Source organism: Periophthalmus magnuspinnatus, chromosome 7, assembly GCF_009829125.3.
Source record: "Periophthalmus magnuspinnatus isolate fPerMag1 chromosome 7, fPerMag1.2.pri, whole genome shotgun sequence".
Taxonomy (NCBI): Eukaryota; Metazoa; Chordata; class Actinopteri; order Gobiiformes; family Gobiidae; genus Periophthalmus; species Periophthalmus magnuspinnatus.
The window spans coordinates 24,005,704-24,147,855 of NC_047132.1; the positions used below are offsets into that span (position 1 = coordinate 24,005,704).

General features: G+C 38.9%; 10 protein-coding genes and 1 pseudogene across 19 annotated transcripts; 2 read left to right on the forward strand and 9 right to left on the reverse strand.

Moving 5' to 3' along the window:
- Positions 1-23,063: 23,063 nt before the first annotated feature.
- On the reverse strand, positions 23,064-30,251 carry dhx35 (DEAH-box helicase 35). Its single transcript, XM_033969394.2, has 21 exons — positions 30,194-30,251; positions 29,751-29,878; positions 29,572-29,664; positions 29,282-29,359; positions 29,095-29,199; positions 28,965-29,026; positions 28,751-28,820; positions 28,603-28,662; positions 28,133-28,245; positions 27,950-28,046; positions 27,708-27,866; positions 27,419-27,629; positions 27,045-27,169; positions 26,786-26,840; positions 26,479-26,669; positions 26,307-26,384; positions 25,772-25,901; positions 25,475-25,556; positions 25,121-25,192; positions 24,931-25,042; positions 23,064-24,659 (listed from the first exon to the last, which is right to left on the reverse strand). The coding sequence occupies exons 1-21, from the start codon at positions 30,231-30,233 to the stop codon at positions 24,621-24,623; spliced, it is 2,100 nt and encodes a 699-aa protein (XP_033825285.1). The 5' UTR covers positions 30,234-30,251; the 3' UTR covers positions 23,064-24,620.
- Positions 30,252-30,721: 470 nt separating this feature from the next.
- On the reverse strand, positions 30,722-32,970 carry rab5if (RAB5 interacting factor). Its single transcript, XM_033969395.2, has 4 exons — positions 32,667-32,970; positions 32,083-32,186; positions 31,871-32,000; positions 30,722-31,559 (listed from the first exon to the last, which is right to left on the reverse strand). Exons 1-4 carry the CDS (start codon positions 32,772-32,774, stop codon positions 31,518-31,520), a joined length of 384 nt encoding a protein of 127 aa, XP_033825286.1. The 5' UTR covers positions 32,775-32,970; the 3' UTR covers positions 30,722-31,517.
- Positions 32,971-33,809: 839 nt separating this feature from the next.
- zhx3b (zinc fingers and homeoboxes 3b) lies at positions 33,810-44,479 on the forward strand. Its single transcript, XM_033969821.2, has 6 exons — positions 33,810-34,123; positions 38,673-39,533; positions 39,758-39,859; positions 40,110-41,534; positions 41,824-42,504; positions 43,346-44,479. The coding sequence occupies exons 2-6, from the start codon at positions 38,817-38,819 to the stop codon at positions 43,583-43,585; spliced, it is 3,165 nt and encodes a 1,054-aa protein (XP_033825712.1). The 5' UTR covers positions 33,810-34,123; positions 38,673-38,816; the 3' UTR covers positions 43,586-44,479.
- Positions 44,480-45,012: 533 nt separating this feature from the next.
- On the reverse strand, positions 45,013-67,347 carry plcg1 (phospholipase C, gamma 1). Of its 4 annotated transcripts, none has more exons than XM_033969820.2 (33): positions 67,038-67,347; positions 65,915-66,203; positions 61,183-61,335; positions 60,800-60,893; positions 60,401-60,448; positions 59,318-59,402; positions 59,137-59,220; positions 58,643-58,665; positions 58,146-58,215; positions 57,965-58,066; positions 57,489-57,607; positions 56,235-56,320; positions 55,530-55,650; positions 55,089-55,257; positions 54,707-54,829; positions 54,510-54,611; positions 54,054-54,241; positions 53,294-53,494; positions 53,087-53,206; positions 52,830-53,010; positions 52,678-52,755; positions 52,494-52,597; positions 52,316-52,409; positions 52,170-52,242; positions 51,172-51,335; positions 50,986-51,082; positions 50,672-50,896; positions 50,434-50,582; positions 50,176-50,290; positions 49,747-49,908; positions 47,532-47,620; positions 47,031-47,305; positions 45,013-46,951 (listed from the first exon to the last, which is right to left on the reverse strand). In XM_033969820.2, the coding sequence occupies exons 2-33, from the start codon at positions 66,129-66,131 to the stop codon at positions 46,909-46,911; spliced, it is 3,954 nt and encodes a 1,317-aa protein (XP_033825711.1). In that variant the 5' UTR covers positions 66,132-66,203; positions 67,038-67,347; the 3' UTR covers positions 45,013-46,908. The 4 variants fall into 4 exon arrangements, with proteins under 4 accessions (XP_033825711.1, XP_055078779.1, XP_033825710.1 ...); XM_055222804.1 differs by having other exon boundaries at positions 52,170-52,239; positions 67,038-67,336; XM_033969819.2 differs by having other exon boundaries at positions 45,013-46,954; positions 52,170-52,239; positions 67,038-67,336.
- An 855-nt stretch (positions 67,348-68,202) lies between these two features.
- Positions 68,203-79,695, reverse strand: top1b (DNA topoisomerase Ib). Its single transcript, XM_033970294.2, has 21 exons — positions 79,580-79,695; positions 79,273-79,297; positions 78,121-78,217; positions 76,955-77,054; positions 76,546-76,601; positions 75,882-75,977; positions 75,713-75,803; positions 75,537-75,619; positions 75,105-75,220; positions 74,911-75,032; positions 74,702-74,824; positions 74,422-74,609; positions 74,053-74,197; positions 73,764-73,907; positions 73,480-73,665; positions 72,383-72,451; positions 72,146-72,260; positions 71,483-71,610; positions 71,226-71,320; positions 70,994-71,143; positions 68,203-70,062 (listed from the first exon to the last, which is right to left on the reverse strand). The coding sequence occupies exons 1-21, from the start codon at positions 79,610-79,612 to the stop codon at positions 69,960-69,962; spliced, it is 2,265 nt and encodes a 754-aa protein (XP_033826185.1). The 5' UTR covers positions 79,613-79,695; the 3' UTR covers positions 68,203-69,959.
- A 250-nt stretch (positions 79,696-79,945) lies between these two features.
- Positions 79,946-90,487, reverse strand: ncoa6 (nuclear receptor coactivator 6). Of its 5 annotated transcripts, none has more exons than XM_055222784.1 (17): positions 90,398-90,487; positions 89,443-89,772; positions 89,146-89,301; positions 88,895-88,993; positions 88,598-88,720; positions 87,721-88,512; positions 87,499-87,630; positions 86,106-87,345; positions 85,901-86,001; positions 84,866-85,605; positions 84,553-84,792; positions 81,821-84,338; positions 81,504-81,542; positions 81,398-81,428; positions 80,943-80,984; positions 80,586-80,722; positions 79,946-80,300 (listed from the first exon to the last, which is right to left on the reverse strand). In XM_055222784.1, the coding sequence occupies exons 2-17, from the start codon at positions 89,726-89,728 to the stop codon at positions 80,254-80,256; spliced, it is 6,723 nt and encodes a 2,240-aa protein (XP_055078759.1). In that variant the 5' UTR covers positions 89,729-89,772; positions 90,398-90,487; the 3' UTR covers positions 79,946-80,253. The 5 variants fall into 5 exon arrangements, with proteins under 5 accessions (XP_055078759.1, XP_033825951.1, XP_033825950.1 ...); XM_033970060.2 differs by having other exon boundaries at positions 84,553-84,789; positions 88,880-88,993; XM_033970059.2 differs by having other exon boundaries at positions 88,880-88,993.
- A 28-nt stretch (positions 90,488-90,515) lies between these two features.
- LOC117373937 (glutathione hydrolase 7) lies at positions 90,516-98,763 on the reverse strand. Its single transcript, XM_033970062.2, has 16 exons — positions 98,352-98,763; positions 97,600-98,055; positions 96,715-96,941; positions 96,189-96,340; positions 96,002-96,119; positions 95,863-95,930; positions 95,559-95,632; positions 94,107-94,300; positions 93,868-93,955; positions 93,553-93,680; positions 93,387-93,475; positions 92,548-92,700; positions 92,126-92,240; positions 91,677-91,814; positions 91,379-91,478; positions 90,516-91,165 (listed from the first exon to the last, which is right to left on the reverse strand). The coding sequence occupies exons 2-16, from the start codon at positions 97,817-97,819 to the stop codon at positions 91,002-91,004; spliced, it is 2,028 nt and encodes a 675-aa protein (XP_033825953.1). The 5' UTR covers positions 97,820-98,055; positions 98,352-98,763; the 3' UTR covers positions 90,516-91,001.
- A 3,214-nt stretch (positions 98,764-101,977) lies between these two features.
- On the reverse strand, positions 101,978-107,044 carry LOC117373359 (tumor protein p53-inducible nuclear protein 2). 3 transcript variants are annotated; one of them, XM_033969346.2, is made up of 4 exons: positions 106,724-107,044; positions 104,689-104,988; positions 103,661-103,817; positions 101,978-103,566 (listed from the first exon to the last, which is right to left on the reverse strand). In XM_033969346.2, exons 2-4 carry the CDS (start codon positions 104,810-104,812, stop codon positions 103,299-103,301), a joined length of 549 nt encoding a protein of 182 aa, XP_033825237.1. In that variant the 5' UTR covers positions 104,813-104,988; positions 106,724-107,044; the 3' UTR covers positions 101,978-103,298. The 3 variants fall into 3 exon arrangements, with proteins under 3 accessions (XP_033825237.1, XP_033825236.1, XP_055079081.1); XM_033969345.2 differs by having other exon boundaries at positions 103,661-104,213; positions 106,724-107,018; XM_055223106.1 differs by having other exon boundaries at positions 101,978-103,563; positions 106,724-107,016.
- Positions 107,045-113,830: 6,786 nt separating this feature from the next.
- snai1b (snail family zinc finger 1b) lies at positions 113,831-115,548 on the forward strand. Its single transcript, XM_033969347.2, has 3 exons — positions 113,831-114,022; positions 114,123-114,680; positions 114,888-115,548. Exons 1-3 carry the CDS (start codon positions 113,941-113,943, stop codon positions 115,067-115,069), a joined length of 822 nt encoding a protein of 273 aa, XP_033825238.1. The 5' UTR covers positions 113,831-113,940; the 3' UTR covers positions 115,070-115,548.
- Positions 115,549-127,673: 12,125 nt separating this feature from the next.
- On the reverse strand, positions 127,674-134,601 carry samhd1 (SAM domain and HD domain 1). The gene is made up of 16 exons (XM_033969886.2): positions 134,290-134,601; positions 134,119-134,185; positions 133,954-134,026; positions 133,673-133,833; positions 133,090-133,205; positions 132,879-132,949; positions 132,138-132,296; positions 130,762-130,862; positions 130,568-130,676; positions 130,213-130,304; positions 130,032-130,147; positions 129,266-129,405; positions 129,008-129,100; positions 128,792-128,896; positions 128,579-128,716; positions 127,674-128,240 (listed from the first exon to the last, which is right to left on the reverse strand). Exons 1-16 carry the CDS (start codon positions 134,462-134,464, stop codon positions 128,103-128,105), a joined length of 1,854 nt encoding a protein of 617 aa, XP_033825777.1. The 5' UTR covers positions 134,465-134,601; the 3' UTR covers positions 127,674-128,102.
- Positions 134,602-139,276: 4,675 nt separating this feature from the next.
- The window catches only part of LOC117373018 (deoxynucleoside triphosphate triphosphohydrolase SAMHD1-like), a 5,289-nt pseudogene continuing 2,413 nt past the window's right edge, over positions 139,277-142,152 (reverse strand).

Below are 142,152 nucleotides of genomic sequence, written 5' to 3' on the forward strand. Positions count from 1 at the left end.
CAAGAATTTGCAAATGACATATGTAATAAAAAGAATCCATAAATGCTGTAACACAGATAATGTCTTGTCCAAACTTTTTCAGCTTAAAGCTTCACACTGAAGCACTGCAGCAGGCTTTGTCGAAGGTCAATTATAGTACATGAAGCAACGCTTAAACAAAAACAACACAGGTTTGCATCAGATTTTGTTGTCCCACTAAAGGAGAGAGGAGACAGTGTACACTGCAGTCAAAACAAGCTTGATTTGTAACACAAAATTTTCCATTTTTGGGGCCTATTAGTTTTTGCAAAACTTACAAACACAGAATATGTTTTGTTTCACTACCAAGGTGTTTGAAAGCATCAAAAATGTGTTAAAGCAGCTACATTTCTCTTCAAATCATTCTGTTGTCATCAGTAAGGAACAAGTAATCGTTATCTGTACACTTGTAGGGGAGGTTTGGTTCATCATACACCCTGAGTACCGGTTTGGTCAACATTTATTTATTTTCATATTTTTGATACAATATAAATACTGTGTAACTGTATAGCAAATTTTTGAATAGTGTCTTTTTTACCTGTCTTCAGGCAGTTGTGACTTTGAATGGGGCTATGTAAATGGAAGTAGAGAGGTGTTTGTTGGCTATTACAGCCAGTTTGTCATCCATCAACCAATACTGAGAGCAGGAAGAACAGGAAGAAGTAGCAGGATAAGGCAGGAGCAAGAGAGGACACCAGGGGCCACAGCACAATCTCCCCATACATCACATACTACCGCGCCACTTCATAGTCAAAGGGAAGGGAAGAGGTGTTTTCTTTGAATGATTTCTGCTTTTTTAAGTGTTAAATGATCCAAAGTCCTGGTTGTTTCTCCAGCCAAAAAGGAAGTCCTCTTTGGTGCCTTACTGTCTATGACAGAGGTGAGCAGTGGTGAGTTACATTTACACTGACTATTTGAAAAATGTTCTTTTGGTTTTTTTGGGGGGGTAATGTTTTTATGTTTTGGTTCTAAATGTTTTATGTCAATTGTTAATGTTGTTTTAGGTGAATCTATATAAAAAAAAAAACATTAATACTAAAACATATTTATGATGTGTTTACCTTCTTAATGCCTACACTACAGTTATAATTTTAAGTATTATAACTTACTTTAGTACAATATTTATTTTATTTTATTCCTTCCATTTTGTGTTACATAAACCAAGTGTAGTTTCTTCACCTTAGTAAGAATCTTTCCTCTGGTGCCTCATCGTCTCAGTGCCGTTTCTTTCGCTCCTGTACAGGGCCTCCTCTTCCTCTCTTGGCTGTAGCTCTGGTGCTGGGCTGTAGACAGACAGGAGAGGGAAGCAGGGGGAGACAGAGCGGGACAGGCCTTTAGTCTAGAGATCATTACCTTTACATTATTAATGTATGGCCAAACCACAAAGGACATCCACAGACAAGAAGGACTGCTGCACTGCTCTGTGGAGTGAAACCTAAAGGAACAAGACTTTTCTGAATTAAATGTCTCAACATGTTTAGAGAATGAAACTGAACCACAGAACTAGTTTAACAGAGTCAGATATATTTATATTTTCTGAAATCTGGCTATCAAAAAAAATAGATATTGAAAATTACAAAGTTTGTCATTGTAACAGGCAATCTATGGTGGTATTGCCGTTTATGTTAAAGATCACCTGTGTGTGGACCTTCTATTCTTCTGCTCAAAGCCTGACAAACCCTCAATGTTTTGAATATATGTCTCTGTTAAAAAATGGCTAGGGCTGGTATTTATCATACACCTTCAGCACCCAAAATTGCTCTAAATGATCTATTCATTAGGAGAAATGCGTTCTAATCTGGAAAATTGTGAGGTCCTAATAATGGACAATATAAATATTAATTGGCTGAAGAAAGAGTCCAAAACTTTGAAAAGACCTATGCAAGGCCTGAATCTCACACGACTAATTTTTATTCCAACTAGACCTGACCCTAGAAATTTTAATAAAGGCACACTCAATGATATAACTATAACAAACAAACTCCATAATTATAAGGCAAATGATGTTTCCCCCCTGGATTTTAGCAACCACTGTTGCAAATGGATGTATGTGAAATGCACAAGTTAGAAGTTACATACATCCGTGCGTACAGATGAGAAGAGAGAAATAGACCTTTATAAACATTTAGAACGGCAAAAACGTCTTACTTCATGTGTGCACTAATAGAGTCACGGAAATCTGGCAAAGTTCTGGAAGACAGTAAGCTCCCTCTCAGAAGCTAGTATTCATTCATTACTTACCAATATTTTATTGGATTCAGCAAATTCTAATGAGGAAATATGTGATGGTTTTAATAGGCATTTTATCTCTGCATGTGATGCTTTGGATAATAATGATCCTTCTGATCTTGATTACATCGAGTCTGAACCTCTGGCAGATAGCAGTCACATTTTCAAGACCTTTCACTTAAATGCACTTCGCTCCATAGACCCAAAGAAGTCCACAGGAGCCGATGACCTTGATCCAAAACTTCTATTACTAGCTGCTCCATATTTAATTCAACCTCTATTACATATTTTAATTTATAATTCAAATGGCAGTTATCCCAGAATTTGGAAAACAGCACAGGTTTTTCCTTTAAATAAAGGTTAGACAACTAAAAATGTAAATAATTTCCGGCCAATACCTAAAAAACCTTGTCTTGTCTCTTTTTAGAAAAGTTAGCTGTTAGTTGTTATCAGTCAGGTTTCAGAAAAGGACATAGTACTGTCATTGCAACCACAAAAGTTGTAAATAACATTTTCATAACCCTTGATGGCAAATATGTACTTGGTTCCAAAATTATCTTTCAAACAGAACCCAGGCAGTAATAGCTGATAAGTTTAAATCAAATGGTTGTAACTTTAAGCAAAGGATTGACTTAAGGCCCAATACTTTTTACAATATTTATCAATTCTATTGGTTGCAATTTAAGAGAAAGCCTCATACATTTATATGTAGATGATGCTGTTTTGTATGCAAGTGCTCCCTCTGCTGATCAGTTGATTTTAAAACTGCAGCAAGATTTTGATGGAATCCAAAATTCCCTCAAAAATTTTAAATTATCATTGGATGCAAATAAAACTAAGTACATGATTGTTTTTATGTAAGTTTAAAATCTAAATTATAATTTTACTATAGCAACACATATTTTATCTAATCGGATTATAGACAATAAATGTTCAAGCAACATTTCTTTCTGTACTAGATAAGGGAGATTTAATATACATGCAGACTTCAGCCTCTACTTTGAAACCTTTAAATTCACTCAGCCCTTTGTTTCGGAACATGCAAAGAATTTAAAACCCATCATTGTACGCACTATGAAAAAGTAGGTTGGCCATCACCATCTGTCAGAAGAGAACAACACTGTATACAATATATCTATGATGGACTACTTGATTGCCTGAATATGTCACTTGCTTGTTGAACTTTGAAAAGAGAACTTCTAATACAAGATCTAATGATTGTCTAAAAACTGACCACATAAGAACTGAAATGGGAAAAAAGCTTACAAGCACTAATTAGAAGCCTACATTTTTTGAGGTCAAGGAACTGATATTTAAAGCCGTGTATATGTAAAAAATAAATAAATTTAAAAAAAAAGGGGAAGGGGAAAAAAAAGAAAAATGTAATAAAAATTAAATAAAATCTAAAGTTGTGACTGATCAATATGAGAAAAAAAATCATGATTGCCCAGCCCTACTATATGGTAACATTGAAGTAGTAATGCACCTAATGTAATGCACAATACCGGATATAGAGGGCTTTTTTATTTTATTTTACCTAATTGTTTGAAATAAATGTTATGAATGTAAATAATGAAAAAATCCTTCAGCTGTCTCATTGTGCATATTGGTCTACAGCAGGTAATGTGCAGCTGAACAGAGAATTAGGAAGTGTGCTGTGTGTTTCATTAAATGCTCAATATATCTTGTGTTTTCTGGATCATTTAAGCCCCATTACAGAACAGTGGCAGCGCTTTAATTTCTAAAGTGCCTTTCAAAATCATCACCCCGGGCACTTCTTCATGCTCTCGAACACAGACATGCACATACAGCTGCACATACAAGGAGCTGAGCATGTTCTCCACACTCACAAGCTGACAACATTGAACCTGAACACGCACCTGCACAAAGACGTCCCACTATATTACGTCTTTGCTTTGAAATATTTAGAATATCTGTTTGAGTAGGATGCCTGATATTACATTTCTATTAATAATAATAATTATACTTTCTATACAGAAGGCTGGGTGATTTTCTTTTTATTAAATTATTTTATAATGCCGTTCAGAGTAGATCTGCGATTTTAAGTGCAAAAACTTATAACAGATGAAAGCAGCCTTGCAATGGCAGTATCCGCTGCCTTGGCTGCCAGACCCATTTAACTTGGCAGTTTGGCCGAAGGATGAACCCAAGACTGTCCACTGGAGCCAAGGTCGAACCCTGTGTGTCTACAAGCTGTGAGTGTGAGATTCTCCTGTGTGGGCACAGATGCTTCAGACTTTCTATTATTGTACATGCAGAATAAATCATCAATGTATAAAATTAACCTTTATGTTGGAGGGTCGGCCACCTGCTTGTCTCCATAGGGATGTTGTTTCTTTGTCTGAAATGTTACACAGAGTGGCATTAAACTTATCCATCTCTATGGAAGTGTTTACGTGATGTCACCAGTTAAGGCTGTACGTCAGATCTGCAGTGGGTTGAACCTGCTCAGAGTAAGAATGGATGTTTTTTTTGTTTTTTTAAGGTATTAGTTTAAAAAGTTCTCAAAGAAGTATTAAATGCTTGTGTGTGGTAATGGTTTAGATCCACATAAATCATTTTGCTCATGCAGGGGGTCAACAATTTCTGAGATCAATTTCTGAAATCAAAAATAAGAAAACTTATGTTGTGAACTTGATTGTGGGTCCACCCTGTCAAGGTATGCATACTGTGCTGAGCAAGCGTGACATCCATGGAGGTGGAGGTAAGGACAGTGTTGTTCAGAGCAATTGATACATTCCAAATAGAGTGGGCTTCCTGTCCGGGTTTTGTGGTTAAGGTGCTAAACGCTTTAGGAAACCAGATACACTTGCACATCCTCTAAAGAGATAACAGAACAGGCTGCAAAGGTGTGGAGTCAGGGCACTGACAGTCAGGCTTTGTTTTGATACCTACAACTTTTCTCTACTCTTCATGGCACTTGGACTATACTCTTATAAAACTCTTATATTGTAGTGCTGCCTATTTGAAATTAAACTAGGGTTCATTTCTCCGCCAATCCCTTTGTCGTTTGTTCTCCCTCTCTTCTCTAATGAGATGGAATGTGGCTAAATTAGCAGTTGAGAGGCAAAGCTTCATTTACAACAGAGACAATCAAATGATCCTTTACAAAACATACTCAATATGCATTAGATGTTGGGCTTTGTGAATATAGGGCGGCCTCTTTTCGCACTCAAATGGGGTGGGGGCGTATCTCGATGTTGCACAGTGGTGAAAAATGCCAAACTGAAATCATCCATCACAATGCAATGAAAGGGCCTGCAGCACCAGGAGTGGGTGAGAGGACTGAGATGTTTGTATTGGCCCACTGGGTTTGTGAGTGCAAATGAACGGGTAACTGTTAAAAAATGTTCTTTTTATTAGACGAATTGCATCATTACATCACATTATAAAAACAAAAAATGCACCATTAATTTTCTTCCCAAACAGCCGTAAGTACATGTCTCACTGTCCCTGTGCCCATCTCAGTATGGCCCCAAGGGGCAGTAATTCCAAACCCATTTCCAACCAACAGATCAACCAATTGATTTTTTTTATAAAGCTGCATGTGGTAGAAAAAAAACAATTTCATTATTTATCCACATTTAAGTAAACATATCCAGTTTAGACAGTATATGGCTTCTTAATAATGTAATATGTGAGCTCCTGTTTGTACACTTGCTTAAAAATATGATCTTACTCAAAACAAATTTACCAACTTCGATTCATAATGACAATTCAGATGAGGAATGTTTGCAAGATAAGGCGACAACTCATATCCAAAAGCATAGTCAGACTAAGTAGATATTAAGTTTTACTTCATAAAAGATATGTAGAAAGATCTAGTCAAATATAGTGCGACTGTAAGCCAAACACACAAATGTCAGTAGGGTCCCCTTCGTTCTTTCTGCCCTTCTTCCATAGACATAAAACATGAATAATAGATGAGGGACGTGATGAGATCAATCAGAGGCTATCAGTCTAAAAGATAGAAGTGGACAGCATAGATCTGCCATGGACTCCACCAGCACCCCCACGTCCAGAGATAGCAGCAAGGGGTAAAGATAAGCTCTGCTCTATAGGCTAAAGAAGGCCCCTGTGCTAAAATATGTACACAGATGGAAAGATTGGAAAGTGCTAGAAGCCGGTGAACATCACACCTCATTGGAATAGTCTGCATACCGTGTACTATATTACCCCTGCATGCATTGACCTCTCGCACCTCTGCATCACAAACTCACATTTGCAACAATGCCACCGCAGCATGACAAATGCAAACAAAAGGTTCACCTATTCATCACTGTATGCCGAAAGGGAGGAGCTAATTACGCCATGCTGAAAATTATGACTTACTCTTGTTTTGTTTGTCCTACAAGAGATTACAGGTCAGTGGATGGAGGTGAAAAAAGTGCCTTCTAGCTTCTGGCACAATAAACAAACAATGACGCGCACACACCACCACATCTCGCCGCTTGTGTCCCTGCTAGGAGGCATGATTAATCCAGTGCAGAGTGGGAAGATTTCAACCCTAAACAGAAAAGTCCTATTGAGGCAGCAAGAGGCACTGATTTATTTAGGTGTGACTGCTTCCACATTCATTATGAGAGCGCAGGTGCAGGCCCAAATATTCTCCTCTGCTCCCCCAGCTGTAGCCTGTTTGTGCTTGGAATACACAAACATTATGAAATAAAGCAGAAGCAGCACACATGGCCTGGATGCTTTACCGAGGCTGTACTTATAGAATCTGGGTGGCATATAGAACACAGGTCGTCGCTGCATTTGAAGGATGGTGCATCCTGATTTAGCTCAAACGCAAATAACAAGGCAATGGAAAACGCAAATACATGCAAACAGTATGGCCTGGAGTGTCCTAGGTGTATCTCTGGCTTTCCTGCCCTCTTCAGAAACACTTTAGGCAAAACGCTAATGCTAAAATTGGTATTAATGTAATTATGACAGTTATTGCCAAAAGGTATCTGACTTTCTTCTTGTAAAGTCAGATACCATAGAGTTTATTGATAAAAAACAGCACTTTGTGACAAAATCTGATCACTCTGTGCTATCGTTATCTAATAATTAAGTAATTTATAAATTGCAAACCCAGAAGATTAACTAACTTGGTAGGATTAACAGTGTGTTGTCGATCCACCCCTTTTCCACTTTGCTTTCTGAAAAGTTACATAGGGTCAGGGTTTTCTTAAATGACTTTCTCCTTTCACTGTTTGAAAATTAGACTCATGATTCAACATTTGAAATTGCAGGTTTTTAATCAAATTTTTGTAGCAATATAGCCTTAACCTGTCTTGAGCTTAGTTTAGTGATTTTGTTTTGGCCTGCAAGTTTTATTTGAAAGGACACTGGAGAAAGTCAAGAAATGTTCAAAGACTTTGAAAACTTCAAAGTAAATTACTCATATACATATGCTCTACAGCTCGACTGTTATGTCACACATCATCAGTACTGAAGTTATTTACATAACTGTAATAATTTTATAGAATTCTTTAACTATTAGTGTGCAGGATCAGCCCTATTGCCCAGTTCCTTGAGCAGGAGAGGGATGCAGTGATCTACACCTGTGCTTTGTGTGTGGAGTATACAGACAGCAGACATGGCCACGACTGGTGAAGCTGCTCCACTCATTATGGCCCGTTTTAGCTTCCTGTGTCGCCCTGATTAAATCCCTGCAGAGCTTAGTCGCACCGCCCAACATGTGTGTTTGGAGAGGGAGAAGGGGAGACTGACTCTTCATGCCTGTGACAGCTTGCTCATTTCTTTAATACAAATGGCTGCTGGGGCTGGTCGGCATGCATCAGGAGCCCCCATCACTGCTCCCCTGTCGCTGTCATTTATTACGCAGTTTGTTTGCACTCTTATCCACGGCCTTGCCCTGCCAGCCCATCCATCACACACAGAGACACAGAGGCTCTCACATCGGACTGTCAGCACTGTGCCTTCAGGATACAACAATACTTACTGTACACACATAGTACTTGCGTATAATTCTCAAAGGATCCTGATCTTTACATATGCAAGAACAGTGTTTGTGTGGGTTAGTTCTCCAACTGTGGTATATGTACTGTAGAAACTGCAGTTTGAGACTTACTCAAACTTGAGTAAGTAAAATTCTTCAGACTCTTCAGTGAATATCCCCAAAGGAATAAGTTAGTATTAAAGGCTAATATTGATCAGATCCTCATTCATCAATGTTTGCCAATAAGCATATATTGTATAGATTATCAATCAATATGCTTTTCAAGGCGGATCAAGGTCTTTATACTGGGGTCTAGACACAATTAAGTTTGACTTAAGTAGTACAGTAAATGTCTTCCTATACTCATAACAGTCAGGGCGTGTCCATTGAAAGGTGTTCCAAGGTTAACTCATGTGTGTCAAGGCTAAATCACACTGATCACATAACTTTAATATCTAAAAGCAACTTGACAAAAGACATTTTTCCAGCCATGGTTTGAAAGAGTCAATTCCTGATTGTATTTATGGGAGGAATCACTTAACTTATGTCTGGTAAGATAAAGATTTCCTATTTATCAATTTCTGTGGGAAAAAAACATAAATTGTGATTAATCACATAATTTGGAGGTCCAGACTTCATCTGTATAAGAACACATGGATATGGATCCAATGATGGCAGTGGTTCTATATACTATCTGATTTTGCCAGCTTACCTGTAGTTGTATTTTGTTTCACTCGCACACTGGTGTACTTCATCTTGTGGTAATCCATGGAGTTCCTTCATGCATTTCAAGTCCATATTCACCAGAATTCTCCACCAAGAATATATAATATATTAAAAAGGTAATGCAAATTATCCTCACTATAAATGCCTTCAAAGATGAGCTACGGTGTGGCCAGCAGCACGGGGGGAGAGCCACACAGCGCATGTTTGGGGCTAGCTGCCAACAAATGAAGGATCTCCCTCCCAATTCACTTGTTATTGTGCTGTCTGGGTGACAAGTATACCTATAGAGTGAGTATTTATTTCCAGAATGTTTTGTTCCGTTTTCCTGCAATGATGAATGTTTCTTTTATAAATCCATCGGCATGCCTTTTAAACCATAAACAATATTTCTCCAGCCTAGATTCCTTGTGCAGCAGTCTTGGGGAACCTTGAGATTTCCAGGCCCTGATTTAATGGCTCGTAATTCTTGAAAGGCAATCCTTCTTCACCCTCTGACGCTCGGATGCACCATGGTACTGTCGGCCTCTGCTCCCCTCTGTACCCGGGACAGTCCCCACGCCAGTTAAAGCTACTCAGCCGGAAACGACGCCATGCCCCTTCAGTTACTGGCATTGGATCATTTGTTGAAGCCTGACAGGACAGAGATTTTCAGGCATGTTTTGGGAAAGATGGGACCATTGCAGTTGGCACAGGCATCATGGATTGTTTACACTTGATTGATTCAAGGATTCTTGTCTTTGAGCTAGTGCAAAGCCTGGATGAAAAGAGCTGCTGCAGGAGCTGGAATCAAATTAGAATCATAATTTGAAATCATGCAATTACGTATTATTATTATTATTATTATTATTATTAGACTGGCTACTACAAATTGCAAAATATTAGGGAGAAAAATGCTTACCGTGAAATTTAAACCTTTACAAACAGAAATGCATTGGTTTTAGATAGGCAGTTACATTTTCATTCTATCCATATTATTATTTTCAAATTTTGCGTATAATATTCTAGTATTTTTTGACTGTACAAGTCCATCTTTAACGGTGATGACTTCCAGCATAGGGTGACCGGACGTCCATATTTACCCGGGACAGCCCCAGATTTGAGTCCTGTGCTCCCTGTACCAGTAGATTCATCCAAAACAATTGATTTGTCCCAGTTTTATACAAGAAATGTCCTAGGAGTCCCTATTTTCACCAATTTGATACCTTCCAATAATAAAGAGGGGAATATACTGTGATTTGTTTAGCTAAAATAGAGAAAAGCATGCTCAAAAATTACCACAGGGCAAAAAAATGCATCCTCAGATTATATACTGACCCACAAGTGAGTCGAGTCCTACCTAGTGTTTAATTTTGAGAATCTGGTCACCCTATACCTGAATGTCTCTAGTAAAGTATAAGTACAGCAAAGCCCTAATTCAGACTTCCTTTCTAAATATTTTAATTTGTTCCAATGACTAAAGTAAAGTAAACTAAACTGGGCGGTAACAGCAAGTTAAAAAAGCCATCACTCTCCTGGTATCTCTAATTGTGTTGCTTCCTCTGCTCATGTATAATCCCTGGTTCCTCGCTTTGCCTTCATTAACAATAGATGAATTAATTAGAAAGCTTCACAGGATTTCAGCACAGTGAACCCAGGAGATAAAACACATCCTATTGCTCAGCCCTGCGCCCCAGCGTTTACTTTCCACTCTCTCCCCCCTCTGCTCTTAATTGTACTGTTTGCTTGTTGTGTCGATAGCAGGATTAATTTCACTATAGATCAGGATTATTGACCTTCTCGTCAATGTTATTTCATTTCTGTAAGGTGCTAATTATAGGGAACAGGGGAAAGCAAATTGCACTGTAACTTGCCTCACTTGCTTTCCAATAAAACAGAAAGAAAACAACATTAATTCCCCCTTAGAAAGCCCCCTCTGCTCTGTTAAATTTTCTTTCTATCTTCTTGCTCCCTATCTGGTGCATCTGAGTAGGACATTTGTGGAGACTGGGTTGGTTTTGATAGGACAACGTTGCAGTTAAAACACAGTTGACTATTGTGACTTATTCCCCTTCAGCCATTCTAGTCACATGCCTTGCACTTTTCTTGGCTTTCTGACTTCATTAGAGGGGGGAGGGTGCAGTTCATAAACAATTAACTGGCTGGATAAGTGATACACTCAAGTGCTAACAGACCTGAAAAACAATGGGTTATAAATTCCAGTAATTGAGTAGAGGGAAGTGATTGTCGGGCGGCCCACAGAAATGTTTGAGATCACTAAGAAGCCCTGGAAGCTTCTATTGAATTACACACTTCCAAAATCATTCATACCATAGTAATTAGTTCATCTACTGAACACATCATGATATATATATATATTTTTTTTGCAAAACGTTGATATTTAAAAAAAAAAATACCATCAGTGAGTTGCAATTTATTTTATTCTCCAGTTTAGTTATTGTTCCATGCTTCAGCTCCTTTAACTAAAATGTCCATTCTGATCACTGTTGACCGTTTCTCTTCCAGTGGTATGCTGAAATGTAAGCCTAACTTAAAAGTAAAATGAACCATTTGGTGCTATGAGTATTTCAACTGGACTTCCCCGACCATACCTCTTTTATCCAGCCTTTTGTCTCCCTTCCCTCTTACAGTCCTCTAATGAACTGAAAGGTCAAAGCACTAATAAAACTATTAGCAGAAATGAATCTCTCAGATGTGTTAATGCACTTTTAATTCCTGTTAGCAAATTTCATCCCCCAGCAGTTTGCCGCCCGCTAATGAGAAATAAAACGCCCTGCTCTAGGGAAGGGGGATGGGGGGAATGGGTCGATGCTCCGGCTACTACCACAACAGCCTCACGCACACACACTGAAGCAGAGTGGTGTTATTCACGGACCGAGGCCTGTTTTCAGCCCTGTGATTCTGCAGGGTTAATTAAAGAGCACATCTCCATCTGTTCTCATTCAGCTCAGTGTCTCCATCAAACACACAAGACGCTTCTCCTGTGATACTCTTTGTCATCCACAGCACAGAGGTACAGATAAGCATGCTTTTACTCAAGGACCTGCTCCTCTGACCTGGCTAATGAGCTACAGCCGGGCCATGACCCTCATGTTGAGACTATCGCCCCATTTCTGAGTGAGTCACAGTCACTGCTCCAGTGTCACTAGAGCAGCTCTGTCACACCATGAAGGGAAGTCAGGGTTCAGCAGACCACCATGCTTTTCCACTTAGAGCTGGAAAAACACTTCTCAACCATCTACATCAGTCAATTATTAATATAGTCATCATTAATATAATGTTTTACTGTGTGAGGACATAAACTACTGAGTCTTCCTGACCATTTAAGAGCCACATAAGGACAAACATTTCTAAAGTTAACAATAACACAAGTGTGTTACTTTGATTTAGTCCTGGTATAAACTATATCAACTTTTTAGATTTAACAAAAAAATGAATGCATCAATACTACGCATAATATTGCTTCTCCCATATACAATATTTACACATACTCTACAATAACTTACCTGTAAGATCAAGACAGCAGTCACAAAAAGTCTTTTAACATTAACCTGAGAGGAAATAGAAAATAAAAGGAAATCAAAGCAAAGCAAGGAGGGACCAAGACCCTCTATTACCCAGCTGAGCCTTTTAATCAATAAAGAGATAACAGATATTTTAATCAAAGGGCATATTTCCTTGTTTGGCTAATGCTTCTGCCGCCACTGTGCACATAATCTTTAAACGCTGAAAAGGATGCATAATGCTCTCCCAGTGAGCCACTCATCCATACACAAAACAGAAGCAGTCAGCAGAAACCCACACCAGCCTGGCCTCGCACACAGACACTCCATAGACGCCAAATTACATTAAGACGGCCATATTAAGGGCAAATTGCATCCTGTAAACTAGAATATTATTTCAACACACACATACCACCTCAACACACACACAGCAGTGCCTTGCCCTGAGCTCAATACATATTGTTGTAAACAGTGCTATTAACGTGTGGCTATTTGTTGGACATGCAGCCTTCCTCTGGCTGTGCCTAAAGACTTCCAATGAAATTACAGGGGTAACTGGAGCCCCGCTGGTTCGCTAAACTGTGCGCACACTGGGTGTAGAAGTGGTGAGCAGACTAGATCAGATTGCAGGGGCTAATGGGTCAAATACCAGCTCACGCCAAATTGAGCGATAAAGCTTACATTTAGCTCTATGTTGTGATGGAGTGTGACTGGATGAGGGCTAATCCACTTCATCCACCTGCATCAAAGTGTATGAGAGAAGATAAGACACAGTTACAGTGCATGTTAGTTTGCACATGAGCTGGGTGTCCAGAAGCAAACAGCTGCAGCAGTAATGGTGATTCATGTCCTCCGTCAGGCGCAGTGACAGCGGGCTTCGATCCCCGCTCAAAGCGCTGTGGCCAGGCTCCGGAGCACGGACATCATCATAACTGCTCAGGGAGTGTTGGAGCGCTGACACATTGATCGGGCTGCAGTTAGGAGATTTGATAGATTGACCTCATACCAAAGACGTTAAATAGTCAAAGGAGGAGGCCGATCAAGCAGTCGGGACAAACGAAAGATATTAACTGGATTTGGCTGAGCAAGATTCAAATCATGTAAATAAGTTTTAGACCAACATAAAATAACAAAGAACCTATATCAATTTAGTCATCAGTCCAAAAACCTCCAACTAGAGGAAAACACATCCAGTACCATAAAGCAACATACAAAAATAAAAATATACAATAGAATCCATGCTTAGATTCCCTGCCCCCTCAGTAGTAAAAGTAGTGAGCAGACCAACTCATGAGTGGTGAGGCTGAGCCTAACCTTGTGGCTTCTTTAGGCCCTGTGGGACTTTGGGGCCAGGAAGGACCAAGAAGGCTACAAGCTCACACTAACGATGGAGGAAACCATGTCCGGTCGGCTGCAGCCTGAGATGGAGCGGAGAAGCCTGCACCATTGTTCTGCAAGCCCAGTGACAGCCGGTGATTTAGGACCCAGGCTTCTCCGGAGCGTTAGGAGCAAGGGAGGTCAGAGAAAGGCTCCACAGGCACCCTTCAACAATCCTACCCAAATCCCTCCATCCATGAGATGGCAGAATGAATCATGGCTGACCCACCTGGAGGCCTGCTGCTGGCCTCTCTCCACCCAATACCCCTCCTCTCCCTGAACAAACATGACAAATCTGGTGTTTATTTACTTAAAAAGACTTGGGGAAAGAGCAAAGGGGGCAGATAAAAACTGTGTAAAATCAATACAGAGTTAGCATTGCTGCCCCTCTGCTGGTCCTCCTGTCCTAGCAGCTCAGTAAACTGCTGCTTTGGGCTAATAAGGTCTCCAGGTGCAAGGGGCGCAGGTGGTTCAGGAGGTTTCACAAAATGGGAAGGACAAAGAAAAAGAGTGTGTAAAGCATTGACCATTGTAGAATAGAATTACAATGTTATATATCAAAGTGACCAATATTAATGCCATTATTATAGCCTATTGGGAAAACAATTGGGACATTGTCATAATTTTATATTTGTAACAGTTCAATGTACTTGGCTAGGTTTCTCGCCAAGCCTCCTTGTACTGTGTGAGTGCAGAGTGAAGACATGAGGGTAACTGGTCTCCCTGTTAGACTGTCGCCAGCAGGGCGGCCAGCGATGCACGGACAAGGCGTGCGCCCCACCTCATGACAGGAGAAACAGATAAGGCCTGCTCTTGGACAGAGGGAGGGTGGCCATCACACTGAGTACCAAAAAGAAATAGCAGCAGCAACCTGTCAAGGTTTCTGTCATAACCTACATCACATCTGCCGCCCATCCCATCCCTGGCAAGCCATGCACGGCGCACGCTGTTGTGGCCAAGAATGAGAGGGCTGGAAAATAGGAGTCATTGTAAACCATTTTCTGCCCTAAAGCCCCCACCCCTACCATCGCCTCCATCTCCACCCTTCTTCTTCCCAACTCTTCCTCAAGACAAATGGCTCCAGGGCAATGACAGAGTGCCTGGTCCACAAATCACTAGCGGCCGGTCTGCTCGTCCACTGCTTCCTCTTTCCTCACTGCCTCCCCCAATAGCCAACCTCGCCCCTCCCCGCCCCTCCCCACCCAAGCCCTCCATTAGTCATGTGCACACGGGCTGCAGCCAGCGTCGTAATTAGACAAGGACAAATCGCCAGCCACGGACACGGACGGGTTCGGCCGCTAAATAAGGCCCCGTTACCATACCGACCGGTGGGCGGCAAGAAAGGCCAAGGAGAGGACCGAGGTGTGCAGAGAGATGAGGTGAGGGTCAGCACTGTCCAATACACCTTGAGATCCCATTGGCCCAGCCTGGTGGGAAAACTAATTTATAATCATACAGCTTTGAACATTCCCACCCTCCAAACGCCTTCAGATCTTAACCTCTCCACACAAACAAATCTTCAAACACCAAGAAGTAGCAGTTTAACTTATTGTAAGGCTCAGCTTAGGTCTACAGCCAATCCTCTGTCAGTAAAAGCATGTGGTTTGAAGTTCAGACTTTGGAAGAAGACATTTTTACTATATTTTGGGATAAATGGCTTTGATTAAAAGTATGTTTTGAAAATCAAGATGGATTAATACAAGGGGAAACAATATTTTTGTCATATAAGCTAACCCTAATTATGTGTAAAGTTAAAATGATAATCAAAAATTAGAGCCAGTGGAATCAGGTAAGATTTGTGCAAATAAACTGCTGGTCAACAAAATATAAATGAAGTAAAAACAAATGTAGCAGAGATTGAAACCACAGAGGAGTATCCGTAACAATTGCTTTGGCCAGGTCAGAGCAGTAACACATTCCCTGGACAGAAGGGGGTTGACAAAAAATGACCACCTCACAGGCACAGCACGGTTCACCAGAGCAAACCTTATCGATCTGCTCCTAATTTCTTAATTAGTTTTTATTGGATTTCATAATCGTCATCAGAAGACATCAAAAGAAACTCAAAAGCCAAGCATTTTTTTTGCAATCCTCAACATAATTTCTAAACTGTGAAAATGAAGTTGGGTATTCAATTGCAAGTCCCCAGCTGTGAGCACGACCCTGTTTTTTTTTTTTTACTTGTACACCAGGGCTCCTTGGACAGCAAATGCTGCACAAACACACAATTTCTCCCATGTGCAGTAACTGATGTTTAGCATTGCACATTTTCTGCATGATCTGCTGCTATTTGTCACACTGAGGCTCTTTTTCAGTCATGCCACACTTGTAGAGTTGGGCTATACAAAAGCTAAGGCAGATACGGCGATAGAAGAAAACACTCTTCCCTGCTGAAACTCATTTTGGTCAAAAGGTCAGCTGTGATTGCTGCTTTCCAACTTTGTCAGAGATAAAACCTTTGCATTCTTGGACTTTTTTTTGCTGAAATTGTGCCTCTGCTTCTGCTTTTCTTACATCACATTTGAAAGATGATTTTGTGACCAAGATCAAATAAGTATGAACACTACTTATATGGACTTGTATACAATATCAAGCCTTTCCTTTTTCCTTTTCCCAAATCCATATACATGGAAGGCCAACTTAAAGTCCATTTGGCAATCAGAATGTTTACAAGCACAGGCAACTCCAAGTACCGGTATGCTCTTGTTCGGAAATCCAGAAAACCACTCAGATGACTCCTGTCACAGTCTACATGTAAGCAAAAGAGTAGAATAGTTGTGAACAGGGAACTAAGAGACTTTCAGGTGCATCTATTAATTTAGCATTAGCGGTAAAACTTCATACCTTCAATTGCTGATAAAAACTAACATACATCTACTTTGTTTGTGATTTTTAGATATGCTTGGAAATGTGTTGCTCACAAGTTATTTGCTCTATGCATTAACCTCACAGAAGCTCCAGAGGTTTTATATTTTTAACATAGTGAACCAAAATAATGAAACAACGCAATCAAGTCCAATGGAGGGGCCATTGACTCATTGCTTATCTAAAATTAGTAAGTTAATATTTGCCTGGCTGTTTCTTGACCAGTGCTTAGAGTACAACCAGTGTTCTATAGATGTTCTGTGGGAGACTTGATTCACAAAACCCTCACTTGATGTTCCATGTTTACATGCACTTTAGATTTCTTGTCAAAATCAGGGCTAGAGATTTGGTTTCCTGAGCCTCTTTTCCATTGGCACTGTTCGCTTGTGGCCACCCCCAGAGTCTGTTTGGTGTGGCTCCCTTCAGCCGAGTTGCACTTCCATGCTCCGGACACAGCTCTGGGTCCGGGGGCAGGGCTCTGCGCTGTGAGACACTGACTATGTTCACATGCACATCAAAATCTGATTATTGTCCAATAGTCATGTCATTTTAATAATCTTATAACTTCAAAAATCTGATAATAATCAGATTTTGTGTGTGCATGTAACCATAGCCACTGACCAACTAATCCTATTTTAATAAATAAAATATAAATCATACCTGAATTCATCTTTTAATCATAAGGCCGATGTCAGCGATTTACAAAAAGACATTTAGTAATTCCAAGTTTGTGGCTGTGAGACATGGCTAAAGATAAACACAAAACTTCGTGCTGTTTATTTCCATTAATTTCACTTCTCTGCACCTCTACGCCGCATTTTAAAGACGACAGGTTTGTTTCACGTTAGATGTATTATGCATGGGAAATATCAGATTTCTGACGCAAATGCTGTCCATTAACAAACAGGATAAAGTTAGCTAGTTTTGTTTTGCGAAGCATGTTAGCTCTACATATAAGTTGCCATAACAGCAGTTTATCACAAAATGAAGTCAGCGATTGGTGAAAATTTATTATTTTATGTTTTCTACATCTTGAGTCTGCAATCTCTGGTCCAATCATCTTGTTTCCTTGTGTAGCCATGCCTTAGCTAAAGGGACCCTGAAGCTGTCCCACACTGGCCCCCTGAAGGAGCTAGTACCCTCCAGGGTTCGCTTCGGACCGCTCAAATGGGGTGGTTCACCTTAGACAGTGGAGACACTTGCATACCAATGCATTCCAAAGTGAAGCAGTGGAAACGAGGCTCTGGTGTGTATGTTCATAATGAGTGTTTCTGGCAGTGTGCGTTTGTGCCAGCCCTTCCACTGTCAAAACCCCGAGCTGCTGTAATGACCTCTAATAACAGCTTGCTATTGTTGTTGTTTACAATGATGCTACATCAGAGAGCTAACAAAAAATGTGAATTTGGTACAGTATTTGATAACAGTTAATCAGTGGAACAATTGATCTCATATCTCAATTTGGGGTTTTTAAAATTTACTTACACCAACTAAAGTTTTGTCTTTTAACCCAGTAACATATGTTGGCAGATTTTATTCTAGTCTTAAATGATACCAAACCAGACACAAAATGACAAGGGCTACACTTTAACAAGGCAAATGATCTCTTCCTGCCTAAAAGCTTCCTCTTACGTTCCTGTTTTGTTCATGTCACAGTGGTACATGAGACACACCGCGGGACACTAGCAATACAAGCTTAAATCCCAGTGAAGATGTTTTTGGCCTTGATCAGGGGGCACATCGATCCTTGGTTGATTCCCTCTCAGATATGTCTTATTTTATTAGTGGCTTCGGCCTTCTGCTGCCCCATTCCACTGTGATCAATACCAGCATGGAGAAAGACCATATTTTTCTCACTTTTAGTGCCTTAACGCTGTTTAACCGTTTCACCTGATAAACGACAGGCCCTCCCCAAACACTGATTTCCTATTGATTTCTCCCTCATTCAGCCATCACTCCCTTGGTCACCAACCCCCATTGTTTTATCTCCAGTTATCGCCTTTCGTGTCCCTATGCACAGCTGCTGCACCAAGACACAGAAACGGCACACTCCCACCTTTACACATGTTCTAGGTCAATACAGTGAATAATTCAAATATGTGCATTTATAACTTTTATTCATGTTTAGAACCTCAATAGGACACACTAACTATTTTATTATGACTAAATCAAGGTATATTTTCCAAAACTTGCAATAAAAAGTACTGCTTAGGGTAATATGGACCAGTTTACCCATATGCCTGAGAGTTAAGAAAACTTTATCTAAGGGCCAAATTTGGCCCCTGGGTCATACTTTAGACAAGCTTGCAGTAGAGGATACAGTCATACAGCCATACAGTTTTTTCTTCTAATGGGTCGACAAACTGTTTTATTTATAGAATTCTGTTCCACTGGACGGGATGTTTGACAAAAATGCATTACTGTGTTACTTGTTCTTACTTGAAGGTGCACTAATAACTTGTTAGTGCACCAGAAAAGTTACACAGTGCACCTCCATGTATGCTGTCTGAGTAAATATGGAACATACATCATGCAACTAAAGACTATATTTGGTAAGAAGCTCTACATTAGCCCACCCCAAAAGAGTGTGAGAAAACTGGAAAGAAAAAAATTATGTGGTGTTATATTTAGTTTGTTTTGAATCAAAGTAATACAACAACTTAAAATAATCTCTTATTTATTAGCCTCAAACACTACTGTAGCTGCTGGCTCCCTAATGCAGTGTGCATGAGAGGGATATGGAGCAGGATAAAGTGAACCCTTGCAACAGATGCCATGACAACTTGGAGGCAGACAGCTCCATCCATCATCCACTGTGGTTCTGACGATCGAGGCAGGGCTTGGACCAAGGCACAGGATGCACTGGGACGTCCAACAGGGCAACACACATCCACTTAAGCACTTGGACTGGAAGGGATCCTAGTCTGTGTTCACTGTGCAGAATAGATTCTATTTTTTTCAAAAAGTAAATGCTACTTAAAGTGATTTTGTAATATATTGTTTTGATGAACAAGAAATTAAAGCCATCTTTAAGCTAGGGTATATCCTAACCCCCCAAATATGCCCATTTGGGGAAAAACATAAAATGTACCTATAAGTTTTTGTATTCACACAAATTTGAAATGCTTAATAAAGCTTAGATAGCTATTTACTTTACTGCCACAAGTGGATTTACAACTATAAAAAACAAGTTGTATCTAGGCACAAACGTTAGATTAATCATTTGAAAAAAAAACATACACACAAGGCTTCCAATCCATAATTTACAATTTCACAACTTTAATTAGAAGTAAGTTTTACCAACACAAACACGGGCCATTCACTTTATGGAACTTGGAATGTTTTTTCTGATAACACAGTGCAACCAAGAAGTCAACCAAATGTCTCCACTGTAAGGACCATATCTACCATCCCTGTGCCAACGTCTACACTGTAGCCAGCGCTTGAGCACCAACTAGTGTATGTGGAGTTCCACTGCTAGGAAAGCCTACCCCAAACACATTAATCATGAGCAGGGGAGTGTAAAATTCAATCGGCTCCTTCCATCCATTTCACATGAAGCAGACTGAAGGCCGGCCTTGTAGTGCCTTAGAATGGAGGGATGAAAAAAGAGGGGAAAAGAGAAAGAGGAGCTCCCTACACTTCATCAGAGCCCCTACTTCATAACAAATGGAGTGTCTCTCTGGTGGAGTAGTGCCATCAGAAACACGCGTTCTCTCTATCCATTTAATCCCGCGCGCTGGAGGAAGGGTCAGGGAGGTGCTCACAGCCGCTCGCCGCTTCCCCAGTCACACAGTAAACTACCTTTTAGGAATTGTTTCTCAATAAGAAATGATCAGTCCATTTATCTGCACCGGGCGGGCCTGTCTCTTCACCCAGACCTCCAATATTTTTCGTTTGACCTGATCAGGGCTATAAACTAGGCCGAGACACTTTCAATTTGTCACCCTGGGAGGCACCTTCCAAGTCCCATGCTACTGATTGCATCCTCCCCGCAGATGTAAAAATTCCTCCCAGGCTCGAAATCTTTTATTTATTCTTTTGTCATGCGAATACACCTGCTAAAAAATATGAGACGGCATGAAATATTCAGCTGAGAGAGATGATAACCACTCACTTCCACCCCCCTTTTGTAAGTACAACAACATACTAAAAATCCATTTGTGTATAGTAACTTATACTATTATAAAATTAGATTAGGCCAATTGTGAAAACTCACAAATTCTAGTACATAATTTGAAGAGTTTTCTTATACTGTCAAACATCTTTATGAACAGAACTTATCACCGATACAATACAAAGCCACATTTCAACACGGCTTAATTAATTACAATTTTTAAAAAAAGAAAATAAATATTTGAATTTAGATATGTATTTAGTTAAAATAGCATACAAGCACACAACACAGTCCATACAGACTATAATCTGCTCTAGATGGTCTTGAGGTTGTAAATTCATTAAAAAGAAAAATATTAACTCCACTGTTTTCTTTCAAAACACGAACAAACTTTGAACAGGGGGTAATTACAATTCACACATGACTTGTGTTCCTATCAGAGCCTCTAAAACTGTTAAACATTCCTTAAATTGGACAAAACACGTCAATGATTTTACAAAAGCACTGAAAAATAGTTGGTTAATTTAACACCATGTGACAAGCCTCTTTTGAGTCAACACAATATGGATCACTGAGCCTCAAATTGTAGATAAGTAGGGACACACTGTTGAATGTGGTGAGGCAGGGAGGGACTGACTAGGGGAATTTAAGTGCACATATAATAACTGCAAAAACACCATATGATTTTAAATTTTTACCAATCGTAACGCACAAAGGGAAAGGGACAGCAAAAGATGCCAACATTTAAAACCCTGGAAGCCAAAATACCTTAATATTCTTGATTTCTTTGAGGGGAAACAAACAATCAGCATTTTTTCTATACAAATGTCACTTTTTGTAATTCATGTGGAGTCAGTGAAAAAGTGTGACGAAGACTCCAGCCTAAAGGGCTTTGTAGGACAACCAAAGGAGGGACAGTGGTGGTCACTCTGTGTTGAGCAGGACAGGCAAACCAATATAAAAACTCACCTTGTACGCTTTCCTTTCATTGGCATCAAGGATGGACACAAATGTTATGTCAGAGAACACCAACCTGGGCAACATTTTTAAAAGTGAGAGGTTTGGGTTATTTTTATTGGTTACATGTTTAATTAAGTAATAAAGTGTAGAAATTAAAGCCTGCTGACACGTTTTCTAAAAAGAGCGAAGTTGTTTCTCCACCCATAATTAGCTAGCAATAATGACAGCTATGCTAACTATCCCTAAATGCTAATATAATTGTATGACAAGGCCTATGAAGTAAAAAATGTAAACGTAGTTACCGTTCATCAAGTGAAGATTGTCATTCATTGCTGACATGGGCAATAATACCAAAATTTGGACATGAAATTGGCAAAGTCTGTCTTAAGTTGAGGCTGAGGCCGTTGGAGCTGTCAGCCTGTGTCACCTGGATGACCTCATCGCGTTACGCCTCGCCAAACTCCTCTAAAAAGTCTAGAAGAGATTTGATACATTTTAATTAAGCTAATTAGTAAAAAAAAAAAAAAAAAAAAAAAAAAAAGACTTAGCCTTACCATATGGCTTACTTTTCCTGTAGTGCATTGTTTTTATTGTTTGGTTGATAAAATGATTGATTGAATATTTCATTTTGAGCTTCAGAGTAGTAACTTGTATACTTTGTATCTCATATCCACAGTAAACTTTTAAACAGCAAAATACAAAAGAAACTGTCTACATAAAAAGTGATTTTGTATATGATATATGATGTACATATCCATGGGATTCAACTGCGTGATATATGCAACATACTGAGGACGTTATCCCATTCAAAATGTATTAGATTTTATTTATAAATTATTAACCGCGGCCCTAATTTCTCATCATTTTGAAAACCATGGTCTTGGATAGTAATGTAATCAAATAATGAAACGTCACATGATTATGCAACTACTGCACGTCTAAAAGAGCATTTACCAAATAAAGCCTTTAGCCTGTATGTCCTACAGACTATGGTTCCTAAGATATATTAATGCACCATTATAGACTAAATCATTCTTTGGAGGTGAGTTAAGACTCTTCTATAATGTTTAGCCAATCCTCTTGTGTTTGTTTGTCAAATACGATACTGCAAGTTTTGTGTTTATTTTAAAATGTTATCATATCACTACCACTAAATACCACTAGAATACAGGCTAATATGAGGTACTACTGACATCTTGTGGAAAAGTTGAGTCCTACATCAAAAAAGCACAGAGGTGAGTGGAGTAACGTTATCACATTATCACACTGTAACTGAATCCAATACTTTCACGGAGCCTTGAATAAATTTAATATAAGTGCATGGTAATAATGCTTTATTGGGTGTGAGGAGAGAAGGGCACAGAGAGTATTCTTACAGAAGTACAGTTACAGTTTTACAGATCCAAGTGTCAGCACAAATGAGATCAAACAGGTTTTGTCATTTTGTCTCAACATGAAAAGACTTCAAGTACAATCAATTAAGGTATTTAGGCTAGGTCCAGTTTAACATGCAACTCATCCCTGTCTAAGTAATCAATACGTTTACCCTACTCTATTCTAAAGTTTGTTTCCCTGTGTTGAAGTACAACTTTTAGTTTATACTGGAACAAGTATTGACTGAAAAACATGCAGGTCTAAGTAAAAATCTGTGACTTTATGGCTTTAAAGCTAATCCCATCAAAGAGTAATACAACTGTATTTTGTGCACAGAATGCTTCAGGCTGAAACAAAACATAAATGTTAAAGCTACATGCAGTGAATAAAATACTGCAAAATCTTTTTTCACTCACATCAAAAATGTTGGCCAATGTGATATAAAGGCAAGATTGTGAGTTGGCTCAAATCTAGAGGTTTTCTGCGATATACACCTGTCAAAGTGCATCACAACAGAATACTACTACATTCAATTAATACAGGGTGGTAAGAATAATTAAGCATTCATTTTTTTCTGTTTAAATGAATAATGTTGCTACTTCCAAGACAGTTTTTCATTTTATGCAAGCCACAATCTAAAAATGCACTGGAAATAGCCTACTCTGAATTTTCCCATTAGTAATTTCCAATTAAATTCAGCAGTTAGCTTTAAAGTGGCATGCACGTTATACTGTATATGGAGAAGCCTCTTATAAATGCTACAGCTTTGTTAAGTTTTTACTTCTCTTATGATTGTGTTATCATAAAACAAACGGCACTTTATCTGTAGGTTTAAATTCACAGTTTTCCATTTACAGTGTTAACATAAGATATTTGCACATTCCATTGTCTTGAAATGTGAAATAAACTGACTAAAACTGGCACTATGTGGTGACAAGGCCGATATATTTAAGCTAGGTTGTTTGGAGGCTTTTCAAAGGTCGCAAATAATAATGGGTATTAAAAGTAAATTTCTTTTATCTGCATCAAATTAAAAAAATATAATTAAATGGACATCTAATGCAATTATAAACCTAAAGGCACTCAAAGTGAAACCTCCTCACAGCCAAAGATCGTTCATTACTTATCATTCAAAAAACAAAAAAAAATACTGAAGCCAAAGTCCAGGTGTGGCACCTTTACATGGCTTGAACCTGCTCTAGTTATGTACACATTAGGATTTACCTGCTATTCTAAACAGTCACGCTTCAAACATCTTCTATTACTTCTTCTCATTGTCACAGACAAATCAAAGTAAAGGAAGCAGCTTTTCATGCAGACCAAATATCAGTCATTAGCTTCTGTTTCAGCACAGATCAATGGAGTGAATGGCTTGTGCACGTGGACCATAAATATAGGCTATAAATACATTTATATACAATGAAATGGAATGAGGAATGGTGGCAGCTGGAAATCAGGGCTTCTAAATTAGATGAGATGGCTGAAGTTACAACACCCGGGACCTCTTACTGGCCAGGGAACCGTGCTGAAAAAAGCAAAAGGCACAGGTTAAAATCTAAAAATTAATTACAGTCTTTTCACCAGGTGTATGATGGAATGTGATGCCAACATAGTATATTATGTGTATGTCAGACTTTTTTCCATCATAGTATTAAATCAAGTGCATTTAATTAAAAGCAAAATGGCAAATTATTTGGCTTGAAATAAGAAGTAAGAAATAAGATATGTAAAATAATCTAGACCTTTTAAGTAAATACATCTTAATTACTCAGTAGTGGGGGTAAGTTTGCACTAACCTTAGCCTGTTTGTAAAAGTGTGGGGCCAACTCAACCAACCAAGACGACTCAACAGCCGTCACATCCCGCATGTAGTACTTTGTTGTTTGGACCACTTCATTAAAAACAACCCTTAAAAATAATATCACTACTGTAAGAAGATGTTAAAGATTTAACTTAAAGATTTTGTACATGACAAATATTACCCACCATTTTGGTGGTTTCTCTCCATACAACACAGAATTAGGGTGAATATGGAGCTCACGATCATCACGTAAAGTTCTGTGGAAAAATATAAAAAAGATGCCAGATTATTTAATGCAAATAACTTCATTACTTAAATTTCTGGAATAAAGTTGAAAGTCCACCTGATCCTACAAAAAACTCTAAACCTTCAGATACAATGCAGCACAACTGAACCATTAAACTATAAAAGCTGATGGCAAAGGCCAAGAGTGTCTGGCCCAGAACTGGCAACAGTTGGTCATTCTTTCATAATAGCACTGAACATTAATCAACATTAATTTGTTCTCAGCGGATGATGTATAGGAAATAGTGCATCACCTGTATGAACCAGAGTGGTGAATTCGGGCAGCATTGGCAAAAAACCCAGACACAATGCACCTCAAGATCACATCTGGGTCGCCTGTGAGAGCAAAGAAATATGACATGTTAAATATGTGAACATTACTTTATTCTTTCCCCACTCTTGCCTCAGGCCAAAGGCAGTAACTATGAGCTATAGGTCAGTTCATGTGCATGTCTTCAGAAAGTGCCAATAAACAAGAACCCACCATAATACAGATATATATTCCACTCAGAATAAAGATTTGATATTTGCTAAAACCACAAATGTTTTACCTTCACTGGACGTCTTTGGCACCTTAAATTTGTTCATGAGACGTCGCAGCTGTTCTCGCACAGTCAGCGCTCTCAGCAGCCCCTTATAATTCAGAAAGTGTTGCTGGCACCACTGGGAGCTTTTTTGATGCTGGAAAGACAAACAAAACTATTCAACAGAGAAATATGTGATGGCTGCGCAAGGTAAACCTAATAGTTGGACATTTTATGTTAGACTTCATGGAGATGAAGTTATTAAAACCAGATCTTGCCCACATATAGAGAAAAGAGGGTGAATATATTTGAAAAATGATGCCTGGGGTTACAGGTGTCAGACAGCAGGCCAAGACCTGATAGATAGAGGGGGTGAACTTAAAGAGGACATGATGCTGGTTGGAGACGATGCAAATGTTGGATAAAGAATGAATCACTATAGGACACCTGAAGGAAAACAATCACCAACAGTACATGAGGTCAAAAATTAATAATAATCAGCACTAGAAATAAATGTAAACATTACAAATTACTTAAAAACTGAATGCATCCAAATTATTACCTTTATAAATGCTTCATAAACATTTAACATTGTGAGGTGGTCTCCTTCTGCTACAGCAAATTTCCGGTGCTCTCGAGCCTGTAAGGTTGAGATAAAACATGTCATAATTTACTGACTAAAGTGGTGAGAAGTTGATTCACTGAAATGTTTTACCCAAGATACTTTTACTTACAGCTACTTTTTTCTGGTTGGGAGGAACAACAAATATATTCTGAATTTGCATCATCGCTGCAATAGTGACAATTTCTTTGGAGCACCCAAAGTTTCCAGACTCAAGAAGCATCTTTGCAAACATTGGGCTGAGGGGAAATTCAGCCATCCGTAACCCCATAGGATCAGTCAAACGCCCATAATGATCCAAGCCTGGGAAAAGACAAAACCAGTAAAATTAAGTCTCATGTCAATACCAAAATGAAAAAGTTTAAAACACCCTTAACAATATAATTTGGCCTTTTTTTTAATACAAGTGGAATTCATACCTCCCAAAGCATAGAGCAACTCCAATGCTTGAACCATAGTCTGAGCGGGCGGAGCCTGCAAAAAACAAACAGTTTATTTACATTCTTGATATAATAAGTATTCATCAACAGTTTTCTTAAATATTGGCATATTTAAATATATTGAGCACTTTTGAAGTGGCTAGGAGCTATTTCAGCTAATTAAAATGTATAAGAACATTTGATTTCACAGTGGGTGCACACATTACATGAGGCTATGGCAGCAAAATGAGCTACTCACGGAGAGAAAACTGAAGCGCAGCACATTGTCAATGCCTAATGCTTTGAGCTGCAGGATGACAGGAGCCAAATTGGTCCGCTGCATCTCTGGCACAGTCGCAGCAGGCAGTTTCTCATAGTCCTCCTCTATGAAAAGGAACACCAGTGGAAATCAAAGATAAATAATAGAATAAAGTAATACTGGGCAAACTAAAGTACTGAAATCCCAGTTGCTTTATTTCGTTAGAGGTAGGTAGTGATGAAACTGTTCTTGTAGCTCAGATACGATACAATATATGGACAATTTTGAACATGTATATTGTGCATCATCTTACAAAAAATTCAGCTTTAATCACATTCTATCCACTTTTGCTAACATTTGAGAAAACCATTTACCTGTGTATAACCTAAAACATTTGCCTGGTCGGTTTCTTCCAGCTCTCCCAGCTCTTTGGCTTGCCGAAGCTTTGGAAATCGGGGTAACAACCAGCGATTCAAAGGCAGTGCGAGGGTTATAAGCCCGCAGTTTCACAAATGCACAATCAATAACAAATACGATTCCATTTATAGTAATGGAAGTCTCTGCAATGTTTGTAGCCACCACAACCTATAAAATACCAGTACAAATGATTACATAAATGATTTGGTGCTGATTTGCTATTGTAGTGTATACTGTGTAAATCACCTTGCGGACAGAAGGGGATGTCCTTTCAAATACTTTCATCTGATCAGCATAAGGCAGTCCAGAATACATAGGCAAAATTCTGAGATGTTTCTTCATGCCATATCGAGACAGAGTTCGTGCTTGCTCCACTAGAAGAGACACCACTTTTTCCACCTCTTCCTAAAATATTAACCACATAAAACTGGTTAAATAAACACATTTTGTGCAATCCCAGTTTAACCATTACAATTACAGCAACAAACCTGCCCAGTTAGAAACGCCAAAACGTCTCCATCATCCTCTGTCTCATGAATTTTCAGCACAGTCTCCACAGTAGCCTTCACATAGTCTGGCACAGGACTGTACACAAAAGGGACATTGAACAGTAAGTCATTACACTTTGATCACACAACAAACATAAAATTTTCAGCATATTAGTTCAATACCTGATAGTGTAGAAAATATCCACAGGAAAGGTGCGTCCTTCAACTGTCAGAATGCCACACGTGTCTTTATTAGGATCACCAGATTCATTCAAGTTGAAGAACTCATGGAATTTCTTAGGAAACAATATTATTTTGAGAAAGGGGTATAATTACTGTGTGTTAAATACAACAATTTTATAATATTTAAAGTATTTGAAAGTTGAGAGTGTTTTTCTTCATCTTAAAAAAATTAGCTTACAACAGCAGCAAAGCTAAATCTGCATGTATGGATAAAAGACTATTTATGATGAGAAGTTTTATCAACCATTTTCGCTGACGCCTTTTGTACTCAACATGCTCAAGGCCTGCTTTTGTCAGTCTTTCATCTATGTTTGTCAGATGTCAGATCAAAGGTACATGATCTGATATATTATCAGGTAATTATTTTCTCTCAACACAAGCGAATCTGCCCATCTTAATAGTGCTGTCACCTTGGCATCCAGGGTAGCAGAGGCTACAATCACCCGCAGGTCCCGTCGCTTCTTTTGAATCTAAGGAATAAGCAACAATACTTTAAGTATTAGAATACTTGCAGCAAGCACAACTGTTTTTTGTTGTTTTTTTTTAGTTAGCACTTACCTTCTTTAGTAAACCTATGGCTATATCTGTATAAAGGGTTCTCTCGTGTGCTTCATCCAGCATCAAAACACTGCATTTGATAATTACAATGTTAGAACAATGGTCTAAATTAAAAATTAGTTGATAGCATTATCTAAATCCAAATCCACTTTATTCATATGGCACATTTTTTTTAAACAAAACTGTTTCCAAAGTGCTGCACTTTATCATTTACCTGTATTTCTTCAAAAGAGGATCTGCCATCATCTCCCGCACCAGCATCCCATCTGTAAGGAACTAAAACAGAGTATAATTATAAAATAAAAAATGAAAAGTCAAAATCCTACACACATGTGCCAAACTACCTTTATTCTTGTTGCTTGGGGATCGGAACAGTCATCGAAACGTATGGTATACCCAACTTCATGGCCCAAAAGAGCCCCTCGTTCCTCTGCAACGCGACCTGCCACCTATGTTAACCATAGTAAGCAAGAATAATGTTCAATCTAAGAAGATAATAAGGGATAGTTAGGATGTTATTGAAGTTCTTACAGAGATGGCTGCCACACGACGAGGCTGTGTCACCCCAATCACTTTTCCTTCTGCAGCCCAACCAGCTTCCAGCAAGTACTAAAACCATAAGCATTTTAATAAGAAGACTGCATGTGATATAAGACAAAATTGTTAACTCTGCAAAAAATGTAATATAGCTGGCAGTGTCCAAAAATAGTTGAAATACAAGCGACTAAGCAAAAGTACAAGGTCATGGTTAATTATCCATACGCAATCAGAATCAGTCCACTGCAGTACTGTGCATTCTTAACATCAAAAATCATATTAACCTGAGGTATCTGTGTTGTTTTTCCACATCCTGTCTCTCCAACAATGATGACGGTTTGGAAGGTCTCAACCAAGTACAAAATATTATTCCTGTGCTGTATACAGTAAACAAATGCATGATTATGAGGCAATGCACTGATCCAAATATTCTTGAATCCAAATACTAGTAATGGGGCAAAACCTTAAAGACGGGGAGCCTCTGCCGCTGATTCTCTATGGACAGAGCAGTGTTCGGATTGTAAATGACGGGGGAGCCGGTGGTCTCTGAAGTGAGCTCCCGTTCCTCCGAAATCCCCGGTGCCTCAGACCCTGGGCAGCAGCAGGAGAAGGTGATAGAGATGGAGAAGACAGGGGTAGGAGTTAGCGCATCATTACGGGAGCAAATACTGTAATAAACTAACGTTCCGGAAATATATACTAGTGCAACTTGATCAACAACCACTATGTATTTGTTGTGTTATTAGCGCTGTCATTCGAAGTTCTGGTGGAAATCATGATGAGAATAAGAAGCTTCACTATAGACACCACAAAACTGACCCAATGAATGGATGTGTACAACCCCGAGTAAGATGAAACAACCGCGTCTAACGAATGCTTTGTTTGTTGTGTTTATAATGCACTTACCCGGCTTCCAAAATTTTTTCGTGGAGAGAGAAGCCGCCATCTTGGCTTCTAAGTCACGTGTTCTAAGCGGCAACGACGTCATACGTAGACGGTCAATGGTGAAAATGTTGTTTTAATCGTTATATAAAAAATAACTTAACACGTTTAATAAATTGTGTTGTTTTTTTGTGTTTTTTTTTGTTTTGTGTTGTTATTGTTAAAAAGGTGCGTGTCACTGCGGGTGTATATTGGGGTAATGTATGTGTACAAATGTGGAAATACGGATGGAAAAAGCTTTCTATCTGGGCTTTATAACTTTTATATAAATCTTTTCTATTGTATTTGTATACTGTATTAACCTATTAGCTGTACCACAATGGTCTAATTTATTTTTAAATTAAGATAGCAAAATGTATTACTTCTTATTTTTAATTATTTATTTAGTATATTTTAACGGGTGGAAATAAATGTATATTTAAAATTGAATGCATCGCTGGATAAAAATTTAAGAAAAACAAAAATTAAATTAAATTCAAAGGCATACACATGGTAATTTAAAATGGAGGTCAAATAACTCCCCCTCATTTATTGACTTTTAAAAGAGTTGATCAGAAAATGCAGTCCTTTTAAATATCAACAGTGAGAGCTTCAATACGATGACCTTATAATGTTCTTCACTATAAAATACTTACTGAGAAATGTTACATCAAATAAGATATAACATCAGTACAAACAAATCTGTGTAATACTAGATGAATTTACAAATTGTATTTATTTACAAACAAGTTTAAATTAAAAGGTTTAAGATAATGTAAGACTTTTAATGCAGTGTGATCTGCTACTGAAAAACAAATCTACCCAAATTACTCAAACAGCTTTTAATATTAAAACCTCTGCACTGTATTTTCACACACGGAAGCATTGTGTGGTTCGGGAAAATGTATTGCATATTTCCTTCCCTGTTGCTTAGATGAACAGTGCACTAAATCAAAGGCTAGTCCTCAAGTTCAATTTATTACTCAAATGTCATTAAACCATTTGTTACCAAAGTTGTTCATCAATTTCTGGATCACTTATGCTTAAAAATGTAGACTATTTGTTCATACAGTCATGGCAACTTTGGTGTGGGAAAGGAAATCAAATATACAGAAAATGTAATGGAAGATGTCTTTCAAGAGATACAAAACCATTGACAAAATGTATGATTAGAGGATGGCAATCTGGACAGTTTCTTTCAACCATAGTTCCCATGATGCACTGCACATTGTGATGACATAATGCACTTCCCTCATTAGCCACAGAGGTTCAGCATGACCAAGAATAATATTAATGTCCACAGAAGAAGTTAGTCAAAATGTAGTGCTGTGTAAAAGATTATCCACACCACCTGGAAAAGCACAAGACAACCACCAGTTAATTACAACTTAAAATGTAGTTAGTATGAGAAATTCAAACAAATACTGTCAGCCAGCTCAACAGTAAATGTACAAAAATGAATCCCGTATTTCGGCAGCTTTTACAGCAGTTATTATAATAAGGGACTTGCATGGGCAAGTATTTACACCATATGCCATACTTGACACCTCTGAAACGTGAGCCATAATGTCATTTGTGTTTAATGATTTGTGTACCCATTATTATCAAGAATGTTCCTAGTCTAGTCTTCACGAGTCGTCCATCCATCTAGTGTTTTCTTACCAGAAAAAGAGCAAAAGATGTCATGAATCCTTCTTTAGTGAGTTCCCATGTGCCTCCATATTCTTCCTCATCAATCTGTTGAAAGCTGCTGAAGTATACATACAGAACCCCAGCATTTATAATGCAGAATCTAAACAAAACAAATGGTTAGGATTTTTGTATTGTTTGTATCATATATTTAAATAGACAGGGAAAAATAAAAGCATATTTACATCGCTATTCCCAAAAATCCTTTTAATGGTGCAATGCCCCATATGACACCAAGTATTACAGCAATAATTTGACGAAGCCAGTAGACGACATCTAAAAATTCATCCTGCAAAGAAAGAAAATAAATATTAAAAAAACAATGCAGTTCATACAGTGTGTCCACAGATTGATATAACAAGAAGGAATGTTTATAACAGCGCTGACACTGACTCACACCTGTGATAAATAAGGTAAAACAGCTGAATGAGTGAACAGGCACTAATCAACCAGTTAGCCTAGGAGTTGTTTGTTCTGTTTTATTGCTAATCAAACATTTAAAAAGTCACATTTACATCTAATCCTTCTAGTTAAAGAGTAAAAAGAAGTAACAAAAAGTATACAATTTAGGAATGATTTTATAATATCCAAGAATACTTTTTTTTTCCTCAAGGGGATTAAAATAAGTTAGCCATTACCCCCCATAATCCTTAGCATAAAAGCTAACATGTTTTACAATTAGCTGTGGAGAGCAACATTAAATATTTGCTTTTACTGAACAGTTTGATTTAGACTGAAGTCCCACAATTTCCTTACAAGGACAACTGACCTTCTCTTCCCAAACGGCGTTACTGCTGAGGGCTTTGGTCCATGTGGACTGTTTTACACCTCCATTCGCCAAATGACTGTCTTCTTTCCTCTTTGCACTGCTCGTCATTTTGTTAGATTTCCAAACTTGAGGGCGCAATATCCACCCACTGAAGCGCTTTATTCGTGGGGAAGGTCGACAAGTACTTGAAGAAAAGTCCGTAAGTAAAACAAGTGAAGGTAGTAATCCAAAAACGCTCCGCTGATCTGACAGATTTTGGACGCTCGGCTAAGAAGACCATTTGCGCATGCGCAGACACGTTTGACCCCCAGCTCCGGAGAACCAATGAGAGACTGCGACGTTTCGGTCCCTAAAACAAATGAATCAAACAGCGACCCTTATTGGCATCAATGAACATTGCAGAATTTAAAGCAGCAATCTAATACAGTAATGGAAAGCATTTAGCAACACCTACAAACAACCTACAAAACGGTAGTCTCCAACCACATCGTGAAGTTAAGGAAACCATTGACGGAATCTTAATATATATCTTTTAATATAATATATCTTAATATAATAAGTAAAATATTATTATAGATCCATGGGTGCTCCTCTAATTACGTTGACCGAGCACCCAGTCCTTTTGTGCTTTCTACGTGTAACTAATTAGGTCTAATTTCGAGCTTCTTTGATAGACCAGCAGGGGGCTTTTGATCTAACGAGCAAATATTGTGGATCTACATGCCCCATATATGGCAAATACGTTCTGTCAATTATAGTTCAGAAAGCTGATGATGATATGTTATGTGTTTTATTATGGGACTTCATTCATTTAATTCATTTTAACTTAATTGGGCCCATTTTCTTGCCTAGATTAGGCTACAAAGGACATGACATTTTTATTTGAGAAATTTACAATAAGTAACAATAAAGCCCAAGGCATGTATGTGATTAGACAAGAATAGTCTTGTAATGAGCCAACAAATGTGCATACATTGCAGGATGCTGTTCCGTAGCCGAGTCACCTGGGGAGGGGGACAGGTGAGATTCTAGTTTATGTCCTGACAGGACAGGACCGGACACAGTGCAAGGGGCTTTTAAAACTCGTTCTGCCCCTCACACCGGCCAGGGCTAAACGGGTCGGGATGTGACTCACTTTTCTCTCTCCGCGGTGGAGCCTCACGCCAACTCTACGTCTGTGACGTCTGTATCACGTGTCCATCTCTTCTCTCGGTACGTCTGCCTTATTTTCCTCCTCTGCCTTGTGTCTGATAAACCGAGAGCACCAGTCGCAAAACAAGCGCAGCACACGAACACCGTGGGCCCGGTGTCACGCTGATCCCAGTCGGGTTTCAGAAGAGACCCTTTACCCAAGTTCCCATCAGCTGCGCCCCCGCCTCCTCTACGCACCGCTCTGAGCCCGTAGCGCTGGAAACTTTTCACAAATCAGCGCCAGAAGCGACCCAATACAAAGCCAGGTGAGTGCGTGGATTTTGTATTCTGTATTTGTAACTATCCATGCCTCTCCAAACTTGTGTGAAGCACACCTTTGTGGGCTCTGGCGAGGTGGTGCTGGCCAGCTGTATGTCGCCTGCCTAAAATGGCGACAGCCAACGGGAGGAGAGAGTGGTACTGGGCTGAGGTTTGGGTTCTGCCTTGTATCCAGTGTGATTGTGCCCCTGTACCTGAGCATATGATCCACAGTGGGCTTTACTCCGCCTAACGTGCATAGAGTGAGAGAGAGCACGCATCACTCACGGAAATGTTTAACGCTGCTGCACTCACTGATGAAAGCCACTGAGAAAGTGTCCCTTTAGTTCTGAAAATATAGACTACTTTTGTCCACGTCAACATTTAGTTAAATTTGAACATAGTACTTACATTTGTCTTACTCATTTTTGGTCTTTTTAAGCTGCGCAAAATGTGTTTGTTTTTTGTTTTGTTTTGTTTTTTCAAAAACCCTTTGACCCAAACAGCTGTATGTATATCATCTTAAATGCTTTTTCAAAACTTGTACAAAGACATGTGCCAGGCCATCTTTAATATAGATGATGAGCATGCTCCACTAACCTTTCTTTCAGGAGAAGGGTGCAATGGTCTCACGTTAATATCCTCATCATCTTCCTCACTGTTGACAGTGTAACTCTGAGGATTAGAGGGAGCTTTCCCAGACAGCTCATTTGTGTCTGACGTCCATGTGAGCCCAGACACAGGGACATTAATCCAGGTAGTTGTAGCCCTACATTACACAGCTCACCTTTTGATACACTGAAGTCATTCCTAAATTAATTCTTCATAGGATGATATCCATTTCTCAGAAATGTTACACTTCCTAAGGCAATATAATCAATGGGCTACTTCAATATTATGCTGTTTTGGTTTACTGCCCTAGTGACACCTTCTGGGAACAGGCCATGCCGGGTATAATGTTGCTGCATGGGTTTGAAATTATTGTCCTTTCTTGGCATTTCTTTTTCTATCTGAGGAAGTCACTCTCACATATTTACAAAAAAAATATGTACATTCACTAGTTTTTGCACATCCATACCAACATTAGCTTGAGAAAGTACAGTTTTGGTTATTATTGTTAGGGCCCATGCTGTTGTGGCCCTCTCATGTTTCCACAGTCTGCAGGATTTGGTCAGCAGCAGTAGCAGCCTCTGCTCTGCTTGGCTGGTTAACAGCTTGTGATGTCAGCCATTTTAGGTTGGGTAGCACAGAGCACGGTCCTCCGCCATTTTTCTCTCCCTACTCTCTCAGCAACCCACTTTTAACGCCTGCACTGATAGTAGCTTCAGCTTTGCAAACATCTGTAACAACCCTTCCCTCCTTCAAATGGGAGAGTGGTAAATAAAAATGTGGAAAAATAGAGCATACATTTTTTGATTCACCTTAACAGAGGCCTAATTGGCCTTGACACGTGAGAGATGAGAGAACTCATGCTGTTGTTAGTGAAGGTGTAGAGTGAGCTGTGATGTTGGCATAGTGGCATCACAAGGACCAGGTGGAGTCCACTTTGACTTACTGATTCTCATTGTTCATTTTATTCCATCTCGCCTCAAGTGGCTTGAGGCTTTAGACAAACACTTCCAGAGTCACCAACAAACCATTGCTTAAGCGTGACTGCTCCCTGAGCTTACATGAAGGCGTCAACTCTGACCAATGGCACGCCTTTGCGACAGCGCCCACACCTAGCTAGGAGACATCAACACCATGCAGGGAGGCACTGAAATAGGAGCAGGGCTGTGACTCTCCAAATACCAGTCCCACTGATGTGTGCAGCAAACTGGCCACAACAGAGTCAGGGGCTGCAGTAGCTGAGTACTTTAGAGAAATGGGCTTTAAGGAGACGGACAGAGAAAGGAAGCGATGGGCGGAGAGAGAGAGAGGGTAGGAGGTGGTTGCCATTGGAGACAGTAACACACCAGTGGCGCTGCCGACCTGTCTCCCCAGGCCAAACTTGGATGAACAGTGAGAAGTCAGAAGCCAATAAAAGAGTTGCTGGTCTTATGTTACTGAGAAAAGTAACCAGTGGTTCTCAAAGTGTGGTGCGCAGGCCAAGCACTGGTCCTGGTGTCTGCTTCTTGTGTGAAGCACAAAGACGGGATTAATTACACCGTCTGATTGGTTTGATATGTTGTTTTATCAAATTCAATTTTAGTATTTGGCCTTGGCGTTGACCCACTAAAACGGTGGATCTGTTTTAGCCATAGGTAAGTGAAGATTATTTGAGTAATGAGCATCGGTTACATTTTAGTAAAGGTCCAACATGGCAAGTTGGATCTGCTATCAATAAGCTGTACTCAGAATGCATTCTGCCCTGGACCACATATAGGAAGACTGGATGTTGTGAAGGCCATGACTGTACATGCAGCACTTTTTATCATCAGGTGATAAACCAAAGCAAAACATATTGTCTCGGTGTGTCAGTGGGACAGTGTTGACTACAAGTTTGGTAAACAAGGCTCACAGACAGGCATGCAGGCATCCACCCCCACACACGAATACAAGCAGGGTGAAGACCACGCAAACCCCACCACACCCGGCATGTCTCCTCTTCCTCTGCACTCACAGGTCTCACAGGAAACCCACACAAGCTAACAGACATAAACTTACCATCACACCATGGTCACTCAACCTTTGTGCACCATTTGAACAGTGAAGAGCTGATGCACTCTTAGCAGTGAGTCAACTAGCATACAGCATTCCTGTGAATCAAGCCTTCTGATTTTAACTTGCCAGTAGCTTGTCAGAATTGTTCATATAAGGCCTAGTGGTTTACAGTGGGCATAGATCAGCGGTGCATTTCACTTCAACTTTAGTATGTTATGTTTTGCACATTTTATACCAAGTTATCTTTTTTTTTTTTTTTTTTGGTAACAAGGCTAAACCAGGTCAAAATCAGAAATACTGACTTCTAGCCCAGATGAGAAAATAACTGGATGAATAACTGGAATAACTAGACTGCATCAGGGCAAATCCTAGAATCTGAGGATTTAAACAATAGACACCTGGGTGAGTACCACTACCTGTATCCCTGATTCAGATATTACTTTACATTTTATCAAATGGTGATATTCATGGCTGTGTTAAAGTCAAGCACCAGGTTGCATTAGGTCGGAACATTCCAGTTCTTGCAGTGGAAGAGGGAGGGGTGAGGACTATGTGATTGTAGTTCGGAGCAGGGAGGCGGGGGGTTGGCAGGGCACAGGGCTGCTGGTGGTGTGGTTGGAGGAAAATTCCTGGCTCAGACACCTCACTGCTTCCTCAACAGTTCACACCCCTCGCTCTCCTCGCCTCCTCACCCGTATCCCATCCCCCACCACCCATATACACCCAACAGAACCACGTGATGGATGGCTGGAATTGCCCACCCATAAGCCTTTGTGCGAGTCATGTGACCAGGCAGCCTTGGCAGCGCTGTGCCCCCTGATGCAGAACTGAATGGCAGGGGAGTGGTGGAAGGGTGCATGGCGGCCCAGGCCAAGGGCAGTTAGTCTCCCTGGGGTGTGTGTGTGTTTGGAGCATGGAGCATCACGTTCCCTTCACTGGAGGAAACTTTACCGTTACACCCTCACTCTCCCTCAACTCTCAAGTCTTGTCAGTATCAAACAACTACAAAGCAATTTCCAATTCATCACTGTTTGATAGACTAGTATGTCTGATTTAGACCAAATTGCAAACTAGTAATTGTTTAAAATGCTTTTAACTTGAGTGCACTTTGTCTGGTTATAATGTCCACTGGCAAGCTGGTATTCTATAACGGCTAGGCTTCAATATATCAGTAACTCTTGATGATGTATAGATAATTTCTGAAAATGGTAAAAACATCATGAAGTTTTTATCACTACATTTCTGATGCGCAAAAATATCATGACATATTTCAGATTTTAACAGTTAAAAAGACATTGTCCTTCTCAGTTTAAATACATTTTCTCTTAGTCAACCAACAGGGCAACTCGGGCTGAATTAGCCTAATTGCCCTAGAGCCATCCTTCTAATCATGCATCAGTTCACCTCTTTCTGTTTTTGAGTAGAAAACACATCAACATTTGATGATTTGCCATTTTATATACAAACATTTCTAGAAAAGTTGTATTTTGAGTTCGTCCTCGAGTTACTTCGTTCTTGATTGTGTCTAGTGAAACTGCAGCACTGAAAACGCCAGCAAATGCAGAATGCGCTCTCTTCTCGGTTGGGGGTGTGTCCGCGTGAGGGGAAGTGAGGCAGAGCTGTGTGGGGGAGGGGACAGAAGGGGAGACGAGAGGAGCTTTCCCAAAAACTCCAGTATAGCAGCACTTTGAGCTTTGACCGGTTGTGATCAAACAATTGGTGTCACTTAATTATCAATAACTGATCAGTAACCTTTTAATGGATGTGATGTGAAATGGCAACACTGTATGAATTACATTTTATCCTCTTCAATTGCTTTGCTGTACATTGCTGTTAATGTTTTCATTTGCTTGCAACAAATTATCAAAACCTTACTAAAGAAAAACTAAATAGGTTTTCCAACTTTGCTTTCAGGATGGTCTCTAGACTGCAATGAGCGAATTGACCTGTGCTGTGAACATGCCCTCCCATCCTCCAACCCCCACAGCTGGTCTACAGTGAACCAGAAACCGGTCTGTATTCTCACTCACACCCTCCTGACGACGAGCTGGTCACGACATGGCCAGCAAAAGGAAGTCCTCTACTCCTTGCATGATCCCTAGCAAGGCCCTACGCCCCACAGATGAAGCAGACCAGGATTCTCCCATTTATCTGGGACCATCTAGGAGTTTGGACATTGATCAAAATATCTCCCTGGATGCTAGTGAGAAGGCAGAAACAACTGAGGAGAAAGATGGCACTTATACCTGTCGACCTTGTAACTTTGAAACCCAGGATCTTAACTTGTTTTTGGACCATGTATACAGTGGGCACCCTGATTTCCGTGCGGACCCCAGCTTCCTTTGCCTCACCTGTGGGATTTCGTCAGCTAAGTTTGAAGGGTTAGCGCTTCACAATGCCCGGGTTCACCCCAGCACTTTGAATACCACTCTGCAACTGAAAATGAAGGACAAAAGAGTTGTGGTGGAGCAGACTTTACTCAGCAGGACAGAGACTGGAAAAGATGTTGAAATTGCAATTACAAAAACACCTATTATGAGAATGCTCAAGGGCAAATCTGAGCCTAAAAAGATAGTGGTGTCACACACTGTATCAGATGAAGCAGAATCACTTCCTGGGGCAAGAGAGACTGACCGGAAAGACAGTACTACAGCAGTAAATGTTAGTCATGTCTCCACTCTGGTCCAGAATGGCACAGCTAAAGCCATGCCCTCTGCTATACAGATAGTCAATGGGTCTGGAGCCTTACCAGTGCTTAAGACGCCTATAACTCAAGTAAGTTTTTTTTTTTTCATGCATATTTTACAAATTTTGTACAATATTATGTTTAATTTTTTCATTGTTCAACTTGCTTATCAGTGAGGAGAGTTATGTTTATCTTTTTAACATGACTAAAACATGTTTAACGGATAAACAGTGAGATAGTTCTCCTGTCGGACACTTTTTGCGCTTAAAGAAAATTCACTTTTTCAAAAAATAATGTTTTATTAAATTTGTAGGTGGTGTCTGTGGTTCAGAACAAAAATGTGAATCACTCCACACCTGTTACTGCATCGAATGTGTCCTCTTCATCATCACAGTCTTCTAAAAACCTTCCTAAGGTAATTTTATTTCATTTTTATTATTATTATTTTAGTTGTTATTTTTTATTGTTTTAATTATCTTACTGGGTAGTGCCTATTACCCACTAACCAAAAGGTTGTTGTTATAAGCGATGCACACTGCTATTCTGCAAGACTCTTCACACATATTGCCTATGTAAAAGTTTGTGAAATTTGAAAGATGTTTCTACAGAAGTAGCATACTAAGTGCATCTAAACAATATAATATGTACTTTTTTTTGCATTCCAGGTGATGATTCCTTTAAGCAGTATTCCGACATATAGTGCCTCTATGGATGAATCATCCTTCCTGAAGACCTCTTTTAACAAGTTCCCATATCCTACAAAGGCTGAGCTCTGCTACCTGACTGTGGTTACCAAGTTTCCAGAGGAGCAGATTAAGATTTGGTTCACTGCTCAGAGGCTGAAGCAGGGCATCAGCTGGTCTCCAGAGGAAATTGAAGAGGCCAGAAGGAAGATGTTCAATACAATAATCCAGACAGCACCAGCCAGTTCACCAAGCCTCACTAGCCCAGCTCAGCACACCATTGCCGTTCTGCCTGCGTCACTGGGGGCCACTGGCCTGCCTCAAATCCTCCAAGGGTCTTTAGTCAGCCAAGGGGGGGTGATTGTCACACAACCCGTGATGGCCAATGGTATTCAGGTTAGCAGCGCTCCAGTGGCCCTCGCTGTTACACCCAAGCCACAAGCAGCTGCCCGCCCCATGATGCAAGCTCGCCCTGCTGCCGCCCTGGTGGCAGACAAGGGTATTAGTATGGTGGTAGGGACTGTGGGCAGCAGCAGTGCAGGGACTAATGTTATTAGTCCCAGTAAGAGAAATGGATCCAGCACTGTCAGTAATAGTCAAGCAAGTGTCATCAATCTTAGTTTAGGTAGCAGCAATCGTGCAAAAAATAATAATATCAATGGTAAACATAGTAATTTAGAGTCCCAAAATAAAAGCAATTGTAAGAATAGCAGCGATGGTAAAAATACCAAATCCAACAGTCCTAGTGTTTTACAAAATGACAGCACAGACACTACGAGCAAAGATACACATGGCACAAATATTGATGGTTTCCACTCCTCTGCCAGTAATTCTCCAAGCATCAAAATGGAGGACGCTGCATCACCTGCCTCCAAATCTTCCTCGCCCTCTCCTGCAGCTTCCTCCAGCTCAATCTCTGGTTCCAAAACCCCTGTCAACCCTTTTTTGGACCCCAGCTTTTACAAGGGCAAGAAGTCACAAGAACAGCTCAGTGCTTTGAAAGATAGTTTTCTGATCAACCAGTTCCCTGACCAGGAAGAAGTGGATAGGCTTATTGCTTTGACTGGACTCACAGTCAGGGAAGTCAGAAAATGGTTCAGTGACAGACGCTACCACTTGCGTAATCTCAAAGGGTCAAAGGGTACTTCAGGAGGACAGGGCAAAGACAAGACTTCAGCTAGTTCTCCAAATACACCGGGGAATGGCACAGCTAACAGTGGTACCCCTCTGGATCTCTCGGATACTAGTGGCACACCAGATGGTAAATCAGCCCAGAATACAGCTGCCCCTCAGAGCCCACCACCATCACAAACTCCGACCTCTCCCACCACGCCCTCCAGACGAGCCCCCAGACCACCATCTCCAGACTTCACAGCAATACGCTACAAAGAGAGAGAACCGCATCAGGTAACAGAATCACAAAATCTTTTAGATGCATCTGGAATAACAGAAAAAACGAAATAATATATCAGACATATGTTTGGGGGCTGAAGTTTTGGCTCTAGTGGCAATAACCACGAGAGATATCACATGATGAGCTCTACACTATAAAGTTACATTGAGCATTTTTTTGTTATTTTGTATGTATTTTCAGTCAAACTTCTGCAATTTATAGAACAAGCTTTTCCCTTCAGTATACAAGGATGTCTTTTAGTATTACTATTATTTGGATAACAATATGATTCATATTTTGTAGGTGAAAGCATTGGAGGCAAGTTTTTCCCAAGACCCAGACCCGTCCAACGAAGAGGTAGACAGACTCCGAGCTGAAACTAAAATGACCAGACGTGAGATCCATGGCTGGTTTACTGAACGGAGGAAACGTGTAGCAGCTGAGAAAAAGAGGGAGGATGAGGAGCGGGCCATCAGGGAGGAGGAAGAGGATGAGGAGGATGAAGAAAAGCCTAAAGTCAATCCAATAAAAATCAATCTTAAAATGTTAAAGGTGACTGAAGCGAAACAGGATGGTGAGGCTTCTGATACCCCTCCTGTTAATTTACACAACACACCATCATCATCGCCAGGTCCAACGCAATCCTCGAAACACTCCTCCACTACACCCAAAACAATTGTGTCTCCCAAACCTGCAGCTTATAGAGGCAAGAAGAACCCTGAGCAGCTGCATATGTTAAAAGAGGTCTACGCCAGGACACAGTGGCCCAGTGCTACCCAGTATGATGAACTGATCTCGGGTACAGGACTGCCCAGGCCTGAGGTGGTCCGCTGGTTCGGAGATTGTAGATATGTACAGAAGAACGGACAGCTCAAGTGGCTGGAGACGTACCAACGCACTGCGCTGAGTGACGATTTGCAGAAAGGAAATGAACAGGCTCTGCAGGCACATCTCGACAACTACGGCCGGCTGAACGAGTCTGAGGTATGAGACTGAAATGTTTAGAGATGCATATATGTTGTGTTGTATTTGATCATGGGCATAGTTGTGTATTATTGTAAAGCTAAAGTGTGGGATCAAGGATACACAATTTGCCCACTACCAGTCCCAATACTGCTATTTGGGTAAAAGTACTAAAATGCTATGAATTATTCATGTATTTTAAACAGATTTTGTTGTTTTTGAAAATTGTTGTAAGGACTGGGCAATTGTGACAATAAATATTAAACGTGATCTGATCCTAGACCTGATGGTCTATGCTCAAATACACTTTTCCCAAGCACTCCTCCAATTGTTATTGGCCAACCTCTGTTGTGCTCTGAGTGACAGGCAGATTTAACCAATCACAGTGAATTGTCAACTCTCTGAAGAAGTAGATGTTTTACGTTAATTATCATTGAGAGACAATGTAAAGATTAATTGTGCATGAATAATCATAATATTGAAATCATGATCTCAGAAAATTGTCTATGTTCACATGCACAACAAAATCTGATTGTGTGATTTACATGCCATTTAAATAATTTGAAATGTCCAGAAATCAGATGGTCTGATCTGTGAGTAATCAGAGGGACCATGATCAGAGAGAAACTGAATCAGTTTGATTTTTATATGTCATTTTAATAGTCTTATAACAAAAAAATAAATAAAATTAGATATTAATCCAGTTCAGTGCACATGTAACCTGAACAGTGCATTGTTTGGTTTATCTATTACAACTGGACGACGAGTAATTAATTTAGTGCAGTTTATTTATGTAATTGTTTTTATATTGTTTAATTGCTATGTTCCATTTGAATGATTGTGGGATTTTTTTTGTGGACAGCTTGAAGAGTTGATAGAAGCCAGTGGTTTGACGAGCGATCTGGTGAAATACTGGTTTTCCACCAAAGCCTCTTCTGTCCCGCCGCCCCAAACAGAGAACACAAAACCTGTTGTACCGGGTTCAACATCATCAGACACCCAGCTGCCAGGGTCCGCATCCCCTCTGGAGCCACAGCCGGGAGCAGGAAATGAGGAGAAGATGGAGCAATCTGTGTGTGGTGTGTCCAAAGCTGGCGAATAAGAATCTGAAATAACATGAAGTAGTCTATGTGCTTTGGAAAAGAAGTGTGGCTGATCAGATGTTACACATTGCAGGTGTTGTGATAGTGGCCCCTGTTAGTGTGTGTAAGAGGCAGTCTATGAGCCAGCAACCCGTGTGGCAGAAACAAGAAAAATGGGCAGTCATAAGGACCTGAAGTGCTTAATGCTGAATACAGTGTCACTGCTGTGCATATGGGGTCACAAATTTATAAATGTGTGGTCATAATGTTATGATTAGTGTCATTAGTCAGAATGCAATAATTAAAATTCTAATTTTTTGGTATATTTTATGACAAGGTTAGTAGAAAATAAAACATTCTGTTAGCACTGTGGAAGAACATTTTGGTAAGGCATTTGTTTTAGTTGAAACTACTTAGCAGGTAGTCTTTATACCTAAATCTGAAGCCACAATCACAGCTGCTGTTGTAACCGGATAACTTGGCAAAAATGAAAATGGGAGAAATGGTCTTCTACTACTTATTGGCAAACAACATCGTCAATTTCCCAATTTTTGGTAATTTTTTCAACCAAAGAAAATTTCAGAAATTTGCAGAGTGACATAACACTCATCCTTTGCGGTTTGTCCTGGTGTGACAGAAAATTAGATGATGGAAATGTAGTTATTAAAGGCTTAAGGAGCCCTATAGACACATACTGTACATACTGCTCATTGGGTTAGGGTGCTTGCCTTAATGTTAACCAGTATCATCTGTTGTTTTTTTTGCACTCAATCACTTTGAAACCATGCTTGCAGCCTTTCTGAATGTGCCGACATGTGAAACAGCAGCACTGATTTCATTTCTGGGCCTGGAAGCTTTTTGAATAAATTTGTTTAATACCCATCCTTCAAAGATGTACATATTTTTGGTAAAGATTTAAAAAAAAAAAAAGGTCATTATAGCTGAATAAATTGTCATCCAAAGAATGCAAGCATCCTGGTGTTTAATAAGAAACTGACTTGTACTATGTGTATGTTTGAAATATTTGTTGTAGCATTGAGTGCTGCTTGGCGTTGACGTTGGAAAATACATTTTTTATGGAACTTTCATATTGAAGAACAGAGTTTGTTTCAGCAAGCTCCATACTGACGCTAAATGTACAATTTTTACAACACTATTTGCAAAATAAAATAACTTGTAATACAATGTGCAACTGTTTTTAAGTACATTTTCTGTAAATGTTTTGAATAAGCACCAAAAGTTATAGTTGTATTCAACTGGCTGTATTAATGCATTTGTGCTTCCCTGGGCCGATGAACCATAGCAAAGATTCATATTTTCACAAGCAGAACAGACCAGCAAATACAAGGCAGGGAAGACATAATTTTGAGAATAAAATGTCTGCCTTGGTCATCCTTTTACTTTGAGAGCAAAAACTCTTGAAGATTGAGTCACACAAAGACAGTCCTTAATTAAAGCAGTATTATTTTATTTACTTTTAGGCTTGAGTATGTTTTATATGAAAGGCAAAATTAAAATGAGTACATTTTCTCTCCAGAGTTTTAGGCACATTACACAAAGGCATTTGTAAAATCAGACATAAGACAAGGTAAGACACTGACGGGCTCTGCTCACCCACTCCTCTGAAGTCCAGTTGATTGACATCTATAGACAGTGAGCTCAGGGCAACTGTCAGGTGCGAAGTTTCACCTGTCCTGAGCAGACCCGAGTGAGTGCGCAGGTGTTCAGACCTAGCTGGTCTTGTGAAATATATGGCTAAATGGTGGTGTACAAAGACAGGCGCATGGACACAAGCAGAAAGGTCAGCAGTAGAAGATGCAGCTTTAGAGGGAGAGCTTTTCACAAAGGCCATTCAATGAGAAAAGACAAAATAACATTGGGACATTTCCAACAGGATGGTCAATGATTTGGGCGAGAACCTGCATATTCCCTCCCTTTCCTGCTGTTATTTCATCACAATTACACTGTATGGCTTAGTCCCAGTGTGTGATCAACCACTGAGTGAGAATACTGAGTTTAACATATTAAAGTACTCTTCCAACACTGTCTAACATAAGTCTCATTACAGACAGAATGTTTCATACAAACTTGGTCAAGACTTCAAAGACCCAGTCAAAATCCATGTGATGGCCAAGCACCTCATCCCACTCTCCCAGAACACAGAAGGCGAGGTTTAGACAAGTACTACAATTCTTAATATAATGACAAAACACAGCCTCCAATGATGCATCATCTGTAATGTCTCAAATTCCCAGGGCTAAACTTCACCATAAAGGGAATAATTTGATCAATCAACAGAATATCAACAAATGAGGATTCAGTTCTAGGGTCAAAATTCATCTGAAAATTTGTAGCTGTATTAGTAGCTGTAAAACATAGATTAAAAAAGGTAAAACAACTTATGACTCCATGACCATAATAAAAATAATTATTTGCAGCCTCTAAATTCCAGTAACGAGTGCACACAGTCAGTCTTTTGGATTACATTCAAAAATATTAGGTATATTTGATTTTATATGCAATCTAAAACCTTTGGGTTAGTCCCTGATGCTCAACACCATCATGATGTGGATAAAGAAAAAAAATTAAGAGAAATTAAAAAGGTGTGAGACTGGCTTAAAGGCACCTGCAGTGCAGGGGAATGATGTGCAGTTTGTAGGAATGTAAGAAAAAAGGCCTGAAAATGAGAGGCTGGCTGCTGCAAAAAAAACAGGCTACGAATTGCCTAAAAAATATTAAATCACCTCCAAATTTTGCATGAACTACACTGGAGGCACAAAGAAAAGAGACAATAAAACAACATACTGAGCCCTCGTGTTTTACACATATACATAAAACTCACATTATGAATGTTTAAATGTTTAAATAATTAGAATATTAAAACAGAGAAAGAGCTCTTTGAGAGCAGATCAGCTGCTACTGTTCTCTGGACAACAGCACAGCAGGAATAAATACAGTACATACTTATATATTCAGATTTGCTAAAATGAGAAGGGCAACTAATTTAAACTGCTCTTTTTCCTTCCTCCAAAGTAGTTGATGTGCACACCTTCAACAGAGGAGGATGTCCAATCCCCACAGCAATCAGCTCAGAGCAGGGACTTTCAGCCATTTTTGTTCCTGTTCGCAGGACGTCCCACCTCTGTGTCCGAGTCCCTCCTCAGGAGAACAGGAGGCCGGAACAGGGCTGGGGCAAACAGGCTGATGGTGGGGGTCTGGAAAATGAGAGCTGCCTGAAATGTAGGCCAAAGCGATGGTGGGCGTTTCCATGGAAACAGTGTTCACAGCAGTCAGTGACATCATCAGTACAAGGGTGGGGGGGCACATCCTGATTGGCTTGGACTCAGACACGGTTCTCTCCACCCACACGGGCCCCACGCAGCATCCTACTGCAGACACAAAGACAGCCTGAGCACTGGCTCATTTGGGATACACTGCTAAAGCCTGATATACTACAGCACACACCTCCTGTTCTGAGAGTCCATGTGGTCCAACAGTGACTGCTGGGACAGTCGAAAGTCATCCATGGGGGACTGGTAGCGGGATTCAAAGGAGCCCTCCCTGCCCCTGTAGCCTATAGCCTGAGCCTGAGCGGGGGACTGAGGCAGAGGAGACATGTTGGAGGAGAGTGATGATACAGAACCAAACTCCCCCAAACGCTCTCGGCTCGCCTGAGACGACAGGGCCACAGGTGAAGACCCCACAGCCAGAAACGGGCTTAGAACCTCTCCATTTTCATCCTAAAAATGAAAAGTGGCACAAATGAAAAACAGACATCATAATTTAGAAACAAATGTCACATTTTGACACTTAGATTAAATTATCACAATTTGTGGATGGGTATATTGATTGAAGTGTTAATTATTCACAAAGTGATTAAAATCAGTTTTTTACCCAGACGGATTGAAAATCACCACATCAATTCAAAACACTGATATTTACAATGATCAAAGTAGAAAGACTCACCCTGCCTCTGGTGATCTCCATGTAGACCAAAAGTGAGGCCAGCTCCAGATCCTCATTGAAACTGTTCTTTAGAGGTACTGACCGGTAACCTACAGTCACATTTTGACATTACATTAGAACCAATTGAAGCGTAAATGTTACACAATAAAAAATAACCAACACTTATAGCTCACAATTCCCAGCACGCAAGGCTTGGATAAAAATTGGTTTATATATATATATATATATATATATATATATATATATATATATATATATACACACACACACACACACACCGTAAATTTCGGACTATAAGCCGCTACTTTTTTTCCACGCTTTGAACCCTGCGGCCTATACAGCAGTGCGGCTTATTTATGGAATTTTACTGGATAACGGCCCCTGGGGGGCGCTCTCTAGCTGTAAACGTAAAAGTGAGACAGACGTGGGGAAAGATTCTGCTCTGAAGAATTCACTAGTTTTGATTTTGAACGATCATTTTGCGCATCATGAAATGGATATGATGCAGTTTTTAAGATAAAGAAGGAAATAGAGCAGGGGTCGGCAACCTGTAACACGCAAAGAGCCATTTGGACCCACTTTCCACGTAAAATAAAACACTGGGAGCCGCAAATACTTTTTGACATCTAAAATGAAGATAACACTGTGTATAATAATAATAATAATAATGTAACGGAATAATGTAGGTTTTATTTTCACGGACAAGCCTTCTACACGTGGCAGATAAATATGCAAAAATAACTTAAGTGCATAAAAAAATACAACTCACCAAACCGCTGCATCAGTGTGAGCTCTGCGCTGATTATGTGATTATGTCTACTCTGCTCCGCAGTTTCTTTCAAAAAAAACCCACAAAACTCTAAAGGCGTATCGTTTAATCCCAGGTGCTTATTCTCCATGTGCCAAAGCAGTTTTGAAGGTTTCATTGCCTCATTTGCTTTTCCCGCATATTACGCAGAGCGGACTCTGCGCGTGAGTCACCTGTAGCGACAAACCCAGATTTTAAGTAGGCATTGTCTGTTAAATTTATCTTTCTTTTTCTTGAAGATCGTAGTCTCCTCTTCTGGCTCCTCAGTTGTCCTTTTCCCTTTTGTTAAAAGCTCTCCAAAGACTTTTGTTTTGGCTCATTTTCACTCGCTTGTGGCTCTACTTTTGTGCGTCGTGTCTGATGTGTTATACGTGAAACGTCATCGCGGAGACAAGAGCAGATAATATACTTGCTACTACATCAAATAGATTTTTGTGGCGATTTCCAGCAGGATTTTCATGATACATCTATGGACGACCTTATTGACCTTATTAGTGTGTCATTAGGGACGGGCAAAAGTTGCTCCTGACCCCTGTGCGCACAGCGTCTGAAAATCAGGGCTCTTTACGCAGGACTGTGAGCTGTGAGCTGTGTCTGTGTCTGTGTCTGTGAGCGGTGTTTGTTTTGAACATTGTTCCGCGAGTGTGACGCTTATTTTGAGCAACGAAAAATAAGAAAATATAATTTTATTTTAAGATCACAATAATCTTCCAATTTAAACTACAATAAAAAAGAGCTAACAGAAATAAAATGCACTTAAATTAAATACTTAAAATTTATTTTCCCAAGCCACGCAGAGCCGCAGTATAAGGCTGAAAGAGGCGCATGCGGCTCCGGAGCCGCGGGTTGCCGACCCCTGAAATAGAGCCACTGCACGTAAGCTCGACATCAATGAATCCAACTTGGTCAATGTAAAAAGACGACAAAAGTTTTCAGAGGAAATAAAAGCAGATTTTCCGTGTTGGTGCAGCTTTATTTTCTAAACCTGCAGATGTGTTCATCCCGTGTTGATGCCAATTTTCAGGCACAGTTTAAAAAAAAGCGTGTCGGTGTACCGTCTTTCTGTGTAAATATCTCATGTTACAATATGAAAACCTGCAGCTTATATTCAGGTGCGGCTTATATATGGACAAAATTGATTTTCTTTTCAAATTTAGCTGGTGCGGCTTATATTGAGGTGCGCTCTGTAGTCCGAAATTTACGGTGTAATATATATATATATATATATATATATATATATATATATATATATATATATATATATATATATATATATATATATAAACAACTATTATTATTATTATTATATCATTTCAGGTAGAGAGCTGGCCCTGTATACTATTTTCTTATTTTTTTTTTTTACTTTAAATATATGATATGATTCCATTACTATTAAGATTGTGGTACCTGTCTTGAGACCCTGAATGGGGAATGTAGCCTGAGCCAGGAAATTTTGGTCATTGAACATGTCGATTTCATAGACAACGAAGCGCAGAAAGGCAAAGGCAGAGTTGCACACAGTGAACTGGAATGGCTTTCTCGGCCAAGTGGGGTTTAGGCCGTTGTCAGCTGCAGAGGAGAGAGAGAGAGAGAAAAAAAAAAAAGGATTGTATGAATACAAAACAAAATGAAAACAGGTCACCTCCAAGTTAATATTTAACCTCAAATACACATAGAGGCTTAAACTATGGTAAAGTATATGACTAGTACTTCTGAGCAAAGTCATCCCCTTTCAACACCCTCACATGTTTTTGCCAGCTTCCTGTTTTTCTATAACGAGGGAACAAAAACATCTGTTGCTTCAAAAAATAAAAAAATTTAAAAAATAAGTCTCACCTTCAGAGTCTGTTTTTTGCTTGGCACTGTCGTACTCTGCCCCACACACCTCAATCTCAATCAGTGGGCAAACAATTCCACGGCCGTGTTTTGGTAAATGCCGAGCTCCCAAAACCTTAAATAAAATGGCAATGATTTAGGTCTGTGTATCTTTTCAACATTTCAAAGTCAAGTCAAGTGAAACAATATATACAATATATTCCACAATATTTGAACTTGATTACATGCTCCTTTCCAAATATACAAAAAACACTGAACCTCAATTTGCAGAGAGACAGGCTCCACGCTCCGAAGTGTGTGTCTGTCGAAAGGATCAAAGGTGTCGTCCCTCATGATTGGCGGCTGGAGCACATAACCACACCGCCCATTCAACATGAACAAGGCCTGGTTCATCTGCATTGGCTTATCTAAGAAAGATACAAAAGAAAGACACAATAAGAACTTTAATATGACTGGGTCTGGATCTTGTTTTATTCCTTCATAAAGAAAGAGAAACCTGCAGTCTGGAAATTGAGTGCCACCAGTTGAGACCCACATAGCCACATGGGCAGAGGGTCGTAGTTGGACGAGTCTAGTCTTTGGCCTCTTGGGTAAATCCGGGACAGTTGTAAACGATTGTACTGTAAAAACTTCTTCCCCTTGATTTTGTTGACATATTTTTCAGCCTTTGTTTCAGGGAAAGATGACATGTCTCGGAAGCAGGCCCGTTCAGTGCCAATCTCTGTGAAAAAGGTTTACTGGTATCTGAACTACAATACTAAAATGGTACAGAATCATCAAATGATAAAATTACAATATAAAATAACTTACTGTCTTCATCAAATGGCACAGGTCTGCAGTAGATGACCAAGTCAGACAGTTCCAGTGCAATCTTCTTCCTTCTCTCCATCATCTTCCCCTCCTCCAGCTAATGAAAAAAATAAATAATAATTATAATATACCATTGCCATGAAGTACATGTAGTGTCTAGGAAGCAGCACAATATGTTAAATTTACCTTGGCCTCAGAGGTCATTGCCACCTCCCGAATCTTCAAAACCCATTGGTTCAGTTCCTCTTGGCTGTTAGCAGCGACATCCAACACAGGACCTAGTCTCATTGAGGGATTTGGTGCAAGAGAGAAGACGTGCGGTCGACTTCCTTTACCTTCAGGCCTTATAGCTTTATACATGAATAAAAAAATTAAGATAAACAGTTAAATATGACTAATACAGAAAACATTTACAACAGTAGCCCCAAATTAATAAAAACAACTATACAGACACAAGGAACTTTTTCTTCCTTCTAAAATATTAGTAAAATGTATTTAAACCTGACCTGGAAATTTAGAAAAAATGGCCACTTTTATATTTTCATTATTTTAGTTTCATTTATATATTTAACAATAATTTATTTATTTCTATCTTGGGAAGCTAATTTCCATGTGCAATCCTTTAAAAAGATAAGAGGGGAAGGGGGGCAAAATCTGGCCCATGCAGGTTTTTGATAATAATTATTACAGGGTAATAATACAGTACAGAAGCCTATATTTTACAGAAGATCGCATAGATCTGGCCCTACACCACATGCCTGGATTTGAATATGGCCCTCGAGAAAAAAAAACATTTGCCCACTCCTGGTTTTATGGCAAGTAAATGCACCAAACCAGAGTGGCTTCACTGGATTGTAATGCCCATAGACAACACTAGATGGAGCCACAAGCTTAGACACCAATAAGGAGTTCTAGAGACAACCATATGACACAGGTTCAATTCTTATTAAACCTTTTCTTCCGAGAATATACACAGTTGGCTCTTCATATACATTATGCTCTCATTCACACAATTCATTACTCTATACAAATTACTATTACTTCAAAAAGATTAAAATCATTTTGAAGATCGATTTCTCTACTAAAAGAATACACAGAAACTGGAAAACTAAAGGAGTTTATGGCTTATTATAATATAAAGGAGATTACTGTATGTCTATTTAGGGTAAAGAAGGGCAGCTTACCAATGTGACAGGATGACACATCAACACTTCCTCTGAGCAAATCTCCCAGTGGGCTATTTTCTGTTACCTCCTGCTGAATGAAAGTCAAGTAAAGTTGATTTCTTTCAAACATGTGTCTAAACCATTATTTAGTTACTCTTTCTTACAGCTCTGTCAGGCTCCGCAGCAGTAGGACTGATTTCCTCCACATAGTTGGCAGGAAACCACATCTGCTTCTTCCCCCCACAATCACCTTTCCACCTGAAAGACAACAAGCATGCAACTAAAGATAATGAAGATTTGTAGGATAAATGCGGGCCAGTCAAGTATAGAAGGGTCACTTACCATCCTCCTTCCTGTTTGTCCACGTTGTTGATGATGGCGTTCTTTGGAAAGGACAATTCGTCATCTCTCTGAGCTTTATACTCGTACATAGCTTTAACCGTACACTAAAAATAAGAGTAAATAATTAGGTTTTTAAGAGTAAATAATTAAGTTAAACACATACACAAAGTTACAAAACACTTACCTTGAAAGTCGGCATTTGATTGGCCTCAACGTAAAACCCAGGGTTTCTCCCCTCATACAGTGATCCATAGTCAGGCTCCTAAGCAAAAAGAAAAATAATACAACACTTGACATAGATTCAAATATTTAATGTGCATGTGTTTCTGAACTCACAGCAGTGCCTATCTTTTCCAGTGTGTCTTCGTTTATTGGATAGCGGAGCTTCATTTTACGATAGAGTGGGTGCTTCTCATAGTAGCTGATTAGGTCAACAAGGCTGTCAAACTCCGAGGTGCCCAGCACCACAGTCTGACCCTCCTGCTGCACACGACAGTGCTTTATCTTCCCCTCCGCTCTGTGCAAGAAAGCAGACATACTGGTAAAGGATGGGTTTGTCCTGTACTGCTGGGAGGACACAGAATCCAATTTACCTGAAGGAAATGGCAAAAGAGTTTGGTTCTGCTCTTTTTCTCACAAGAAATGCCCCATCCCGTGGGACTCTCATCAGCATGTTTTCAGCATGGCTCCTCGACAGGTTAGCATGGTACCACCTAGGATGAACACACATCATTAGGCCAGCAGTAACATTGATATGCTAAATAAATATAAAATAATAATAAATAATAAAAGTAACTCACTCTTTGCTCTCATGGGCATTGGTTTGAGGCACAGGCTCAGTCAGTTTCATTTCAAACTCATTGCAACGTAGCGCCACCTGCTGGTAGTGCCCTATAAGGGCATACAGGGTGTCAAATACTAGATTGTCTGTTAAGTAGAACTTTGGGGAGCCAGCTTCCTGTCTTGAGTGGATTCGACAGTGTTGTACCCGCCCTGAACGCCTGATGATAAAATAAGAACAAATAAAATTGATTTAGTTTCATGATATATTTTACATGTACTGTAGTTTTTGTGCAGGTTTGAGTTCAATAAGTTCGACTTTAAGCCTACAGTCTTTGGGAGACAACAAAATTAAATCAATATTAGAGGGATATTGACTGATTTCAGCTCCACATACATTCAGGTCAATACTGTAACTGTAGTTAATTGAGATTCCTCTCGGCCTCTTATTGAAGTGTGAACATGCAATGTAAATTCAACGGTATTGTATGTGAACAGATAAATCCACTAGTTCAGTTCTCAATATATTACATTTTACAGTAATTGTTTCATTTAATTTAACAAGCAATAATCTCACAAAAGTTGAAAATTACAAAACATAAAATATAATAATTGCATAATTATTCAATTAAAATGTTCTACTTATGATATCATTTTGTGGTTCAGGAAAAAGACACATGCAACTGAAGGTATGTCAATCGGTCTGATTTTCAAAGTATGATTCAAGTCGGGTTCAAATTCAAAGAAGGAATTTTATGACAACCCCTTTGGGAGCCTCACCAGAAGGACAGTGTGTAGTCCCCCACAAATGTCTCACTCTCCCGCACTAGAAAGGACCCATCAGGTGCTCCAGTTTCCAGACAGTACTCAGACAACAGCCGCTCTGCGATATGCCGACCATCTCGACCGGCCCCCAGTTTACCATGGAACCACTTTTCTGTCACATGTTGGTCTACACCATTTGACACCTGGGACCAAAAGAGAGATATAGTGGTAGTCTAGAGGTATATATGGAGTGTTAAACTAGAAGTTAACAGTTTGTGTTTTTTGACATTCCCATTAGAATCTGCAACATATTACATTATGTACCATTTAAATAAATTAGCAAATGAAAGCATTTGAGCTGATGACGGGAGGGTATCCATTGGGTATTGAGTATCTTCTCAAAACTGCAGCTTGTGTTGGGTCTGATGTTAGACTTGTGGCGTCAGCATCATACCAGATGTCTGTACTGACCTCTCTATGCTCTTCTTCATCATCATTGCCTTGATTATTGGATGTTTCTTCAGAGTAGTAGATCTTACTGTTTGTCAAGACAAAGAAATGAGGGTACCACTCCTAAAGGACAAAAACAAAAGGCAGATTTCAAGAACCAAGGATTATGCTTTGATGGGGTTTATTTAAACATTTTAGAGGACATTAACCCTACTCACATGGTTGATAGGGTCCTCGAGATACAAGATACCGTTTTTGATGGAGTTACTAATGTCGTTCTCAGAATATGGGGTAGAGGTGGACACTTCTTCATAGGCACTGCCCTCTGCAAGTTTCTTATGCTGCAAAGAGAGGATTTCAATTCAGAAGATGTCACTGATAAGATTACTTCTGAGGAAAGGCAAAAAAGTAAAAATATTAACAAAAATTGGGAAAGGTTCTATATGTACAATAGAATATTTTGGCCCCAAAACTAAATGCTGTATTGACTGAATCCAGCATCCCATGCAAGAGTTTCTGTTTTGTTTTTTTACTTAATTACAGGGGACAGACCACAAGGCTAAAGAAATAGTACTTATATAGAACAGTGGAGGTGCTGACCTTGATGAGGATCTTTCTTTTGAGTTGATTTGGAGAAGGAAGGCCATCAGCTGCGATATCCACTGCTTTTGTCAGCAGCATTTCCCCAAAAACCTTCTTAAAGAAAGTAGCCATATTCCTCTGCTGCACGATGCTACAGTGGTCTTCAATGGATAAGATGATAGGATAACTGTACAACAACATATGGTTTAGTTATGCCTTTATTTGTATTCAATCTTTGGATAATTAAAACTGCACTAGCATATACTACAAAGCACAAGATTTTTGAAAAAGTAGTGTTTATGAAAATAAAGCATTAACTAAGCCACTGGTTTAAGACAGGCTATAAAAACATTTGAAGAGAAAAAAACCCTAAATGTTAAGACTCAGCTGTAAAACCAATAATATCTAGATCAATATGGTATGATATTGTGATTACAGATTTACATTGAAGGCACTCACTCAGATGTAACAAAAGCATGCTCTTTGATGGTGTTCAGGACATCACAAAACTTTATTTTTGTGGTAAGGGTGTGTCCATGGTAGATGACTGGCATGCCATCTGGACCATCCCAGCAGTCCACTGAAAAATAAAAAAGATAAAATCATGCATCATTTAGTTTTAGAGCTCTGTTTTTTGTTGATCCATTGTCCTATTTAGTTCTTTCTGTCTTTTTCACTAACCAACCATCCATTGTGAGCTGCTTAAATAAAGCAAAATAATGTCTGATATACACATTTGTTTACTAGAGACAAAAATCAAATGACTCTTACTTCAGCAGAATACCGACTTTACACTCTCTATACACAGAGTATACTTTGCAAACATCCATCTTATTCAAATTGAGAATTAGAACGTAATAGATGTGAGTAGTAGATGTAATTTATGTGTACATTTCAAATATAAAATGACCATTATACTTCCTGTAATCCAGGTCTATACACTAGCGCCCAGTCAAGCAGGTTCTATGAAAAGACCATGTTCTACTGTTATACAAGTCTGTCAACGTAAAGGGGTGTGTCTAGTCGTCTGCTTCAAAAGTAAGTAACTAAAAGGATATGAAGGGGTGTCAGGAAGCCTGTGATTATTGAAGCTGAAAGAAAAGCTGTGGTGATATGATCTTTTGTGGTCTTAAAGTATGTGCTGTTTGTTAGTTGTCGACCCACGTTCGATGCAGCGGCAGCCCATTCTCAGACAACGTGCGTACGCCTCCAGGGACGACTCACTGGAAAACTGGTCTCCTGTCAGATAGCTAAAAATAAGAGGGTACCGTCAAACTACAGAAACACATCACATACAAGAGGCATTTCAACACAGGTGGAAAATGCACTGTTGCATCAAAACACTGAAAATAAAATTGAAAAAATATATTCATGCATCTTTATAGACCTTTCACATAGGCTGGTTCACAATATGAGTCAAAAGAAACCCTGTTGGAGCCACTTGGATGCAAGATTTTGTACAGTTTTAAAGAACTGACAATATTTCCTGTGTTTTGGTGTATATTAACAGGTGTTGACAGACTTTGCTGTTTAACTACAGAACCACCATCTGAAAGCCCTTAGCAAGAGACTGTTAGGAGTTAGTTTAAATACATTTCTGTTTGAGGCAGCCCAAAGTCTATGTCTACATTCGATGTAGTGAAAAACTACATGTGAGACCAGTGAGACAGACCAGTGCAAAGTCAGTCAAAATGGGATGATGTGGGAAAGCTATTAGGGACAATCGAATTAAACACAAATGAGCAAGATGGGCTTTAAAGTTCGTCCCAAAAGGCAGAACATTATCTGACCGGGTGATGTGGCAACGTGTTGATTGATGGACAAAAATTAAGTAAGACTTGTTGTCACATTGCATGAGCACATGTACAGATGTGTTTCTTGGACATTGAGTTTGTTTATTGTCTGGTTTGGGGCTTTGGATTGAAAAGTAAAACTTGGATCTAGTCTGTGCTCATTCCTTTTTTATTCATTCATGTTTACTTTTTAGGATTTGGCAAAAATGTCAGAACTTTTTAGTTGAAGAAAATATGTACTTTTGGTCAATGAAAATGCATGTCTTTTTAGTCAGTTTTAAGCAGTATAATTACTTTTACTTTTTATTTAGTTTCAGTCAGCAAAACTATGACATTGGCAAAAACCATGACAAAAATGTGTTAGTCAACAACAATGGACAAAACTAAATTGTAGTAACATGGCAGTTTTTGCTCCACTTTTTAGATGAGTAGAAAGGAACTGTGTAGTTTCAGACTTTGATTTAATTTCACTGTATCATCATGCTTTTCAGAACTGCAGTTATCAAATGTAACATGCATTCCCTCTGCAGAGGTATGTAGGTTATTCTTGGTGTTGTTCGCATGTAATTGTTCCCAGACTCCCAGTATATGATGAACAAACACAAATTGTTGGCACAGTACTCACGTGTTATGGGAGGAGGAAATCCAGTAGTGGGACAGGGGGTTGTTCATGTTCTCAGGACACACCTGGTCTAAGGACGAATCCCAGATGGTGTTCTCCTTGGAAAACAGGTATGTCAGGAACTAAAGCACAGAAACAAAAGGAGAAGACACTTATTACAGAAGCAAAACACCATACACCGTCCTAAACTGCCTTCTTTGAAAATGTTTAAACGGGAAATTACATGTCACTGTTGCAATGTATCCATTATTTATTGTATTTTAAAAGGCCATATTTAGACCTGATTTCAAGCAACAATTTCTCCAGTTATTGAATGTTTGCCTGCACAGCCATTTGCTACCTTCCAGTTAATCTACATTGTGAGTTGGTCATAAAAATATTTGAGAATTTTCCACTTATTAGACAAAAACACATTATTTCACACAACAAAATGTAACATAAATGTTTTAAAAAAGAACAGAAAATGAATGGGATCGCACCTCTTCTTGACAAAAATATGGTTGCTCCACTTCTCGTAGTGGATCTTTCAAGTAACTGAACATAAAGTCTTGCACTTTGTTGTTGTCCGTGGCCCATAGTTCCTGATAAACACATTGCATCATGAATATAGATTAATGAGAATAAAATCAAGAGGATTTCCACAGCGTTTGTGATAATTACATTTTGATGTTCAAGTAAGAAGTTCTTGAATTCTTCAAGTGAAATCCTTATTTCTGGTCTATCAATATATCTGAGAAAGACAAACAGAGATAAAATCATGCCTTTAAATGTTAATGCTTTTCAGTATATAAAATGTTTTACATACTGTATGTATTATTGATAATGATTAAAAATATATTTAATAATATAATATTAAAACTTAATTTAATAATGAACCTACATAAATTGATACAGTATAAATTATATTGTATATTAATTAAACCAGGTCAAAACAATTTCTACCATGGAATTCTTATTAATTCCATAACTGCTAACTTAATGTGTGTGAATGCATACTTTTTGCTGTATGAAAGTGTCCCCAAATATAGGTCAGTAACATTACACTGTTCACATTTTAGGCCCAATTCCCTCCTATTGCAATGCTTCACATAAAGTCACAAAACAGGACAAGGTCATAATGGAGATAACAACATTTTCTGTATTAAATATTGACCTACCTTTTTAGAAACGGGATATCCAACTGAAAGAATAAATAAAAGCAATGTATTTAGTTAATTTGGCAAAGTGCTGCGTCAGTGTGCATTACTAGATATGTGGATGGACGTGTATAGATCTTAAGCAGTGGTGTGGTGGGGGTGGGGGGATACAGGATGGTACAGGGCAGTGGGGTCATCTATTTAGCGTGACCCCAGCCAGTCTGTCGGCCCATTTTCCTATCCGTCAATGTGTGTGGCTGTGCATTGTGTTGTCTATGTGTGTCCGCCCTAACAGCCTGCACCAAGAGGTTTTAGTGAGGTTTTAGCAGGCTCATATTGATCCAAAAGCCATTTGAGAATGCGCCAATAGGGGGAGGAGGGTGGAGAGTGGTGCATTTGGCCCTCATCATCATCATCATCATAAGCTCAGGGAGATGAAATTGTCTGAGCTGTAAACAGTCTTGGAAAATATGTGTCAAAATGTATGTTTTGTTGTAGTTGTTGTCAAGACTTACACTTTTCTGGGCATCAAACATGAGGCTTCGATACAGCTGCGCAAACTGACTAAACGAAACGTCACCATTTCTCATTTCAGAGTCCTAAAAAACATCATGCAATAAGTATTAATTAAACAAAAAAACAATTGAAAATAGTGTAGACAGGTTTTGGGACATTGGGTCATAAACAGGACGTTACCGGAAGTTTCTCTCGAAGGAACTTCATGTTGGGCACCCTGTAGTTGACCTGGCTAAGCATGTTCTTCAGATCCTTGCAGGAAATTCTAAAAGAAAATACACAAAAAATATTAATAAGCATGTACTACCAATCAACAGGTTTAAATTTAGAGGCAAAATTGGCCTGGGCTTTTTTGGGTGGTTTAGTTATCCTGTAAACTCTGTACTGTGACAACCATATTCAATGTAAATATGTAAAAAAAAATGTCTCAAGAAAGTATAGCAAAAGATATATTTCTCTGACTTCTCGTACTTTTCAAAGTACTACTGCAACATCAGGCAGTAGTACTTTGAAACTGCCTAAACATCATTTTTGACTTAAAAAAAGAATTTGGGGGAATTTTCCATATAGGCTTTTAATAGAGAAACCTTATCCTTATATTATTTTTATGCTAGCAAGCAATCAAAATATATCACAATAATTGCACTACGTAGTCATCACAACAGTACATACATATGATAACACACAACATATTGAAGAACTAGGACAACTATATTCTCATAAATTTAGCTTAACCTACTAATTACGATGTCAAAAGAAGTATGCACGTTGGATACAACTGTAATAAATATATTACAATCAACAGATTTGTTTAAATAATGCAGGCTCTCCCCGTGATATTTCAAAGGGTTTTTGGACTTGGACACTTTAGACAAACAGCTTTCCATCCTCCACATTGTGCTTCCTGCAGCAGGAAGAGGAGCTGTGTGCAGCTGAGAGCTCAGTTCCTTCAATAAACCTCAGACACCTCACAACAAGAGGTACTGTTACTACAAACAAATATGATCTATATAGAGGTAAAACCAGTTTGAAATTTGTACTTATTATGAACTACTGTTTTAATTGCTACTGATATCATGAGGAGGTAAATACATTTTGAGTAGAAATGTATGAGAAGTATCTCGTTACTCTCCTCTCAGTACCATCTTAAAGTGGCGCCATTTGTTACTGCACTGTGGTAGGACAGAGGCTGTCTCTAGACGACCAGGCTCAATCTAATTATCTCCATTTCCTGTGAGGATGATTTGATCAGGCCTGACTTACCTATCCTCTCTGTTACGATCCACAGCGTAAAACTGCTTGCGTAACCACCTGAGGAAGAGCAAATGAAGGTGTCAAAAACATATGTGAGCGCTAAAACATGTTACAAAGCCAGAGGTTCTCAAAATACAGTACAGGAATCACTGGCAATACATAGACTTTTTCTGGAGGTAGTTTTTTGCAGTTTAAGTTATTAATTATGTAGTTGCATCAAAGCTGACAATGTCTAGCTTAAAGCTCCAGTGTCTAGCTTAAAGATGACTGCTACTATGAAACATTTGGATTTACAATAGCACTCAAGGGCAACCCAAGGACACAGAGAACACAAGGAGATCACGTACAGGGTAAAATCAGTATGAAAACCACTGACCACTAAAGTATTTCTATGCGTCTATGTCATACCTCTCTATCTGAAGTGGTGTTGGAGACTTCAGTGTATCAGCCACAAGCCAGTTCAAACCCTTAACCCACATAGTCATTTCTTCATCGGATGTGGCTACAGGTAAAAAAAATCATTAAACATATCAAATGTTATACAACGGAGTTCACAACTTTGAAGCTGCTAGGAAACTATTTGAATCACTTCTCAGTATTTGTAAAAAAAATACTCACTGATGCTCCTACCTACCCATCTAGTCATGAAGCCAACTATAAATGTATCACTTTTAATATCTTGTGGCTGTCTCTATAAAAAAGCACTTTACCACATTTTTTGCAGTAGTCCATCATTTACACCAATAGCTATACATACATCTCTTGTGACAACAGAAAAACTGCATATTCACCTGCCAGACTGAGGGACCGCAGACGAAACTCGGTGCCATACAGAATGACAAAGCAATGAGCCGTTTCCAGCCGAGCCGCAGAGTCCTCCACATAACGCTCAAAGTCCCGGGACTTCTGACCGGGACGGATCTCCTTGATCTCCCGAATGTCAACTGTAGAGAAAGGAAAGTGTTTATGGTAAGTTTATGTATACATAAAATCACAAATTTTATAGCTAAGTTCAGAATCAGGCCTAACCCTGTTAATCACAACTGAGCAATGTATTTATGACTTTCTGTTCCCATTTTAAAAAGTCATTTGTTGAGTTTGTCCTAAGTGATAAAAATTAAATATAAAGGAATCGTGTAAAATTATGAAGATTATTTGCTTGGGATCCAGAATACTGGTCATCCATGAATCACTGGTGAATCTCCATCCATTTATAAGGAAAAAATAAAGATCTTTGTATGCAACTTTGAAATCAAGGAAACTATTTATAAATACTGACTTATATCGTAATGGAATTTATATTAAGGCTTTTTTAGATTGATTTTATTGCTTAAAGCTCGATTTAATTTGTCCCCTCAAACATATGATATAAAACTATTCATCTGTATCAATCTGTATAAAAAAATACAGAGATATCTTTCTGAATTTGCTAGATAAGAAAGTTACTTCACAAATGACTTATTTATAGTACAAAGTTACATTTTACTAATCTTGAATCATGCGTCACAGGTCAACAGAGTAAAGGGAAATAAATATGATAAATTATTAGAGTTCTAAACCAAAACTGACAGAAATATCAAACCACGAGAACCTGACAAGGCGTTGGTATATGGACTAGTTGAACCTTGTCTCACACACACTCTCACACACACACACATCTCCTGCTCTTCTTCCTGCCTACAAACCACACATCCTGTGCTTTTGTCGCCTACACACCACATGTGCAGCAGTGAAGGTGAGTCTGTTTCTGCAAAAACATTATCCAAAGTTTGTGTTTCTCTCACCTTCTGGTCATAAAAAAGTAAGAGGGGCCAGGACTAGAACAAAAACAACAAAAATGAAACAATAACACATCAACAGATCTCTGGATTCTAACCAACATTTATTTACAACTGGTTTGTCCTGCTGATTGTGGTTAGAAAGTTCATAGATCACTTGAACTTTGTCAGTGAGTCAGCCCTAATCTCCTGAGTCATTTTATAAAAATTTTGTGAAAGGCAAACCTGGAAGAGATGCAAATCCTATAATACACTATGATATGAACATGGTAGGAAGAACATCCACTTAGCTGGCCTTATCGGTATGCAATACGCATTGTCAACAAAAACATTATTTGTGATCATATTGATATGGCAGAGTTATGCAAAATTTGACTATTTGCCAATGCTTCTAATGACCCAAGTGAAACAAGCTTATAATAGCAAATACACTTTAGTGTCTAAAATAAAGTTTGCTCAGATTAGAACTTTTTTGATACAAACAAACACATCTCTGCAGACACTGCAGAAGTCTGAAATAAAGGAGGATTGGAAAAACTCTGTCAGAGCGTCCATTCCATTCTGGCGTATGACATGAACACATTCAATTCATGTAGCTTGTAAACCAACTAGTCCAGTAGTACCTGCTTCTGCAGCATTAAATAATAACATTTGTGGTAACATCCAGGCCCGACATGCTAAACTACATGCGTATCATGTGTTTGGTAATAGAAGAGACACAACACAAATTGTCGTCAAACAGTTAATTACTATTGTAATATATGTGACATGTCGGTTATCAGTCAAAGCTCAAGCACAGGCCAGTAATTTAGGTTGAAGTAACCACCTGACAAATAGAAATGTATGAGGCTTTGTTTGAGCATTGGCTTCAGTCCAAAAGGAGGCATTACACTAGTAAATGTGGTACACACTGCGGTATTTAAAAGGAACTCTAGCCTATGTAAGATTTAGATTTTAAATTTCATAAACCAATCTGTTTATGTGTCCACAGGCCCAGATACAAGCTAAAAATGTTCAAGTCAAATGTAGCTTTATTTATAATAAATCTAATGGTTATTTATTCTAAATTACATTGACATTGGGCGTGATATCCTATTTATTCATGCTATAATTTCATCTGATCATCTGATCAGAAAGCAGAATGAATGTCACATGAGTTTAAACCTAAAAGGATTCTCGCTGATCTGACTCCTCACTACCAAAACCCAGCACTTGCAGCCATTAATCAGTGCTAGTGCAGCCTCTGAATTCTGGAGATTCTGAACTTTCACTTAACACCTTTCCATTAACTGACAAAAACTTGTTTATGTGTCCTCAATCTACAGGTTAAGGTACCGGCTACTGAGGTTCAGTTGTGATTGTAAGACCATTTTTAAAATAATACAGCACAGGCACATAGTTCCTTTAAGGTTTTTTGGAAAAGGACTGTAGTGAACCAAGTAGAGACAAAAAATCCTTGCTGTTTTACGTTTTTATCCACTTATGTAAAGCAGTGCACTGCAATAGTTTTATATCATATGATTGTGAGAACTAATTAAAATCGTGTTTTAAGCCAACAAAATCAATCAAAAAAATATAAATTCCATTGCAATATTATAAGTCAGTATTTATAGATGGTGTCTTTGATTTCAGAGCTATATACAAAAAACAGGTCCAGATGATAATAAATTACACACTATTCCCTCAGTAGGGGTGAGATTACATAAAGTCCTTTTACTAGTAGAAATAAAACTCTTGTTTAAGGACAGATGGTGTAGATTGCAATGACAGTATTGGGGATCGACTGTCAACCTTTTGGGATATGGACATCGGTCTAACAGTTCTGCCAAAGCATATAACAAATTAGGATATAACTAAGAACATACATGTGAGATTGTACTCACTGTATTAATATGTGATTCAAAAAGACCTAAAACCTGGCCCCAAAAAATAAATATATCGTCCCTTTTGACCCCAGGAATATTTGAATGCTGAAATCCCACAAGAGAAATAAACATACATTTGACCAAAGCAGATTTATATTTAGCCTCTATTTGGGTCTTTCGTGTTAAAAACAGCTGCCAAATTGTTCACAGACAGCCCAACACTTCCAGTAAAAACTCCCGTCTTCTATTTCTGAAGCTTAATGAATTTGACTCAAGTATCAGGTGGCAGAGATGAGCTCATGATGTACGAAAGCTTCAGTGTATAGAAAATGATACTCTTCATCTTCTACTAAAGAAAAAAAGAAAACCAGCCAATCTTTCTACAGCAGCATCCGGAGCAAATCGCAGCTGTGCGTAAGGCATCCTGTTGCACAAGAGGCAGAAACACCAGTCTGCCTCATTTAGGGTGGTACAGTGGATGTGATCCTTTCTGATAAATCATATTTATTTAATCAGTTGGTTTTATAAAATCTCCTTAAATGTCTACTGAAATCCGTTAAATATTAGATCTTAAAAAGCAGACTACTTAGTAATGCTGTGTCATTATTGTTAGAGCCTTAATAATTATTCAACAAATAAATGATTGTGAGTGTTGATTTTGTCTGTAAATAGATTTTATGTTATGAGAGTTAAGCAAAAATAAGTATTAAACTTCAGCCTAAACCCCTTCGGTCTAGGGAAAAACTGAAGTGTTATGCAAAATTTTTGTGTTATTCATGAATTATTGTAACATGATTAATGATTATGCAAAATGACAAGAAAATAAACCTTTTTTTTTTTTTAAGCTTTATAAAAGATCAATGTTATAGCATGTGACTACTCTAAGTAGAACTAATTATCTGAAATTATGGGTTAGAGGATTTAATTGACTGATCTAGGCACTGAGCTAAGCCGTGATTTTTAACATAATTATTTAATGCAGAAAAAGTTTCAAATGTGGTAATGTGCATGATGTTTTGTGAAATGGGGACATTTTGCCTTCTGGAAGTAATTTTCAATATGAAGGGACTGGACTGAAAAGCTAGAATTTATGATTACTAAGGATGCCCTGAACTAAACAGTTGTAGCTTATCATTAGGATCAGGACTGCAAAATAATATCAAACTGTTCAATAAGACCTTCACAGGAAAATACACATATATGGCTCAATACACTCATGGTACTATTCCAGTGTCATTTGGCACAACAAAAAAAGCAAGCCCTATGCTATGTGAAGACATAGTGTAATTTAATAATATTTTATGTTTTATGATCATTAGCATAAAAATAAGAGAGGAAACAATTGTTTTTGTCCTAAAATGTATTTAACTGTGTCCATATCATGGCAAATCCATCAAGATATGAATCGAAATGTGAGAAAATTGTATTGTTGCTCCTCAACAGTAGCTACATGCAGCTTTCTGCTTTTCTGATTGTGCATTAGCATGTTTAATGATAAGCATGCTTGCCTTTTATCCAAGATTATATGTTTCATCATCAAAACAATATTAGAAAATGGTCATAGGTTAATCTATAACCTTAAACATTGTAATAAATATTGAACTATTGCTTATTTAGTACCTCAAAAGCTGAAATGTTGTACCAAATTTGTTTATTGGCAATCCAAAGCCACTTAATGTTGTTATCAGCCCCAAAAGTCCTTATTGATCGGACCCTTGTTAATATAGGCTATAAAACACTTGCTTGTCTGTTATTAGTACTTAAATCTGAGACCATCTTCCTACTTTGGTCAAAGCGTTTTGAATTGTGCACTCTTCGTAACCTTTATAAATAAAAACATTTTCTCAACCCCTGTGCATGTGTTTGCCTTCTATACTTACTCTCTCCTTCTATTTTATCCGTGCCCCTGGTCCAAATAATAGTCCTGGTTTCGAGTTTGACTTGAAAAGTCCTCCTCTCAGGACGCTGGGACTTTTTGGAGTAAAAAAGGGTGAGCACGGTGCCCAGCTCCAGGTCTCGGTACAGGTTGTTCATCTCGGTGTCGCTGTCCATCCATGGGGCAGGCCCATTGGAAAAGTAGCCTGTGGTCCCAGCCATGTTCACTTCCCCCGTTTGTTAAGCGCTTCCTCTTTAGAACAATCTGCTTGGGCCAGGCCTAGACAGGGATACCTAGGAACAGAGGGGAAACCCGTGAAACTCTGAGACCACAAGTGTATGGGACAAAAGTAAAATAGAGTATTTAGAATTAAGACATTATGCAATCTAGCTAGTAGCCACAACCAGACATAAGTTCATCTTTTGCCCAGTCTAAAGGAAAGCCCAAAGGTAATATTTAAGCAAAGTCTACAAGGAGAGGGCTAGGAGCTCATGTAAATCATGGCATAAGGGATGTGGCAAAGGCCTAGAATACTAATTAGAACTGTATGTCAAACAAAAAGGTGGACTGACAATTATAAACAAACATTGCAAAATATAGTGTTCATATAGCCTACGTTGATGCAAACTAATTAACACTCAAAGCATGATGGAAAAGGGCACTGTCCCTTAAAAGTACGTTTTTGTGTTTAGGGTAAAGGTAAGAGGCCCAGTGCAAAGCAATTATACCTCTACAGTAAAACACCACAATTCAACATCTGGGTGTCTCTGGGAGAACTTTCACCCCAGAACCTAAACAGGCCACACATGCAATTACCCACTGAAAATAACACTCTTTCCGTGGAACAGACCCCATATTATTATGGGAAGAACAACTCGTATTGACTGGTAACGGACTGGTAACAAGAACCGTCTGTTCATGCTATTTTCACAGCGTGGAAACGGACGGGGCCGGTGAGCTAACATTTGCCAGGGCCAGAGTATAAATAATGCAGGATTTCCCACAATATCAGTGTACAGAAATTGTCTTTTAATCTGTTAATCGTCATCTCCGTATCTCTGTCATGTAGCATAGGGACAATAATCCAAAACAGCTGTAAAACAACACGTCTGGACTGCTGTACGTACCGCCGCAATCTCGGCCCGAGCGCACATCTCCCTCCCTCGGCTCAAGTCCTGCTCCGCTCTGGCGTTTTCCCTTCGATCGTTTTTCCCGTCTCCACTTCCTCCAAAAACAGGAATGTCCCGGGATTAAATCATGGCCTGTTTTAGGATAAACGCAGCAATCCCAACCACAATGTTCCCCGTTTCTTCACCTGCCCTCTGGCTGTCCATAGAGAGAAACGGGGAGACAGCGAGTGCCGTGGTAAGACTACGCAAGTTTGTGTGCTCCTGTGTCGGCCTCACAGTCAGAGGCAGGCCCTTCCCCCAGTGCGCAGCAGCCACACTGTCAAGACGCGGCATTTCGCTCCACTTCCGCTGGAGTTTCACAATAAAAGTACGGTTTTCAAATATAATGGTAAATGGTCATATTTTTATATAGCGCTTTCCACTTTCAAGGCACTCGAGCGCTTTTCCACCCTCAAACATATCAAAGAGCGTTACCAAAGTAAATAAAACCATTTTCTCAACCCCTGTGCATGTGTTTGCCTTCTTTACTTAGTCTCTCCTTCAATTTATCCGTGCCCCTGGTCCAAATAATAGTCGTGGTTTCGAGTTTGACTTGTAAACTTCACCTCTAGGGACGCTGGGACTTTTTGGAGTAAAAAAGGGTGAGCATGGGGCAAGGGTTGTTTATTAGTGTCGTTGTCCATCCATGGGGCAGGCCCATTGGAAAAGTAGCCTGAAGTCCCAGCTACGTTCACTTCAAATCACTCAAAGCGCTTTAAATACGCTTTAAATATAACTAGTTTCTTTGTCCATAAAATAGACTGTGTATATACAACTGGTAGCTTATACGCTTCCTATCTATCTATCTATCTATCTATCTATCTATCTATCTATCTATCTATCTATCTATCTATCTATCTATCTATCTATCTATCTATCTATCTATCTATCTATCAGTATTTTATTTTGAAAGATATCAAAATACTTCCTGCATGCCTTTCAGAATTTTCTTTCATGACTTAACTGAATCAAACCTAATTATTAGTTTAAGTGTACCGTTTGTTTACAAGTGAATCCTAGATGATTTGTTTTATTTCAGAGATCCATTTAATCTTAATATAGTAGCACATCAAGACACAAATGCACAAATTGTTTTGTAACAAGTTTAATTTTTTTTTTTTTTAACTACAAAGCTACAATAAGCATCCAACCATTCAGAACATGAGTGATAAATATTTAAATTAATCAAAACAGCAAGAATAACGACGTCTCGACCACACTCACATCTGGAAATTAGGACACTTGCTTAATCATATAAATACAAAAGAGTAGCACAATTAAATGTATGGATTTCAGTTATTTTTGGCATAGACCACATCCATTACAAAAGTCAGCCTGAAGCTCAGCAACATAAACATAGCTGATTCAAATAAGCACAAGGAATGTCTATGTGACGCACCCAACCATCAGGCTTAACATGATGACCAGTGACAGGGGACATCCATACACAGATGAAGTTTTGGCTCACAGTAGCTGCGTTAAGAATAGGGGGAAATGGACAAGTAGAAGGGGGTTGATGACTAAATTAGAGCATTTCAAAAATTGCTCTTAATGCGGTGTTCTATGTTTGCAATGATCATCACCTTCCATCAGAGACATGTGGTCATAATGTTTTGCCTGATAGGTGTATGTGCAGTGAGGGAAGGCTTTAGCTCATAATGCATACAGCTGGATGAACAAAAATATATACATCCCTGAAATAAAATGCAAAACTGTAAAGTAATAAATTTATGGCAATATTAATATTAACAAGTGCTAATAATGGAGATGCACACAGTCCTTTGTCTGCCAGGTGCATTTTGTCTTAACATACAAAAAACCTCAATAAATATTCATGTATACTTTCCTTCCTATCACATGGCTCTCACAGGTCCCCACACATTTACTTGTTAACAATCCTATGAGAATATAGAATTTTGTCCATAAATATGATGGCTTACTAATCTAAGTCATCTCAAATAAAACAAAAGTGTCCATATTTGGGGCGGACATCGGCTACATACATACTATTGTCATAATTCTAGTGTTCCAAGAGTTGTAGTTTGATCACATGATTGTTGATTCTTGAGTAAATTCATACATACACACTGTAATAAGTCTTCTCTGGTGATCAAGGCGCATGTCTACTGTGCAATAGCCACATCAGCAGTCAATACAAACTAATAATGTAATGATCTGATATTTTGTGTTCAGTTCTTTGTGTTGTTGTTAATATAACTGCTTTTGCATGAGACACTTTGCTTTGCCCAATAAGTTCTAGAGAAGGTTCTATTCTTCAGTTACTGGTCTGTTTTGGAGACTGGCTCTAATGAGTTGAGCCTGCTGTTGTGCTGTTGTTTTGTCGTGGGTTACAGCCTACAGTAGCCCTTGTGTTCAGAAAATAAACAACTAGAAGAAATTCGGCGTGTTTTCTTACACCAGAACACACGCTACAATATTCATGAAGATTATATAGTGATGATTATGGCTTACAGTTGATGACAAAGTCAAATTTAAGTGTTTCATGAATCTTATAATGTGATCATGTTATTTAAATCATTGAATAACAATAATCATGTAAATAAATAATACGGATGGTAGATATATTCTTATGTTACTTTAAGTTTTAAGTGCATATAAATTGTATTATAAAAACACAAAATAAAATTAAAATGAAATGCATTTTATAATTTAGATTTTGTTACCAAGTCAGATTATATTCATTTCACCTTTTTTAAAATAACTATAAAACCTCTAAAATAATTGCCTCCAGGGACATGCGCCTGTATTTGCTTTTTGTTCTTTACAGCCCTGCTTTAGCCACAAAGTGGATTCATTTGACATCAACAGGAAACCATCTCTACAATCAAAGGTATGACGAAGGAAATACATTTGTGTGTTTTAAAACTCATAATCCTTCTCTGCCATGTCAATCGCCCAGGCAAACTTCTCCCTCTGAGTTTTATTGTAGATCTTCTCAATCGGGATGCCATACTTTTTACACCTAGACAGTAGAGCAGAATTAGATTAGCACAGTTGTAGAGGCTGTTAATTTGTCAAAAAGAAAAACATTAATTTATGCTGTTGTATGCCATTTACCCAGGTGTATTTTCTACTAATAACAACTAAATAACAAGAGGGTTACTTGAGTGAAAGTAACAAATCTTACAAGTACTGCTTGAAAAACTATTAGAACAAAGGAGAAAATTCAAATTTAATGATTGTTCCTAAAAAGGGGGTTGCACTACTACATTACATCATACCATTATTAGCTGTAGAATTATAGCTGTACAAAGTTTCATAAAGTTTGTGCTTCACTAGGTTCTACATAAATAACTGGTTCATATAAGGCAGACTCTGTCCCCTACTCCAAGGTCCAACACTGTTCCCCTCTTGGACGTCCCACATGGAGGAAAGAAGCTCAAAAACAAACTCCATTGTTCCCTACTCTCACACACTTTTCTTCCTCTGATTTCCCATCTAAAACAGTTGTCCCTTGTTCTACAATGCAACACAACTTCCTGCCTTTTTGTCATCAAGGTAGATATACACACTTCCTCCATACAAACAGACTGGTAAAATTAAGGGAGTCAATTCAGTGCTGGAAAATACAAGTAGATATGTAGTACTTATTAATACTATTGATAACAGTAGGAGAAGTACAAGATGATTATGTTAGTATAAAGCAATTGATGCATTAGTGGTAATAAAGTAACATGTAATGTTATTAATTGTGTAAATGTTAGAGTTAATATAAGTGTGTCATACTGGAGTTAAGATTACACTCAATACTTTCAGCACTGAATTAATAAACTAACTGTTATTTTATAGAAACATTTTTTGGAGAGAGAATGCTAAGAGTAGTTCATAGGTCACAGAAATGATGGTACTAGTGCCATCAGTGGTTGTTTCGCATGGTGAACCACAGTCCTTACCAGGCGACAGAGATGCGTGGGTCCAGGTAGTTGAGTTTGGACGTGCCCAAAGCGATCTGTTTGTTCTCCTCTCTGTCTGTCGCCTGCATCTGGAGTTTCATCAGCTGCTCCTCTATTCTCTGGACAGCTTTTCGCTTCATCTCCACAGCTCTGACAGTTCACAATAATGCAAATTCATAACACAAAAACTTAATGATGATTTAAACATGCTGTACTTTGCCCAGTGTCTTACTTTTTGCTCTTTTCATCGTGGGAAGCCTTGTGGTCTGATTTAGCAGCTTTTAACTGTTTCCGTGCTGTAGACAGCTGACTTTGTTTGTCATCAATCTGACATCAAACAAATATATTAAACTCATTTCAATTCACATTGGTACAAGTCTGGTGTTTTGGTATTTAATAAAGATAAAAAATATATTTAAATTATTCACAATAAAGTCCAAATAAATTGTACATCCAATTTACAGAGCATGCTAAACGTATAGAACTCACTTTGGTCTGGAGGTTTTGCATTGACTTTTCAAAGGTTTTGGGTGGAGCTCTCTGGTGGTTACAGAGAATGGCCACTGCCCGGTTGGCTCTGTTGTACGACAGTATCTTAGCTGGGACGCTGTCATCACCTGGAGACAATACACATGTTTGTTAAGAGAACAAAAACACATATTCATCCATGTTGAGTGACTATTTCCAGTGGAGAAACACAACTAGAAATGTATGTACAAGTAAAAAGCTAACAGATTTTATGATTATTATTATTATTATGCACTCAAAAACTCTCTGGTATATTGCTAGTATTCAGATGCTTTAGAGAAGCTTTTTTCAGACAGCAAAGCAAAGCAGGGTGGACAATGGACAGTCCTGGTCTAGCCAACACACTCTCATCCCAAAGTGTTACACAGTGGCCCACAGAAATCTTTCTTATGGGATTGTAACTAATAAAACACTTTATAAGTAGATGCAGACATCATGCAGCAGTCTGAAAGTGCTGCTTTAATATACAAATGAAAGGTTTCACAAAATTCTGTTTTACAGAAATTTTACTGCCATTGTCAATGGTAGGAAATGTTTTGCAACAGTATGAATTTATATAAATTTCAACAATGCTTAGGTTTGATTGTACCTCAGATTCAGGTTAGTGGAGCTGCAATAACTTACCACATGTGAGTTCTTTGAGCTGCTGCTGCAGAGTGATGGAGGCATTGTAGGTTCGAAACACTTTAGCTGTGAGTCCATCCATTAGCTCCTGTAAGTGCTTGTTTAAAATCGAAGTCTAAAGAAAACACAACAACTTTAAGAAAATACACACTAATACAGTAAAAATAAATGCAAACTAATTAAAAGTGAGCAAAAATTATGAACTAACTGTTCACACTGATCAAACTTTCAGCTTACATTTAGTCGGTCAAAAAGGTCATCTTCTGGCTGCTTGTTTTCGAGAAACAACTGCAGGTTTTTAAAGACCTGGAAAAGATACAATTAATTTATTTACAGTGTTTTTTAAAGTGCTATCTCCACCAGGAGATGGCGCTTTAACATAGTATCAACCAAAGAGCACATGTAGTAGCAAATATTGTATCTAAGGATGTGTTCACACCTGGGGTTTAGTCACTGTTTAGTAATAATTTTGATTTAGTGACTGTTCAAATGTAAACACACTTTAAAGCCCCAGTATGTAACTTTTGAGCCAAAATATAAGCATGATTGTTCATTTTGGTTGTGTTTATTGTGCTGAAAAATCTACAAAAAACATGCTTCCTTACTGTGAGAGAGCTTGCATCTTCACAAACCTGACTCTTATTTGGCCTGGAGGGGAGCCTCCTCCTCCTTGTTTTCTCTGGACTGTTGTTCATTTAGCTATAATCTTCCAAAAGTATGGCATTTAACATATTTATCTCCAAGGGGAATGTTCTGAAGTATAGTTTTAAATTTCTATTTTTATGGAATCATGCAGGTCACATGCCACCTCCATTACATACTATACCTTATACAATCTTAATTTCTTAAATCTAGGGGTATTAATGGACTCGGGAGACTTGAGCACATAAGTCCTTCCTATTGCTCACATGTTAGTGCTACATGAACCAACTCACTCTGAGGACTTCAGGGACCAGCCTCCTGCTGGTGCCTAGAGTCAGGACTAAATATGGGTAATCAGCATTTCAGTTTTATGCAGCTAAAACCTGGACCAGTCTTCCTGAAGATGTGAGACAGGCCTCTACTTTGACAATGTTTAAATCTAGGCTCAAAACTGTTCTGTTTAGCTGTGCATATGACTGAAAGGTTTTATTCTGCACTCTTTTAATGTACATTTTATGATTATTTGTGATTATATTGTGATTTTAATGTCTTTCTTATTCAGTAAAGCACTTTGAATTACTGTTAATTTTTGTGTACAAATTGTGCTATACATATATTATTTTAATTTTTAAATAATTTTAGCCACTAACATATGTAGCGAAAAAACAGCTACCTCCTCTACATTTTCTTACCCTTTTCTCTACTGGGATCTTGTTGTAGTAGCGAATTGAATCTTTTCCCAGGAAGTCAAACTCTACCACATACTCCTTGTCGTCCATTTTGGGATAAAGTTTGATGTGTTCGACCCTCAGAGAACAGCAGCCGACTGTGTCTGCTGTCTCCCCTTCCTCCTTTTCATTTCCAGCTCTTAGGGCTAACTGAAAAGATATACAGCTATTGAGTTATACATTTTAATACAATAATATAAATGTTAAATAAAGGTGATTACAAATGCTACAGATGCCTATGTCCTTACTTTGTCTATGAAGTAGAGTGCCACTGCCCTCTGTCTGATCCTCATCTCCTTTGACTTCCAGTCATCTCTGTACTGAGTCCGGATACGATCCACACACTTCTTCAGTCGCCTTGCCGTTTCATATTTTTGCCAGTCTTTCTCGCCCTAAAGACACAATATTATTAAGATACCATATGTTCTTACAAATCATTGTATAAACCCCAATCTAGACTGTTTAATAAGAAGGGTTTTTCATTGGGCAAGTGATATCAAATCAATATTAAGTGATATCAATATCATATTACTTTACCTTAATCCTTGAGCTGGGGTTCAACATAATGTATTTGATGGAGCCCTGAATATTTTCTGTCCAGGAGGCCAGCCAGGTCACCTTGTTGTCATGACGAACTTCCTTCCATTTTGTCCCGGGAGGAGGTTTGGGTATCTTGGAGTCCCTAAAATTGGAAATATTAAAGAACACATTACAAGAAACATAAACAAATAATATCTTTTACATTGTTGTTAGTGTATATGCTTATCATAATGTAATCCTGAAATTAATTTGCGTAACTTCATAGCTGTAACGATGCAAGGCTAATTTGCAGTTAATACAAATCAAACCCCTTCACAGTGCCCCATTTTTGTATCCCTTTTTAATATTAATAACCAATGTACTCACTTGCTGCAGTTGATGATGATGTCCTGAGGTCTGATGCGTCGCTTCAGCATTCCCATTTTTGGGTGGTCTCCTCGTCCTCTGAAAAGTCCAGGTGGCTCAATCCGAAAGTTCCCGATCCGCTCCTTGTGTTTGTCCATGATGCAAAAACCATATTCCTGAAGGATCCGCTCATTCTCCTCTTTGATTTTCTGCAAAATATAGATTGTAAAAAATAAGCCATTGATAAGCCATAATCAAAATACTACACAACAAAACTAGAAAATGATTTGTACTGTAATACCTGCTTTTCCTCTTTCGTCATCTGCTTTCTTGCCTCAGATTGAGCCTTGAAGTATGTACTCATCTCACTGAAGTCACACTTGTTTAGGTCAGAAATCTTTGACTTTTCTTCCGGAGTCATTTCCTTTAAATAGAAAAACATTGAAGTTGCACAAATGAATTTCAGGATCATGTTATTTATCATTTTAAAGGAAGTTGTGACATTCTTACTTTTCTCCAGTCTTTGAAAAAGTTCTTTCTAAAGATGTCCTTAGTGGTGTATTCATGGTCCAACATTTTGGCAAAGAAAGTGGCTACTTCCTCAGCTGGGGCGCTTAGCTTCATGGGCTTTCCTGAGAGACAAAAAATATTAATTGACTTTAATAGCCAAAAGCAGATCAATTAAAGGGATACCATCATAGTACCATCATAGTAAAACTTGACTTTGTCGGGCATAGGCTCGTACGGAGGTGCAAACACTGGGCCCTTGTGCTCAAGAAAGCGCCACTTTGATCCATCTGTGTATCTTTCCTCTTCCCACCTGGCCAGTTAACAAAAAACAAACAACATACATCTTTAAGAAAAACTAAAAGTGTTTTTTTTTTTTAAATCATCATCATCATAATTAGCATATACATGCGTCAGTAGAAAGAATAATAAGTATTACTAACTACTATGATTTATGTTTAAAGGTAACTGAAAATTCGACAAGTGGATTTGCTTCAGAATTTGGAGATCAAAATAATTCAGTAGAGTTTAAAAGAGATTTATGACAAAAATATATTTTTTGGAATTGATTACTGTATTTGTGATCACGGTTATCACGTGACTAAGTGCACAGCCCTATGAGATCTCACCATTTCCATTTCTCTTCCTCTTCTTTTTTGTTTTTCTTTCCATCTTTTCCACTTTTATCTTTCGTCTTCTTGGGTTTTATGTCCTTAACATTAAAGATATAAATTATACTACATTTCTAAATAGATCACACATTGTTTATTTGAAACATAAAATAATCATTAAATAAACTAAAAACCTCTTCGTCCTCGTCCTCTTCATACTCGTGTTTCCTCTTCTTGGCCTTTTTGTCATGTTCTGTTTTTGTCTTTTTCGGTTTATATTCAAACCTACAAATAATTCAATTAATATACAATAAATTGAATTTTCAAAGCATGTCAATTGAATTGAAATGAAATGATACCTACTCTTCATCATCATACTCTCGTTTAGCCTTGTGCTTTGAAACTGGGTAAAAGCCATTGTCTTCCTCAGGCTCACTCTTAATTATAGGACTTGAGTCTCTAAATGGGAATCAAATGTTTATGCTTTTCCAAATAAATACATTTTACAACAATTTAAATTACAGGTCCTATATTACACAAAATTGGCTCTTGTGAGCTTTAAACTATGTCAGAATATTTTTTCCTCCTCAAAAACATACCGGGAGTTCCGTTTTGTTTCATTCACACATGCTTGAGTAACCCTTTATTATTAGTCTGTCTACATTTCCAAAGCTTAAAATGATCTGTTCCACCTTGTGATGTCATATAGTGGTAGTTTTCAAGTTAACATCTAACTTTCACCTTTTTAATCAGTAGAGATTGGCAATTACAGGGCTGAAATTATCCAAATGGTTCTAGTGAATGTAAATTAAAAACACAGTGGAGCACTTCCTCTATTACCACATGACATCACAAGGTGGTCTCATTTGAGAGAAGAAGCCAGTCTAAATATGCAAGGTTTGTGTGTTAAACGGGTGTGAATGAAACAAAACTCCAGGTATGTTTTTGAGGAGGTAACAACATTATAACAGATGAGAAAATAGTGTAATATAAGCCCTTTAACAGTTGGAGTAAATAAATGATATACCGAACATATCCATTTTCTTTTTCTTTCTTAGGCTTCTCTGTATGGGAGGATTTCACCTGTGGATGAAAAACAAATTTGTTTTTATTCCTGTTCTAATCCTATAGTTGGGGATTTGTCTCAAAACCAGTAATTACAATACTGACTTGTCGTATAATAAATAATAGGTATGTAAAAACTTAATTGTTTAATTCTGATATTTGTTTTATTCTGGCCTGTTTTGGAGTTATAGTGCCAGTGGTATTTCTCTAGCATTGCATAGCACTTCAAAATGTGTTATTGTAACATGCCGATTTAACCCACATTTGTTTTGATCAAGTCTGTTTCAGCCCATGTTCTTATTCTGATCTTTATTTTACCATTTCCATGTGGTGCTAAGTCATTAGTGTGAAATGCATGTTATAGGACCAACCTTGTCCTCTCTTCTCTTCTCTTTCTCCTTCTGTTTTTCTGAGCCGTCACTGTGCTTCAGCTTATCTTTGTGTTTTTTCTCAGAGTGTTCTCTATGTTCACTGTTTTACAGAGGGGTTAAAGGTTAAAGGTTTAGGGTAAAAAGAGACACTTGTGTTATTGTATGTAATGTGGCTTTTTTAACAAAGGTGAATTAGCTTTATCTTACAATGGTATAAAGACAAAAATCTCCAAGTTTATGGATATCAGTAGATGTGTTGAGTCAAAAATGTGACGTGTTACAATTTTTCTCAAAATTGCAATAATGTGAAATGGCCCATAGAAATGCATTGGACAGTTTTGGAAAATAAATTATGCTTTAAAGAAAAAGAGATTGTGCTTCAAGGCCCCTTACTACTCTTAAGCATTCTGACTATTCGCATGCATCTCGACTCAGTCTCCCCCACAAAATATCATGGGTCTCTTTACCCAAGTTCTATTGGATACTATTGATTGTCTAAGCCATTAAAGAAGCTTGAATTTCTCTCTCGAAAATTACAATTACAATTTCCAGGGCATTGTGTCTGAAAAGCCCCACACCACGTTCCCATGACCAAATGTCACTGTTGGGATGGTGTATTTTGGTGTCTTATATGACCAGATTATAGTCCTTCAGTACTGATATACTTTTTGCATGGGCCATTTTGCATGATTACACATAACATTATTTTTGGACATTGGTTGATTCCACAAGTAGATTATTTAGGTTGTTACCAATATTTGGTGAAACATTAACAGGATCAACTGCAAAATAAACATTTTACGTAGAAAAGCTTTGACATGTCCAATACATTAGGGTCACTATAATATAAAGGCAAATAATGTACATCAATAACTGAATTGGGACATTGAATAGTAATTTCCCACACTCTAATTTATATAGTCTCAAACCATTTGCAAAATAAAACAAACATAAATAATTAGTATTTTCATCATTGCTTTTTAGATTTTTTTTTTACATCTGTTATTTTAATGGGCTGGTAATGTATTATGAACTATCTGAGACTGAGCAAATATAGAATAAGGCTATGACAGGCAGTGTAATGAAAAAAGCAAAAACAGTAGAAAACAGTGAGGCCAATGATTTGCATTATAATAAATATAGTGTTTTGTTGCCAAGTATCTCACCTGTTGCTGTGCTTGGAGCGCTCCCGTTCTTTGTCTTTCTTGTGGTCTTTGTGTCTGTGTTCCTTGTCTCTGTGCTTCTCTTTATGTTTGTGAGAGTCTACAATACAAAAGGTCAAATTGCACTTCATACAGGACTGTACTCTTGTCTCCAGTAGGTTAGACAACTCATACAACCACTATGGTTATCTATGAATCCACCAAAAACAACCTGTGGCATACTCAGAAATGGCTCCAGAACTTATAACTATTGCTCTTTCTATGTGCAATTATAAATGGTTATTACAATAAGTTAAATGTATTGTGACGTACACTGAGGATATCAAATGCCATGTACTTAATAAGGCATTATATTGGTCAAAATTAAATTATTCAAATCCAACCCATGTAGTAGTCTACCTCTTGAGAAAGTTGTAAATCATCCCCTCATAGTTGGATCCTGCTGTCCTGGCATTTCAATGAGGATACTATGTCAATTTTGTATTGTTTAGGTCCTGACAACAGAGTGCATGTTAAACCATTGGCGCACTTAGGCTATAATATTTTTGTTGCATGTTTTATCCCATATTAGTGACCATCTCTGTTGCAAATCTTAAACGAATTATTAGAAAAGTAAAATGCTTTGGTGTTGATTTGGTCATTCAGATGATCTCAAATGTTTATTATGGTATTTCATATGTAGGGTGAATACTTTGTCTTTGATAGTACTGTGTGCTCTGCGGTGGAGATAGGGGCAGGGAGAGCGATAAGCGCACAGCTCCAGCCTCCATATCACCGCTCACAGCAGCCTCATCTCCGGCGCCTGGCTGCTTCATCCAGAAAAAGAAAATGGCGTAGAGACTAAGTCCTCAGCCTCAAATCGGCCACTTTCCTCTCCAAAATTCACCAAGAATGCATCCACTTATGATAAATCTCTAACATGCAAAATAAACACGATGTCAAGGGCTTTTAGGATCACCCTTCAGATTAAACCATCAAAACGTGTAAATACAAATAAGAGGGGGTCTTTTTGAACAATAGCCGCAAGAGAGTGGAGGAGAAGGGACTTAGTCTCTGGGACGCCATTGCTGTCCTTTAAAAACTAACAGTAGACACATCCCTTTTGCACAAACATAACACATTTACTGCAAACAAAATGACACGGAGAGGACCTACCATTTCCTTTAGATCCACAATTGACCTAGAAATTGAGAAAACAATGCATTATAATATTAGATATTTTAAAAGGCCGGGTAGATTGGCAAGTCAACTTTCTATTGACAGAAAAACGTATTAGAAGACATTACACTTTAATTGATAAAGTATACAATCTGCAAACTATTAATGTGACCCCTAAAAGGAAATAAAACGCGCTTCTACTATCAATTGTGGTTTTATTCTTGTATGAAGCTGCAGTTATGTCAGCTCTAACCTGAAAGTCGCACAAACTCAGAGCCGCGGCTTTGCAAAGAACATGTGGTACCTGTGCGTCTCTGTGTTCATGGTCGCCGCTCATGGTGAAGTTTTTTCGGGGAATCAGCTAAGTTATCACAGGCAGACAGCGGGATGTGAGGCTCCAGGAACACGGTGACAGCCAGGAATGGAGTCCCAGTGTGGACCAACTGCGCATGCCCAAATCCACTATACTAAAAGACTACACAAGTGTCAACCCATAAGAACACTGAAAGAACTTCTGCCATAGCATATTCATGAATAAATGGTATAGTACTCACTTCACACATGGCATACATTTTGATTAAATGTAAAAAATACAAAAAAAAATGCCTGGTGAAATACAGTGTAGATACATGATACAATGTGTACAAGAAAAAAATAATAATATTCAAGATTCACGGGACAAAAGCAGTAGAAAATTTAATTCAGTTGAACATAATTATACAATCATATAACATTATCAATCATAATGACAAATCCAGCATTTCATATAAAAAGCTCACTCATACAAACACTATGTGCACACATTCTAACTACAGTCTGACATGATAGCAGGGACACAACAATGGCATGATTATTTTAAAACAAACTGTACAAGGTATACTCTTTAGATTAAAAGTCTATCACAGATTTCATTAGCAACTGATTAACAACGGAAACACTAAAATGTACAGTACTGTTCACAGGGTTTAAAACTTCAGCCTATTTAGACTTCCTTCTTTTGGCCTGGGTTGGACTTGCTCCAGTTTCTGTAAAAAAAGAAAAAAAGAAAGAAAAACATTTTAAGACTTATAGAATTAAATGTTAGTAACAACTTCAAATACCAAGTTCACATCTTTGTATGCTCAGTGACATTTAAATGCATGAAAAAACAAATTTATTTTTTACATTAGTCTTCAAGAACGGTTACCAATTCTTAATCCTATCTTGAAGCAAATATAATGCACTTCCATTTAAAGTCTTAAGTAATATTTTTAGTTAATTTAATTACCCCTAACCCTAATTGAAATTTTACATCATACTCTTTCTCCAACCTTTTACAGCAGTGCTTGTTGCTGGCCTTGCCGATCTTTTGCGACTGCTACTGTCCACAACTGGCTCTTCTTCAGTCTCCTTCTCTGCCCGGGAGCTCCGCCTACTCGGCCCCTTTGGCTTCTCTACTGCAGCCGCTCTACAAATCGGACAAAAAAGTGGGGGGAAAAAAAACAGTACCAACGTGTTAATTGCATATAATAACCACATTTTTCTGCTCTACTCAAAAATGTAATACCACACTCAGGACTGTGCTGTTTTTCCTCATCTACCACAGATAATGTCGGTCTTCATCCTGACGTCCTCCACTAAAGTCCACTACTTGTGTCTTTGCGGTGTGAGCATAGTTAAATACATACCTTGGAACTAAGTTGATGGGCGTCTTTCTTTTCTTTGCCCATCTGTGATAGAAGTGGAAAAACAGCGGTAAACTATGAACTTGTGTTGAACAAAGTTACGTAGGTAGCATCACTTCCCACCAAATTATGACAGATGTGCCCATGAAGATCAGTGGAGTGGTGCGATTTGGGTTGTGGGAGGCGATTCAGTCATTGGACATGCATCAGTGTATTCACATAGATGCATGTTGATCATACATACCAAGTGTAGTGCACCATAGGCCCATGGATTTCACTTACGTGCACCCTCTCAACCAAATGAGCTACCTGAGTTTTAGTACTATTAGGAGACTCTAGATGATTTTTATGAGTATAAGATGAAAATCACCCCAACTTTTCAGAGTCCCCTGATTCAGACAGTCCCGTGATTCAACAGCAGAAAAATAAACTATGAACTGCAGTTTCAAGTATCTTACCCCTGTTCTGGACCAGTGGAGACTTCTTCCCCTGTGTAAGACAGAAAATATTGACACTATGTTGCATGTGGCTTTATGTAAAAGTAAGTATTCAAGAAGAACCTACCAAGTGTTTCTCTGTTTTGTGTAAGGTCCTGTGAGATTGCTGTGTGAAAAATGAAAACAAAATGTTCAAATACAAAAGCTATGAACCAAATTGCTCATCAGTAATAGTGTCACCTCAATACCAAAATGTCTTGCATGGTTTAGATACTAAGAAAAAGGGGTTGAAATGTAATTCATACAGATTTTGATACCTCAATGACTGTCCATTATCCATTTTCAACACCAGTTTAGTATAAATTAGTATTTTTGGCCCATTGTTTACATTACATTTTCTAGTTTCCAAGCAATCATGTGCATGGGATCTGTATGATTTCTTACCTGTGCTGGTCTGGCTGTTGTCACCAAGAGCTGAAGATGCGTGGGACTCGGCTAGTGGGCCAGCCTGGTTGGGTGTGGTGTTGGCAGTTGAGGTGACGGCAGGGCTACTCTCAGACACAGCCACAATGGGAACTACAGACGGTAAAGAACTGTGTGCAGCGGTGACTGTAGATAGCATGGTAGCAGCGGTTGTCACATTAGCCATAGTATCTTGAGATGGTACAATCTGTGCTGATATTTGCCCGGGAGTAGTTCTTGGGGGAGGAGTTCCCATTTGAAGGTTGGAGCTGGTAGGAGGATTTAATGCCTGTGTTGTGACAATATACGATGATCTATCTCCAGTTATGACTTGGGTAGGAGCTGATGGAGAGACAGAATTCTTTCTTACAGCAGTTATTGCTCCAGGACTTGATGAAGGGGGAGGAGAGGACATGGGTGGCTGAAAGGGAGATGATACAGGAGGGATAGGATGGGGAGAAGGCTGCTGCAATGGAGGACTTGGCTTTTGGATGGTATCACTAAGATTGTCTGGATTAGCAGTGGTGGCGCTCACTTGCTGATTTGTTTGTGCAGTAACATTAAGAACTGAAGACGGTACTGTGGTTGTAATGTGAATAGGTCGCGGCTGTGAGCTGAGGGCGGGAGAAAGTTGCATGTTAGCAGTAGACACTTGGACCATTGTAAGTGGCTGTGACCCAACAGTAGTATTTGACGTTACTGATGCACCGGGAACCTGAATGATAGGGTTAATAAATAGTGGTGTAGTTGTAATAAATTGTGGTCGCGTGGCGGGGCTCTGTTGGCGGATGTCTTGCGGTCTAAGGTTCTTGTTGGGAACAGCAACCATTGAAGTAGGAGGATGAGAGGGGGGAGTTGAGGTAATCGTGTTAGAACTGACAAATACAGTAATCTGATTGGGTGAAATGGTGCTAGACGAAGCAGGGATCTGTATGAGTGAGTGGACAGGTTTATTAGAACTAGGGATTGGTTTTGAAGATACTGGGGTTAAATGAGAACTTGTGGAAATAGAAGTATGACCAGAGGTTAGTGAGTTGGGGCTATTTACAGTAGTAGTGTTAGTAGTGTTGAGGTGAGGAGTAGTGGCCTGTGGGTTGACACAAAGAGAGGGTATGATGCTTGAACTGGTGGTGGAGCTAGGGTTAACGGTAGTGCTAGGGACCGAGCCAGGAACTGAAGCTTGTTGTTGACTATGGCTACTTGTAAGAACAGTAATTGCAGGTTTTGATTCACTTGTCATGGGCACAGTAGACTGTCCTAAGCTTTGAGCATTACTATGTGTTTTTTCTCCTTCAGACTTTCCCATCTGTAAAGGTCGAACGGGCACATTAATATTGTCCAATAACTGGTTGAGGGATGTCGGAGCCTCCCTAAGAGCAGGGGAGATTTCAAGATCTTGTGAATGCCTATTGGTTCCTGGGGAGTCTGTCTGCTGTGGAGTAGGGATACGTGGACTTGCCAGTCTGGGAGAGGTTAGCTCCCTCATAGCATGTGACTGAGATGCTGGCCGTGGTTCTCCTTGGCTATCTTTGCCTGCCTCTACATTACCCTGAATTACACTGAAAGGTGACTGTGTTTGCTGCTCCATCCCCCCAGTAGTTTGTGGGGGCATGGCACCTGCATTTAACGGGACTGAGGAGGGACTCAGCATCATCATTTGCCCCTGTGGATTGACAAGCTGCTGCTGATGTGGAGAGCATACAATCTTTGGTCCCTTTTGCCTCCCTGGACTTGGAGTGGCGGATTTGCGACTTGACGCTGGACTAGATCTTCTGCTGTTGCTAGGACTTGCTCTTTTGCCCTGTGCCCCAGACTGCTTTTCCTGTTTAGTGCCTGTCGTTCCTGCACCAGTACCTGAGGGAAAGGACTGATGACTGCTGTTAGGGACATTTCCGCTAACACCCCCATTACTGTTGTTTCCAGGCAGTGACAAACTAGGAGGAGCCTGTCCGATGGCTTTGAGTGTGGTTGGGTTAAGACCTTGTTGGTCAAACCCCCTGTTCAAGTTGGGCTGCCTGGGAGGCAAGGGAATGTTGATTTTTGGAGGGAAAAGTCCTGCAATTGAAGCATTTAGCCTCTCGGGGGAAAGGTTGATTTCATTGGGTTCAGTACTGGGCGGGCGGTTCGTAGGTGTGAGAGGGTGGTAGGGTCTGGGGCTGGCTCTGTTGGGCGTTTTGGGCCTTGAACTTTGTGAAGTTGTAGGGACATTTGGGAAATGAAGGCCAGTCATTGTGCCCCCTTGCTGAGGCTGATTAGGCAGCGGTTGTTGTGGACTGGCTCCCGGGTGTTGAGGCATGGGTGATTGGCCTTGCTTTATCATGTGAGTATTCGATCCTTGGTTTGCTAACATCTGCTGCGCACCATTTGGTGGTTGCCCCGGTATTTCAGGGCCAGGGGGCCTGTCTTGCTTAGGTTGTGGCACAGCAGTTGACTCTTCTGCTGGTGTAGTTTGTCCTTGTCCTACATCTGGGTGGGACATTCTTCTCGAGGCTGCTGTAAGCTGCAAAAACACAGACAAAACAAAGACAATAATATTATTATTGATGTAATGATTTATATAATACTGTATAATCTTCAATCAGTGTGGACCTGAACAAATAAATACATTGAATTTCTTTACATTATACACATCATATCTGTGGCACTTGGCAGCAAATGTAGCAGAACAAAGATACGTAAAGTAATTTTTTTAAATATCCATATAAAAAGCTTACTTGAGGATTAACCATCATTGGCATCCCTCTGGCTTTATCTGGTGAGGGTGGCACGCTCCCAGGGCCTTGAAGGCTTATCATCACAGGCATGTTACCTTGTTGAGAGACAGGAAGCCTCTGTACCTCTGGTGAGTTGGCCATGCCACGAGGAGGAAGGTGACTTCCCGGGGGCATTGACATACGATTCTTTGCCTGTTCCTGCTGCATCTTCATCATCATTATCATCTGTTGTTGTTGCTGCTAAATTACAAAGCAGAGATCAACTTTAATTCAATGAAGTAAACATTTTAAAATGTATGTTTAAAGCCTTTACTTGTTGCTGTAGATGTGACTGTTGTTGAGCTTGTTGTTGCTGCTGAACCTGATGAGGGTGCATCTGTGGTTGACCTTGCACTGAAGCTTGTTGTCCCTGGTGAATGCCAACCATTCCCTGCTGTTGCCCTGCAATTCCCTGTTGTTGCCCGGGCATTACTTGTTGTGGCCCTTGCATTCCTTGTGGCTGCCCACTCATTGCAGGTTGTGGCACTGGTATTCCAGACTGTGCATTTGTTATTCCTTGTTGTTGGCCGGGCATTCCCGGCTGCTGGCCGGGCATTCCCTGCTGCTGGCCGGGCATTCCAGGCTGCTGGCCGGGCATTCCAGGCTGCTGGCCGGGCATTCCAGGCTGCTGGCCGGGCATTCCAGGCTGCTGGCCGGGCATTCCAGGCTGCTGGCCGGGCATTCCCTGTTGCGGCATTCCAGACTGAGGTCCTGTCATTCCTTGTTGCTGCCCAGGCATTACCTGTTGAAGCATTCCAGACTGGGACCCTGTCATTCCTTGCTGTTGCAACATTCCAGATTGTGCTCCCGTCATTCCAGACTGTGGCCCGCTCATGCCCTGCATCTGATGCATCTGCTGCTGTTGTAGATGTTGGAGTTGCTGCTGCTGAATGTGCTGTAATTGTTGTTGTTGTTGTTGTTGCTGTTGTTGCTGTTGTTGTTGCTGTTGCTGCTGCATAAACTGCATTGGCACTTGCTGCAACACCCTTTGATCCCCTGTCTGTCCAGGAAAACCTATAAATGCAAAGTCATGACTTAGCTCTTTTAGGACCTAATATTCAACTCAAATGTTCAAGTAAAACCAGGGGTGGCAGAAGTAAAGAAATTAGATAGAAAATCAACATATTGATACAGATTTTAAATAAATGCAAAAAGAATATTTCAAACATTGAGAAATATGTGCATCAACCTTATACAAATCATAAAGATGTGAGATCAATAATGGCTTCTTTAAAATGAAAATGGTGTAAGGTAATTTAGATGTGGCTCTTGATGTACAATTTCCACTGTGCTATTTTTTTGTTTTTACCTGTGGGTCTATTAGGAAATTCCGGGATTTTGGTTACTGGGTTATCCAAGCCCAGGCTTTGTTCACCCAGTTCCGAATCCTCCATGCCAGCCTCCAGACCACTAAAAACAAAGACAACTGTGGTCAGCTTAAGATCACTTGTTGAAAATGCAACTTACGTTTGTGAAATTTTCACTTGTGCCAGAAAGCTTATTCAAAACCTTACCCAAGCCCATCTCCTTGTTGACCTTCACCTTCTTTTGACTTCTTTTTTCGAGGTGGTTTCTTCTTTTTAGGCTTAGCTTGATTCCCTCCCCCTGCTCCCTGCTTTCCTCCTGGTCCAAACTGACTTGCTGAGATATCGCTCTGCAACAAGTTGACCAGTAATGGGCTAGTCAATGTGACATCTTTGCTTCCTGCAAAGTTACCTGCCTGTCCACAAGGTCCACCCATCTGCATCTGACCAGTGAACTGGGGGTTAAAGTTCATCCCATGACCTGGAAAATGTCCATTTCCCATTTGCATGTGCTGTGGGCCTCCCATCATGCCTTGTTGCTGCTGTACCTGCATATCTGGCACCATTTGCTGCACACTCATATCTCCAGTAGCACCAGAGGGATCCCCCATGGGATGAGGGTGTTGCTGAGCAGCCTGCTGTTGTAACATGGCCTGCTGCTGCTGCTTCTGCTGCAGCTGCTGCTGCTGCTGCTGCTGGAGCTGCTGCTGAATAAGGGGGTGACCTGCAGGGAGCCTCATCTGCTGCCCATGCATGCCCATCACCTGACTGGGGTTTCCGGACATGGGCACCTGTTGTCCTTGTTGGTTCATCTGGGCATGTTGCTGTTGCTGAAGTTGGTGTTGCTGGAGCTGATGCTGTTGTTGTAGCTGTTGTTGTTGAAGTTGAGCCATTTGCTGTTGCTGTTGCGGGGTCATTTGCTGAACCTGATTCTGGAACTGAGACATGTTTCCTTGAATATTTGGAGAAGGTCCGCGCATCATTTGGCCAGGCATTACCCCAGGGGGTATCTTCCCTCCAAATGCCTGTTTGTTTCCTTGCATTTGGTTGGCTACCATTTGCTCCATCATGGGGTTTTGTTGCTGCTGCTGTTGCTGCTGCTGCTGCTGAAGGAGCATGGCCTGGTGCCCTTGGCCTCCAACCATCTGACCCTGCCCATGCATCACCCCCTGGCCTTGCTGAGGCAACAGTTGCTTGGGTGGGGTCATTCCACCTCTCTGTCCTTGATTGAGCGGCCTGGAGAGGACAGTCTGACCTCCACCCTGTGCTTGAGCCATCTGGCTGGGGGAAGAAGACACAGGCTGGGCCTGATGCTGGAGGCCCATCATCTGAGGACCAGCAGTGGTACCTGGTGGAGGACCTGCCATGCTGCTTTGGACACCCATCACATTAGGCTGTGAGTGAGGATGGCCCTGAACTGAATTTGGTGTGGAAGCAGATGGCTGAGTTCCTATTACCCAAAAAAAGGAAAGAGGAAAATTACACAAAAGTCTGTCTCTGTCCAAACAACATGAGAGAATTAAGTCATGAAAAGAGGAGAAAATTAAAACTGCACTTGAGGGAATGAGACATACAATAAACATTTAAATTTAAAACAATTTACCTGTATGAGTAAGTGCCTGGTTACTTTGCAACTGCTGATTGGCTCCTCCCATTGGGGCTCCTTGTGCGTTAACACTCACCTGACCCTGGCCAAAATTTGGGTTGGGGAAACCCATTGGACGTTTAGCCATTCCTGAAATAAAATGTATATGTTGGTTTTTATTTATAGCAATGAATAAATACAATTACTTTTTAACATGTGCCTAAACAAAGCTGTGCCCACCTGGATGAACCTGGGCTCCAGGCTGTCCATGTTGTTGCATTCCCATAAATCCTTGCTGCATGCCGGGCTGTTGACCAAGCGCTGCTCGACCTGGTGAGCCAACACCTTGAGGAAAGCCTTGCGGAGTTGTGGGTCTCTGAGCCATCATGGGTGGGGTACCAGGGGACCCCTGCTGGAAAGGTGATGAAGAAGAACCAGGAGATTTTGCAGTGAGGTTGCCCTGTGAGCCAGATGTTGCAGGCATTGGTGGAGGTGGCCTCGGTGGTCCTATAACTCCGCCAGGGCCACCCTGAGGACCTTTAGGCTGTGGCGTAGCAAACTGACTCATCCCTGCCTGTTGTTGCTGCTGCTGCTGCAGCTGGGCTTGACCCATGGCATTAAATACTTGGCCAGCCTGTTGGCTGCCAAATGGATATGGGGGTGGAGGGTGACTCGGTGTCTGAACTGAAGCAAGTGAAGGTGCCCTCTGCATCATCTGACCTTGTGGCGGAGGCTTTCTCCAGGCAGGACCTCCTTGGGCACTTTGAGGCATTTGATTCCAGCCAGGAGGCATTGCCATCTGCCCTGTCGAATTGAATGGTGGCCTAGGACCAAGTTGTGAAAGCTGCTGAGCTTGTTGTTGTTGGTGATGCTGTTGCTGGAGCTGCTGCAGGGGTCTGCCGGCCTGCAGAGCCTGCATGTGATGAGCTGTTTGAGGAGGCATGGGGCCTGAGGTGTGGGGTCCAGATTGTTGGTGTTGAAGTTGCTGCTGAGGCTGAATTGGCATGCCTGGCATCATGGGATCCATCATATCTATAAAAATACACATTGTATATTTATATTGTACTCTCCATTCATACAAATTCACTCAGGATGTCAGGAACAGAAAATCGTGTACCTGTCTGAGAGGATGGTCTGGGAACACGAGGATGCATCTGTCCACTGCTGCCAGGAACCATGGCCTGTCCTGGCATACCAGGACCAGGGGGAACCATTGATGGATTACCCATTCTCACACCAGCTAGAAATATACACAAGATAAAGGTTGTTACAGCATATAACATCAACAAGGTTGAGAAGTTATAAAATACAAAGATAATTTAAAAAAAAAACACACAAAAAAAAACATTAAAAACATTATAAAAATCAAATGTTTTGCATGAAATAATTCAAGTGATACCTGGAACAGGTTGACCTGGAAAGCCAACATCCATTCTCATCTGGCTGGGTCCTCCAATTGGTCCATTTACTTGTCCTCTGTTTGGTCCTGGTACAACATTAATGGCTCCTTCCCCTAAACATTAACATTATTTTAGAAATGACAATAATAATCTCAGTCCCTAAGCAGATATAATAGCGTGTGGAGAGAATGAATAATGCATTGGCATAAACATCATATAATTAATTTCATAAAAGCATTCAATAATAATTATGATGTGTTTGTACCTTCAATCTGCACTGACAAAATCCCCAGGTCTCTAAGCTGCTGCTGATTGTTTTGAGCCAAGAGTCTAAGACGCTCGGCTGCTTCACGCGGAATGTTGAAGGTGACTCGAACACTATTCCATGGTTCAACATGATGAGGCAGTAGCCTCTCTGTACCTTTGATAAGAATCAAAACAAAGGTGTGAATACAGATAACCGTCTCAAATGTATGTAAGTGCATACACAGACAGAATGAAGCATTAGACACTAAAATTTTGAAGCAATTGAAAAGTTGTGCATTAGTTATGGTATACTGACCCATATCCAGCATGTCAGGTATTCCGCTGAGAATACTGTCCAGTTTTTGAGTGAAGTCTTCATCCTCCATATTCCCTTTAAATGACACAAAAACGGTGAACTCGCCCTCCAATGTGTTGTCATATTGTGTGTTCTCATTTTCTGAAGCTTCTGCTGAGCTTCCACTACACGTTTCATCGTCCTCTCCAGCATCTCCCCCGACACCAGAGTCCCTGTCAGAATCATCTTCTATCCCTGGTTCATCGGTCTTCTGGGTCCGTCGAGGGACCGGTTGTCGCGGTGCCATCCTCCTCCCTTCACCAGGAGTGGCGCTTGACAAAACGTCTCATACTACAATTACAACGTGTGATACACAAAATCATTTCAAGTGCATTGAAGAAACACACAACATATGGAATAGTACCAAATGATAAATACGAAATGAACATGGACGACAGAAACCGCCGAAAGCTTTGAGAGATAAACTAGTCAAGCAATATTGATGGCTTACATACTTCACCCTACTGCTTAAAATACTACGTAATAAATAAGTAGTATGCGTAAAAACGACATAATACTGGAAATGGGTTTACAAGGTAGACTGTGCCAAGGTAGCCTATAACATCAGACATCGGCCCAGTCTCCGGGGCCTTATCACAATTGTGGGCTACGCTGTGATTATGCGACCACAACGGCACAAAGACAGCACATGTTTACAGCATTTCATACCAACAGTATTGTAAAATTGTACATTTGTTTTACTGAAACACAAGTGAAGTAGTAATAGACCACTTAGTACAAACATCAACATCCTCAATTCCGAGTCCAACTCAACATTGAGAGCTAATGCTAAGCTAAAATAGCTGCAGGCAAATACAATAAATGCATCATACAACTGAGCGCATAACAATTGTGCAAGCTCGAAACTATTGTATATAATAAACGGCACATAACAGCAACAACAGTAAAGGCTTACCACGCAAATACATCAGAAAATAAATAAAACCGGTCAGCATCTGCTAGCTAGATTAGCCAACAATCCGTGAATCGGTAGCAGCTAGTAACGCTTCCGAAAAAGCATTTCCGGTCAGGGATTTCAACATAAGATACAAACTTTAATGTCAAGATGTACAATTAAGTCAGTGATCAAACACCAGGTTATGTGCAAGTAGTTGAACAATATCAGCTTTGATCATAAATAACCACAAAATTAAACATAAATTATACTAAAATCTACTCATGAGTAATACAATATTTCTAGCATAAATATAAACCCTACCCAGACCAATTGCCTTAAAACACATAGTATAACATTTACTAAAAATATTCAGTGTCTGTACAATAAATCTAATATATGTAGAAAATATATTATGTAAGGTGGCAAAAAATAATAGGCCTAATTAAATAAATTATGTTCATTGACCTTTAGTATTGCACAAACAATGTGATAAGTCTTACACATTACTTAAACCTTAAATGGTTTCATCGATTTAGGCATCGCAATATAGATGTTTACATTTTCTATCTATATACAAACATTATTCTACAAAATGTAAAACTGTAGTTGGCACACAGTGACACTATGCAATGTTGAGAGCCAAGGCGTCAAGACTTCTGGGGTCCTTCACTCCAATAATGACATCATTGGTCCGTCTAGTGCTTTCCACTAATGACAGCAGCTCTGTTCGTTCAACCTTGTGACCTTTACTTTGGAGTAGCTTTATGTCTTCATCAAGAAACTCCGCTATAAAATAAGAGAAGAATTACAAAAGAATGAATGTTCTATCTGGTATTGATGATGGGTAAAACATTTATATATAGAAATCTTATACAAGTCTTGATTACTTTTAGGACAATATTTTGTTTTGATGGCTAATAATATCAAGGGTTCATTCCAACAGAAAGATTTAATCTTTGCCCCATGTAGCTGGATTAAAAGATAAAGAAAAAAACTCACAATCCACCAACAGGGTGTTTGGCTGCAGCTGTGGGTGGAGTCTACCATAAGCCAAACTGTCATTCATATTTTTACGTGAAGACAATACATTCAACAGCACCTGTAGCACACACAATTCAAAGCACATTTATGAAAATGACACAGACAAATTGAATAATTTCTTAACTAGTAACTAGAATTATAACTTGAATCAGCACCAAAGAGTAAATTAATGCCCAACAAAATCAAACCTCTTTGATTTTGTTGGGCATTAATTTACTCTTTGGTGCTGATTGCTCTTAGCACCAATGGTAAGCACCTGTGTAATGCCACTGAGAGCCTTTTCTCCATTAGACGATCCAGTAGCCACATATGTTCCACACATTCCCACAGCGGGTCTCACCACAGTGGGCATAAGGAAGGACAGTGGCCTCTTGCCAGGCAGTAGTCTGTTATGCTGCCACAAAGATATAATAAAGAATATAAATTATGTTAATAATGAATTTACCATAATAAGGTTACTGAAAGAACTAAGAAAAAGTAGGCATGCATGTCTGTGGTTCAAGTTGAACAGTGGCATAAACAGTATTAGCCCAGAGTGAAATATATTGAGTATGTACGCATTATGTATACTCTTAAGGCTCAATACAGTGTCAAATTTGATAATTTTTTTTAATTAATTAGCTAAAACAAGCTTTAAAGGCTAATTATAATACAGTATTACAAAGTATGTTAAAGTATGTTATTTGTCACAAAAAGTATGACTACTGGATTTGTTGTGGCGCTTTCCGTTTTATTGGGCCAAGAGAAGTCCAAAATCTGGCTGTTCAAGAGTATTCCCGAAGGTGTCAATATTCCACTGCCGAATGGTTTGTTCAGAGAACTAAAAAGAAAAAATACAAAATGTATTAATTTTGTGTGTTAAGTTATATTTACCACATATTTATAATTATGTGACTATGTACACACAGTACTGTATGCACTATATAAAGTACAGTATATACAAAATCAACTATAACTTCAGAACGCACCACTGAATTGTGAGCTATAACTGAGTTTGGATCAGCTCTTGTAAAGCTCTGTACAATATTGTCAGCACAACAGGTTAAATAAATTACAGTTTATAGTGAATTATTTCTGCCAAATAGGTAAGCAACACTAAAGATCTAAATCAAGTAGCTATAACTGACCTCATAACTGATACAATGACATCATCCGGCCCCATCACCACAACTTGCGCAGCTCCAGCTCCTTCTTCTAATGTGAATGTTTGGGTGTAGTGATCAGCAGGAAATGTCTTGGAATTGTCAATCATCTGGCGAAACTGGGAGGCCTGTGGTTTACTTGGAGGATGGAACAACAACGGAAGGTGTTAAAAGCAATGAAGCTACCAGAGGGGAACCGGCACAGTAGCATTTGTATGTAAAATTTTATAATATATTATGATAAAATGTATTATAAATATTATTAAATTTCACTAAATATATCAATAAAATATATTCATAAGGCTATATTTCTATCAAATATTTCATAAATAAGAAGTAATGTCTGGAGTACAGAAAACTACAGTGTCCAATTAGATTTGGTGTTTTGGGGATTACACTGCTCGCTCATTCACTTGGCCAGCAGACAGCAAGCAGAAGGCCTTGGCGTTGGCACTGACCAACCAGACTCTCTCTTTGCAGTTGATGAACAGGCAGAAAGTAGCCCTAGTGCATGGTTTTAGTCTCACGCCTTCTCGCAGGCCTGCTCTGCTCCTGTTGAATGAAATTAATGGCCACCAGCTGGCACCTCATTGTTTTGCTTGTATTAAAAAGTTAATTGATGGCTAGCATGATCTGTGCTTCACTTTTGGTGAAGTTTAAGAGCAAGAAATAATGAGAAGATGCTTCATTAAACCAGGTCTAGATCAGGACCAGCTACACTACATCAGGCAGGCAGAAATTAACCAGGACAAAACCAAGAGTGAATACAGATATCAGAATGTTATCCATCATTTCCTCTGTTTATATATTTACAATCAACTTACCTCAACATCTTGGCAACAATTTCAGAGACAGAAGTGTCAAACATGGGATCCCCTATCTCACTAGCCATTGCCAGAGCTATTTTAACAGACTGAAAGTAGAAGACAGTGGAATTTTTTAAATAATGATGGATATGTTTATGTTTATTTTTTGTTAAACTTAAGATACCTCAGCAATCCAGTGAAAAGTGCTCTGTCTAGAAAGCTGATTAGTAATATTGTAGCCTTCCAAAATGTTTAAAGCAGTGATCAAGGCAATGCCTGCATGTGGAGCTGGAGATGCCATCACATGATGTCCTTTAAGAAGAGAAATATTGATATTACATTTTAACATACATATGATAATACATAATACACCAGTTCAAAATAAATACATTAATCAATCAAATAATATGTCTCCGCAAAAGCTAGATAAAGATATTTTTCTTGGTGTTTTCTATAAAATAATTACACAATTACGGTAATTGTATTAGTAAGTATTTACCTTGATAATTGATCTCAGCTGGTTTTCGCAAAACTGTGCTATATTTGTCCAAGTCTTCTTCAGTGAGAACTCCACCTTTCTCTTGCACCTGTAAAAACAAATTTAGAGAAGGTTAATAGTCAGATACTACACTAGCAATGTAAACTAGTTAAATTGGTTTGGATTACTGAACAAAAGTACAATATTTATAAATGCAGAGATTTACAAAGATGACAAATGCTAAATTTGTGTAAAATTACCACAGCAACTATTTCTTGTGTGAGGTTCCCACTATAGAACTCAGATATGCCCTTTTCTGCAACAGCGTCCAAGATGGCAGCCAAGTCCATCCTTCTGCTAAACAACCCAGCAAGAGGGATTTGGCCATTTGGGAGAAACAAATCCTCAAATGCCTTGGACATGTTCTGCTTCTTAGCATGAGCCAGAGCTTCGGCTAAAAAGAAAAAACACATTAAAGTTCGATTTTCAAATGTAACAACAACTACAAAAACAACAAACTTTATTTATAAAGTGCTTTTCATACAAGAAAAATGTAACACAAAGTGCTTTACAGTGCATTAAAATCAGTCCCACCCACCAAACCCACCCAACCACCCCACAGCCAAACAACCCAACCCCAACACATCAATAAACACAACCAGTCAACCCCCCACCCCAACACATGTTAAAATACCTTTGTTTTCTTTAAAATATGTTTAAGTGCCATAGGCTGGATAAAGATGAACCAGATGAGACAGTGCCACCAGAGGAACCATCTGCACCAGGAGCAGGGTCACCCGCAGCCACAGGACACCAGCCCAGGGCCCAGAGAAGAGATGAGGTCAAGACCAAACCTCCAGGGCCCACAAGCCAGGGCCCAGGAGCCACAGCCAACCACAGCTCCCGGTGCAGAGGGCTCCTCAGAGGAAACACTGGCAAATCTAAACTTATTAAAAATAATAAAATAAGTCAAAGCTAAACAAGTAAATAAAACATAAGTAAAACATGGATATCAACATAAACACACTAACCAGCCTAAATAAGCCTAAATAAATAGAGAAGTAAACTAAAGTGATAAATACTAGTCAAAAGCTATGCTAAAAAGATGGGTCTTGAGCCTGCTTTTAAAAATCTGAACGTTCTCTGCGGCCCTGAGGTCCTCCGGCAGGCTGTTCCATAGACGGGGGCCATAAAACTGGAAAGAGGCCTCTCCATGAGGGTGTGTCCTGACTTTGGGGATGACTAGGAGCCTGCTGCCGGAGGAGCGCAGGGGCCGCGAGGGTTCATAGGATAAAAGCAGTTCTGTAAGATAAGAAGGCCCAAGACCATTAAGACATTTAAAAACCAGTAAAAGAACTTTAAAATCGATCCTGAAACACACAGGGAGCCAATGCAGGGATTCTACAACCGGTGTAATGTGGTCCCGCCCCCTGGTCTTGGTCAGGACACATGCTGCTGAATTGAATGAGTCTATACGACTGGTGATAAAAGCATGCATCAGCGTCTCTGTGTTGGCCCGAGAGAGAATGGGATGGACTCTGGTTATGTTTTTCAAATGGTAAAAAACAATTTTTGTGATGTTTTTAATGTGTGGAATAAAAGTCAGCTCAGAGTCAAAAATAACGCCCATATATTACATATAACTTTGGTCGGAATCAAAGCCAGTTACACAATGAATGCAATGAACCACAAACCAACTAGGCAATACTTACCAAGCTCATGAGTAACATTAAATCCATTTCTGGCAACATCAGCTACCATGGTTATTACGTCTTTCCATGGCAGTCTAGAATTGAACATAACATAAATGAAAATCAAGACTATATTTTCTTACCATCTAATGAGCACACAAAAGAACAAACTAAGCAATTTAGATGTCCCAGATGGATGCCGCGTAGTCACTATAATTACAGTGGTGCAACATTGCTTCTACTTTAAATAGCAACTTAATCAATCATCAATCCTTGCTTAACTGAGCATTCAAAAGAAGAATTCACAATTTTTTGAGAAATATACCTGCCGTATAACTGATGAGCTTGATTCATCCCACTAAGCATACCAGGAACTCCCACCAATAAGCCGGGCTGTAGGTGGAAATGTATATTCAGAATTATTATTTTATGCTTATGAAAAGTAAAAGTAGAACAGGATTTACATTGGAATCCAAAGTGGTTTGCAGCATAGTTTCAGTGATAACTGAGGGAGCTGTCTCTCTGAAGTCAATCACTCTGGTCTCATTTTTACGGATTTCGTGCACCAACATAACACCCCCACTGCATAAAAGAAACAGCAGATGACTTTTAATTGTCAAAAGAATAATATAAAGTCATCTTAATACTTACCCGCCTATACCAGAAGTATGTGGATGGACAATTCCCAAACACAAAGCAGCAGCAATAGCAGCATCAACACTGGACCCCTGTTTTTCCAAGACTTCAAATCCAACAGAGGTGCACTGGGCAACATCTGTTACCACAGCTCCTTGGTTAAAGACCTAATTTGAAATCAAATTAATCAGCAATTATATTATCTCTTATGTTATACATTTATGCAACACATTGAATGTGTATGTGTGTATTCACATGTAAAAAACAATACAAAGAAACAAAGTTACGTTTGAAAGGAATTTTTACAGTAAATTTGCCATTACAATAAATACATCTCAAACATTCTATAATTAATTTGACAGCGACACACAATATTTGACTAAAAACTAACAAGCTTATTTTTTTAACCTATTTTTATAGGGCTTGTTTTGGATGCTTGTTGCCATCTAAAAAATCTAGCAACCCTGATCCTGCCCAGCAACTCCTTACTATTTAATTTAACTCAATGAAGAGACTTGAATACCAAGTCTATGTACTATACCTGGGGGTCTCCAAAGTAGATTTGGACAATGAGAGCTATAGTGACTCCAGTGGCAAAGGTGAGACAAGCTGTGATTATGACAGTGAGTCCGTCCCGCTGGCAGGCACACTCCTGAGTAAACGGATCTGAGGTGGTCTCCCTAAAGGTCCCATCCTCATGAGTGGCTAGGTCTGACGCGGAGGAGGGGAGGCGCTGGAGGCGAGCTGACTTCAAGAACAAGTCTGGATCTGTGACATAATATACAAGCAATGACGTAAGTAATTATCGTAATAACAGTGGCCCTAATATTATAAATAAGTGCACAGTACACAGTACAAATCAATTAATCCTAAAAAATACAATATCCACTTAAATATAAAACAAAGAAATTAAAAAAGGGTTACTTTAATTCGCATAGACCTACTCTAAGATGTACTAGATTTGTGTAAGAATTTGTACATAAATGAGTATGCCAGCAAGACAGATACACCTTTGTAGACTTAAAGCTGCAGAGTTAAAAAGCTGGTAAACAACAAGCACAATCATCAACAACAATTGACATGCCAGTGTGTGAAACTGTCAACCTCATTTGATATTGGTAGCTATGCAGGATTGGGCCAGCCCTGGTTAGCACTTGGATGTGAGACTGCTGCAAGTACCAAGTGCCACAGTGGGGGAGCAGTGGCTCTAGTGCAAACTCTGTCCTTAAAGACATTTCACTCATCTTGCTTAATGTGAATTTTGTGTGTAAGTGTTTGGAAGTGGTTGAGTTCTTCCTCACAAAACTTGCACTGCTCAGTCACAAAATGCAAACTTGCTTGGTGATCCTTTGGCAATGTTAACAATGAGCAATATAATGTCTCTTCTACGCACACAACAAGGGTGAAAACAAATCTAATAACTTACCAGTGTCTTGCTCACTGAGAACATTGTCATCTTCTTTACGGGATTTCTGAGCGTTTTCTCCAGGAAGCGCATCGTCCTCTGGTAGTTTAGGGAAACTTGTGATGCTCATGTAATCCACTGGTGAGTAAGCACTCCCTAAAGTTGTCTCTGGACTGGGTTCTTTGTCTGCCGTGGACCCACTGGCATAGCCTGACACAATATCAGGAGCAGGGCTCTGCATGGTTGCCTCAGATTATTGCACACACAACCAGAATATTTTTGTGATTTATCACAACCCCAGCGTGTTTTTACCTAGTAATTATGTTCTTCAATACCATGGGGGCAATAATGATACAGCCTAAATTTTGAAAATCTGTCCAACGTCATCCAAAAGCATCACAAGACAACTCAAAATATCTAAAGCGAGATCTGGGTCTGTGGCTCCAATGATGATGCAGTTTCCATTTAAGCTTCCACCTGCGGACAAGAATGATTATAGTCACCAGTAGCCTATTCAATTCTTAAAGCTACATCAAATGTGTCACATTATATGAAAAACAATTCTGTCAAATGAACAGTATTTTTAAATGATTAATTGTAACATGTCTTGCAGTCGTTTCCGCAAATATTTACAGAAGATCAGACCTCACAGAGCACAAATACGACCCAATGTTTGTGTGTCAAACATGGCGATGGACGCTAGTTGGTTTATCCGTGTCTCTTAACACTTGGACAAAACGGCAATCACTGTAAAATTATATCCTTTAACTTACCATCGCCGAAAGCGTAAAAGCAAGAGCTGGATGTGTCGTGACCGCAGTCTCGCTGTAGCACCAGAGATTCTTGTTCGGGTGGAGATTCGCCAATATTTCTAAGAACTGTCCCAGCGTGATCACGTGGGTGACTGTAAACCAATGGGATTGAAGGCATTCAGTGCACCTGACCCTACCTGACTGCCAACATAAAAAAGGAAATAATTCAATGATCAGGATTTACAGGCACATCTCTAAAGTCAACAAATCTTAACAAACACTAAAACGACCAATTTAGCCTATATTGGCCCAAGACCACCTGACCAGAGGGCCAATCAATTGACATGTCCAGTTTCTAGTGGACTAGTGTTTTATATCTTTAGCAAGCAGATGAACAGGTTGTAGGCAGGTTGGCAGACTTCCAGATTTACTCAAATTACCTCCTCTTGCCCCTCCCATATAAACCTAGGCCGCCATATATAGACATTCATATAAATTCATGCAACAGGTACACACACACACACACAAACACACCCCCACACCCACACCCACACACACCCATATATATATATATATATATATATATATATATATATATATATATATATATATATATATATATATATATATATATATATATATATATATATATATATATATATATATATATATATATATATATATATATATATATATATATATATATTCTATTTGCTAAATATGTTTTACTTTTTTTTAAATCCATTACTTTATTCAAAGTCAGAAGTTTACATACAGTATGATTACTATGCAAAACCAACATTATGATGTCATGTCTTTCGAAGCTTCTGATAGGTTTGACAACATTTGAGTTAATTAGAGGCACACCTGTGAATGTATTTGACAGCACAAATGAAACTCACTGCTTCTTTGTGTAACATCATGGGAAAGTCAAAAGAAATCAGTCAAGATATCAGGAAGGGAATTGTGGACAGAATTGTTGATTTGGACAAGTCTGGTTCATTTTTGGGTGTAATTTCCAGATGCCTGAAGGTGCCACATTCGTCTATTCAAACAATTATACACAAGTGTAAACACCATTGGAATGTCCAGCCATCATACCTCTCAGGAAGGAGACAGGTTCTGTGTCCCAGAGATGAACGTGCTTTCGTCCAAAATGTGCACATCAACCCAAGAACAAAAGCAAAAGACCTTGTGAAGATGCTGGCTGAAGTTGGTAAGAGTTTGTCATTATCCACAGGGAAATGAGTAATGTACCGATGTGGGCTGAAGTCCAAAAGAAACCTAAAAATAACAAATTAAAGTTTGTAAATACATACGGGGACCTGACCTTCATTTTTGGAAACATGTCCTGTGGTCTGACCGAATTAGAATTGAACTGTTTGGCCATAATGAGCATCGTAACTTTTGAAGGAAAAAGAGGCTTGTAAACCTGAGAACACCATCCCAACTGTAAAATATGGGGGTAGCTGCATTATATTGTGTTTTTTTTTTTTTTTTTTTGCTGCAGGAGGGACTGGTGCTCTTTACAAAATAGATGCCAACATGAGGAAAGAACATTATGTGGAAATGAAACAACATCTCAGGACATCAGCCAGGAAGTTAAAGCTTGGGCCCAAATGGGTTTTTCAAATGGACAATGACCCAAACCATACTGCCAAACTGGTAACAAAGTGGCTTAAGGATAACAAAGTCAATATTTTGGAGTGACCAACACAAAGCCCTGATCTCAGTCCTTTAAAAATGTATGGGTAGACCTGAAAAGGCATGTGCAAGCAAGTTGGCCTACAAACCTGGCTCAGTTACACCAGTCAGGAGGAATGGATCAAAATTCCTGACAACTGTTGTGAGAAGCTTGTGGAAGAATATCCAAAATATTTGACTCAATCCATACAGTATAAAGAAAATGGTGCCAAATACTAATGAAGGAAGTAATGATAAATTGTATTTAAAAAATCCTTCTCTCATTATTCTGGCATTTAGCAAATAGAAATAATTTTGGTAATCCTAATTGATCTAAAACACCAAAAATTTAGTCTGATTTCATGTCAGACAGTGAGAAAAAATGTGTCTTTTTATATAGTGTATGTAAACTTATGGTTTCAACTGTATACACACAGAAATAGGCCTAAAGGTAGATATTAAATTGATTTTTAAAAAGTTAAAGATACAGATACATACAATTCCTGAGTTCTAAAATGTATTCATGACATTAGGTGGAATTCCATTCTCTAATTTTCTACAAAATTAGTCCAGTCTGTCCAGTCAACAGAAAGTAAAATTAAAAAAATTAAAAAAATAAAATCCTAATATATTTTTTGTGAAATGAAAGTGGTCATATTCAGAGTCTGAGCGCCTCCTCCAAGTACAGTGCTTAGGCTATATATCTGTGCAAACTGGATTGATTTTTACATATAGTAGAAATCAATCTTGATCCAGAACCCATTCAAATGAATGACAACACAAGATTCAGGAATAAGCCTGAGCATTTATTCTTATTCGTTTTTTGTTTTTTTGGCGGGTACCAGTGTTCTCTGAATGAATGACAGAAACCTCATCTGTTGGTTCTTGCATAGGTCTTCCCTGTCAGTGGACACATACCCACTTGAAGGGGATGGAAAAGTCAGTACATCACAAAAACCATGCAGAAATAGTGAAAGGCACAATCACCATACATATCAGATACACCAATTTTGTTTGTATATAGCTTTTATGGGGAGATGAGTACTAATTTAGATATAACATGGGCAAAACCCAAGTCTATGAAGCTGCCTTTACATCAGAGCACAACATAAATGACTCTTCCCAGACATTCAACTTGAAAACATCCTATTGGTGAAATTGTAATAACTGGGAGGACACAAGCATTTCCTATTGTTATTTTATGATACATTTGTTAACTATCTCTGCCTCACTTTTTGTCCATGTATCTTATATCAGATTCCCTACACCAGTCATAAACACACCATACAAAGAACATATTTCTGTAATAACAAAAAAGGAAGGCGTAATAAAACTAGACTCAAACTGGAGTTTGCCAATAGAAATTGCTATAAAGTGACTGAGGTGTTCACAATCATGTTATGTTTTGGTTAACACCAGTATTATGAAAGCAGGTTATATCTTGCCCCCTCACCTACAACAAATATCAAAAAAATAAGTTTACTTAAAAGAATATATTACTGAAATAATAATGCAGATTTATTTTTTTGGGAATTTGTCTAAATGCGCTGAATGACATGAAATACATTTATTTTCAAAATAGAGACAGCCACTCCACACACACAAAAATAGTTAAAACAACACCCCTGTGTCCTCCTGCATTCATAGAGCAAGTGCTGTGCTAAACCAAACTATGGCACATCAACTTTGTTAGTGATGTTAAAAGGATAGAGCTAAACGACACCATTTTGACCCAATAATGAGCACAGAGGTGAGCCAGTCCTATCCGACATAGCTTTGTGGACTCAAGTCCTGAGAGGCTTTTTAGAGAGTGTTGTAGAAGCACTAATAATCATTTCATTATTTTCTATAGTTGTATTTACAATATATGTGTGTGGGTGTGTGTGTATATATATTATATATATATATATATATATATATATATATATATATATATATATATATATATATATATATATATATATATATCTCAGAAATTCTTTTCACACAGTTTGAGTCAAACAAAAATAAAATCACAAAGAAACAAATACGAGCACACAGCACACTGTTAAAACTCACAAAAGTATGACAGTGCAAACATACATCCATGTCTCACATATTTTACAAACTTTAGTATACACTTCAGCACCATTATTTTTACTATTATTTTGAATACATAAATTAGACCTTTGAGTGGACACTGTTCAGTCTGGGTGGTAAAGATATGGCAGGCTGATGTTTAAGAAAATACAAACTTTTTTGAGTGAATCGAGGGGGCATTGATGAGACATTTGTATTGGATGGACGGCTTGTATTCAGTCACAGCACATGATGGAGATGACCAATGTCACATGTGCTGGGCACTCAGCTTAAGATACTTACAAATTCATGCAGGGCTTTGATTTTCATGTCTATTTTCTCTTTGTCTGATGACAACTTTTTGGGTGGAAAGTGTAATACACAGCAAATGATCATGGGGTCTTTAACAAAACCAAATAAAGAGGTCACTTTAAATACTGCTTTGCACTTACAATTACTTGTCAAACACAAAAACCCCAAGGCAAACTAGGCAAATTATGATACAAATAATAAAGTTATTAATAATATTTTATAAAAAAAATAAAATAAAAAAAGCTTGGGGTTAAATATCGCGTTCCATGATCCATCTCATTTAAAACCACTTATTTTTAAATCAGTAAATCCAGCTCTTAACTCTTTAGTCTGTTTTGCCTATTTACTTTGCCATGTACAACTTGCTCATATCCTTCTAAATGTGAAGAAATCTCTCAACGTGATTTTTGTCTTTTTGCCTTAAGAGTTGTTGTACAGGCAAATTAAAAATATGTCTTGAGTCTCTCTCATTGTCACAAAAAGCAGTATTTTCTTTATCACAAAACACTTAATTAACACAGTGTCTCATTTCCACCAGAAAAAGATGTCAGTCAACATAAGTGGAATATTCAGATGCTTTCATATTTTTGTTCTAAATTTTGTATCGCAGTGATTACATGCCTAGAACAAGTAAAGAAAAATGTTTAATATTAATGAAGGAAAAGATTAAAATAAACTCTTTTTTTTTGTAATTTTCTAATGAAGCAGACATTTGTTTGAATGTTGCAGGAAGTGGTTTAGAGAGGGCTTCAGAGGGCTTCCTATGATGTTTGTTTTCCAAATAAAATTTAAATATCTAGTTTTCATATAAATGGAATATCGAATGAAAACAACTGGTTTAACAACTTTAATGATGTCTTGCAGATAATTGCTAATGCCCTCAGAGTAAACACCACCACCTAGTGGCTGTAGGGTTTAATGGCAGAAGTTGCGCTTGCAGGGCTGGTGAAGAAAGCTATTCCGAACATGAGCTGCAAGACGAGGAACCTGCTCCCTGGTACGATTTTGGCGTTGCATGTGATTGCGTCCAAGGCGGCGTCTCTCAATGCGGGCTTTGCTGCGCTGAACCCGGGCCATTTGGGTGACCTTAGCTAGGGAACCAGCCTGGGCAGCTGCTCCACGGTTGACTCGGGTGGGCAGTGTAGTGCAGGTGGCAGGGACTGCTGACGGTTCTGTCACTCTGCTGAAAAACATCATAAACAAAATCATGATCAATCTAATACTCAGACAAGCACTAGTATAAAATAATATGAATATGAGTTTTTGTTTTTTTTCACCTGATACTGCCCACCAGGCTAGTCATGCTTTCCTCTCCCACCGCTGATAGGTTGCTGCTGGATGTGATGCCTGTGCCATTCTGAGACACATAAACAGACATGCTGGGATGTTCGATGAGCAGGTCCTCCATGGGACTGGCCTCAGCAGTGGCTCCTTCTGCAGTGAAACAGGGGGGAGGGGTGACAAACCAGCTCTCATCCATGCAGCCTCTCTCTGAGCCTGTTCTACTACTACCCCCACTGCCTCCACACCCGCCCTGAGAGTCAGGGGATACGGATGAGGGGGAGGAGGGCAGAGACCCTCTGGCCCCTCTGTCAAGAGTTCCAGGTGTAGTCACACTTATGTCCGATGGACTAATACTACAGTAAGAAGTGGAGTCTACTGTTCTCCTTGAGCAGCCTTTATGTGTTCTGCGTCGTTTGCAACATGGGTTTGAGATGGTTGTAGAGCAATCAGCTCTGGAGCCTGAGTCTGTATTATTTAAGTGACTGCTTGGAAATGATTGCACAGACAGTGGGGGTTTCTCATCTTCCACCTGCATCATGCACTCTACTGAACACAGTGAACACAGGCAAAGAGAGATGAGAGGGATGAGAAGGACCAAAAACAACAGTGTTGAAAGGGATGATGCAAAATTAGGATAATATGGAAATGTATTATAAATTTCATTGAAAGTAGGTGGGGCAATTTTCAGAGGGACCACAGGCACACACATGCAAATACAAGTGTGGGGGTTTATAGAGGGTGTTTTTAAACATTAGAGGAGAGAAAGGGGGTAAAGGGGTAAAGAAACACAAAAAAATGAAAAAAAAAATAAAAATCATATCATTAGTTTAATCGACTCTCTGAACCAGAGCCCTATTTGAATAAATGGAGTTTGGTGTTATTGTCATTTGTCATGACTAAATGACCTCACTTCTATACTGTTCTGGCCCATCCATCCACTCCTAAATGTTATATCTAAGGGAACCTACAAAACCCTCCACTTCCTTAGACTTTACAACACCAGTCATATTCTATCACTCACCAGGAAGGTTGACGATCATCCAGCCCTCCTCGTCCGCCTCTGTCACACAGGGATTGGGTCCATTGATCTCTGCAGCCACTTCCTCCACTTCCCCAAAAAGAAGGTTGCTCAAGCGCTGAAACATGACTAGGTGATGTATCAGAAGGTTGTCAAAAGGGACAAAGCTGTAGCTGCCTTTGAAAATCTTATTTGTGTTTTGTCTCTTGTTCTTCACTGGAAGTCCTTTCCTGGACCTTGGAACAGGGAGGCTTCAGTAGTGCAAATGTAAGGTTTCACTTGGTTTCACATCAATGCAAAGGCCTAAGAAAACAAATGAGGAGAAATGTCAATCTACAAAGATACACTATACTGTAAGGAAGTAAACAGGAAGTGAACATTAAAGTAATGTCCAGAAGCTATCTTGTCAAGTGTTTTTCTCCTCTCTCAAGTAAAGAAAAGGCTTTGATTATCTGTTGGTGGGGCAGGTGGACAATGCCTTGGCCCCTTCCCCCAGGAGCAGATATCAGCACCCTGTCCGGACAGATGGACAGGCATCAGTGGAGGAGGTGATAAAAAGTGGTTTGACAAAGGTGGAAGATGTGTAAAAGATGTGTAAAAACTGGCCTAAAAAATATGTTGATGCACTGCTGTAGTAGTTGGATTCTAAACAATTAATCTTAATGTTCAAAACCCATCTACAAATAATACTGTAACAAGAAATATAAGTGGGTGGAATGGTAATGGTTAGAATTTGACAATGCCACTTTTGTGTTCATTTCAACATAATCCTCTCCCTATAGAAATCTACAGCTGCATAGCCTCAGACCTGCAGGGTGGTATAGGCATACTGTCATTTGATATAAATAATGTTTTGAATGTAATGTATTTTCTGGCATCATTGGCAAGCTTATTATACATAACCAACGATTTTATAACACTATGGACCAGTGGCACTACATGTCTGGTCACTTGTCTTTTAAAATAGGCCCAGAACAGGAAAGGCGGCGCTTTATGGGCGGAGCTTTATGGGCGGGGCCTCAAGGAATGAAAACAAGACACTCATGACGTCATGCGCCCGTCACTGACGCTACAGAGAGGGTTTCAGCTTTGACCAAGGAGAGAGCTGTCTTGACAGGAGAAGCAAAAATGAAGGATTATTAAGCACCAAAAAGAGCCCGAGGGCTGTGTATGCGACATTTCTGTAACTGACCATAATAATGTCGGTGTTTTATGTCTGTGTTCTTTGGTGTGTTTTATAATCCATAGGCCTGCTCTAAGAGACAAGGTTATGAAAGGTGTTTGCCGTCGCACTGTTTACAAATCAATCCAGGAAATTCGATCTTAAGCAAAAATAGGCCCACAGCGAATGCTGTAGTGTCGCCCACGACAAAGACATGACGGAGGATATCCAGGTTAACGTGAATGATCCGCGTAAGCTCTGCACACGAAGGGTCAAAGCAATGACAGCGGACTAAGCAGCAGCAGGCTGCAGGGACAGAAATAGACGGAAATTTACAACATTCAGAGAGCATTTATCGCAAGTTGACACAGGTTTAATGAAGATCTAGGGCCAATGTTTGTAACGTAGTGAGACAAAGCAGCTTCCACTTTAAATAGACCAAAATGTCCAGAAATGTATCCTACATCCGTCTGCTTCAGAGAGAAAAAAACAACATCAACATCCGCCATCGACCTGACTCCACATCAGCATTTGGTGTAAATCGAAGAGCAAAGGCTCAAGCAGGACACAGAAACACCAGTGCACATCTATTATTCATTTTTGTCATGATGGGCGTCGAACAAAAACACTTTACATTCACGTTACCTCAGTTCATCTGAGCACTTTCATCTATGCGCAAATAATCATTTATGCTTAACGTAATCAGCCATGAAAATCAGCGAAGACAACGCCAAATAGTTTGTTGTTGTTTTTTTTCTTTTTCGTGGTTTTATGAAAAGATTACAACAGGAGCCAGTGGTGACAGGTGTATTTTGATCGCTGAAAAACATAGTTTAACACATAGAAGTATATTGAGTGCAATAAAAAGGTTCTTACCTGCCTTTGCAATAATCTTTCAAGTTGTAAACGATGTGACAAAAAATAGCCAATAAATATAGCTCTTAAAGCATAGCTTTAGATAGCCTTAACGTGAGGTAGCCTAGTTAAAACACTATGTTACAAAAATAAAAGGCTTTCTTCTTAGAAGAAGGGCTTCGTGTAAATATTTTACACTCTTTTCAGATCATAACATCTGCAGCTTTTCTCCCTTCTCTCTAATTTCCGGCTGCAGATTGTGTTTATTGCTGCCTCCAGCTGATCCTCGGATCAGAATGTAGAGCGCACAAAACAGCTGATTGTGAGATCACAATTCTTCAAGCCACGCCTTTCCCCGCCCACTATGAATAAACCAGCCAATCCCAATATTACACAAGATCCAAGCTCTGAATCCAGGCAGCAGAGTGGGGGCAGGGCGACGGACGCTGTCAAAACACAGATGGAAATGAAGACTTTAGGCAAAGACTGATCCCAGATCAGCAGATAGTTTCACCTCTGTTACACAGACTATGAGGCGGGCAATGGTCATCTGATCTATGATCGGAGGTCAGGTTTTGAAATCTTGTGAATATATTACCCTCTATGCCTTTGCCACCAGACAGTTCAAAATCAAAAGAGTGGGCCTACAGCCTAATACAAGTTCATTACAGAGGACTTCTGGTATGATGTTAAAGACTGTGTCCCGCAGAGGATCAAAACTTTGAGATAGCTACAGCCTGTATCAAAGGTCACAAAAACACAACACAATTTTATGTGCTTAGAAAATAGAACAGAATAGAAAATAGCAAATGTATGTGTTTAGGATTTTGAGAATACCGCAAAAGATTTCAGGAATGTGCCCTTTCATAATACTTGCGCCTGAGTTCAAAGAATTTGAGGGACTGATAAAATTACTTGAAAGCACAATTGAAAAGGATCCCACCTAAAATAACACAGCCAAAGACAACTGGGTTTAACCTATACGTTGTTATAGTCTTATTACCACATAAGTCCCATACACACAGCGCTGGTCTTCTGAAGAGTTGGATGATACGGTTTCCCCCTATACAGTTACCAGGTGCTAGGCAACTTACTCAATGACACACACAATTGAGAACACATTCGCCTTTGCGTTATGATGGCATCCAAATCTTGTTCTCTCTCTCTCACACACACACACAAACACACACACAGAATACAACAGCAAGAACCTACACCTGATCTTGTGTTCATGTTAATGCTGTCAGAGTAAAATATTACAAACATAACATAAATATTAAGTTGTTTTACTGTTAGTTGTATTTACACTCTGTTAGAGTATTTTCCTTTTCTGGATGGCAAATGACCATTGATCATTTCTTCACATAATTCCCACAGATTCCCAGGCTGTTGAAGAAATAGGTGAAAGGTCATGCACTGCCTCCCTCTGCTCGATCATGTTCATGAGTGCATCATACAGCTCCTGTTAAACAGCATGCCTGACTCCTGACTGACACCACTAACCATGGCCTACACAAAAATACAAGACATTCCAAACCTAAAAAACACTAGGTTGAATTTGAGTTTGCTTTGTGTGTTTGGTCAAAAGTTAATTTGTAGCAAGCAGTGAACACTTTGACTTATGTGTTGATTATTAAAACAAGGAGCAGGTGAACTGGGTTAGTGGGTGTTACTTATGATACTTATCAATATGGTAAAGTGATCAAAGAATTTTAAGTTGGTGATTATACAGTTATGTTACATATACACCTACTTTTTATGGTGCTTCTGCATGGGCCTCTCTTGGCTTGCATAAGTGACTGTAAGTAGGTGATAAGACTTGGCTTGCGTGATAGAAGGGTATATAAGCAACCAGTACTTAATGGTGCTAGTCTTACTGTATCACTGCATGCATACAATCTTGTAACATTTAAATCGGTACGTTAACAATGAGTCCTTGTGGGAGACCCTCTCTTGATCCAGCCAATTGTATGAACTCCAGTTTGCTCCAGTGTGGAGCTTGTGTATCATAGTTCCACCTTACATAGCCAATACAAACAGAGCCTGGAGTGGTGTCCTTGGCAAGGGTATGCAAACAGGCAGGGGACACGCTGTGTCACTCTTTTGGAGAGACCTGGAGGATGGTAAGAAACAGTGTGAAAGTCTCAAAGAAGGATGTGATTATTATGCAAATTTGCTAGGCAATATCAAGCCAGTTACAACCCTATGATAAAAATTAAATAAACAATCTTTGCACGCACAACCTTGTTCTCTATTGCTGGGCTCCACCAAAGTATGACGCCCATGTTAAAAATAGCACAAAGCAAGGGTTAAATTATATGAAAAAATGCATTGTTCATTTCAGAGTTGCAGTAGTTGTTGAAGTTTGATCATTTGTGCTCAAAAAAAAAAAAAAAAAAAAGAAAGAAAGAAAGAAAGAAAGAAAATATAACAGCTAACTTGGAAGCTTCAGGGTCAAAAGAGCAATGTAACATAATTTAATCATCTGAAATTCCAGGTTGAGAGGGTGTTGGCAAGGCAAATACTTATTACATAACTTATGGTAACAAAAATATCCTCATCTGGTGGTCACGTTACCAGTCACCATGTTCACCACAGACCTCCTTGTCTCAGGTTTTACTGGTCGGTCGGTCGGTCGGTCGGTCTGTCTGTCTGTCTGTCTGTCTGTCTGTCGGTCTGTCTGTCTGTCTGTCTGTCTATCAACTTTCTATCAATCAATCTATCAATCTATCTATCTAGATATAGATATCAACACCTGACATCTAAAAAAAACTTTTAAAGTTTGAAATTACCCTGAATGTAGTAGTCATAAAGACAAAATAACTTGTTTTAAAAAATTCTAAAACTTCTTTTGACTTACCTGAAAAAACATATAACTGACAGAGATATATGTTCTCTGCTTTTAGCCTAGGTAGAGGTGCTGGCGGTGCACAATATCTGCCATGAAACTGTACCACTCCGAAGGTCAGGTCGAGACATGTACTATTCACATGGTTGGGGTGGCCTAACCCACATACTCTGTGTGTGCTCTATTTGACCTAAAATTCCCTTTAGGAGTCACTGAAGCCTGTACTAAGAGACAATGTACACGGAAAGTCACGGAGTCGGAAAAAATAACTTAAGTTAACTCAACTATAATAATAATCTTAATCTTTCAATTACAAAACTCAATAAAAACTAATAATAAAAAAGTTAAGAAAATTGTGTGGTTATTAGAAGACTCTAGAAATTTCGTGTGCTTGCCTGCCCTCTAGTGTACTGATATGACATTGTAAAAAAAACCAAAAAACGTTTCACACAGTGTTGTTCTCTATGTGAACAGAAGATGGAGCCATTTATTTTGGGTTTTATTTTTGTATCTTCGTGTTGTAGACGCCCCCAAATGCAGACTACTGCTACTGATTGCTTGTATTGGCCTATTTAACGTTTTGTAAACAAAGAATTTTACTATCAAATATTTTAATGAATGAATGCGAGACACTACAGGGAACACGCTGCTGCTGCTGCTGCTGCTGCTGCTGCTGCTGCTGCTGCTGATGATGATGATGATGATTATTATTATTATTATTATTATTATTATTATTATTATTATTATTATTATTATTATTATTATTGGTTGAGTCAGTTTGCTTTCTCAACATATAACTAACCTAAGCTTTTCACATAGAAACAATAGTTTAATCTATATGTAAAGATATTTTATTATTTCTTATAAATGATATGTCAGTCTAATTCACTCAAATAACAAATACATTCAAAAGATATCTGAAATCGTTTCTGTAAATTTGAACATGTCAATAAAACAAAACAAAACAAACAAACAAACCAAAAAAATGCTTAAATGAAACAAATAATGCATAAAATCAAGCGTGAAAAACCTCCATCCTAATGTGGGATGGTCCAACCACAGAAGGAATTTATAACATGTACCTCTCGAATGCAGAACACTTCTCTTGAAAAATCTTGTATCATTCAGAACAAAATATATAACTTCTTTTGCCTGAGATAAATAATCATTTGGTGGTTTGATTGTTGACACTGTAGAAATCAGTGCTCTGTGTTATTGTTTGTTTGTATCAGTATGGAGCATGCGCCTCTCTGTTTCGTAATTGTAAAGTTTTGTCAAATGTGGTTTGTCATGTGGTTCTGAATGTTCAGGTAAATAAAATGCCTTACTTTTATCTGAAAGCGTTTATGTAAGTAAGCTACTGAAGAAGTTTCACATTCACTTGCAGTGTTCCCCATTTTAGAGGTACAGCTTGTAAATTTCTGGAGGTGGCACATCACCTGCATGATTCCATCAAAATATCATACTTAATAACAATGAGATAGATATGTTTTAACCCTTACTGTAGAAGATTATAGCAACATTTCCATAGAGACAAGCAGGAGGAGGCCCTTCTCCACGTCAAACAAGAGTCTGGTTTGTGGAGATACACAGTGAGGGCCAAATTTAAATCAAGGCATGTGGTGGAGGACCATACTAACACGACCACTAGTGACGACCACTCGTAAAGAGATTTATTTAAAATACAAGCCATCCTTTTTTGTACTAAACAAAATTCACAATATTTTCATAAAGTGCCCACCTCTAAATGAGCTTCATAACAATTTACGGTAATCTCTCCTGCATTTGTTGCTTTTTGTAACATATTTTGAATCTCGATGAGACAAACCAGTTAAATAATTATTATTTCTAATGGGTTTGATAAAAATGTAGGTTACAGTAGGTGAGGGTGCAGTAACTGTGTGGGAGTAGGTGTTCATACCACATTCCTCTGGGATGGTCTTATCTCCCGTCGAGTGATGGTTGTCTGAACAGCTCCGCTCCCCTCACACTTGGTGCATCATGATGCATAAACAAACAAATAGAAGGTAAAATGATAATTTACATTTCTTTACAACTATGTGTTTCATACAAAATCATATAAAATGAACAGACTTCAGGTGAGAGGTCATATGTCTCCTTTAAAATGTATGAGTCCTTCACAATAAAGTCTCACCCATTGACAATCATTTGATTATCTTTACCCTTTCACTCAGTACAGCCTATGGTTGTTGTCATTCAGTTGAAAAAAGGAAAACCAACTGCATAAACATCAAATGTAAATTAACTTGAGTGGCAAATTATCACTTGTTTGAATGAACTGAATGGTATCTGAGCACCTGGTTATTCAAAGGTCTGTCATGTGAGTAAACAAACAGGACAACCCCTATATCAACTATGTTTGAATTTGTATTTCCATATTTCCAACATCCCCATCCATTTTCCTCATTTTATTCAGTAGGGTATAGAAAACAAAAATCATATTTAAACAGTCTACCCATCCAGAATGTCAGGTTGTCACTTCAATCTTACTTGTGTAACAAATGACAACACTGACATTCAGGGAGACTGTGCAGATTCAGCCTTTTGCAAACAAACTACAGTTTTCTACCTGGTTCATACAGCGTTGGTGTAAATACGTTAAATAGTGTCATATTTAGGCGTGTCTATCATATTTGTAACGAAACAGAACATTGACTGATTATCACAGGCTCATTTAAAAAGCTTAAAGCCAATGAACAGAAGTGAGCAGGTCCACGTCCCCTTTCCACAGTTTACTCTCCAAAGGCCAACGTCAAAATGAAAATGATATGAAAGTGATGTGTCTTAGTCTCATTATGGAGTCTGGTCGAAATAGTCATGATTAAAGTGAGCAAGGATTACTGTTCTTTTCCTTATTAAAACGAGTTGTCAATTCACATCATCTCTTTCCAGCACTCCTTGGCATGGGCATCTTTAAGACATGTCTACAGTCAGCACTACAACTCAGGTTACTTTCACGCGTTTCTGCTGTTTGCTTCATGTTTTTACTGCAGTCCTGGCCTCCTGACCCCAGTCTACGTGGCGTCGGCGTCAACAAGCGTCCTAACGATGTGTGAACTTTTGGGCATGCCATGACAATGGCGCCTTTTAAACAGGTGCATACCCCACACCACACGACAGCACTGTGCGCCGCACCCGGGCGGCTTTGCCTGGCTTTACTTTGGACTCTTGTACAAATAGGCCTACTAAACTGGACCTCACCTCCAGAAAATTAAACTTTTTTATCAGAAATTGATCAGGTCCCGTTTATATTTAGCTATAACAAGTCCTATAGTCACGGGTAACAAAGGTTTGCATGCAGCCATCTTGGAGTTGTGCAAAAGCATTTAGGCCTGTTTAATAAATGAGGCATAGATACATTTGTAATATAATACCGTGGAACATCCCAAGCAAAGCACATTTTCACAGAGGCAGGCAATGCCAGATTCACGTTACTCAGTTACACCTTAAATCCACAGAAGTAGGCCTATATTTTGCTGTGCCATTCTACCAACCCCTCCTTTTGGAATATTATAGAGTATCATTAACATCAACTATAACTATAACCTTACATGATTATTTTATTACTGAGCTAGATTCCTACAGCTCGCGTTAATTAAGGCATTAGCGCGTTTCCCTCTCTGCACCTGAAGGCACACAGATGGCCCCAAATCCTAAATCATCATATTGTTCCTGTCAGCCCGGTCAATAATACATGACATCTTGCTGTGACTAAAGCTGGTAGTGAACAGTCTTCTCTTTATCTCCTCCGTCCCGCGGAGTAGGGGGTCATTTTGCCAAACCGCGCGTTTTTTTGGAGAACAAGGGCCACTTTGAATCCCGTCAACAACAGAATGCATTTTAACAGTTTGTAAAGGTGTAAATGATAACATGTTGACTGCCTATCAATATTAACAGACCGCATCAGATTGCAAAGTTATTTCAAACATGGTCCGTGTTTATTACATAATATAAAAATAGACCAGGGCTTTAGTTAATCAGAGCACTGATTGAGACAAAATGACGTCATCTCGGCTAATGGCATTAAGTCCTCAGTTAGACGTGGTCCGCTGGTGGGGGCGTGAAATGCACAATTAGATTTGCGCTTTGATGCAATTTTTGGCGCATGAGACACATGTGGAGAAAGGGGATGGTGCGCTTGGGTCACGGGGTGTGTCTAGAGGCGGGGGCTCGCCATTGACCCAGCTGTTGCTCCCCTCTGCCTGCTATATCAGGGCCGAGCTGCTCCCATGCATCTCATAGAATCAGTGCTCTTGACATCACCGCTTAACATTGGAAGAAAAGCTGCCTCACTCAACAAGACGGACTCCGCTGCGAGGAGAGAACAGATTTGCAAACTTTGACTCCCCGGGAAAACGCGACTTCCAAGATGCCTCGCTCATTCCTTGTCAAGAAATACTTTACCAACAAAAAGCCATGCTACAGAGAGAGTCACCTGGACAGCCAAGCGGGTAAGTTACGTTTTGTCAACCTTTAGATAGATAGTAGGCCTAGTTGTCAAAGAAGATGCTTTATAAGTTTATGTTGACATATGTCCTTTTTTGTTTTTAGCTTATATTCCTGAAAGCTTTCCACGTGCTGAGCTTCCAACTCAAGACTCTTCTGTCCTGACCTGCTATCCAGTCACCTCCTTTTTTAACAACATGGACAGTCTCCCTTTGCCGCTTTCCCCTGTCACCCCAGTGTCTCCCTCCCTTTCCCCTTCTCCACTGGGTCCCGTGGATCTCAGCAGTTCTCCATCCTGCAGCAGTGGTGATGAAGAGGATGATGGGGGTCGCACGTCAGACCCTCCAAGCCCTGATACCCTCCACCCCATGTACCACTGCATGTACTGCAGCAAGAGCTACAACAGCCTCTCTGCACTTTCTCACCATCAGATGTCCCAGCACCAATCGTCCCAATGCAGCCCTCTGCCACATGCTCCCTCTCTGTCCCAGGAGGCCTTGGCACGGCCAACTTTCCACTGCAAACACTGCTCTAAGGAATATACTAGCCTAGGTGCTCTGAAGATGCACATTCGCTCACACACACTCCCATGTGTTTGTCCTACTTGTGGAAAGGCGTTCTCTAGACCGTGGCTGCTTCGAGGTCACATCCGCACTCACACAGGTTTGTATACAGTACTTTGATTGACTCATTGCACCTTGCTCTGTCCTGAGCCTCATTGATGTGTAATCTAATCTCATGAATGTAAAAGACTGTATGCATTTGGGGTTAGAGTAGCATTCATGTCAGATAATTTGCAACTCAAAGGCTAGAAGGCAGGCCTCTTGTTCTACATTCATTCCCCACATAACTGTTTCTTTTCCCCCCCAGGAGAGCGTCCATTTGCCTGCCAGCATTGTAACCGGGCGTTTGCTGACCGCTCTAACCTCCGTGCTCATCTCCAAACTCACTCTGAGGTGAAGAAGTACCAGTGTGGCTCCTGTTCTCGGACCTTCAGCCGCATGTCCCTCCTGCACAAACACAATGCGTCAGGATGCTGTTTATCACACTGAAGGGACTGTACATTCCTTGCACTCAGGAGCGAGACGACATAAGTCTACCCATTTTATAAACTATCTTGGATCACAGTCCAGTCATTTCTTAAGCCATTCATCAATTCCATAAGTGCCTTTTTGAAATTGGCCATTCTGGTCAGTGAGAAGTGTGATTGATTTATGGGCAGCTAAAGACATGCAGTTAATTCCTCTGAAACCCGCCTGGTGCCGGCTGGTCCGGGACCCCTAGCCAAGCTGCAGCTGCTGGGGTGTGTTTAGTGTGCACGGGGCTTGTCATTCCTCACCATGCGATACATACATGGCAAGTGTATATGGGCAACTGTGTGTTGGGACAGCTGCCTGAGCACTGTGGACTGTGGAGGTGGGGTGCTGATAGACAGGTTAGCGTTGACCTCAGCAACAGGATCCAACCTACACATGATGCAAAACTACACTCCCCAGTCTTTTCTTCTGGATATTGACCAAATATCATTGTGCCTTTACTGAATATTGTACATTCAGCTGTTTTTTTATATTTTTAACTAGGCACTATGAACATTTTTGCCATTGCCTGTATTTTTCCTGTTAATAAAAACTGTTTTATATGCTAACTCTCCTTTTGTCTTCAATGTTAATATGCCTTTCAGCAGCTTTTGTGTTTTTATTTAATGAGTTCTTCAGGACAGACATGACAGTGCGTGAATGGGAGTCTTCTATTGCATGTACTTATGTTGGTTCACATGAGTGGTGCAGGTTTGTGTGATGTTGAGTGATAAGAGGGAGCACCTGCACACACCTGCCCAGCTGTCCATAAAGAACTTAAGTTCTTAAGCCTCGGTACTATGACAAAACAAATGGACAAATACATCTATGAACTACTAGTACTATTAAATAGTACTGTAAAATTATAGTATATTTTGATATTGTTTAAAATGGTAAAGCACAAATGCCCTGATAGGTAATTGATGAGATTAACCAACAAAGTTTCTCACTTTTCAGATACATAAAAATATAAAACCATTTTTGAAGTAGTTTATTATTTAAAACCTTGAGGAAAGAAGTAAACTCAATAACACTTCAATAAAACTTTAATTTGAGGAATAGTTGGGAACAATAATAATACTAGTAGTTGCTGATGAACCTTTTGATGGTTGTTAATTAAATAAAATAAAATACAGTAAACACCAGTAAACCAGTAAACACAATTTACAATTATCTCGTAGAAACTTGTTGAGGAAGTCCTAGCTAATGCGCATATGGCAACAATATGTTCACAATCCTGGACCACTGCCCTACTGACCTCCACACAGACGCCAGCATGTCTTGAGGTAACAGTGCATTTCCTTCAATAGCTCCAAGTGCCAAGAGGTGTTGGAGGGGGGACTGCTGTGGAGTCACTCAAAAGACCCAGGATCAAATTTCATGACTTGACTTGTCCATGGTAAACAGCAATGCGAGTGGGGGCACTCTCGCCCACACCACACATGATGTCATTGTCAGTAGGTTTTTAGATGTTGAGCTAAGGATAAATCAATCAGTTTTGTTGGGGTGTGTCAGTGTCTTGACCACCATATGAACATCAAAGTTTAAAGTTAGTTTTTCTTGTAGCTTTGTGTATCCTATATTTTTTTTCTTCTTTTTTTATTACAAAGGGTATTTATATTATATTATATTGTTTTTCGTGTTAAGGACATTTGGACTTTGAGCTCAGGCATCGGACTGGCATATAAGATTAAATGGCCCATATTACAATATTTTCTGATCTATATATGTTGTTGCCTTATGAAAAACATACCTGGAGTTGTGTTTTGTTTCATTCACACATGTTTAAGACACACACACACACACACACACGCACCCCCTCCCCCTCACACACACACACACCCACACACCCACACACACACACCGTGCATATTTAAGCTGAGTACTACCCTCAAATGTAAAATACTCTCTTCCACATTGTGATGTCATGTGGTAATACAGGAAGTGCTCTACTGTGTTTTTAAACTCTATACACCTTCACTAGAATTATTTGGATAGTGTGACCCCTGGAATAGCCAATCTCTACTGAACTAAAGGTAAAAGGCAGCTGTTAAGTTGAAAACTACCACTTCATGATATCACAAGGTGGAACAGAGCATTTTGAGTTTTGGAATAATAATAAAGGGTTACTCAAACGTGTGAATGAAACAAAACAAAACTCCAGGTATGTTTTTGAGGAGGTAACAACGTTGTAACACAGGTTAAAGCTCACAAGAGTCAATTTTGTGTAATATAGGACCTTTAAGCACATAATTTTTTCTCACCACAAATAACAGTGTCATCTTTGCTCTGGCCATTTTGAAATTTAAGTCTGATGTGTACCTTAAGGGGACATTTTTAGGTTGGCAGCGCGTGGGAGGGCAATCTATCACTACGTTGCTTGAAGGCAATGAGATCACTGGTCCTGTCACCTGTCTATTGCACCATGTGATATCAGTTTTGGTCTCCTCAAAGTGTTTTAATGTTCACTGCGTCACGCATCTAGCCCCTGACTAATGGGACATTCCAGAGCCATTAGTGACAGACATACAATACTGAAGTCTACAGGGACAGACTGCATGATAACCTTGAGTCAAAACAGTAATTAGATTTTATAATAATTGGTTGAAGTTAGTGGTCTAGAGTTAGTTGCATAGCCTTGATTTATTCTAGGTTTTGTTCATGTTTGTTCCTATATCCTAAGTTTTTGTGGTTTAATTGTTGTTGGTAATGTCCTGGCAAGTTAAGTCCCTACCCAGTTCATGATAAAACATCAGCAATATATCTTAAATTGTAGAGTGGGTCATTCTCTTTGAAATGATTAGAAAGAAGGTGATTACAACTGATAGATCCTGTCCGGCTGAACAAGTTGGGTAAAATATCAAACTGATTTAGATTCAGATTAGATTTGCAATTTATGTTTTAATAGTACTCAAAACACACATTTTAAGCATTTCCAGGAGCAAACAAACTTAAAAAAAAAAAATTTCAAATACAGGAATGCATTTCAGAAGGTATAAAAGCAATGAACTGTTTTTATAGACATAATAAGACAGGATATGTTGTTGGTTGCCATAGAAATCAATTAACTTCAATAAAGCAATTATCTAATGTTGAGTATTCAATTTTGATATAGCACAAATAAACTACAAATAAACTGGATGCAGACTCCAGGAAGGGGCCATCACCGGCTCACTTCAGCTCCCCTCCTGTCCCATCTCAATGTATGTGTGACAGAAACATGCCTCTGTCCCACAGGGTCACAGGGAAGAGCACACATCATAAAAGGACAATTAAACAGATAGGACTTTGTGTGATTCTTCCCAGACTGGACCTGTCACATTAAAAAGATGAAATTTAAAATAACTCACTGATAGGGGTATCAAATTTTTCATTAACATACATTTATTTTGCAAATGTTGTACTGTGAAAATGTCCTTAGACCTTCACAAAAAACGATCCAACCATCTAAATATACATACTATATTTAATATAATCTAATGGCAAATAAGAAGTCTTTTACGGTTGTCTGCAGTCCCAGTGTGGCCCTCTTTTACCCCATGACCTGCAGTTATCTCCCCTCCCTCTTATTTACTGCAGGTATTCTGGTATTTGCCCTAGAGGTGCTGCGAGTCGTGTTGAGAGGCGTAAGGTGCACTTTTGTTTCTCTTGTCAGGACCTGTGTGGACCCAATGAGGGCCAGCAAAGGACTGGGACACTTCCATTGTCCAGACACATTCCTGGTAGTGAGGGATATGGGGTAAAAGGGGTGTGCTCTGGTCTAAAAGGTTTTACTAGTGCTGCTAGGATTTTACCATTAATTTCCAGCCCCACTACTCACCTTATATCTATTTGAAGCACATATAAACAGGATGGACAAAGGGAGTGAAATGGATAAACTGGATAAATGTTGGCTCTTATATACTTCTGCTGTTAGACGTTAGAGATGCAGAGAATGATTTGTTTGTGAAGACGATGGAGCTGAGTAAGAGTGTAATGGTCTGAGAGGTTAAATGTTGTATTTTATGTTATATCGAGAATAATGTTTCCACTAAATTTAGCTATCTCAAAGACAATATAGATCTAAAATATATACATGCAAGTTAACTTTTCAGGGAGGTTTAGATAAGTTAACTACAGGTTGCAGTTTGAACCTTCCTCTTGGCCTTCCTTCCACTTGGTCCTACTTTAGACCTATTCAGTCCCTTTATGTTTTTATACCAGGGCTATTTGAGTGATTGTAATTTGCAAATCATAAACATGATTATAACTAGCACTAAATATTCTGTGTGATCACCCTGTAGACCACTGCAAACATGTTCTGAAACGCATGGGATTCTTGTATTAGTTTAGCACTTCATATTCCAGTCGTCTACTTCTCCAAAATTGTGATCCTTCTTTATATATTAAATTGGATAACATATTCTAAGGTAGTAGATGGTTTGAAAACATAATTGCACAGCTTTGTTGCTTGCAATCTGACAAAACACTGTTATGGCACACATATTGCCTCCGCCCTCCTCCTTCTGCCTTATTCCGTCCTGTCTCTGAGGAGCCGTGGGGCTGCCCAATGCACCTGCCTGAAACCTATACCCCAAGGCCAGACGCTTATCTCCCCCATCTCGAGGTTTTACAGAAACAGTGCATGTGCCACACACGCTGGTGTCCACTTACATTCTTTAAAAGAGAGGCACTGAAGGGTATAAGCTTTGTACCCTGTCTTTAAATCAGGAAGAAGCTTTACACCGATTGAGCACAATTCTGTACATGACTGACATTGCAATTTAAATGGATGGCATGTGTAAAAAAGTATTCAGTCTAAATAGATAGAGGCCACGTTCATCATATAAGTTTTACTGAAAGCAGGAAAACTGTAGAATGCTGGAAAAGCTGTGGTGAGATGGTTGGGAAAAAATGAACATAATTTCGACTACAAGCAAAATAGAAGTTGCAAAGTTAGCAAGAGGTTTTTTCACTCGTGCGATGCTTTCTTTGGCATCATTTGAGTCATCCCTTCTTTGCGGTGGCCTGCAGGTTCACAGATTGCCTGAGAGGATCACTGCTCTAATGTTGCATGTTAGGACACATGGTCGGGCTCCTATGTGAAATCAGAGCCCATTGTGCAAGCTGGGACAGGTGTGTCACCAGCTGACCACACCCCCAGGCCACACTGCACCTCCTGTCCCTCACACCTGTCCCCTCAGCCTGTATACACTCTGAGGATGGCAGGTTGCTGGGCTGTGACGAAGCATGGGGAGGGGGGCTCTTAGGTATCCATACTTGAGTGTTCACAGATGTCCCACTGAAACCAGAACTGGAAGCCACCTCCAGGTCCCTTTCTGTCTTGTAGTTTGCACAGCTTGTAGCATTACGTTTCTGTGTGGCGACAGATGGCATAGCATCAAAACATACCTTTCCAGGACACTATCTCAATTTCTTGTAGTAATACTTATAATTAGTGAATGGGTAAACTGGTAACAAAGATTTTAATTGTAATAGTTAAGCGGTCTCTTTATAACATTATGGAAACATACTGCTCCCATATTTAAATTTCATTAGAGACAGGCCTCCTGCTGGTGCCCAGAGTCAGGACTAAACATGGGAAATCAACGTTTCAGTTTTATGCAGTTAAAACCTGGAACAGTCTTCCTGAAGATGTGAGACAGGCCTCTACTTTGACAATGTTTAAATCCAAGTTCAAAACAGTTCTGTTTAGCTGTGCATATGAGGGGAAGGTTTTTATTCTGCACTCATCTCTTTTAATGTTAATTTTATGATGATTATTTGTGATTATTTATGTTTTGAATTGACTGTACAGTGATTTTAATGTCTTTCTTATTCTGTAAGGCACTTTGCATTTCTTTGTCAAAATTATACAAATAAACTTGCCTGGCCTATATGTCACCTTGCACAGGTAAAAATTATAATAGAACATCATACATTTGTCTTATATTGAGGTTTTTTAAAAATCAAAAGAGTTTAACCTCATCTGTTCACAGTGCAATAATAAAGTAAATCAATTTAAATGTAAAAATGTGAATAATGAATTAATGTAATGCAAAAAATCCCATACAATTTGGCTTACTTCCTTTTGTTGCCAATTCACCCCTAATACGAGATAGCAGAAAAAGCCCAATCAGTGAATTTACATCTAAGTGATTACATGGAGGTTCCTTTGAATGCTGTGCGTGTGTCTTTGTAAACGACGACACACAGACACAGAAGGCGAGGAAGAGAGGGAGGTCAGAGAAGCCTGAAGGCCATTGTAAATTCCTCGCTGGCTCAAACCAAAGACATTCTTCTCTGCTGTTTTTCTTTCTAATCTCTATGCTCAGATTACCAGCTAGAGGGCCCGGGCCAGATGAGAGGAGATCAGGGTGGCATGCATTTGTGCACAAGTGCCAAAACAGTGCCACTTACAAACACACGGTCTGCCACCTCTACTGAACAGCAGGAGCAGGTATTTTTACTCACGTCGTTCTATATGTAGAAACCCAGTATTCAATAAAAAAGAAGGAAAATAATAAAGGTGGGAGGAAATATTTAGAGGTATACAAACTGTATTATCTTTATTTATACAGGGAGATCCAATGAGAGCACTTAGACTCTCATTTCAATGGCGTCCTGTTCAAAATACAGATAAATTACAAACAAAAAACAAACAAAACAAATACGTAAAAAGTCAATTTAAAACATTAGGTGCAGGCATGAGTATAAAATGTTTTACTGCTAGATTATTAAATTGTGTTTATGGCAAGTATGCATTTGAAATATATTCCATTTTTGTGATGCAAAACAGCCAAAAGCCCTTTTTCCCATCTCAGTTCCAATACGGCTAGTCCCAGTCATGTGATCTTGGATATGAAGTATATTGTCCATTATTAAAACTACTCAAATTATAGCAAGAAGTGATCATTAAAAGATCAATCAAGAGCGAACATACTGTCAGAATATGTTGACAAAAAATAAATAAATAAATAAATAAAAATATATGGAGATGTCTATAACGTGTGGGCCTAGACAATATCGAAGTCACATTCACTTTCATGAAAAAAAGAGAAATAACCAGGAATAAACCTGAGTAAACAAGGATGTAGTATTTAAAACATCAATTAGGAATCCCACAAATGAAGCTCTGCGACACACTGAAAGCATTAGCTAAAGTCTGTTTTTGAAAGACAGAGAAAATAGTTCCCTGTGGAGAGAGAATTCCCACACGACCGGCCCACTACCACACAAACAAACAAACAAACTTCTACTGGGATCCACCTTAAACATTTCCAGATGTTCGGATCTGAATAAACAAAAGTAAGTAAACATCACACATTAAACCTTTTGGATGACATTAAAATCATACTTATGGTTCTGGTGTGAAGTTCACAAGTGTAAGCAATTGACAGTTCACGCCACCCATAATTAATTGAGCTCATTTGAAAACCCCAAAAACATTCTGAATAACAAAAACACAAAATAAATAACTATTAATAAACCCTTATTTTACCTTTATTGCTGGGTTTCCACACAACATTCTATAGATCAATAATATTTAATACAGATGGAGCTGAAATGAATATTGTTAAAATGCAGAGTTATCTTGTAATATAGTGAATTCTTGCCCCTAGTCACAAATAGAAATCATCAGGGGGAAAATTTGTGAGTGTATCTTTTGGATATTTCACAGCAAAGTACAATGAAATCAATAGGGAAAATGTTCTCTTATTTAGAATGAAAACTACCAATTTGTTCTTTACATTTACACTTTCTGTCCTGCACTTATCATTATGCATGGTTAACAAAAGCAACAAATCAATACACTTCTTAGATCTCTAACAGCTGGGTAAATGGCATGGGACAGTCAGGGGGCTGCTGGCTCACTGTTGACCTGCTCTGAGGTGCTCCACTGGGGGTACAGGGGACCATCAGCCAGCCAGTCCCATCTGGAACTGTCACAGAGATGCTAATCAAATTAGTGGGTGTTAATGTTGTCACTTCTTTAGTGCTTGTAGTGGTTGTAGGAGCCTTCTTCAGATTTGACTGCGTTTTTTACAGGTTACAACTTCATTAAGAACTAGCTATTAATTAAGTTTTGTGATATTTAAAGGGCCTATATTATGCAACATTGTCTCTTGCGAGCTTTTAGCCATGTTAGAACGTTGTTCCATCAAAAATATACCTAGAGTTGTGTTTTGTTTCAGCTCAAAATGCTCAAAATGCTCTGTTCCACTTTGTGATGTCATGAAGTGGTGGTTTTCAAGTTAACATTTACCTTTTACCATTAGTTCAGTAGAGATTGGCAATACCATAGCTGAAATCATCCAAATGATACTAGTGAAGGTGTATGGAGTTTGAAAACATAACGGAGCACTTCCTGTATTACCACGTTACATCGCAAAGTGTTTTCTGTTTGAGAGAAGAACTCATAAATGTGCAGGGTTTGTGTGTTAAACATGTGAATGAAACAAAACACAGTATATTCATGTGAACAAGTCAGGAAAAAGACAGACATACATATTTCATTTTATGTATACTAGCATTTTTTGTCAGTATTCTGGCATATTTCAGAAGATCAGAATGAGATGGTGACAAGAAAAGATTTTTACAGCTGACTTAATTATGTTGAGTTTTAAACAGTGGTGGAAGAAGTATTCAATTGTGTTACTTATGTAAAAGAGCAGATACCGGAGTAGTAAAAAAAAAAAAAAAACTTAAATAAAAGTAAAAGTATCACATAAAATATCTACTTAAGTAAAAATATTAAAGCACCTGTGTAAAAACGCACATAAAGAGCAAAAAGTAGATGTATTTTGTTCAGATTTTGAGGTCTAATAACGCTTCAAATGTATTAATTTTGATAAAGATTTGTGCTGAATTGATCATTTTTTCCAGCTGTTTTCATCTGCACATTTTTGTTTGCTCAAATTATGAATGTGTTAAAAATAAACCCCTCAGCGTTTTCATTAGATCTCTGTACTTTACTACTTTTACTTTATGTTCCACCACTGGTTATAAATATTCTGAGCAAATGCAACCAACACAGAATACAAATCTGGCAATAGTCTATTAGAAGTAACATCTTAAGTGAAGGGAAAGTGGGAAATAATGAGAGTTGGGACAAAGAGGGGCAGGCTGAGCAGATAAAGGCTACTAAGTAATTGCAACTGCACCGTCTTCACACAACTCATCCATTTAGCTAAGCTCCCCACAGCAGGACTCCCAACACTAGAACAGGTGTGAGCAAGAGAAGAAAGAGCGAAAGGCAAGGAATGATTAAGAGAAAAAAAAAAAAAAAAAAGGAAAAAGACTCGGAGCACCTGTTTTTTGGACTGCCATGCCTTCAGAGTGCGGGCTTAGGCTTGCACTGCTCCACCCAAACAACACATTCAGGGCTAAATGCCTGCTTAACTACACAGGACGGGGAGGTGGGGTCAACTATCAGTATACTTTGACAAGAGATAAGCAGGATTTCAGGGGACAGGAGAAGGTAATTTCACCCTTATTAATACATCTACAAGTTCAATGCATATGTTATATTTGTAAAACATATCAATCGTTAAGCATTTGTAACATCAGCTCCATATGTAGTTATACTGAATGCAAATGTTTAACTGCACTGTACTGTCCATTGCACTTAAAACATACTCCTACCAAAGATCTGTATAAGAAAATATAGTATTGAATTATGCAAATCAAATTGGTCCCGCTGATGGGGTTTTAGGCAGGTGCTTGACCACATACAACAGTACATCAGCATTCCTACAGAGCTAATTGACCTCCCAGTGGCAGTAGTGTGTCTGGGGTGTGTGCGGGTGGGCGGGGGGCATCAAAGTGGTAGGATCAGCGCAGATTCACCCAGCAGTCCTGCCGTGGGGGTCTGGAGCCGTGGCGTCTCACCCCCTAATGAGAGGCCATGACACGGAGACATCCACACACGGTTTGACCCCAAGAGGACCAGCTGGAAAAGAGAGTCTCACATGCCTTTCCCTTCTACCCCCCACCCCTCCCTCCAACTATCAGGAAATGGAAGGATCTCTCTCAAATATAATGGATCCACTAGCTGTGATAACAATAATGCTTTACGCTACACATTCATACTAGGCAATGCAGGTGAAGTGTCTTGCCTAAGGACACAACAAGGAGAACTTAGGTGACCACTGCTCTAATCACCGAATCACTGTCTCCCTAAATTTAATAAGATTTTAGGTCTTTGGAGGATTTTTTTAATGGGAATGGTTAAAAGTCTGAAGTGTTTATGTGCAGAAATTAACAGTGATCATTTCACAAAATAAAACTGTATAAAAATCATAATCGCCCAGCCCTAATCTGAAAAATAGCACTTCATCTGCAGATCCCATTGTGACAAACTGCAGTTGTGGCCCTCAGTCTGTGCGACACTCACACCCTCCTCAAACCCCCTCCCAATTGTACCTCTGTCACTCCCCTCCCTAAACTCCACACATTCCAGGGACCGGGATAGCTCACAGTCATCACCAGATTGGTTTTTGTCTCCACTCCCAAATATACCTTAATCCAGAGGAGGGACACAAACGGACCGGGACAGACAAAAAGAATGTACAATAACACAAACAAACAAGGGTATTAATCTATGACCCCTGTGAGAGATGCTGTCATAATGTTTGACCCTGTGAGCCGGTTCGTTGTTTTGTTGGTGATATAAAGAGCACAGAGAACATTACAAAATTATTCCTAAAATTAATAAGCAGCCACCGTAAATCACATTACATGATTAAATGTAAAACAAATTACTGCACTATTGAAATGTGTAATCAAAAGCCTATTTGAATCTCCTGTGATAAATACAAAAAAAATATTATAAATAAAAATAAAAATGTAAAAAGAAATTTAAAAATACAAATTTAAAAATAATAAAAATAAAAACAAATAAATGCATGTGAAATAGATAAAATATGATCATGTGATCTTAGTGACGAGACCTCCTTCCTTTTTGGATGACGTCTTCATGGCACAATTGGCATTTTTATAGCTGCCAATAGACAACAAAATACAGCTTTTGGGGGCTATTAGCGGTTTTCATATTGATATGATGATGTGACAATACCAAATGAGGGGCAAGAGCCAGTTTTCCCTATTAAAAACATTGTACTTTAACATGAAATACCCAATAACTAAAACCACAAATGTTGAATCTGATCATTTCTATCAGAGATTAGACCCAAGAACTCACTGTCTTGAAACAAAAATGTGCATTTAAACATTAATTTTAGCTTCTCCCTTCTGTACTAAATAGTATTGCCCTGTAGTGATGTAATCTGAAGCCCAGCAACATCCAGGCTTCTGTGATGACTATAACATTTGTTTTATTTATTAAAATGGACAATGCATGTTAAATCAATAAAATGTAAAACATGCAAGACTGTAGCCAAAGCTAATTTCCATCCTTAGTCCCATTGTAATATTGCAATAATGGAATGTTTCAGATGGTATTTGTAGATTTTCCCTCAGTTCATATTAGAAGAAATGCTCAATGTAAGTTTAAATGAATATGAGGTATACAGGGTGTGGGAAATAATCAGATTCACATGTTGGGGGAAGGAAGACCACTTCACTCAATTAATTTAAATATGAATTCTACAATAAATAATACCCCAAAAGAAAAAAAAAATCCTTAAGAAGTCCCAGAACATCCCTCATTGTGTTTTTAGTAACAGGATGTGACATCATTTGAAACCCAATCATTTAAGAAATCAGGTTTTAAACTATTGCACCCTTTCTATTTGATAAAAGGCATAGTGGGGGGCGCAGAGTCAGAAAGGCAAGTGCAGCACCCACAGAGGGAGGGGGAGTTATAGGGTCGAGGGAAGAGCCACCTTGCAACAGCTGGTCCCAATTATCCATGGAGGGACTGGCGAGTGTACAGCCGCATGTGTGTATGTATGAAAGACTGAAGCATCACAGGGGAGGGCTGAGACCACTGGCGCCAGGAGGGGAGCAACAGGTCAGGGAGGATGAAGATTATAAAAATACAAGCAGGCAGTTGGCCTTGGTCCTGCTGCAGTGTGCGAGTGCCGTGTTCAATGATCCAGTTAGTATGCACCCTCAGATCACAAAGGCCATTTTGTACACATCCTTTATGAATGGCAATTGGTCATTTATAAGATACTGTTATGAAAACTGACTGATCTGAATATCAACGTTTTGCAGCGAGTTTAGTGTTAATAAACGAAGTACTAAGTCAAAGGTGCATTTGATTTCTAATAGAGCCCAGTAATATAGGAATCATGCTTGTGCTGTGTGTAAAATTACAGAGCTATGAAAAGAAAAAAAAAAGAATCTAAATTGAAGAGAAGCTTTTTTTTTTTTTTAATCTGGTCGGTTGACTGAACAAACACGTGTATGGCGCCGCCTGGTGGTGGCACGTGTTCTCACATGTCAAAATTGCGTCATTTCAGTCAAAAGCTTTATTTGTGTCTTCAAAGATTGATTTCGTAAAAATGCTTATCCTTGTTTCAATACTGTGATATGTTCCATTATTTCGTGCAACCTTTAATATAGACACAATGGTTCAATTAGGCCTATGGCGCCCCCGTGCGGTGGAACCCATTAAGTACAAAGACACACAAATACGAGAATAAATGCTGTATTTTCAAAATATGTAGATGCAAGAAAACATCTCCTAAATGGCCATATAGTATGAAATACAGTTTAAAATACAAACTTTTTTGAAATAAATAAATGGACCATCCCAAAGACCTCAAATAAAACTTAAATACAAAGTCCAAAAGCACCAAAGTAAAAGTCGGTAACTGCCTTAATACTGTAGCTCTCTCAAAGTTTTCTATACACTGACCTGATTTAAGTATTGCATTGAAAACCATAATCACGTTATTGAATATACAGAACTTAAAATAAAAACAAAGCCAAAAACTGATCTGGAAATAAAACTTAATATATAAATTAAAATAAATGACCAACAATCTGTAAAATGTCCCATCTTTTATAAAAACGTTTTTTATACATAATATATATATTGGGATCTGTAACTTAAGTCTTTTTACTTGAAAAGCCTAACTTTGGCTGTTCCATTGAGATGGCTGTAGCTTGTGTTGCTCTCCACACACTCCTCTCCTTCACTGTTGTTCAACCAGCTGGCCTTCAGTGGAGTGAGCTCAGGTGCAATTATGTCCCCATCCTAAGTGTAAAAAAAAAAAAAAAGCAAACAAATATTTCACTAATGTAGTATTCAATTGGTGGAAACGTGACTGAAAAAAACACTTTATTGCAACCCCTCCCCTGTCCACTCCACAATGAGCACATTTAGCTAAACAAATGGGCACACTAAAATTTAGAGATGATCCAATATGAATACAGCCACAGCGTTTCCATATTAACTGCAAAAAAAAATCTTGGCAAACTGAGAATGACACATGGACACTTACAAAACCTTATTTTCTTTTCAGTAAAAAAACCCCAAAAAACTAGACACATGTAGATTATTGCAATATATTCACTAAATCTCTGATGTGTTACCTGGGGTTTGGAGAAGTTCTTGTCCATGCACCATTGAACAAAGTGCTTCTTAGCTGCCTCCACACTCTTTTCATCAGTCTTTTTGTAGTAAACTCTAATCAACTGTTCAGCAAAACGCTCTGGGAGAAGTTTCGACACCTCTCAAGAGGCAAACATGTTTTAAAACAAGGGCACTTAAATATGTCCAAAAAGGTAATAGATACTTGGTCTGACCTGGTTTTTGCGTATTTGGATGGCTGTAGTAAGGTCATTTTTGCAATAGAACCGAACATTATTTATTGGATTCTTCTCCTTCATCCCATAATCCATGTGGATAACCTGAACCATCAATTAGAAAAATATATTCCACAACTGAATTCTGATCATCTGGACTGAAACAAATGCCTTAATCTACACTATATATTTGATGGAAGATCATTTGATACTTGCATTGACCACAAAGTCCTCAGGTTGAAGCTCGGCATCGTGGGAGCCCTGAGGAACAGACTGAGCCAAATCTTCTTCCCAACTGTGAATTAGTTCCTAAAAATGCCACTGAGTCAAACATTCATACATTTTCACTAATAAATGTCACGATGAAGAGAAAATAATTACATAACCCTGTCATTGATCAATATTGAAAATAAAACTTAACAAAATTTCCTCCAGATTTTGCAACATATTTAAAATACTAAAATAGTTGCTTACCCTAGTAACAGTAATGGGTTTTTCTGGTTGAGTCTGACCCAGACACTTGTAAAGACGTCGATAAACAATGTTACGTAGAATCTGTCTGGCATCAGCAAGTTCTTTGGCCGAGGAGTTGAGAATTTGTTCAAACACGTGGTCTATAAAATTAACAGATAGAAAAAAACCCCAACATGCAAATATTTAGTTTTAAGTCAATCTGTGCAACACTTCTACCCCACATAAGTCATCTACATTCAGAAGTGACCCTCTAATTTGCACCCCAAGAAGTGTGTTCAGTTGGTGCGGTTTGCAAATACAGCAGCTATTCCATAATACCATTTAAATCTATACATGTTATATCACTGAAAACTAATTTCCAGTAAGTCAATGGTTGTCAAACTGGTATGTCCGTAGTACAGATGCCATATTAACGATCAAGCAGGACTTCTTGCAGATCAGGTCTTGCAAGTGGAGAAACATTTCTAAACACGTTTCATTGTTTAGTTCTTAAAATTTTAAATTTGCTAAAACAACATTTTGAATCTGCTGTGTTTTTGTGTAGATATGCATGGACAAGTCATCAAAACATATTCTTAACATTGCACGCCTTGCCTCCATATCCAGATATCTTCATGAATAAGTTGTTAAGACATTCTGTGCTTGCTATACCAACAAAAACATCTTTAGTTCTAATGGTAATCTCTTTAATCGCCTGTATTGCTTTAAAAAGGCAACCATACTGTTGTTGAGTTACTACATTTTAAAAACATGCAGCCATACAGACCTGTAAGTTTGGTATAAGCCTCCATGTCGTCTATGGCTGTGGATAAAGTGAACATCCGCCCCCCTGAGCCTTCAATCTGGATATGTTTGTCTGCTTTTAAAAATGCCTCTGTGATCCTACCAGATAAAAACAGTTAGTTAGCACCATTTAACAAAATTTGCAATAAAAAGGTAAGACTCACATAGTTTCAATGATGTTCCCAACTTTGTGTTGGTAGGCTCGTCTGTGGAGGCAATTTCTGGTGTGAAACATGTCATACAGATTCCCCACTTCCTATTTACGGTAAGAAAGGACAAAGTGAGCAAGTAGTAGCTAGAATAATCAAAATAAAAGGTTGATCACACAAAAAAAACCCCAAAAAACTCAACTTTTAGATACATTAAAAGGCAACAGGAAATATCACTTGGTTTGCATTATAACAAAAATGTAAATAATGAGTTTCAGCTTCCCAATTATGGTGAGAAAAAGGTTCTTAAGAATCTCAGTGGTGCTAGAGGTCTACTGGCTTTAATGAAAGTGAAAAGAAGGACCTGTACCTTGTCTCTAGTACAAATGTTCTTTTGTCCATCTACTTCACACACCCGGGCAAACTTAAGGAAACGGCGATAGTCAAAATTGTTTTGAATCCCCAAATGGTAGCAGTCCCTATGAAGACAACAAATAAAGAAGTTAAATTATGCAGAAAAACAAGCACTACAAAAACCATAACATTATTAAACAGTTTTCTCACCTGGCAAAGTAGTCCCACTTATCCACATCAATGCCATTTCTCTTGTTGGCCACGATTTCATACAGGAAGGATTTGTCTTGTGTTCGACCTTTATAGGGCCACTGTAAAATTAGAGGAAGCTTTAAAAAATAACTTTATATAGGCTGCATTCTTCTTGTACTATGTAAGGTACTATAATCACAACGTCTTATTCAGATCAGAGGTAGTCCTTCAGGGGTTTAACCAACTGGATTTCAGCATTGAAACTGGCAACCCAAATGAGAGATTCATGCGAGATTTTCTGTTAATTCTGTTCTCTCATTGGATGATCGACTTTAATTAGAATTCTTATCAGTAAAGCTATATTTCCTTTGAACGCCTTTACTTTACTCACAAAGGAAGTTCAATTAACCGTGGGTTTGAATTGTCTGACTCTCCAAATTAACTCTTAAAGTTTTCAATTTCACTAAACAGGTTCCAAGCAAAGTTAGAAAACAGAGTAAACCTTGATTTTAGCAGAACACACAAGACTCCATCAATGGATCCCAGAAAAGAGCATTCACCATGGCAATGGTAACCCAGGCTTCCATATTAGAGGGAAAAGAAGTGATGTGACTGTGGAACATGCTTTGTACAGATCAGGTTTAATATAAAAGGAGAAACAAATTAAACTTGTTTAATCAATTTACCCTATTTTAGTATGAAGATGCATATAAGATTACTCTAAAAACCCACACAATTTTGCTGCATAAAAACATTAAACTATTAAAAAAGTTTGAAATGACAATTTTAAATATTTAATTTCAGATTTCTTTCTCTAATTACCATTTTTTCCATCCTATATCCTATCCTTGTCCTACATAAATCAAAATTGAAAAGTATACAGGAATTAAACAGAATAAAGTGTGATCCAGTATGAATGTGGTAAGTGTATGAATGATTGGTGGTGGCTGGAGGGGCCGATGGTGCAGACTGTCAGCCTCTTTTCCATCTGTCTACCCGAGGGTAACTGTGACTAGAGAAGTAGCTAACCACCACCAACTATGGAGTAAATGAATAATGACTACAGTGTAGCGCTTTGAGGGGCTTCGACAAGCCATTCACTTCACATACTGTATTTTCTGGAGAATAAGTTGCATCAGCCAAAAAATGCATAATAATGAAGAAAAAAACATTTCACATATAAATTACATTTGACTATAAGTCGCACACACGGCCAAACTATGGAAAAAAGTGTCACTTAAAGTCCGGAAAATACAGTACATGTAATGTGCTTTTAAATCAGAACATATACTAGAGCAACACCTTTCGAACTACACAACTACAGACAAACCGTCCTGTAACACCTTTGACTGTGAAATGAAGAATGAAGTTAAGTAATGATGGTCAGTCTTTACCTCAGCATTTTGATCAGCAGCATTTTGCAGAGGTCCGGCAATCTGCTCCTTGATAAAGTCCAGATCGTCAGGGAGGACAAGTCCATGTTGTTCCATGACTGGTCTCAGACCATTTTCATCCACCAGATAGTCAAACATGGCGAGGGATGCAGTCTCATGCTGCCACAGAATACAGTATGCATGACAAAATGTAAAGAATGGGCATATCTGTTTAAATACAAGCATGTTTTATCGCTCACGTTTGACCGGCAGCAGGTCTGGGCCCATGCCTTACATAATAACAGTAAGTCAACCAGCTCTTATCAACAACCCTTATCAGTGTACACAGTGAGCAGACAATGTCACAATCATTCAGTACCTTTTAATTATGCAATTACAACAATACAACAACTACTGATAGCAAAAATGGTCCTTCACACAATTAAGTCTACATTAACTTTATACATGGTATTTACGTATTTGGCATTTGACTAGCCCTTTCAGATCACATTAAAAAACATTTTATAACATTCCCATATTTCCTACATTTTGTTCCAATTTTGTTCATTTTATCCATTTTTTTAAGCCTTCTGCGGATTGCTTCAGTGCCTGGGGAACGTCTGCAGGAGCCAAATATTTTGGGAACTAAAATTTGTTCTTGATATACAGCCGTGGCACCAGTTAACTGTACCCAGCCAATTATCATTCTTGTAGCCCAAATGCATGTACAAGGAATGGCACGTTTATCTGTTAGCTTCTTACCTTCCATGTTATTTGTGGACGAGCTTTGGGAATAAAAATTCCATCGAACATGTGAGAAAAAGGTCCATGCCCTGAGACATCATAATGTTTTTACGTGAGACATCATCATTTCTTATGACACGTCATGTTTATACATCAGTGGCCAGTTGGCCAAACATTACAGATGAATAAAATTGTTGAAAGAATTTTTTTTTGTATGAAAATTACTCACCAAGGTCATGGCAAAGCCCTGCAATCTGGACACACAAAATATCTCTGCGAGAAATTAGGAGTTCAGGCTGCTTCTCATTCAGTGCTTGAACAAGACGACCAGCCAAGTATCCCACTCTGTATAGGCCAATAAAAGAGAAACTACTAACACTGCTTAAAATCCACACCTCACTGTCTTGAAAAAAGCGGTTTGTGGTTTAAAGATGAATGTAGATAGGAGAATGTATGCCTTAAATTGACCGTCTATGTCTAGTCTCGTGTAGTGGTTGCTTAATTCCCCCAATATTCTATTCATTAACAATGAACAGTACATAAGGGAAACAAAGACAAATCAGTTATTTCAAGACAAAAATGTGCAGTTTTTATGCAGAGACAAATAATTGGTTTCCAAGACCAAAAAAGGTTTTATTAATCTCAACTATTAATTGTAACCCGGTATTCCAATTTTGAAATGGTGAATGAGAGTTTGTATTCTCTTCATAAATATGTGTAAAAACCCACAGTTTCAAATTTTATGTGGAACCATTCTGTCTTTGTACAGTAAATAAAAAAATGTTGACAGTGGAATAGACTATTTTACCTACCCAATGCTGTGCTCAAATCTATTATGAGATGCACCAGGAAAAACAAAGTAAGTCCCTCCAAGCTGCTTGATGTGTCTTAGTCTCTGAAATTGGGGTGTGTCTATAATTTTGATCAGAAGTGGATGCAACTCCACGTGGCCATGAATGGGATCGTTGAAGACCTGAAGGAAACCAGAACCGTGGGCACGGTTATTCATTTGAGATGTAGACAACATATTTACGATGGCATTCATAAAACACAATTATGCCTTTAGCAGTTTGTCAAAATAGTTTACTGTTACCTTATTTGGTTCAGCTTCTATTTGCCAAAGTTTCCTCAAGCTGTGAAGGATCCTGAGGCGATCGCCGTGGCATCTGCAGCACATACAGGGCATAAACCACCACAAATGGAAGACTTTGAACATATAAACTCAAAATCTAAATAGACACATTTACAAAACACTTACTTTACTCCCATCTTCTCCAAATCATCATCTTTAATGTATCTTAGACCAACACCAGTGACTTTTTGCGCTGTAGAAACAATGTTTGTTGTTAGCCAGGCTAGCTATCCTACATATTTTAGCTCTGGCGAATCGTAACAGTATAAGATTATAACAGAGTGTGCAACAAATTACCTCTAAAAATATCTTGCCACTCGATGAGCCCTTCATTTCGAAGATACTGGCACGTTTCCTCTACTTCCCAGTGCATGTAGTCTGAGCTGATCACTTGAGCCACTGATACTTTCTTTTCCGGAGTGTGTAAGCTGTCGTTAGCCGTCATTTCTAAAGGTCGCTTTCTGTTCGCCATGGTCAGCTAAAACCTAGCACACAAAGCGCCTGCAAAGTGGTTCACGTTGACTGCCTCAGCTCGCCGGGTGACTACGATCGTACAGAGACACAGGCGCTGAAAAAAACCCGGGTTTTGTTTCCGCGCCCCGCCCTCGTGCGTCACGCTTAGAGGAACTTCCGGTCACTAGCAAAAAAAAAAAAAAAAAAAAAGATTTGTCCCTAGTTTAATAATAATAATAATAATAATAATAATAATAATAATAATAATAACAATCTAGGCAGGTTTCAAGATATCCACTGTTTCAATGGAGCTCAACAGTGACAATAAATAAAAATAATAATAATAATTAAACGGCTACTAACTACACCTAGAAATTCTGTCCATAAAACCAATGAACAGAACCGGTGACAAAGAGCAGACTTACTGCCAGCAATGCAAATATAGCTCCTGCTCCGGTCATACAGGGACCGGAGAGCCCTTAGCAAAGGGCCCCAGACCCCGGATTCCCAGAGCACCCCCATAGGACACCATCAGGAACACGGACGAACGCCCTTTCCAGATCCACAAAACACACGTGGACTGATTGGGCAAACTACCATGAACCCTCGAGCACCCGATGAAGAGTATGGAGCTGTGTTCTGCGATTGGGGGAAAAAAAAACAAAAAAACAAAACACACTGCTCCTCCTGAATCCAAGGCTCGACTATCAGTCAGATTCTCCTCTGCAGCACCCTGGAATAGACCTGACTGGGGAGACTGAGGTGTGCTCCATGGCCTCCCAGCACTCCTCCCAGCTCTGAGTGCACGAGCTGCGGCACACTTGGCCTATCAGAGCATGGCATCATAACTTTTTGGGCTAAATGTTAAGATACTAATAGATAACTGAATTTCTACAAAATATTAAATTACTAGGTTATATTTATTATTACAACATTTAAACAACATAAATTACTTTTGGCAATTTTATTATAAACAGTTTTGTCCCTGGTAACTTTTTCTCAATCTGCCTTCGAGTGATTATGTGTCCGCGTTTAACAGAGAAATTCATGCCACAAATGGGCTCTTGGTTGCCAAAGTTTAAGGAGCTTTCCTCATTTGGGAAATAGACATGTATCGTCATTAACTCGAATCCTGACAACATTAAAAAAAAACGTAAAATAAAGTGACTTACAGAAATGACAATGTTGTTGACTTACAGAAATGACAGTTCGTGGTTCTGTCACTGTCCCACAGTTCTGTCACTGTCCCACTTTACCAATAGTGCATTGGTAAAGTGGGACAGTGCACTATTGAGAAAGTGGGATGATGCAATATTGCTTAAGTGGGACAGTGTATATTTGGTGTAATTTAACTTGTTGTAGTTTCTTCAGGCATATACCATAAATAATTATAAAGATTCACCAATTCATCAATAACAAATAACAAAACATTGACTGATAAAACACTGAGAGCCTTCTACTGCATTATTCCTTCCTTCCTCAGAGCACTTGTTGGGTCATAAGATCCTCACATAACAGCTGCTGTGGGGCAGACTGACAAAAGTGTGGCTTTCTAGGATATGGTGTCTTGCCAAAGGAAGCAATGTCAATATGCACTACTAGTTAGGTTGTTTCTACTGATTGGTGTACAACTCCCACAGTCCAGCATATAACCCATAAGTCAAGGTGCAGATGTGTAAAATAAAGATCAGATGGATGCAAAAATCACTTTATCATGGTTGAATGCCTTTTAAGCTGCAGACTCCAGCATCATGTTCCTTTTCCTGCCTTGGCTCTAGAGGGCGCTTTTGTGGTTCAGATGATACATTTAATTCAAAGCCTTTCCCCAAATAATAATTTAAGCATTTACTTTAATTTTTTTCACCAAGTGCATTGAATGTGCTTGAGTATCCCGGTTTGAGTATCAGATTTTTGAGTATCCTGGTTTTGTGTGTGTGTGTGTGTGTGTGTGTTAGATAGATGATTATAGATTATAGATTAGTATTGAGGATAATGTGGGATGTAGATGCAGTATCCTGATTTTTCAACACCGGTGCTGTACTGTACTGTGAACTTTATAAACATATAAAGCAGACTGCTGTTTAATGCAAACACCTTTTAACATCAGACTAACTTCAGTGTCTGTCTGTGGTGTCCTACTTTACCAATCATAGGTGTCCCACTTTGCAAATAACACCCCTAAATGTGACTTGGAACCAGCTTGTGTTTGAAAAGGAATACCAACTTCTGTGTGTAATACTTCTCAGATTTTCTTTCTCTGATGTAAAGTACACATCTAAAAATATATTACACTCAAGACTTGGCATTTGATTTTAAACTGACAATAACTAATGCAACTGCTACTACTAATACTACCACTGCTGCCACTACTACCACTACTTCTGTGAATGCTAATGCTAATAATAACAACAATAATGCTAATAATGCTAATGCTAATAATAATAATAATAATAATAATAATAATAATAATAATGTTTATTGAAAACAGACAAACAGTTGCATCTTTGATCTTTATTTTTGTCTTACATATTAATTTGAGGGGGAACAATTACACAATTACAATTACAACCACTACACCCTCACTTAGAAAACAATTCATCCCCCAATAACTAATGATGACTTAATATCATTTCACACTTCATCACATAACCTACCCATTCCCTTTCATTCCTGCTCAGTTATGAGGGAACAGTCCATTCTAGTTCCTTGACCTTTGATTTAACAAACTGAATTGACATAAAACATGGATGTAGGCTAGTACACTAGTAGTAAGTCTAAATCACATACATATGTAATATATTTTAATTGATCCAACATATATATACGCCTGCCATTAAGCAATCACATGTTGGCCCCACTACAAACAGGTAAAGGCTATAGAATCTTATGTTTATACAATCCAACCTAGCAGATTTGAAAAGATAAATAATTTTTCACAAAAACACCACCACCATTTAAATCATTATTTTAAACAATTCATAAATGTATTATGCAGCTGGTCTGTTGTCGTCCATTCTGCCCTGTGTTAAAATCGTCTTCACGGTCTGTTCAGGAACAACATTCATTAGGAATTATAGCTGAAAAACTATGAGCTCACTGGTGTTACCTGTTTAGCGGCTTCCAGGTCACAGTCATTCTTATTTTTCAAAAAGACATATGTCCATTGTCTGCGGTCAATGTGTGGGATATGCATCTCTTTCTTCTACGACAAAAACAAAATTATTATAGACACAAAAACACTCTAAAATAACACAGAGGCCAACATATAAGCCTTTCACTTGTTTGTACCTTTTCCTCAGTCTGCTCTGGAGTGAGAATTGTTCCTTTTTTATCAAAAAAATTCATGCCACAAATGGGGTCTTGGTTGCCAAAGTTTGAGGAGCTTTCCTTTTTTGGGAGATAAACATGTATGGTCATTAAATAGATTCTTGACCATAAACAAAAAATAAAGTGACTTACAAAAGTGGCAATGTTGTCGGGTTCAGTGTTGAGTTCTTTAGCTAGTTCATCAATCCTTCGTTCATCGTTCTTCAATCAAAACATTAACTGATAATTTCTGCAAAAAAAGTAAATACAAATAGAGAAAAGTGCAATACTAACCTTCTCAGGCTCAGCTCCTTCTGACTCAACCTTTGTCACATATGTGTATAGATCCCGGTCATGGATTCTGTTCACAATGTCTTTTGCCGTAGGTTCTTCTGCTAATCTTTCTCCAAAAAGGCAGTCTGCAACAATACAAGAGGGATGCAAAGGTACAGGCAAAACAAATAATTATGTATGGGTTCCATTTTTGCCAAAATTAAGTCTGTTGTCTTCAAGTCGTTGGAGATATACTTTGCACTCCTGACTATTAAATGTGTGTATACACTCTGTTGTGTTATTATTGTTGTGTACTGGCACGTTTAATAAGCAGAAAAGATGTGCATCAAAAATATATGGTATATCCACAATGACTTGAAGTCAATAGACATCATTTTAGCCCAAATGAAACCCCAATTATTAGGGTTAAGATGAAGCTTCAATCAAACCTGTCAGCTGGAGGAAAATCTCTAGAACCTTTTTCTTGGCGTCTTCTGGTGTTGCTGATGTTGTTGGTTGCTCTTTCTTATGACGCATTTGCTTCTTAATAACATCTGCCATCCTGGAGAGTAACAATTCAGTTCAATTAATTTATTTTTGTAACGCCCAAAATCACAACAACAGTTGTCTCGAAGGGCGTTCATGTTTTGGTTGATGGGGGAAACCGGAGTACCCGGAGATAACCCATCCAGACACGGGGAGAAACATGCAAAACTCCACACAGAAAGGCCTGGGCGACCCGGGGATCGGACCAAACCTTCTTGCTGTGAGGCATGAGTGTTGCCACTCAGCCACCGTGCTGCCTACACACAAAAACAAAACAACAGGAAAAATCAGACAAAACAAGAAAAATCGGCCAGGCGAGGAGGACGGAGGGGGGCGGAGGAGGGCCAGGCGAAGAGGAGGAAGACCAGGCGAGGAGGAGGAGAGCCGGGCGAGGAGGATGAGCGCCAGGCGAGGAGGAGGGCCGAACACAATTAACTGTATCCCAGCCCTGATCATAATCCCACTGGAGGCATTAGGAGCATTCTAGTTAGCATTCTTTTTTGGGCCCACGGGTAAAACACTACATCTTTACATAATTGAAGATGTTGAGCAGTGCTGCATAGACATTAGGATCAGAAACCATGTTTTCACACATTCACCTCAAGACAGGTGAATGTGTGAAACACTGTGACTGAGGAGAAGGTTTGCTATAAAAGTCCTTTTAGTAAAAACATACTTACCACTATAATAAACACCAAACTGTAGAAATAGTTGATAAACAGCGGTAAGTTAATGCTAAAACACTAAACAAAGGTGAATACTTGCATTAGCTCAATCTTCATGGTCACGTTGTGTTTGTAGGCTTTGGTCTCAAGAGCGGCAATGGTGTGAAACAAGTCATACATGGTACTCATCAACTGTTGTGCAGGAAAAATAAAATAATGAGATGATGGTAGCTGCATTATTGACTTCTATATGGTTTTAATAATACAAGAAGTAAATAAATATGATTTGTATTGATTTGATTTTTAGACAGGAGGAAAACTGGACTATGCAGAGTCAACATAATCGGTGTCCTCTATTATACTGAGAAACACTGTTGGAGTTTCCTCACCTTGTCTCTGATGCAGATTTGATTCTTGCCTTCAACTTGGAGCACTTTGGCAAACTTGATGAATCTCTGATGGTCAAAATTAGTCTGTAGGCCCAGGTAATAGCAATCCCTGCACACATTCATGTAAATATTAAAATGTTATTTATTACTATACAGCTGACATAAAATGTAAAACAAAAACAAAGCACAGCTTTGGGATGCAGCTCTGGGATACAATTTCATACACAGACCTTTATTTTTCTCATTTTGGTGCTTTTTTGGCCAGGTATTTCACATAAGACATGGTACATAAAAGGTTTCAGTATTTTTTTTATTGTCCAATAAACAAAATATAAATAGTAAAAAAAAAGATCATTATGGGATTATATACACTATGTTTTCATGAACCTGATTACACTTTTTTATTTATAACTTTTTAGATTCTAAGGAACAACAAATTTTGAAACTCCTCAGGAAGCTATGTTGTTACATTTAAATCTCTTTATAGATGGATGTAGGTTTTAGAGGTTGCCAGTCACTGTGTATATTGTGATAAAGAGTGGTGTTGAAAATAGGAAACCTTTAAGTTTTGTTTGTGGTTGTCTGTTTTTATTGTGATTTTGAAGGCAAATAAAACATGTTTTATTGCTGTATCTGCAACATTAGCTCTTGATGTTGTACTGAAAAGTTTGGTTCAGAAAACCATCACAGAGCAGGATCCTGTGACAAACCTCACCTGGCCACTGAGTCAAAGAGCTTCACACCGACACCGGCATTTCTTTTGTTGCTCACTACATCATAGAGGAAGTGCTTCTCCTTTGGGCGGCCTTTTGGTGTCTCCTGGAGGCAACACATCATCAGTATGTGGTTTACAGAATGAATACCATGGCTCAGTTATTCCACATCACCTTTTCTTGGATAATTTCTTCAATGAAAAGCCTGTTATCATATGACAGCTCCTCCAAAGACAAGCTTTTTCCAATTTCTTTGAAAAGTTCAGCAGACACTGTTTTCCTCTGTAGCAGAATTGTTTTTCAAAAAATAGTATATATTTACAGTTCTTTCTTTGTTGGATGAGAAGCTTTTGACATCCTACATTATAGTGTTTATATTGAGTGTATTTAGACATTGTGTATTCAACCATCATCATTGATTGTTAAGCCTTAGCCATTAAGACCATGTATGACATTTAAATATGTAAATATATAATTTTTACACTCAGGTTTGTTACTTTAAGGCTCTAAGGAGAATTGATCTGTTTGCGTTTAAACATGGAGAGTGGCATCAGGGACTGGGATCAGGGACAGTGTGATTGTAAGCACTTAACTTTGATTTAGATTTGTTGCTTTTACAGTAAATGCATTTTGTATTGCTGTATATTAATATGTGAAATGGATAAATATAAATTTTGATCTGGGACACACCAAAGTTACTATTTCTGACTTACCTCCCATTTAAGTTTTGGCCATACATTTTGAACGATTCTATCAAACACATCAGAAAAAGGCCCATGTCCTGCAAATATAGATGAAATTGCCAGCTAAATGCATCATCATTGTTTAAGCACTGAACAGAGTAATAGATCTGGCTTTCTCACCAAGGTCGTAGCAAAGACTCGCAATTTGCACGCAAAGTATGTCCTGGTCATCAATAGATTGTGGTAGTTTCTTTTGTAAAGATTTCAAAAACTGCCCAGCTAAGTGTGCCACACTGAAAAAAATGTATAACATCAAAATTTGTCCCAGTACGAAGAATTTTTATTATACGTACCCAAGTGAGTGTTCAAATTGGTTGTGGGATGCTCCTGGGTAAACAAAATAGGCCCCTCCCATCTGTTTGATGAAACGAAGTCTCTGAAACTGAGGTGTGTCTATTATTTTGACCAGAATGGGGTGGAACTCCATATGTCCATGAATAGGGTCATTGAACACCTAATGGAGCACAATATAATGCACTTTGTTGTCAATCACAATGATGGAAATAGATATGAAGAACATTAATCTCTCTGTAAACATTTTGGTGTGTGTCAGCTGTGTGTGAAATACCTTTGGTTGTGGATTGGCTGTCGGCGTCTGAGGTAGACTCTTTGATCATTTAGGCCGTTTAAAAAGAAAGATGTTTAAAGAATATGCATATTATTATAAGAATAGTTTGTAAGTAAGTTGAACTGTGATTTGAAAAGAAAAGCAGAAGCTGAAACAGTGTTACCGGAGAAAAGTGTAAGTTCTTCCTGCGGCACCACTCGTAAAAGCTCTTTTGAGCGACTCTCTGAGTGGTTTTGTCCAAGCTCGTGCAGTAGACTCTGATCCATTTCTCAGAAAACTTATTTGGCAGAAGAAACTGAGAAACCTGACAAAAAATTTTTTATCTAAAAATGAGCACAATTACGGTGCAAAAAAAAAAAAAAAGGTTAAACATCTTCTTTGCTGACCTGTTCACTGGGAATCTTGAATGCCTTCTCATTGTCAAACTTGTTATAGACATACAGGTTATCCATGGGATTTTTATCTTTTTGACCAAAGTCAAAGCTAATGATCTGATAAACAATT

Coding starts and splice junctions, on each gene's coding strand:
- dhx35 (XM_033969394.2), bottom strand. CDS start 30,233: ATGGCGGCTTCTCTCTCCACGAAAAAATTTTGGAAGCCGG. Junction 29,360..29,571: donor AAACAACACAGATACCTCAG/GTTAATATGATT, acceptor TTATGGTTTTAG/TACTTGCTGGAAGCTGGTTG. Junction 28,821..28,964: donor CCTCTTTTGAAGAAATACAG/GTAAATGATAAA, acceptor TATCAAATGCAG/TGTTTTGATGCTGGATGAAG.
- rab5if (XM_033969395.2), bottom strand. CDS start 32,774: ATGACGAGCAGTGCAAAGAGGAAAGAAGACAGTCATTTGGCGAATGGA. Junction 32,187..32,666: donor ACGCCGTTTGGGAAGAGAAG/GTCAGTTGTCCT, acceptor CTTTCTTTGCAG/GATGAATTTTTAGATGTCGT. Junction 32,001..32,082: donor GGATTTTTGGGAATAGCGAT/GTAAATATGCTT, acceptor TGTTTTGTTTAG/ATTCTGCATTATAAATGCTG.
- zhx3b (XM_033969821.2), top strand. CDS start 38,817: ATGGCCAGCAAAAGGAAGTCCTCTACTCCTTGCATGATCCCTAGCAAG. Junction 41,535..41,823: donor AAGAGAGAGAACCGCATCAG/GTAACAGAATCA, acceptor CATATTTTGTAG/GTGAAAGCATTGGAGGCAAG. Junction 42,505..43,345: donor GCCGGCTGAACGAGTCTGAG/GTATGAGACTGA, acceptor TTTTGTGGACAG/CTTGAAGAGTTGATAGAAGC.
- plcg1 (XM_033969818.2), bottom strand. CDS start 66,131: ATGGCTGGGACCACAGGCTACTTTTCCAATGGGCCTGCCCCATGGATG. Junction 53,011..53,086: donor TCTTTTGCCATTTCCTTCAG/GTAAATTGGATT, acceptor TTTCTTGCACAG/AGCGGAGGGGAAGATAAAGC. Junction 50,897..50,985: donor TGTGCCATTTGATGAAGACA/GTAAGTTATTTT, acceptor CCTTTTTCACAG/AGATTGGCACTGAACGGGCC.
- top1b (XM_033970294.2), bottom strand. CDS start 79,612: ATGAGCGGCGACCATGAACACAGAGACGCACAG. Junction 76,602..76,954: donor AGAAGAGAAGAGAGGACAAG/GTTGGTCCTATA, acceptor TTTCATCCACAG/GTGAAATCCTCCCATACAGA. Junction 75,620..75,712: donor AAGAGGACGAGGACGAAGAG/GTTTTTAGTTTA, acceptor TTTAATGTTAAG/GACATAAAACCCAAGAAGAC.
- ncoa6 (XM_033970059.2), bottom strand. CDS start 89,728: ATGGCACCGCGACAACCGGTCCCTCGACGGACCCAGAAGACCGATGAA. Junction 84,339..84,552: donor CAATGATGGTTAATCCTCAA/GTAAGCTTTTTA, acceptor GTGTTTTTGCAG/CTTACAGCAGCCTCGAGAAG. Junction 80,985..81,397: donor TCCACTGGTCCAGAACAGGG/GTAAGATACTTG, acceptor CTTCTATCACAG/ATGGGCAAAGAAAAGAAAGA.
- LOC117373937 (XM_033970062.2), bottom strand. CDS start 97,819: ATGCAGAGCCCTGCTCCTGATATTGTGTCAGGCTATGCCAGTGGGTCC. Junction 94,301..95,558: donor TAATGTTACTCATGAGCTTG/GTAAGTATTGCC, acceptor TTTTCTTTTTAG/CCGAAGCTCTGGCTCATGCT. Junction 92,241..92,547: donor GTCATTGTATCAGTTATGAG/GTCAGTTATAGC, acceptor TTTTCTTTTTAG/TTCTCTGAACAAACCATTCG.
- LOC117373359 (XM_033969345.2), bottom strand. CDS start 104,812: ATGTTTCAGCGCTTGAGCAACCTTCTTTTTGGGGAAGTGGAGGAAGTG. Junction 104,214..104,688: donor GATGATCGTCAACCTTCCTG/GTGAGTGATAGA, acceptor CACTGTGTTCAG/TAGAGTGCATGATGCAGGTG. Junction 103,567..103,660: donor AGCCTGGTGGGCAGTATCAG/GTGAAAAAAAAC, acceptor GATGTTTTTCAG/CAGAGTGACAGAACCGTCAG.
- snai1b (XM_033969347.2), top strand. CDS start 113,941: ATGCCTCGCTCATTCCTTGTCAAGAAATACTTTACCAACAAAAAGCCA. Junction 114,023..114,122: donor TCACCTGGACAGCCAAGCGG/GTAAGTTACGTT, acceptor TTTTGTTTTTAG/CTTATATTCCTGAAAGCTTT. Junction 114,681..114,887: donor TCACATCCGCACTCACACAG/GTTTGTATACAG, acceptor TTTCCCCCCCAG/GAGAGCGTCCATTTGCCTGC.
- samhd1 (XM_033969886.2), bottom strand. CDS start 134,464: ATGGCGAACAGAAAGCGACCTTTAGAAATGACGGCTAACGACAGCTTA. Junction 134,027..134,118: donor TTGGAGAAGATGGGAGTAAA/GTAAGTGTTTTG, acceptor TATGTGCTGCAG/ATGCCACGGCGATCGCCTCA. Junction 132,950..133,089: donor AGGGCTTTGCCATGACCTTG/GTGAGTAATTTT, acceptor ATGATGTCTCAG/GGCATGGACCTTTTTCTCAC.